Here is a 144,179-nt window from a genome sequence, read left to right as displayed (position 1 = left end):
AAGTCCAAAAGTTGGAACGGAATGTTTCAGATGCTCCTGACTGTGCACACTGCCATCTAAACCGCTGAAAGAGTGACCTGGGCTCATGTCAGAATCAGAATCAGAAAGGATTTATTGCCAAGTAGGTTTACACCTACCTGGAATTGTCTTTGGTGAAAAGGTGCATACATTTAACATAAAGCATAAAAACACAATAAGTACTTCCCATAAGAAAGAAATAACTGTATATAAACCAAATATATATACAAGACATAAAATGCAAAAACAGATATATACAAGATATAAAAAGTTAAATAAAAAGTAAAATGCAAAGCAGGAGAGAAATGGGGATGTGCAATATGCAATATACTGTTATGTTATGTGTGTTAATGTAACACAGAATTAACACGTGGGTGCGGGATAAAAGTCCAAGTCAGGTGGGGGTCCCGGGCCTTGTTGATAAGGCCAACTGCAGCAGGGAAGAAGCTGGTCTTGTGGCGGTCGGTTTTAGTCCTGATGGCCCGCAGCCTCCTGCCGGAGGGAAGAACCTCCAAGAGTTTGTGACCCGGGTGAGAGCGATCGGCCACAATCTTGCCTGCACGCCTCAGAGTCCTCGAGGCAAACAGGTCCAGGAGAGATGGCAGATTGCAGCCAATCACCTTCTCAGCAGAGCGGATGATACGCTGCAGCCTGCCTTTGTCGTTTGCGGTGGCAGCAGCGAACCAGATTAAGATGGAGGAGGTGAGGATGGACTCGATGATGCAGGTGTAGAAGTGCACCATCATTGTCTTTGGCAGGTTGAACTTCTTCAACTGCCGCAGGAAGTAAATCCTCTGTTGGGCCTTTTTGGTGAGGGAGCTGATGTTTAGCTCCCACTTGAGGTCTTGGGAGATGATGGTGCCCAGGAAGCGGAAGGACTCCGCAGTGACGACTGGGGCGTCTCTCAGGATGATGGGGGTGGGTGGGGCTGGGTTCTTTCTGAAGTCTACAACCATCTCCACTGTTTTCAGAGCATTGAGCTCCAGGTTGTTCTGATCACACCATGTCACCAGATGATCAATCTCCCACCTGTAGGCGGACTCATCCCCACCAGAGATGAGTCCAATGAGGGTGGTGTCGTCCGCGAACTTTAGGAGTTTGACGGACTGGTGACTGGAGGTGCAGCTGTTGGTGTACAGGGAGAATAGTAGAGGGGAAAGAACACAGCCTTGAAGGGAACCGATGCTTATAGTCCTGGAGTCAGAAAACGTGCTTCCCGAGCCTCACGTGTTGCCTCCTGTCAGACAGGAAGTCTGTAATCCACCTGCAGGTGGAGTCAGGCACACTCAGCAGGGAGAGCTTGTCCTGTAGCAGGTCCGGGATGATTGTGTTGAAGGCAGAGCTGAAGTCCACAAACAGGATCCTGGCGTAGGTTCCTGAGGAGTCCAGGTGCTGGAGGATGAAGTGGAGGGCTATGTTTACTGCACCGTCTACAGACCTGTTGGCTCTGTAGGCAAACTGCAGGGGGTCCAGGAGAGGGTCAGTCACTGCGGTTACATGTGTCCGATTGAAACCCGGTTTCTGGCGTTGTCGGGTTTCAATCGAAGATCCATTTCATGTATCTCCACAAATCTAGATTTCTTGTGTCCGACTGAAGTCGGATAACCACCCCCAGATAAGTAGATCAGATTTGGCTGTATATCGGACAACGCGCGCATGTAACTCTGGAAGCTAGACAACAACTGGAGATGACGTCTTTGCGCATGCTTGAGATCCTGCCCCCCCCCCCCCCCCCCCCTCCCTGGCCGTGACCCGGAAGTCGACAGGTAGATAAAATAGCGCTGCCCGGTGCCGGCCGGCACAAACAAACAAACAAGAATATAGAGAACACCGCAAGATCCAACACCAGAGTAAACATGCACAACATCATGTAGAGGGACGTAGCTTCACCTTGCTCTCCGTTCGTCATCTTTCTCGCATGTGTTAGGAATTTCAAACTTTTAACTATAGGTTGTGTCTGAAAGAACTCTTAACAATAAAGATAGAAGTAGTTTTAGCTTTATATTAGGCATTCATACAAATGATTTTAATAATAACCTTTCCTTCCTAGGGTTTAATCTACAAATTAAGAATTAATGTTTCACTAGTTCTCATTTCTATTAAAGCGTTATTCCCTCAGATTCATTAAACTCACATAGAGTTCCAAGAGCTGTCTGATTTGTCTCGAGGTTGGAGTCACAACGATGGTCAGTCTCACAGCTGTCCTGATAGGAGAGTCCAAGAGAGTTTGTTATGGCTCATATGCAGCAGCCAAGATGGCAGGAGCAAGGCATTTTCTACTCAAGGCTAAATTACGAGACAACATCAGACTGTCAGGGTAGATAGAGTTGCCCTAGCAACTGGCAGAGTAGCGTAGGAGCATGACGGAGAGCTGCTGCTATGTCACTTCCTGGATTCGGTGACAAGAGGCGTGAGACTGCAGCTGGACCAATAAGGGAGATCCAAAGTGATTTGCGGTGACTCCCCTCCAAATATTCATAACCAATCACATCAAATCTACTGTTATAATTATACACGACCCCTGCTGTTCGGGGCCATTATTATCATCCTACTGCTAACTTAATTAGCATGGGCTGTGATAATTGTCCATAGCTATGAATAACTCTTCATTGTATCTTTAAATAAAAAATTTGATTGAACCAAAATCTTGGATCGGCTTCTCTCATATTATAGGATAAACCAACACGCCTTAACAGAAGCCAGCCAGCTGCAGCGCGGAGTCCGGTACAGATCTACACAGCCACATCTCCGTGAAGCACAAAACGGAAGATGAAGAAAAGTCTCTGTTCTTACTAACTAGTAGCTGGAGTTCATCCAGCTTGTTGCACAGTGAGCGCATGTTAGAGAGGAATATTCCAGGAAGTGGTGTTCGAGGACCCCGCCGGCGAAGATGCACAAGCGCGCCGGCTCTTTTTCCTCTCCTCCGCCACTTCACCGTGTGAACAAAGGTGAGCGCACCAGAATGTCCAAAATCTCGATGGATGAGGCAATAAAAGTCGGAAAAAGATTATCCGGAGTTGTGTCCCTGATGTTCATGAGCATCTCTCTGGTGAAAGAGCACCCGGTTTTAAGGCAGAAAACTGAATTTACTAACAAAACAAGACAAAAAATCGCTCACCAAATCACCGAGGCAGCCGTCCGCGGCGCCATCTTGATGTCAGCCACTGCAGAAAGGTTCCAACTCCATCTGCTGACCAACAAAGGTGAATGTCGAAGAGAAATGCTCTACTCCACATATCCAATTTCAAAAGACAACTGAGGTGTACTGTTAAAAAAACAGCGTGATCTTTTATCCTTTAAGATAAGTAGAGCCAAACTCAGTTTTGCTCAATTAAGAATTTATTTAGGAAAGCAATGAACAGGTTACGGCAAAAACAATGGGCTTCCAGTACATTAGGTGTATCAGAGCGCCTCGAACATCCGGCGCTTGTCCATTTTATACAGTAGATCTTCGTCCCTCCTCCTCGGAAGTGCGCACGCGTAGGCCATCCTCCTGGCATTTGGATGACGCTATAGTTGCTAGGCAAACTGTTTACTTCAAGAACGTCCTTCAACCACAGATGCAATATGGGCCAAAGGTGTTTACAATTTGAGAAAAGATTATTATGCTTTCAGCTATTTCAAAACAAACCTGAATGTGTAAACAATCGCAGCAACTTAACCAAAGCAAAATACAGAATTAAGTCAACAAAGTCACTCTGTCTGACCTCCACGACTTTATCAGACAGCTTCTGGAACTCTGTGTGAGTTTAATGAATCTAATGAAATTATGCTTTAATACAGAAGTTAGAAATGAGATCAAGTTAACATTCATTCTTAATTTGTAGATTAACCCCTAGGAAGGAAAAGGTTATTATTAAATAATTTGTATGAAGGCCTTATATCTAACTAAAACTATTCCTAGCTTTATTGCTTAAGCGTTCTTTCAGCCACAACCTTTAGTTAAAAGTTTGAAATTCCTTACAGTACGCCTGACTCCACCTCTAACCTACAGCTGTAAGAAGCGCACTAACAGACAGCTACTGTCACCACCACAGGATCAATGGTGGAACGCAGACCTGGCATCCCTGCCGTCATCCAGGGCTGTGTGGCCTAAGAGGGTCAACATGTTGTTTGCTTTTAATTTCCTATATTATACATGTTAGAGACACCTCCAAGGTATGATTATAATTCAAACTTTACAAACAACACTCTCCCCATCTCACAACACTCTCCTAACAGATCTCGGGAAATACCATCAACAGATTCACCTCTCTTCGACTCCATACTCACACAACAATATTTTAACATTAAAATTTACATTAAAACAGCAAAACGCTTTAATATCACCATGTTAATGATGTCCTAGATTGAATCTTTGTGAATTGAATCTGCGTTTGATGGCCATTATGGTGTATATTTGTATATACTTTAGTGATCATTGTATGATCAAAAGTGAGGAGTGTAATGAAAAATTATATAATCATACTATACTATGTACTCTCTGCTAATGCATGCATAAGTAACCACACTATCATCTGTGCTGATGCATATCATGTGTGACAAGATGACTGTACCATGTGTGATCTGACAAGTCAGATTTATCATTACCTTTATTTACTAGATTTACTAGGTACAGGTCTCTGAGACTTCCAGACGTCAGAGCCACGGGGAATCATTGTACTGTCTCTTCCAATCTTATCTTACCTTGTAGTGAGTGGTCAAGAACTTTAGGCCTCTGCAGCATTTTTTCCTGACAAGAACCAGGAAAAGAGACCACATTTCTCCTGTATTAGCTTTACTTCACTGGCTTCCGGTTGAATCTTGAATAGAATTTAAAATTCTCCCCCTTAATAATATAGCACTTTTTTTTACCTTAAAGAGCTGATGGTACCTTATCAACCCACTGGAGCACTGCGCTCCCAGAATTCAGGCTTGTCATCCCTAAATAGGGTTGCAAAATTCCGGGAATATATGGGAATTAACGGGAATTAACGGGAATATACGGGAATATACGGGAATTAACGGGAATAAACTGGAAATGTTGTGGGTAATTTATACCAACTTTATTTACCTTGTCATATACAGACATAAATATGAACATTTTGTTTTGTCATAGGCTGATTTGAGCCCTGAGGAAACTTTGGGCATTTGACTATACGCTTCTGCATCGTTGTGTCATTCTTAACATAGGTCTTTGCACAGTATTTGCAAATGTACACAGCCTTTCCTTCTACATTGGATGGGTGAAATGTCTCCACACATGAGATAGCGAATGTGGCATTTTTCTGTAGAATAAGATGAGAAAAAAGTTTGTAAAAAAACACTTATGCAATGCCAGAGATATAAATAGTTAGCCAAACAATTGGAATCCTCTGTAAAAATATTTTACAATTGATGGATAAATGAATGGAAATAGGCTGGATGAACAATCCTCAATCAGCACGCAAATATATTTTCCCCAGTAATATCATCGAAACTTACCTGACTAGTCCTGAACACTACAGCAGGCCTCAATAGCCCTGTTGTAGTGTGCTGCATTCCATACATCTTTAAAATAGAATTTTGAATGATGTTTTTTTGCTCAGCGTTTAATTAGCGTTTTTTTTTTCAAAATTCCCGAGTTTAACTTCCCATGGAAAGTTATGGATATGGAATCATCTCCCACTTTTCGGGAGGCAGACACCATCTGTATGTTTAAGAGTAGGCTTAAAAGCTTCCTTTAAGATAAAGCTTATAGTTAGAGCCGGTCCAGGCTTGTCTTAGACCTGCTCTAAATTATGTTGCTATAGGTCTAGAATGTCGGGGGGACACATGACCCCCGGAGCTTCTCTTCACAGCTTCTCCTTCCTCTTATCAATCCATATCACATCAAAGAAATTAATATCTCATCAAAACATGTTTCTGACTTGACTTCTTCTCCGGAGTCCCTTTGCCTTATCGTCCGCAGATCCAGGTCCGCGGCTGCGGCCACATCGTGGATTATGATGGTGGATTGTGTATCAGATGTCGTGATCATAGTGGCAGATCCAGAATGGCGGATTCTGTATTATGTTGGCATCTGATAATGGTGGTGGACCATGATCGAGGTGGCAGCTGATGGTGGATCCTGATGGCGGCAGTGGACAATGATTGTGGACTATGGTGTTATCCAATCTTGATTGTGGATCGTGATAGTGCCGGAACAGGATCCGGCACCTCTTGGTTTTGGCCTGCCGTGTTCCGGGACTTATTTGTGCTGATCCGGTACCTCTCGTATAGAAAAAAATATGAATACAATACAGAGCTGACAACTCTCACGCTTTCGGCGTGTGACACACATCCAATTTGACACGCAAAAAAAAAAAAGTGATTTCTTACAAGTTGCCAATACGTCGATCGCGAATGCTGTGTGGGCCGGCGCCGCCACGCCCCCCCCCCCCCCCCCCCCTGACAAGAGGTCCGCCGCGGACGAGGTTCGCTACATCGTCCAGGGCAGGGGGTGGCGGCGGCGGCGGCTAAAGAAGCACCGCCGCTGCTGTGACGTTTTGTAATAAATCTTTAATTTGATTTTTGTGTTTGCAACTTGTGCAACAAGTTAATTGAGGAGCTGAAGGTGCTTAACGCACAGTACTGGCCCGAGGACACAGGTGCGCTGTATGGAGAGACTGAGGTTGAGTCGCTGTGCCAGCGCTTTAACATTGCCAACCCGCGCACAGTCATACGGGCCTACAGAAAACACAGAGACTCGGAGGAAAAGACATCCCCGATGAACTGATGGAGTGACTTGTTGCTGTCAACAGCATTCCTATTGCGAGTGCTGAATGTGAGCGCGGATTTTCGCAAATTAACTTAATTTCACATCCACCATATCATCTTTACTCTTCCTAAATCTTGTTGGACCCCCCTGGCTAAATTCAATCCAGTCCCGTACGTGAGGTCGTGGGTGGCCAAAGGACACAGAACTGCCACAGACACACGCAGTAAAACCCGAAACAGGGAGGAGGAGGAGAATCCGGACATGGTCGTGATGTGGGGTGTTTTGGACTAAATATGATGAGCATACTGTCTATTAATAGGCCGCCGTGCCAATCTTTAAATAATAATAATGGAAGATTTATGTGATTTATTGTAAGCTTTGAACTTTTATTTTTTATGTTTTACAAGTTAGATCTATGTTGAGAAATGAATTGCTGACTGTAAGTCCCCCTGTGTTGATGTGGGCATTTGCCTGTGCTGTATAGCCTAAAATAATTGTAAATTATTGTCATAAAATTTATACCATGGAAATTAATTGAAATTAAGGCTTGTAAGTCCCACAGCATTGTCAGTGGGCATTTGCATGTTTTTTTCAGCACCGTTTTCTGTATGCGTTCCGGGACCTGTGCCCGTCTCGTCACCCCTGCGCTGTCATATGTACTTTGCTTTCCGGCACCTTGTGATTTACAAATTAAGCACTGATTGCCCTGATATGTGGCTTTCCTCTATAGGAAAGCAGTCAAACCTAATACTTCCACAATGCAGGTGAGTGAGTATTTATTATCTGCCTATATATGGCACAGGGCAGAGGCTTGTTTTTCTATTTGGCCTTGATATTTAGCTTTTATTGCTTCCATTTTGGAGACTCCACTACTCTGCAACAATAGCTGTTGCCGGCACGGAGGTATAAATAACAGACTCTGCTATTATCTTTTGAAACTGTTTATTTCATATTAGTAACACATATAACACCTGTAAGATATTGCCAGATAATTCATAGTTGAGTAAGAAAGAAAGCAGAGCTCACAATACCTTGACATACAGAGTTCAACACTTGTAAGCTACGTGTTAAGGGTGTATACAGGATGCAGAGAAAAGCATGCATGATGATTATGTGCAGTAAAGAAGTGTACAGGATAAGTGAGTATGTGTTGTAGGTGACAAGCCAGTAACTCAAAAAAAGCCAGCCCTCAAATACCAAACAAGTAAGTTGGAAAGTAAGCACTTTTTCACATTTGTTTTTGTTTTTCAAGTGTCAATCAGGCAAATAGACATAACTTAATGGCAATGTTAAGGTGCCGAACTGTGGCTATATATCACATGTTGACAGGCACTAGAGCGTGGGAAATGCAGTGCAGGCACTTAAGTGTACTGCAGTGGATAGTCAGGGTGGCATTAAGCATGTCTGACAGGTCATTGTCATGTGACTGCTCCCAAAAAACTAGAAGATCTCAGGCACAGCTGTCATAATAAACACTACAGACACGACATCATTCAGAGTTAAAACGCCAGAGAAACATTGAACAAAGCAACTCACAGAGTAATCCAGGCTGAATATGTAGGTGACACATCAGTTAGTCTTCTTTAGTTTGTTCTGTTTAGGATTAAGGCTTGAAACCGTGAGAACAAAATGTGGTCTTTGATGAGTTTAATATCAAGTTTAAATCTAATCCAGGGTCCTGCCCTCTATACAGGGAGTTACCCTGATTTGACACAAGCTATTTTAAGTCCCTTAATTGAATGTATAGTTATTGTCAGCCATTCATGAATCTAACAGTACAATCAGCAGTCTTTTTCTCACATCAATCAACTCATTATCTATACATTCTATTACAAAAGCACACCATTATTAAAGATAAATTATTATTCAAGATGAACAAATCAAACCGAAATCTCTGCATTTGTAGAACCAGATTATCTAGATGAGATTTACCTGGAACATTTTAGTTGGAAAACATTAGTCTTGATTACTTGTGTCACATAAGTAACATAATAATTACTATACTAAAATTACAATATTAATACTTAGCCTATACTTAGTTTTACAAGGTTATTTCAGAAATCCTATAATCCAATAAATGAACTTGGAATTTATTAAGCATAATGTACTATATTAATCAAATATTCAGTTCCATATAAAGTCTGAAATCAACTTTTAGTCAGATGAAAGTCTTTATCATGCTATACATCTCAAGATGCCTGCACTCTCCTTTATTTGATGTGCCGGTGCTGCTTTGAAGCAGGGCTGCACGATATTAGGAAAACATGTGATATGCAATAGTCTTGTTGAATATCGCGATGACGATATGACTTGCGATAAATAAAGAAATGCTTAAGTATACAGTGGTGCTTTGGGTTCACTGCTAACATAGACCCCATAAAGTACGGGTCTATGCAGACACTGACAAAAACAAAGCGAGCGGGAGAGGGTGCACAGCCCAACCACTGTGCCACCAAGTCTGGGGCAGTCACCCAGGGAGCCATGCCACTCCTAACCACTCATAGTGACTGATCTGACCCCGGGACAACCATGATAACTAACGTTTCCACAGTAGAATTTAGTCGGGAGGCAGCACGAGATTTGACGGGCCCGCCTCACAATTCTATCTTTTCTTCTTCCGAAAACGATTTATTTTAGGGAAAAACCTGTCAAATGATCTGAATATCCCTAAACCTTTACATTTTTTGTAGGGTACAGGGCTCCATTTGATTGGCCAAATATATTGACATGCAGAGCGTTAATGCATGGCACATGGAACACCATTTATCACAGTTCAAGCAGTCTTTTGCGATACGTATGTTGATATCAAGATGAGGATAAATTTTCGATATAACATGCAGTCCTACTTTGAAGCTCCTTATAGTTTAAGTAGGCACCAGTGTCTTGATGACCACCAATTAAAAGGTGTTGTCTTGATGTAACTTTCACGGTCTGGATTCGCTGCTTCTCTGGATCCAGTTTGGATTCACTGTAAGTGCATTCACCTGCCAGTCTGCCACCCTGATACACACGTTTACAGTTTCTGTTATAACGTCCACACCCAGCTGTTGTGACCTCAGCCCACAAAGGGAATGATGCAGTCAATGCAGAGTACATTAGGTTAATATTTAAACAGGTTTCACACCTACACTTTCAGTTACAGGCCTTTAACAGGTGTAGATTGGACTTCTTCACATTGTTTTGTTAGACAAGTCTGGAAACCACTTGAAAACAGAAGTTTAACAGGGCGCAACACTAGAACCTAAAACAGTTTCAACAGTTTCATGAACGTAAGACGGATGTTCTCTTCTGTGTCATATCCATCTAACTATCATTGTCAATGTTGCGCTTGAGATGTGAGGACATCTGAATTACATTCAGACTCGTGGTCAGATTAAATGTTTGTCCTTCATGGTTATTTCAAGGCCTTGTTCTCACAAACAGATTCAAATACAACTCCAATACACAACAGGAAAGTCAATCTTAATCATCTTTGGTCAAATCTGTATTTTTCTACAGCACGTGAAGATATTTAATACATTCTGTTAACATTGGCTTCTTTTTTTTTGTTGCTCTGTGTTAAGTTCAGCTCTCAGCAGCCTGAGCTTGATACAGCACCCAAACCTCTCCTCAGTACCCCCGGGACAAAGGAGGAAAAGCAATGGTTGTTGCTCATGTGCATATTGGGGGCTATTAGATGAATAGTGTGCCCTTGTGGGACTGAGCAGCTTATAAAACAGAGAGAATCACCATTTGAATTACAGCTGCCAGGGCGGTAGAGAGTTTAACTGTTTGTTAATCCTAACAGTCATCATCCCTGAAAACAACAAACAAGACAATTTCCCCTAGTTTGATCACTTTAGGAGAATGGGACCCCTCACAACAAAAAAGTGACTTAACCTTGACTTTAGTATCTCAAGATGTTTTCCTCTTGGGTTACTCACACATCACTGTGTATAATGCTATCTGTCAGAGAGCATGTTTAAGCACTTAGGATGTTTCAGCCCATATCTCAGGGTCTGGTTGCAGAAACATCTGTCAGACTCTTAGTTAGGTGTTCTACACAGGTACTGTTGGCACACACTGGGCACATACAGTCTGAAATAAATGTTGGGCTGTGAACAGGCCTCCAGACTTCATCTGCCAGGTGCCTCATGGACATGGGCAGTTTTGTTGACCCTAAAGAATATTCTGAGTGATTCATTTTTGGAGGCCGGCAACTGAGTCACACAATATTTGTGAGTTTGAAGAAATCGACCCATCAGTATCAGAGGACAATAAAATACAAAATACATGAGACTGTAGATATCAGTGCAGCCACTTAAAAAGCCCAAGTTATAGGAAAATAAAGTGTTGGCAGTACACAACAAACACACTCACCAAGATGCGCTTACAAAGAGTTTAGCCAAGTTATTAGGAAAAGTAATTTGGGTACAAAGTGTAAAAAAAACAGGAAAGCGTGTGAACACACTCACACACACGCACACACCCTTCCACACACATACACAGTAATATAATTAAATGTGTTATCTCTTACATGCTGCTATCAGTACAAACAAAGAACTACTCATAGTAAAATGTACAACCTTCAAATTTTTTACAACGATACCATTCAGGATCCTAATGCAAACTACTGATTCTGACTTCATCTAGGCAGCTAAAGCAAAGCTCTCTTTTTCTTATGCAAATTATCTTTTCCACTATTTGTAAAAGTGCAAATGGATTCACACTCTTGTCTGCCTTCATTAGTCACTCAATCGTCACTCCTTTTACTCCCTGTCAGTCCTTCTCTGACTTCCTTTCACCATCACCTTTCTACTCATGTGGATATAATTCCCATTAAGGACATTTTGAACTTCACAGCAACACCTCTGTTTTCTGGTCAGACTGTCATGTGAGTCCCCAATATGAGTCCCAAATATATTCAAATTTTATACACTCTAAGCAGTGATTTTCCAATGGGGTACAACCGTTGGAAAATAAACTTTTGACGCCTCTTGTCTTCACATCTGTTTGGACAACAGCTCTTATCAGCTATTCTGTCAAAACTATACTGTGGCACAGTTATATGTACCAAGGCTGGAGTTTGACCAGGATTGTGGCATAATTGATATTTTTTAAGTTTCCTGAATCACATCAAAATACTTAAAGTACGCGCTTACAATATGAGTACTTATTATTAAAACGTGGTAATCTATTTTAGCCTCGACACACAATGGTTTCATGATATGCCGCTGTTCTGCAAGCATGTCTCACACTGATGGAAATAATGGCCACCACAGGATCAAGATGAATTCTATTCTGTAAACGTTGAATCTCAACGCTTACACAATAAAAAATAGTGTTGTGATGGGTCAGACTCCTTTCAAATTCAGAGGGAGGAAAAAACATGCTGTCCACTATTAAACTCAAACCACAGCACAACTGATTTAGCAAGCTAATTGTATCCTCTCAAGTGTTGATTTGACTCTTGTCAATTCCATGTCAACCACTCACTGTTCTTATCAGAATTATTTGAGCATTAGCACCTCGAAAAATGAAGCTTCTCCTTAGCTACCTTCATCGTTGTTAAAGGCCAGTTGAAAAAGCGGCAGGCTATTTACAATATAAAAGGTCACAGGTTATGATTAGAAAGTAAAGTATAGATGCATCTTATTCCCACTCCAAAAAGATGCAACTCTGTAAATTATAACGTAAGCAGTGTGTGACTAATGATGTAACTGTCAATCCACGTAACAGAGGTTCCCCGCAGTTACTTCAGGTCTATACATATGTACCTTGCCCACTAATGGACAAGGAGCTCATATTGAAGACAATTAAAAAGCAACACATTAATCAAATGTTTAACTTCAGAAACCCTGATCATCTACTTAACAAATAGTATTATAATCACTGGTTATGACTTCATAATAACACAGTAAAGTGAACAAGTAATAACTCACATAAAATGTCACATTTTGTAGGAATAAGAAAAATTTGTATCATTAGTACATGATTATTACTGTGGAAATGTGTTTATACATTATCTGCTAACTGGCCATTTATACATTTTATCACAATTTCCCAAGTGATTCCATAATTAGTTGCCTCAAGGCTTGTAACAGAAATCTAGGGTCTACAGTTAAATATTCTTCCTTAGATAGGATAGTTCACCAAAAATATATATGTATTGAGTAAATGATGCCATTTTGAATTTGAATGTTGGGCCTTACGGACACTTGAATGTCAACACAGGAGCACTATTGAGGCATATTAGTTTTTTTTGTCTGTGTTTTTTTTACGTTTGAAGAATCAGTCGCCAGTTCCTTCAATTGCATTAGATTTGCCTGCAACACTGTTTACCACTGAAACTCCAAACGTTTTTTGTGGTCTCAAACACTTCACCCATCCCTCCATCGACTTAAGGCCAATTTATGCCTCTACGTCTTTTCTAAAACGGATAGATAAGACCGCCCTATCCGTCATGGAACGCCCTCTCCGAGCGCCTCGGAGAGCTTTTCGTGCACCTCTGATTTTTCTAACTGTCCGTGTTTATTTCGGAGACCCAACGGACAGACCTTGGCTGTGATTGGTCCGCGAACTACATAATTTCCGTATGACGTCATTTCCATATTTCACATTTCCGGACCTCAAACTTCCTGCTTCCTTCCCGGTGTCACATCAAACCCAAACACAACTGTGATTCTACGATTAATGTGACGTGTGTGTTTAGCCAGCGGAGTTGTCCGGCTGACGGTGGCTCGGCAGAGCACTGACGGCATGTGTGCACGGTCACATACGGTTATAACGAGCTTTCATAACGGCGCTAGTGTGCTAGGCTAGCGTGCTAGGCTAGCGGGCTAGCCACCATGCTAGCTGCAGTGGTAACAGTGCAAAAACCCGCTGTCACGACTTTAATTCCACTTCTATCTTGACACAGTTTCTATAATACCGTCAGGTTAGAAGCAAACACTGGGTAGTAGTTAGTGTCGGGAGTCCCTGCTGACTGTGTGGAAGCTGGGGGGGGGGGAGCTAGCTAGCTCCGTGTAGCCTCAAGCAGATTCAAGCTGTGGAATCAGCAACACAGTTGGGAAACAAGACTAGGGAACCGCTGCGCTAAGAAACGATAACATCAGCATTTTGACCCGCTGGGTGTCACTTTATTTAGTTCTGTTAGTTGCCATGGTTCAGTGTGTGGGAGACCAGCAGACAGAGGTAGACAAACACATGTGGACTTCTTCTTCCCAGAAATGGGGTAGGCTTCTCTGAGCTTGTCTTCCGTTGCGCCACCTACTGTTTGGCGGTGAATTGTTTTCAGACGGATTGTCGTCGTAAAGGCATAAATCAAAAAGACTCTCTGCTATCCGTGCATGCCTCTCCACGAAACGGATACGTAGAAGCATACTGGAGCCTTTAGTAGATAATGAGTGAATATACATTTTTCAGTGAACTATCCCTTTAAATGAGCACTGACAGGATTCTGGGATGTGTTATTCTACTTCGCATGGTTTCGATCAACAAAAGTAAGATATATGATTTGTCACAAATAATCAGTTATGTGTCAAAGGGGAAATGCTTTAAAAAAAAAAAAAAGCAAACCTGTTGGTGGTGTTGTTGGATGTGTTCAAATAGTAAGCAATAAATTACTATAAACACTCACATTTGAAAAGGTTTGTGTGCGAGTGTGTGCATGGTTTAGGTGGGGGATTTTGTTGAGGGGGAATGTATGTGGGTGACCTTGTGAATGTGTTTAGACAGCATTTTCTTCAGTGGGAGGCTCAGCATTGGACGGCTCCAGGAGAGTCTGTTGGACTGTAGAGACAAAACAAAATCTCTTTCAGCCATTTCAAAAAATAAATATTTTTTAGAGAACACAAGACAGTAGAAATGAGATGCCCATTGCCTGAGGCCATCATCATATTTTGGATCTATCAGATTCTTGTTGGTGCATTGAGATCACATATAACAAATATGTTAATAAAACAACACAGACTTTCCAGGAGCTCATTGATGCCCTGAAGCTGGTCTGGCAGGAGATCCCCCAGGTCACCATCCGCCGACTCATCAGGAGCATGCCCCAACATTGTTGGGATTACATACGGGCTGAGGGGTCATACACACTACTGAGTCACATTATGAGTTGTCGTGATGAAATTCACGCAAGTTGGATCAGCCTGTGATTAAAATGTTTTACTCCAGCCCTTAATGAGTTGATGATTTTGGTTTCCATTAACCGTTTTTACGTAATTTTGTTCTCCACAAATTATGCAATGTACATCATTAACTTGAATAATTCGTTCATCAAGATCTTATGTGTATTTGAGTGTTCCCCTAATTTCAGTTTTGGTGTATAATATATGTTTAAATTTAGTTTGTTAAGTTAGTTTGTTGTTGTTAGTATGTTCTAGAACATGACAGACCAAAGTCTTCTGCTTTTTCATTACCCATGCAGTAGTCTATCAGACCTGAGGGCAGCACTGAGCACTGACTCCACACAATGTTAATTTACAGCTCAGTCTAACAGCTCAGTTATCCTGCATCTCTCCATTCCACATTTCAGACATAGACTCACAAACAATGTTTAGTCTTTAACAGACCACCATACCACAAAGTAACACAACACTGTAACAAAACAGTGTCAACTTGGCCTGTGTTTCTCCCTCTGACACTGGAGATAACAAGTGATGGCAGCTACACCATTAAAGAAAAATGATCTGTATCATCCATTAACACATGTTTTATATTTAGGGCCATTACACTAATAGGCTGTACAGTGTGTGCATGTTTGGGTGTTTATTTACCTTGTGGCTCTGTAGCCACCACAGCCTCAGGGTTCTCAGCCTTCACCATGTCAGAGTTCAGGCTCTCTGTTAGAAGAGAGGTGCACATATCAGCATATAGTGTGCTCTGCTATACTGATACTGTGCTAACAATATGAATTGCGATAAATAACTGTCCCTGGGTATGGACGCAGAGACCACGGACAGCTCCACAGCCAGGAGAAGGCGCACAGCCAGGCTGCAGTGCCCCCATCTCGGGGGCTGACACCAGGGAGCCATGCACTAAGTCCACTTACAGTCTTAATTTGGAGTCTTACAGACATGTTTGGACAGCAATATTTTTGACAGTTTTATTGCAGAGAGAGAGAGAGAGAGAGAGAGTCAGAGAGAGAGAGAGAGAGAGAGAGAGAGAGAAAGATGGAAAAACATGTCAACGATCTGAATATCTTTTATTAATTACCTGACACCTCCTGACACCTCTCCAAGCAGCTCACAGTGTTTTCTGTTACATTTCTATTGTGTGGAGTAAAAATATGGCAAATAGCTAAATAATAAGCATAAAGAGGCTAAAAATGCTAGTGGAGCTGCGGGAAAGAGTATAGTTAATTATTTTTCTTTGTTGGTTCATAATTAGGATCAACAATTCACACTTTCTGATCAGTTGTTATTGATTAATTGAAGGTGGCTACAAAGACTTAACTTAATTATAGCTAATGTCACTTTGTCCATATATTTTGGTCCTACTGAAGCTGTAGATCAGTGGTCCACATAACAATCGAACAATATAGTATATATAAACCATCTACATAAATATAACTATAATTATATATATAATATAGTATAGATTTAGTATTACCATTTGAGCTGTAAGTTTAAAAGCAATGTAGTCACACACTGGTGACAACAATTTCCTCAGAGAGTGTTATGAACTGTAATGTAATGCCTTACGTTGCATACTGAAGCACAGCTTCTTCTTCTGATAGGAGATGTAACTGCTTATTGCACCCACCAGTGCCATGGCAACTGCACTGACAATTCCTGCAATGGTGCCCACCTCAGCTGTGGTCTCTGGATAACACAAACACACAAACACACGTACACACACACAGTTGTACAGTAAGCTCAGACAGTCACACATTCATGAATGATCAGACAGAGAAAACCCACCACGATTGTCATCATGCTGGTTAATCAGATCACCACCACCTCCTGAGAAACCACCTGTGGAAACAGTTAGAGTAAATGTTCACACTGTTACAACTGTTAAGTGTTGTTCTCTTCTGTAACACCAGTAGTTAAAGTCAAGACTTTACCTTTGCCTTTGTCAGGCTTGTACGTGTCATCTTTACTTACATCACTCAGATCACTGTCAGAAAATATATCTGAGAGAGGAAATACAATACATAATCATACATAATGAAATCACTGTGGTGTCACTTCTTGTTGAGTCTAAGAAAGGGAAGCTGCTCTCTTGTGTTTTCAGTTCATAGTGCTGTGCGGGGGTTCCATAATTTTTTTTATGTAGCAAATGAATTGGATAGACATCACGTGTCTATTCATATACTGACCTGTTACTACATCAGGTTTTCCTGAATGGTCACTGCACCTACACATAATAAATCCTGCGGCTCCACAAAGGACACACGTAAACCCATAAAGCTGTCTTAAAACTGCAAAAAATATCTTTGAATAATTGTTGGAGTTGGAGAAGTTGAACAGAGGCTTGGGTGGCATTAAGAAATCCAGAACAAGAATTAGGCAGGAGAAAAAAATGACTACTACCCACCTCCCTGCCCCTTGTTTTTCTCCTTGCCACCAATGTCATTGTTGGGGTTCAAGGCATCAGCCAGGTCTAGGTCATCATTAGCTGTGAAAATCAGTCAAAGATCAATGTTATTGTAAAACAAAGGCACAATCAGGATATTAACACTATGTTCATACAGCAGGCCCAAGTGGCCTGAATCGGATTTTACCCCTATGTGACCCAGATCTGACTGTTTAATGACAGTGTGAACAGCACAAATCACATGTATTCTGATCTTTTTAAATCAGATTTTGAACACTTTCATATGTGGTTCTAAATAATTTTTTTAATGCGACCTCAGTCTGAACATCCGACATTCCTCATAATTTTGCACAGGTGAAGGGGAGGTCGGCAGTCGCCTCGGTAAAACAAACATGGAAGACAGCTGTGATGGAGGTATTCAATGGAGGGACAGTGAGGTTTTAGACCAAGCAAAAATTTGAGTGGTCGCATCCAAACCGGTCTGTGTTTGAAAGCATATTAAGAGAAAAATTAACCCATAAACCCTCACATCTGTGGCCTCCATGTTTATTACGAACTTCTTCTCCTTGTTTACTATCGTACACAGTGTGCTTTGTGTCACGTCTTGTTATCACCATGAGCAGTTCATATTCTGAGTCTGATGCTGGCCAAGATAAGATAATGTGAACTATTTATTTAATATATTTAATGTGAATTATATAAAACAATTGGATCTGGAAAAATATCTGAATGGAGCACTAAGGCTTGAAATGTGACGTTGTGTGTCAAAAAAATTCTATTCTATTCACCACAGTATCAGTTACTTAAGTTATTATTATTAATAATAATAATTATTATTAAATTTAACATAGTGACTAACTTGCAAGGTGTATTATATTTATATTCAATTAACTTTTATTTGTATAGAGCCAAATCTCGACATAGACTATTTCAAGGCACTTTACATAGTAAGATGCAGACCTTACAATGTCATACAGTTCCCACAGCAGGCAACCATTAGCGACTGCGATGACAAGAAACTCCCCTGTAACAGGGAGAACATCCAGCACAACCAGACTCAATGCGGGTGGCCATCTGCCTCAACCGGGTGGGGGAGAATGGGGAAGAGAGGTAGATGGAACAGAGGTGAGAGATTGGGAGGGCTGGAACAGTTGTCTAACCATCAAATTCAGGCATCATCAGGCCACATGCACACTTTGATGTTTTCGGGTTTGAAAATGCATCAACTCTGCAATGGATACGCATGGTCATCACTATTTCTCAAGCAGTTCCTGATGCGCATGCCTTCCTACGTACACCGGCACGTGCATGGGCAGGGGACAATTCCTCTCACCTGGCTTGGGCTTATGCTTGACTGGAGCCTTGGTACTTGCTGAACCCTTAGGTATAACCCTGGTTGGGGCTTTGGTGGTGGTGATGTCACTGAATTTGAAATCCAAGTCCAACTCTTCACAGAACAATGACACCAGAGAATAATGATATAAATAATTAGATTGTCAACCAACTCTCTTCATGTCACTGTAAAATGTTAAACACATGTATATTTGACTAAAAATCATAGGGGGGGGTTAAATATACCAAAATCAGGACAATGTTGCAGATGAAAAGTGTCAAATCAACACAAAGAATGAATTAATTAATTTTAACAGACTGGTTAAGTGAATTCCAAACTGGAACACAGTTTTTTCTCACATTCTGCCCAAAAACTACTGCTCCAGGGTTCCTAAAACCAAAGAAAATCTTTGGGTGTTTGCCACAAGTTCACACTAACAATGACCCTGTCACTGTCCCGGATATGCTTATATTCTACTATATCATAATGTTAATTGTTATAAAATTACTTTAAAACATACATTTACATGGCACTGTGTCAGTTGCTATGTGGTGCTTACCTCCTCCTGCAGGTATAGCTGGTTTTGGTGCAGGGGTCGTTGCTGTGGTGAAAGTTAGAAATTAATTATGTCTTAAAGAGAATTGTTTTATCTAGTGTCATTCATACGTGAATATTAGGATTTTCTCCATTGGTTTCCATTATTTCCATATTATCTAAAAAACTACCAGTAACAGGATTAGTTTGGACTGATTTGTGAGGCACATAATGATTAAGTAACTCTGATACAAATGAACATAGACTAAATGTTACAGATTTATTGTTTTATCGTGTCACTGAGTCAGTCTCTCTTCATTTGTGTAAAACAAAGTAAATGTTCAGTTTTTATTTTCAAAACTGCAGCACTATAAGTTAACAGTCAGGTAGACAAATTCATTAAAATGATTAAGATCACTGTTTATGGAACTGTAGCATCAAAATGAATCAGAGGCTGAAAATGTGTGCTTTTACATCAATTGTTCTTTTTAAAACTCATTTCATTTTCTTTGTGGTTTTGAGATGATACAGAATGTGAGGAAACCACAAACTACCAATCAAATATACTCCTGAGAGCTCCTTCAAAAAACGTTAAATCACCTGGTGTGTGTGCAGGGTGTTTTTTTTTAACTATACTGAGCTCACTTTGTTTGAGAAAAGTCACGAGGCGAACCTAAGAAGGTCATGACCTCTATTTAAACACAAAAAGGATAATGTGAACAAGAGAGTGGTGTTCCATTGTACTTACATGATTTACTGTCACTGTTACCATCCAGAGCATCAGTCAGATCAAAAGAACCCTGAGAAAGTACTAAGGAACAGAGAGGACAGAAGAGAAGGACAAAGGACGCAGATATGCTGAGGCTAACATATAAAACATATTTTTCACAAGTGCTTGGTGTGGCACGACAAGTATTCTGTAACACAAACACCGAATTTCATAACAAACCAAACGGTTCAAAAACTTATAAGAAGACAAGACGTGAGTGCTAGAATAAAAGCAATGTGCCTGCAACATCCTTTGCTTTTAACTATGACAGAGCTGCAACTCCAGGGTGAGAAGTGAGTTGCAGCTGTGGTATAGTGTGATTGTATTGTTTGAAAAAAGACGCAGAGTGTGCATGTATTTGTATTTGTGAGAACCATTTTGAGCAGGTCAGGCGGATAAGAAGCTGTGAAACGTCTCACTCGGACATTTGTGTTCACACATGCACCTCCTCCAGTGCCGAATTGTCCTTGGGTCGCTTAATGCCATGTAATGTGTTGCTTCCTCCAGAGAAGAACACAGGATCTGCGGCGTCAAGTCTGAAAGCAGCTTAATAGTGTCAAGAGGCAACTGGGTTGCAACCGGAGCAACAACTTATATCTATGTTGTTTTAAATGTATGATTATATGAGGATATGGTTATTGGTGATGAATCTGAATTAGGTCTTGAATCATATGGTCTTGCTCTCTCTCTCTCTTTATTTAACATGTAATCTCTATTTCACTCTCACTCACAAATACATACTCTCACACCCAGATTCCCTCACAGGTACCGATTGATTTAACATGAATCTGTACCAGGTATAGACATAATTCGGTTGGTACTCTTAGGGGTAATGAGCAGAATCTAGGTGATGAGCAGAAACTTAAAGTTTATCCCGTAATTTAAGATCCTCATGGAGGACTGGGTGATTTGATCAGTTGGGCCGCTACCACCAGGCTCAGAGACAGTTTCATCCACCAGGCCATAACACTTTTAAACTCCTCCAATCTGATATTCTATTCTATATTTATCTTTATTCTTATTTTTTGCGACTGCTAAACGTGATTGGTGTGCACATGACAATAAACTCTTGAATCTTGTATCTTATTTTAATAACACACATCTGCAGATAAAGCGTCCATACGGGTGACTTGTTGAAAACATTGAAAACATGAAAGTGCCACTGTGTATGACAGTGTAAACACAACATGGGATTTAGGATACTTATGCACATACAAGGGGATGGAACTGGTTATGAAACCGTCTCATTTTAATATTGGTGCCTCTTTATGACCTACAGCAGCAAATGATACAATCAGGGAGAAATTAGGCTTTTAACAAAAAAGTTTTAATACTTCTTTTATCCCCTTTGAGATACTAGGTAAAGCAAAGACCACCGGCATGACGCAGGCGTTCGAGGGAGTGGAATGCGAAGCAGCGCAGGGGGGGGCGAGCTCTACACACACACACACACACATACACACACACACACACACACACACACACACACACACACACACACACAGACACACACACACACACACACACACACACACACACACACACACACACACACACACTAACACTAACACACACACACTAACACTAACACTAACACTAACACTAACACACACACACACACACACACACACACATGCAAATTCCTACCTGCACTCCAGGGGTGGCATTAGTTAAAAAAATAAGTTAACAAAATAAATATTTTAAAAATGAAATTCTAGATGTAGGCTAGCTGTACTGACAGCTGATAGCTATTCAAGTCGACGAAAATAAACTTTAATGATGTGCAATTCTCGTGCGCAGGAAGCGCATTTCTCCACGCCGGTTCGGGGCGAAAATGATTATTGCCCTCACAGGTGACTGAGCTACACAAGCCTATAGCCGCCCCCCACAATAGATTGTGACCTTGTGTGTGTCAATCTGTTTAGACACAACTGACAAACATGTGGAATATGTACATAATTCAAGATGGGGAAATTTCATCATGTGGGGGAAATTGAAACTCCAGGAGAACAGCGGGGAAATCGAAAGTAAGGGATGCATATTTATTCATTTATATAAAATATTACTTATATTGTTAAAAATAGAGCAGACCCTAAAACCAGCGCTGTAGATCGCGAGCCGGCCGCGGAGCTTCGCTGCCGATGCGAACAGCCCGATTGATTAACATGGGTGCGGAAAGGAGACACACAGCTTTTCGAGGCTCTTTGCGGCGCGTCTGCCTCCGTTGTGCCCCCGGGGTTCGAGAACGATGGTGTGACGTTACTGCATTGGTTAACGTATGTGTCACGTCATGATAAATCAGCCTCTTGTGGCGCCCTCTCGGCACTTTGCGCCCTAGGCAACCGCACATGTCGCCGATGCCAGGAGCCGCCCCTGACTTATATTAATGAAAATGCAGTAGTTTGGAAAAGTCTGTTTGTCTATAAGCTCATCCATTAGCCTGAATTTATAAACGTTTTCCACATATCTAGTTCTAGTCATGTACTTATAAAATAAATAAGCAAAACATAGATGGAATACACAGAATACAGTAAAATGTCAAATGGACCCTGATGTAAGGGGTAAATCACAATGATCTTTAATCTGGTTTACTTCATTCTTTTTTTATACTTACCTATAAGTGAGTAACTTCTCATATTCATAACCACTGAGAGGCGTTGACATCGTTGTCAGACAGACAAAACCGTCACTGGGTGGTGCCGCATCAGTATGGTCTCTAATAACTGTCATATGTAAAATAACTGTACCCTTGAAACTAACACATAACTTAAATTATATTATATTATAATACAACTATAATAATAATATATAGAATAATTAATTTAACAATCGGCAATCACTCTGACAACAGGTTCAAATGGAACCGCAATATCTGAATATATAAGAAGGCTAATAATAATACGATGGATAACATGTGGATTTTTGAGAGGTCCGTGAAGAGATCCTCATTTAGAATGACTTTGTAATGAATCACGAGTAGTGTACATTCCAGTAACATGTGTCTCCAGGCCGATGGACCGCTACCCGGCCTTGAATCAAAGTGTGGCACAAAAGGAGCGGAGAGCATGTGAGTGAGCTGCTGTGAGACGGGGGAAAAGCCTTACCTTCCGTTGGCAGCAGCAGCGCCAGCAGCAGGCCCACTGTCCACAGACAGCTGGTAGTCATGTCTACAGTGACCCCGAACAAACCCACCCAGCGGATCTTGATAGCACAGCGGTTTGACAGCAACTCCGTTACCTTGAGCTAATTGCAGTTTCACGAGAGCCGCATTAAAGGCGTTCCCTTTGGCTCTGTGACACTCCAAACTGAGCTGCTTCTTCTTTGTTCCGCACACTGGACGCAGCGACGGCCGTTGCTGCCTCCCTGAGGTTAGACCTTGCCATTGTACAAATCTGTGCAGATCGCTACTAGCCAGTGGCGCACAGTGTCCCAGTGACATTTTATAATCCTTGATTTAGTTTTAAACAAAAATAAAACTCGGACAGACAAAGTCGTTTTTTGGATTATGTTGAAATGAAAAAATGCTGCTTTCAAATTCCACAGCCTGGTTTCAATGACTTGTAGCAAACTAAAACAATATCTGTATATTCATAACCTTTACATTTCTGAAGAGGTAAAGTAATGACAATCATAGTTACTGGTGTTATGGACAGGCTTATTGACCACAATATAAAGGCACTACAGTCTATACATTTACTCAGGAATTAATTTTGAGTTTTTAATTTCACTTATCCTTTCTTTTTCCGTTCTTTTCTGTTTATTATTTCTATACTTCCACTCCACTACATTTCAGAGGAAATTTACTTATTTATTTGACATTCTTAGTTATCAATCACCAACAGATGACGATTTGACACAATTGACTGTCTAACAAGCTCTTACAAAGAGCAGGGTGAAGTCAAGAGTCACATTTCAGGCGGCTGTGGTTGAGGGGTAGAGTGGTCGTCCTCCAACCTGAAGGTTGGCAGTTCGTTCCCTAGTCTGACCCATCTGCATGCAGAAGTGTCCTTGGGTAAGATGCTGAACCCTGAATGGCCCCCCATAATTGCTGCAAATAGATGCACTGTATGAATGTTTGTGAATGGGTGAATATAAAACTGTACTGTAAAGCGCTTTGAGTGGTCATCGAGACTAGAAAAGCGCTATATAAATACAAAACCATTACCCTTTCAGATTTGATGTTAACAGCTCCAACAAATAGATTTTTCTAACCCTAAAACTGAACAATGTCCTTATTTTTTATTAATTTTCAAATGATGCAATATCTTATCAAAGTTATAAGAATAGAGAAAAATACTAAATTCTTATCTGTGTATCATAACTTAGTTTTGTCCTCTTTCCTCATTAATAATCTGATGAGTAAAGAATCTTAAGTAAAGAATCTGAATACTATGACACTATGTTTATTAATGATGTTGTCCATTTGAATTAATTGAAATGCCTATTCCTAAATGCTTTGTCTCTGAACTTTTGACAATTGTGTGGGCAGAAGAGGTCTCTGGTTCGATTCTGGTTCGACTCCACGGAGTTTCAACAAAAAACTTACCTGGATGGAATAACAACAAAAGACGAACCTGGATCTGTCCAAAAATCAAAGAGGATTCTCCCTACCCTGCCTAGAGCCCCTGAGCAAGGCACCTTACTCCCCCAACATCTACTCCCCGGGCGCCTTACATGGCTGCCCACTGCTCTGTGTGTCCTGCACCAGATGGGTTCAAAGCAGAAGACAAATTTCCCTCAATTGCATGAGTGTGTCTGTGCATTTGTGTGGGATAAATAAAATGTATCTTGTATCTTGTAACCCACTCAATCATGCTGATCTCGTTTGACAGAAGGGCACCATCACCAGTGTGGTAAAATGGTTTTGTCATTTTGATTTATTAAAATATAATATAAGAGGTTTAGTAAAATTTAAAAGTATTTTAAGGCTGTTTATATTATCCTTTGTGTAAAATCTTGATCTTAAAAGTAAAGTACCAAAGATCTTGTAGAACAGTTTCATATCTTGTGGTCCCAAGTTATTTGATCTCGTTTCCACGCATTATTATGTCATGGTCAGGAAACATATTTATATCCCAAATGTCATAAGGGGGCTCTGTAATATACACATTCACACAATCAGAGATGTCTTTACCAGCTGTCCTTCCTGCATTTAGCAGTTGTTACTGTGTTTCCTTTACTCTGAATAATGGGTTTGTTCTCCTAGTATTTTTCTAACATAACAATTTGCTTGTTTGTGAAATATGAGGCTCTGCTGCCAGTAAAACTTGTCCATGTCTGTAATTAGTCATACACAATGAACACCGGCCCTTTCATGTGCACACGCTCAGATAACCAGCTGATAACCAGCTTTGTGTGACCACTTGTGTGACTGCGATTGTTAGGTAAAGATCAGCTGGATCTCGGAAAGATATCTAGGGTAAGTTAAATTTGCTTTGTAGTACAGATCTAAGGTTAATTTAGTCGGTAGAAAGAGTATGTGCTTTGTTGGAACGTTTCTAGTTTTGTTGTTTCGAATCCCATTGTAGTATTATAAACCTATATATTTTAACAATATGATTCATATTGCTGTCTTAAGGTGATATTGACACCGACAGACATATCACATTAACTTGAAATGGTTTTTTTTGTTGATTCTTTTTCAGTGAGACCATCAGTATAGCACCACACTTCAGAGTGTAAAAACAACAATAAGTGGAACACTGAGAGTGGAGTGTAACAAATATATATAAGCAGTCAACATGATCACCAGTTTAAAGGAAACACCAGTATGCAGTGCTACCTAATTTCTTGATTAAACCAATAGGAATAAAGATTGAGCAAAAATAGTCTGACTGACACACTTTTCAAAATAAAAAAGTTTTTATATGAAAAACAATATTAACTCTAAAGCAGCTTTTCACTTTATGGTTACATAATCAAGATATTTTAGAAAATAGGACAAGATAGTTAATATCCCTTGTATGTTTGAAGGTCTTCTGCACAATTTAAGTTACCAACTAACAGTAGATGTTAGCAGGTATTAGGGAAATGACCTCAGTTATGCTCCATCAAGTATTTTGGCCTCGTAATCAACTATACAGGCCAAACTTGAGGGTACACTGAGGCTAAAGGTAAATCTGACTGACTGACTACTGGCTTGTATGGCAGTACTATTAAGGCCCACTCAGTAGATCAGACATTGTTACCTCTCTACCTCCTTGCCTTTCTAAACTAAACAATGTCCCATTTTAGAACATAGGACAAGATGGAGTATATCCCTTCTTTGTTCTACCGCACTCATTAATGCCAACCACCAATTGATTTTAGCGGATGTTAGTGTCCACCAGCTGATGAAGATACCTTCCTCAAGGCAGGCCCATCACCGCTTGATCAGACCTGGGTGCATGTCCCTAGCATCATGGGCCCAGTTGGAATCTTCCCTCCTGATCCAGAACCATTGGCTCTAGTGTTTGAAAGACTTTGCCAGGAACTACACAGGAACTTCTGTTACTGCTGCTTATTGATTTGTTCTTAACCTCATTATGATTAAGTAAACGTAATGCATGGGGTTTTATGAAGCAGTGCATAGGGTAGAGTAATACAAATACTGAAAGGATTTAATTATTAGTGATTAGATATTGTTTCCTTTTCCTAAGTTGTAGGTAATGTAAATCATTGGTGTGGGGAAGTAAATCGCATCGTACATTCTTCAATACGTCTGTTCCAGGTGCCAGCTGTTGTTTGAATCTTGCCTCGGCCTTTAAGTATGACATCACCTTGTCTTCATTTCATAGGAGTGAGTGCTGGAGCCAATCCCAGCTGACGTTGGACAGAAGGTCGGGTACACCTTGGACATGTGGTCAGTCTATTTGCAGGGTCACATTCTTGCTCAGATTCACAGCGACAGGACCCTTGCATTACTGTGATCAATGAAAAAATATGAGCTATGTTAATTTATCATAACTGCTGTATTATCAAACCTGAGATATACAGAATACTTAAAAAATTCGCAATATAATATGAAAATATATATCCAACTACTACATCTGCATTGTCTTCAATAGAATGTAAAAAAAGGGTCTTTATTTTATTTCAAACATAAGATAGGTTGTCACACTACGTTTTTTTTGTTTTTGTGAAAAGCTTTTCCACCTGTTAAATGAAAGGTGTAACCATGAACTTGTGTAAAAAAATGCTAATGTCACACACGTTTAACTAAATACTGTTAGCAAGTAACTTCTTGCATTCTCAAGAGCTCAAAATAGAAAATAGAAAAAAGTTCTTGGCAGTTGTATAAGAAGTATCTTAAAAGGGCCAATACAACATATACTACTTTTTCTTTGCCTTTTTGTGAAAGTCCAGTATTGTAATTACAATGAAAATTTATTATTAAAAGATTTCAATATGTAATGAGGTGTGATACATTGGGTATCTCAGTGAAATGTTCCAACTTCTCTTCAGCCGTCTTTGCTCTCATGTTTGCTGCTGCTGCTGCTGCTGCTGCTGCTCCAGCATGACTTCACAGGTCCGTCCCAGTTCTCCCAGTTTGACCTTAGCGTACTCTGCTCGGTTCAGTGCCATCTGACAGTCCTTTCTTGCTGAGTATGTGGAGCCCTCATGAGGTTGACCAGTAGCAACCTATGGAAATAAACAGGAGAGTTGCCTTTATAAAGCACTTTGATGTATGATGCAAGATATCTCTGCAAATAACAGATTTTTCCAGGTATCTCTACACTATAGACCTAAACCTAAAGCCTATTGTCTGAAACAAATGTATGCTAATATTAGAGTGGTGATCATATAGAGTAACAATGCATTCACTTTCTAACCCTAACCCTATAAGACTAGAGACACGATCTACAGCTTATTTAGTTCAACCAATCATGTAATAATATGGTGTAAATTATATCACGACGAGTATTATAACAATATAATAAAGTTAGCATTATCTGATGGGGTTTAGACAGCGTGGGAGTATACATCACCCCTCTGATGCTCTTCATGAAAATGTTATTGATTGTTTCTGAAGCCCATCTATGGGACAATTTATTATTATATAATTAGCAATACATCTTAATTGTCGAGTTAAGTGACAGAGAAAAACCTGAACTAATAAGTTACATCTATTAGTTGTTTATATTTTATTGTATTTGATTAGTATACGGTTGAATTCAATTTTAAGGTGTTTTCTGACCAGCCTTCCAAATGATATCTTATATGAAAATATTGATAGGGATATATTGAGCAGAATATTCAAAGCTATACATATAACAAATGTTTATGTTGAGGTGAAACAGCCTCTGAAACAATACTTGTACCATGAGGCACTTAAGTTATGTTGGACAAACAAAGAAAAACTACTACTATTAGAATGTGTTTGACCTGTGTGAGGTAGCGGATTTGGGTGCTCAGTTCACTCTCCACTCGGGTGACAGAGCTTTGGAATTGGACAAGCTGTCTGTCCAGGAGGCTGGCATTATGTTTGTCTTTGGAGAGTTCCAGAACTATATTACCTGCAAGGGTAAGGAAACAACAATATACAGTATCAATTTAGGACCTTACACTGTGACCATGACAAAGGCATCTCATGCCTAAAGCTCCTGGTAAAGAGATTGACGAGAGTTGAGTTTATCAGCCAGGATGTCAAAATAATGTGCTCAGAGAGGCTGAAAAGCTCTGTGACAACACTTTTTCCCCTTTCATATTGTAAGTCTAATTGGGGAAAATCTAATGCATGAACCAGCCTAAGCTACTTTGCAAGGCAAAGGTGGGCTTTTAGGGACACTGAAGTCAACATGGAACTGAACAGCTAATAGTTAACATATACTCTTTTAAGACAATAGATAGGTGAAACATGACTATTAGTTCAAGATTCATTGTGTAGATTTTAGAGGCAAATAAATGTGATGATGCATGTTGGCATTTATAAAACAATCCTGGACTGATTTCCATAAAGGTTTCTGACCAACATAAACTGTTATTAGTTCACAGTAATTTCATGATTGTTACCAACTGAATATCCCTGAATGTCCCCTTCATTCCCCTGTCATGCATGTAAGTTTATGTTTGTATAAACTTCATCTCCTCTACAACTTAGCTTACTTGTGTTTTGTGGTTTACTAACACTTAAATGCATGGGTGTATAGCTTTAGTATTCCTACACACCTTGGCTTTAAGCAACCCTGCACTTATTGTGTATCATGCAGATTTAAATTAAACAGCTTGACAGCTTCTGAAGGTACAGTGTGTAGAATTTAGTGACATCTAGTGGTGAAGTTGCATGTTGCAGATGAATACCCATCACCTCACACACCCTTCACAAACATGTAAGAAAACCTGTGGTAGCCTTCAGTTGTTATAAAAAAAACTCAAAAAGGTGTTTAGTTTGTCCTGTCTGGGCTACTCTAAAAAGAGTAGCTATCCATTGTGAGGATCCACTCCCAATGTAAATATATTGTAAATAAATATATATTTAAATATAAGGGCCCAAACTTGGGTAAAGAAAACATCTATTTGTACAATTTAGATCATCACACACTACTGAAAACATCACTAGATCTTACACACTGGACCTTTAACCACATGATGAAGCCTCTATGCAATCAAGAGCGCACAGACAGACAGAGACAGAATGAGAGAGAGAACAGAGGGCATGACACAATATTTCATATTTATACTGTCCAATCTTGCATACAGACTGACACCTACCAAACCAAATTAGTCAGCACAGCAATCACTAATCACCTATGTGTGGTCATTACAAAATGTTGTGGGACGAGCGCTGATGCACAGATGTTTTTCCAGCTGAAGCAGTTGTGGTTCTGCACAATTTTAAGAACTGTCACACATTACATCAGAGATTCCCTTACCTTGGCCTGGAGTGGTCTTCAGATGGTACCCAACCTTCAATAAACATTTTGATCCTTAACCACAACAATCTCTAGTTGATGGGTCAGAAGTAGTGGCCAAATCACTGCCTCCTACTCCAGGCTTCCAGCTAGTAAGATTCCTCTTATGCCAGAGCAACCAGGATGCGGCTTTTCACGCAGCTGTGTCTACGGACTCATTTTAATTTATGGTTCTCCAAGGGTTGCGCGTGTTGCAAAGCAATTCACCGCCAGAACACTAGGCGGAGTAACGTTTTTGGTCGAAGACTGCCTTAGGGACACCTTCTTTGTGTGTGGCAGTCGTCGTCGACTGTTTATTTACATTGCCACTGCTGCTTCTCATAGTCTTTTTCTGGCAGACAAATCCACCAGTCAATGACGGGTTATACAAGTGGTCATACTTTCGGATCTCTTCTGCCAAACGCTCTTCTATTTGGTCCATATTCGTTCTTCTAAATCTTCCGTGGTTTCTGCCGGTATTATGGGGCATGAAACCGGAATGTGACTCTGGAAAAGATGTAGTTAGCAGACCAATCACAGCCTTGGGGGCTGCGTGAGGCTTGCGTAGCTTTGTCGTATAGTCAGAAAAATTGGTTGTAGCATTCAAGCACGTAAGATGCATGCAAGGGGCTCCTGCGCTTGCGTGTCCCTGAAAACGCAGAAGCATGAGCCGGCCTTTATCGTCACTCATTCCAACCTTCGAACAGTATGTTTTTCGTGTCTGCCCTCTGACTCCAACTTTGGTCATCGCATTCCACACTGATTGAGCTGGGAATCATCAACACCCCACCTCTGCTGTAAACAGCCATGATGTCCTCCCTTTGTCCTGATAATCCTGGACCAGCTACTGGTACTTGGCTTTTTTTTGCTCTCTGCTGCTTCCTAACAGCCCACAGCTCACAGGATTGTTAATTCCACCAAATTGACTTTCCTTCTCTCCTGAGACCACATCACGTTCTCTTGCAAATAGAATCTACTTTGGGTTGTGGAGTTTTTTCCCAAGGTCTGACCTAATTTCCCGTCTCCAGGTGGACTGCAGATGGTTTTGTTTTGCTCCTCCTGGGATTGTGGGCTTCTGACCGTCTTTCACTCTGTTTTGCACCCTATGTCATCGTATCTCTGTTATCTCCAGCCACAGCACATCAAGTTATGAAGTCGTCCAGTAAAGTGTGAAGTTGGTGAGATCCTCTGCCCACGTTGTGTCCAGGAAAACTGGATACTGGACTCAGTTCAGCACAAAGATCACAGATCATAGATCTATAGAATCTTTTTCAGCTGATTATTCATCGTCATGGGACAAAAACTCATTGTGATTGCGTTACCGCAGTATTTATATATTTAGAGCAATCGGACCGATTACCTCACATCAGTGGATCCTAACCTCCACTCTGGGATATTATTTGGAAAGTGAATAGTTTTTCTTTACTTTTAGTAAGTGATCTCAAGTGCGCTCTGTGCCCTCTGTGCGCCTGATGGCACAGTAATTTGATGATACACTGTACACAGTGTTAGAAGATATTATTAAAAACTATTAATGACTCGGCTCTGTAACTCCGCTTTTTAATAGAATTTGAACATAATTTGCTGGAAGTTGTTTTATATATTTTACAATGAAAAGGTTTGTGTGGAATAGATATGTAGCACAAGCACAACTAAAGCTGTTGGTTTTAATGTCAATGATGAAGTGAATCAATAATCTGTCTTCAGTTCACCACCTCACACGTCTGCACCTCACAATCCCTCTTCCAGGACAGACAAAAGTGCAATAGATTCCATGTGTAACGGAGAACATCAGAAAGATGAGGGTATATGCAGCATTAAATAAACAGTTGTAGCATAATGGAAGGTAAATTAATTGATGGATTATTGTCAGTAATGGTAGAGTATCTATTAGCCTACAACAAATTCCATGGTAGGGTCATATACGCCTGTGTGAGATGTGCATACTTAAAGCATGACACAAAAATAAAAATTTCCACAAAGAATGAAATCTGTAATTTAGATCGACACTGATTTATTCCTAACTACTGGCAAAATGAGAATCGACGACAAGCACCAAGCATCAGATAGGGACACACAACATTTTTCGGGAGGAATTTTTCTAGTTAATATCTCAAATAGATACAGTGGTCCACAACAATATACAAAACAAAGATCTAAAGATACATCAAACATAGTGGTCTTGTATACTTTACCGGCACACTGCAGGATCATCGCTATCTCTTTTTCTACCTCCTCCAGAGCTCTGAGTCGCTCATTAGCCATCACTGAGCAGCAAACCGCTTCTTACAATAGCTCTCCAAGGACAAATAGTAAAAAAGATTAGTCCAGACAGCCCAGCTTGGTGTAGACAGGGCTAGTATAAATAAACCTGCTTGGTTACGACTAAAACACATACACTGAAACGACTGGATCTGCTCAACAACTCAGAGCTCACAAAATATACGTCATACAGTCGCTCAGTGATTACGTCAGCCTGACGGACAGGCAAAATGGCTACATCGACTTGGCAGCATGGCTCATCTGCCATGCGACTAACCGAGGGTTTGGTGTCGGTTCTGAAAGAACACCGTCCAGAATATTTACCTGCTTTGTTGGCTAGCTACAGAGAACATGGCGTATTCCCGACACAGGTAGCGGTCAAGCCGGAGCAGCTCAAAGCTTAAAACGAGTTCCCTGTTAGCCCGCTGTCGCTGTGCAGCATCTGCTACAGGCTTTGTTTTTCACTAAACAGGCATCTGGAGTTACAGTAGCACAGTGTGGCACAGAGGTTTATGTGGCTCTTTACTGTGTTTTTGCTCCTATTGATAGTTAACGCCTGTGTTTATTTCTGCAGGGCGCGAGCGCCGTCGGGGGTCTCGTGGGTTTTAGCAATGCCAAGCTGGGCTCGAGCAAGACCAGGTGAGAAAAAAACAATGTTTCACGTCATCTGTCGTAAGGTTTCAGTCATTGCTAAGGTAACGTTAACACTGGTAACGATGTAAGGATACTCTGTCATATGGCCAGTATATGCATCAGCGTTATTTTCAGTGTTCTGTATCTGTAGTGACGTTATCTTGTGCATCAAATGGCAAAAGTGAATAACTGAAAGACTAAACACGGAAAATATAATTTATGTTGTGAAAGAAAAAAAAGTCAATTGATTTGTTAAGAATGTTCACACTAATGTGTATGATTACTATAGTGCAGTCGTGAGAAATAGATTTGGTATCAAATTATCTTTAATTTTGAGGTACATCAGTTGAGTAAAATTGTATCAGACATTAGGCATTACAGTTGTGATAATTACCGATGTGAAGGAAAAGAGCAACAAAAGTCCTATGATTATTGAATGCTGTGTTTTTGAGGCATACCTTGTGTGTGCAGGTTTGAAGGGCTCTGCCTTCTCTCCATCCTGGTTAAAGACAGCTCCAGTTCTCTCTTTGAGCAACACTGCCTTTCCTGGCTGCGGTCCCTGCAGCAGGTCATACAGGTACAATATGCATGGACACAGACACTTTTGTTGTTGTCCAGTCCTTTTCAATCTGTGTCTTCCATAAAACTTGAATTGTTCCAAATTGAAAGCCTGAAAGACAACACAGCCCAACTTCTTCTTTCCTGATTCTTCTCCCTTCGTCCCTTTCTGTGTCTTTTGTTGTTCTACTTTAGTCTCAGGCTCCAGTTCAAACCATTCAGCTAGCAGTGAACATTCTGAAGGATTTGCTACACTACTCATCCCAGTTAGCAGAGCTCGCCAGGGAAGTTGGACTCAACTCCATCCTGGGCATCCTGACTTCTCTTCTGGGACTCAAGACAGAGGTGAGGGAACAATGTAGTGAATAGTTTTACATATCAGGGACTAGGGCTGGGCGATATGGAAAAATATCTTATCACTATAATTTTTTTCTTATCATTCAGTATCCATATATATTGTGGTATTAATTGAACAACCAGAAAATAGTTTTTTTGTTTATGTACAATGTACTGGTTTTGCACAAACGTTTTTTCTTATGCACAAAACTGATTTTACTTCCTCGTACAATCATCCTGTGCCACTGCACTATATACATTTTTTTTTTTTAACAAACCACTACAGTGAAAAGGTGTATACAATGTACATACTCAGCATTTTATTTAATTTAAATAAAAAACTAGGGCTACGTTGTAGCACTAACGGGACCGAGCACACAGGCGGTTTCAATCTGATGTGATCGGGGAAGAGAGAGCGTTCGATGACCAAGCGCTCGTCTCCGCGTTGCATGTGTTTGGGCACTGCGGCAAGGATAAATGCTTCACTTCCGGTAGCCATAAGGTTGCGCTGTGATTTTAACTCGTGGTGTCTTTGTAGATGTCATCAGGTCGCGTCTCTGGTCTAACATGTCTAGTTTGGACTTGATTGAACCAAATAAGGCTGAGATACAGAAGCTTGTGTTTCTATGGCGTGTAATCATCTTTGACGCCAGGCCACGGTCACGTGGTATGACGAAATGTTAAAATTCAAATAACTTTAGATCTCCATCTTGTTGTGAAGACACTCATCTAAATTTTAAGTTGATCTGATGAAAGCCCTACAACAAGTATGTCAAAGTAAATATGCGGAATATGGCCAAAATGGCCACTAAATCCAAAATGGCGGGCTTCCTGTTTACTCTAGCATATATCCAAGAGACTTATTTCTTTGTCATGAAAAGATACATGTCCCTATCGATTTTTGTAGATGAAGGCCAATCGTAGTGCCGGGGATACCCTTTAGGGGGCGCTAGTCAGTCATTTTGCCACGCCCATTCCTTAAAACCATCTGAATGTTTTCAGGGGGGGGGAGCTGTTGATACACACAAGAAGTTTGAGGGAGATGGACCCATGAACACGGAAGTTACAGCGATGCCATGGCGTGTTGATGAACTTTGATGCCACGCCATTAATATGGCGTTTGACGAAAAGTCACAGTAATCTTATATCTTCATTATCAATATCTTGAGAACCATTTGATACAGTTTGACATGGTTGCGCAAAGTGGATGAGGAGGAATACTTCCAAGTGTAAGACCTTCCAAAATCAAGACATTTCCTGCTGCCACCAGGGGGCACTGTGATTTTAAGTCACGATTTCTGTGTCGATGTCATCAGGTCGGAATTCTTGTCTTATATGTCTAGTTTGGACCTGATTGGACCAAATGAGGGGCTTTTCCGTAGGTGGCGCTGTTGAGCTATTTTGCCGCGCCCATTTCCAAATTCTCCAGCATATGTAAATTTACACCACTTTCTAATTTACTGCAGACTTTAGAAACTCTTTGAGCATGGGAAAGCCCTCAAAAAGCCCATTCACTACGCTCAGAGTAATCGTTACAATTTCATTAGGGCCTCCCACCGGAGGTGCTCGGGCCCTAATAAATATTCTGTTGCCTTTTATATTGCTCATTCTGAAGGGTCTGCTGCTGTAACAACTGAATTTTAAAGGTTTTATCTTATCTTAAATCAGCGTCACTGCGCTGAGGTGCACTAGTCAATTTACTGGTCAACAAGTGACTGAAGTTTTCTTATCACTCACACTTGGAACTGATCTTTAGAAAAACCTGCTGAATTCATATTTATTTTCCATGGCGTTGCTTCTTCTGCAACAAAGAAGTGAATACAGCGCGCTGCGTCATAATCAGTGGAAGGAGCGTGTGCACGTGCTCGCACACACAAACTGATAATCACATGGGATATTCACCATCTAGTCCTATATTCTAAAATAGTTATTAATCGATGGTTCAAATCAGGACCCCGAATCGTTTCCGTCTCTTTAACTCTGATTTCCTGAATGGTCGCTTCACGTTATGTCTCATGTTGTGGGGCAGGTTTAAAGATGTCATAAACTCTAGAGCAGAGGTCTTCAACAGGGGGTCCGCGACTCCTAGGGGGTCCGCGGAGGTACTGCAGGGGGGACGCGAAATCTTTGGTTGATTAGACAATTTTTAAAATTTTTTATAATTTTTTTTTTTTTTTTCCACGAATTAAAATGTCTTTCAATACACATTAACATGCATCCAACATATTGTGAGGCTGATTTGACCCTCTGCCTGATTACCTCCATCCATCCAAGGTTAGATAAGTTGTGTGCTACCCATCAGGGTCCGACATCTCACTAATGGGAGTATGTGTGCCATCCACAGATAGCTTGAGGATTCACTGTCTCTTCTACATGTATGTTAAAAATAAAAACATGAATCTGTGAATTACTTGAATAGCTCTGTGTTGTATGCAAGATGTACAGTGGGTACGGAAAGTATTCAGACCCCTTTAAATATTTCACTCTTTGTTTCATTGCAGCAATTTGCAAAAATCAAATTTTTCAAATTCAAAGTAATTCAAAGTTCATTTTATTTCTCATCAGTGTACACTCAGCACCCCATATTGACAGAAAAAAAAAACAGAAAAGTAGAAATTTTTGCAAATTTACTAAAAAAGAAAAACTGAAATATCACATGGTCATAAGTATTCAGACCCTTTGCTGTGACACTCATATTTAACTCACATGCTGTCCATTTCTTCTGATCCTCCTTGAGATGGTTCTACTCCTTCATTGGAGTCCAGCTGTGGTTCATTAAACTGATTGGACTTGATTAGGAAAGGCACACACACCTGTCTATATAAGACCTTACAGCTCACAGTGCATGTCAGAGCAAATGAGAATCATGAGGTCGAAGGAACTGCCCAAGGAGCTCAGAGACAGAATTGTGGCAAGGCACAGATCTGGCCAAGGTTACAAAATAATTTCTGCAGCACTCGGTTCCTAAGAGCACAGTGGCCTCCGTAATCCTTAAATGGAAGAAGTTTGGGACCACCAGAACTCTTCCTAGACCTGGCCGTCCAGCCAAACTGAGCAATCGTGGGAGAAGAGCCTTGGTGAGAGAGGTAAAGAAGAACCCAAAGATCACTGTGGCTGAGCTCCAGAGATGCAGTAGGGAGAAGGGAGAAAGTTCCACAAAGTCAACTATCACTGCAGCCCTCCACCAGTCGGGGCTTTATGGCAGAGTGGCCTGACGGAAGCCTCTCCTCAGTGCAAGACATATGAAAGCCTGCATAGAGTTTGCCAAAAAACACATGAAGGACTCCCAAACTATGAGAAATAAGATTCTCTGGTCTGATGAGACCAAGATTGAACTTGTTGGCGTTAATTCTCAGCGGTATGTGTGGAGAAAACCAGGCACTGCTCAACACCTGCCCAATACAATCCTAACAGTGAAACATGGTGGTGGCAGCATCATGCTATGGGGATGTTTTTCAGCTGCAGGGACAGGAGGACTGGTTGCAATTGAAGGATGATGAATGCGGCCAAGTACAGAGATATCCTGGAAGAAAACCTCTTCCAGAGTGCTCTGGACCTCAGACTGGGCTGAAGGTTCACCGTCCAACAAGGCAATGACCCTAAGCAGACAGCTAAAATAACAAAGGAGTGGCTTCGGAACAACTCTGTGACCCTTCTTGACTGGCCCAGCCAGAGCCCTGACCTAACCCAATTGAGCATCTCTGGAGAGACCTGGAAATGGCTGTCCACCAACGTTCACCATCCAACCTGACGGAACTGGAGAGGATCTGCAAAGAAGAATGGCAGATGATCCCCAAATCCAGGTGTGAAAAACTTGTTGCATCATTCCCAAGAAGACTCATGGCTGTACTAGCTCAAAAGGGTGCTTCTACTCAACACTGAGCAAAGGGTCTGAATACTTATGACCATGTGATATTTCAGTTTTTCTTTTTTAATAAATTTGAAAAAATGTCTAGATTCCTGTTTTTGTATGTCAAGATGGGGTGCTGAGTGTACATTAATGAGAAATAAAATTAACTTTTTTGATTTTAGCAAATGAAAAATTTAAAGGGGTCTGAATACTTTCCTTACCGACTGTATGTTTATAAATGGCAGTGGCATGGCCCCCCTGGACCTTGCACATGTTTAAATTAAAAACATGAATATATGAACCCGTGTAATATTTGAATAGCTTAGTATTGAATGCACAATATCAGGGTAGTTATGTTTATACATGGCAGTAGGCCCAATTTAATATAAAACACAATTTCATACAATATATATAGTAGGGGGTCCCTGCTCCATCTCTCCACCTGTTTGGGGGTCCTTGGCCTGAAAAACGTTGAAGACCCCTGCTCTAGAGAATCAACCAAAGTCAACATCAGTCCCTCGACATGTCCTAATAACTTGTGATGGTGTTTATTGTTGAAGTGTAAAGTGAGCGCAGGTCAGAGGGGACCTGAGACTCTGACACAGGACGACCAGCCTTAAATGAGCGTCTGTCGTGAAGCAGCGGTGTTATAATTATTCATCGGTGGAAACCCGCTATAGCAATGAACTTAGTGAAAAACATGAATCAATATGTTCTGTCACTGCATCGATAAAGAGTCGTCCATCTTTATGCAGGAGCACTTGTGCTGCTGCTCCACCTGTGTGTGTGTGTCAACCTGATATGACGTGGCTGTAATTCCAGCCACATGATTGGTTTGGCGCGGTGCTATTTTCATTATCATTGGTTATTTGTGTTGTCTGTCAAAACATGGATGTGATGAGTCCTATCAACTTTATATCGACATGTCTTAAATTTTTATAGAGGAAAAGTTATATTGCGGTAATTATCGCTATCATTTCATCACTTTCTCCATTTCCCAAGCAGCTCTCAGGATCCATACCTTGTCCTGATATCTTAGGAATTTACTAGTGCTGTCAGTTAAATGCATTATTTACAGCGTTAACGCAAACCCATTTTAACGCCTTCAACTTTTTAACATGAGATTAACGCAGAGCTGCAGCTTCAGTATCTGTATTCGCCTCCAGTCTGACCTGCCCTCGCTTTTTTTTTACTATTTCGCTAACTAAAATATATTTTTTTAAGCTATTGTAGCGTCCCCGCTTACACAGGACACGGAACTTCTTCGTGGTTTAGTAACTTTTATTATCCTCTACACGAACATCTGCACTTCTCGCTCTTACTCCGTCACTCGCACACATCAACAACACTTCACTTCCTCATTGACCACCGATCCTCAAACAACCCCATCCTATTGGTCCAAACAGTCACATGTCCCACCCCGACCCCTTCACTGACCCTCAAGATATCAGAACGCTCCTTCAACACAGTGTTTTACTGAACATATGTCAAAACCAAACATAAACATAAACCCAGTCCGTTACACTATTAGGCTGCAGCTATATGTTTTTATTTATTTCAAAATAGGGTACTTCTTATTTCATACATTTTCCACAAATATGGGGAGGACTCAAATAGCCCTACAAAGTTCTGTGTTTAATTTATTTCAAAGTAGGCCGACACTTCCCTGTGTATTTTGCTTGTTTGTTATTTTGTTGCTTGTCTGTTTGAGTAGCTAGCTGAAAGCAAAGAAGTTGTTTTATTGGTAACCTTACTGTTACGGTTCATTGTTTCTGAAATAAGAGGCCTGACTGCTATGTTCACAGCAAACTTGAAAAAAATAAAATATTAAGCCATGGTTTAACTGCACTATAGGCTGAGTCCTTGTGTACCTGACATGTGAACCTCATAATTTTATTTTGTACCGCCCTGTCTGGCAATGTTGTTTTTCAATAAAATAAAACATTTGCATAAAGCAAGCCAATCCACTTTTCCATGTTGATAAGCGCGTTAAAATGAAAAAAAAATTATGGAAAAAAAGTAAATGAAGGGACATTTAGAATAGATACAAATTTGTGATAAATTGCGATTAATCGCGAGTTGACTGACATTAATGCGATTAATCGCGATTAAGTATTTAAATCGTTTGACAGCACTAGAATTTACCCATCAAGCGTCTTGGTGGTTTTCATTCTGGTTTGATCTGTGTAAGAAATATGTGAGCCTGTTCGAGTTTTAAAGGGCACCTATTATGAAAATGCCACTTTTGTAGTGCTTCTACACGTTATTTTGGGTATCTGGCATGTCTACCGTCCCAAAAACTCTGGAAAAAAACAACTCACACGATTTGTTGTGTTTCCTCTATGTCAGGAACTATGTGCAAGAGTGCGTCCAATGGGATTATTGGTTCGATGTACGTCACTAACGCCCAAAACCCAATCCCCCATAGAACTATCCCACCAATAGATGGAACCACCACAGATTTAAGAACCACCCACTTTATTGAGGTCCATCGTTGTGTGCCGCCATTGCATTCTTGCGAGCCTTGGAAACGCTTGGATAACATGAAACGACGAGTGCTGGGCTGCACAAATCCTCACAAAGCTGTTCATGTGACTCCAGCTTCAGAAGACAGAGCTAACCAGCCAGGGAGCTGGGTTGAGAGGCGGAGGAAACAGAGCCTGCGGTCGGGGTGAGTTACCTGCCACAGCTCCCTCCTCAGCTCGGGCTCCGGCTGATGCTCCGCGATCACGGAGGAGGCACCGCGGCTCCGTCCTGTCACGGTGCAGGAGCCGTGGTACCGGCTGCCTGCTCCGTGACAGGACGGAGCCGCGGTGCCTCCTCCGTGATCGCGGAGCAGGAGCCGCGGAGCAGGCTGCCTCTTCCGCGATCGCGGAGCCGGGGCTCCTGCTCCGCGTTCACGGAGGAGGCTGCCGGGGCAGAAGCCGCGATCTCACGATCAGCTGGGTGAGAGGCGGAGGAAACAGAGCCTGCGGTCGGGGTGATTTACCTGCCACAGCTCCGTCCTAAGCCCGGGCTCGCTGAGGGGCTGCTGGCTCCATGTCAGCTGCTCGCTTCTGGTGGATGTGTTTGTTTACGCCGAGGAGCCGGACCTCCGCTCCGCGCTCCGGCTCGCTCTCGCTGCCTCCACTAGCTGCCTCCACTAGCTGCCTCGCACTAGCTGCCTCGCTCTCGCTGCCTCGCACTCCCCCGCTGCCTCGCACTCCCCCGGCTGACAGACACACAGGGAGCCCGGCCAAGGTGCTCGCTGCACCGGGAGAGGTGGAGGTGCCTAGGTGCGAGGAGAGGGAGAGCGAGGCAGCCGGGAACGTGTCTATAGCCCCCACATCCCTTTGTCTGTCTATGTGTGTGTGCGTGTGCCTGTGTGTGTGTCTGTGTGTGCATGTGTGTGCGTGTGTCTGTGTCTGTGTGTGTGTGTGTGTGCGCTCGCGCTCAGAATATATGACCTGTATAAATAAATGAATAAATAAACACATACAATTATATACTGTATACACACATATCTAATGCATGTATTTAAATAAATGTACATCTTTATCAGATGGTGTATTAGTTTTGAAAATTGTAGCTTCAATGAAGAAACACAACAAACTGATACAGAAATATATGTAGGACAGTGACTTAAAATGATTTTAACAACCTCAAATATGCTAAGGGGAGATTTAAGACATGAAAGTGGATGTGTGAGTGACCGGGGGGGGGGCGGGTCGGTGAGAGGGGGGCGGGTCGGTGAGAGAGGGGGCGGGCGGGCACTCAAAACAGGTCAATCTGAGGAGGGCTGTTTTAGACAGGGTAAGAAGGCTGCTGTTTTAAATGATCCTTGTGGTATTTTGACCAAAAAATGTTACAGACATTTCATTAAGACCCCAATGAACCATATCAACTGCGGTGAAATGGGCATAATAGGTCTCCTTTAAGCCCTTTTGGAAAAGGTAAATGCAGTGTTTTTGGGAGAGTGGCCCAGAAAAAAGATGGAGGGTCTCCCTCACAGGACTCAGGGAAACCTACGATAATAAAAGTCCAACAAATTTTGGCCTAAAGCGTCCAGTTCAGCTATCTTGGCAGGCCGATCGATCGAAAATCTATTGTCATCGCGATCTAAATGTGCACGATACACTTTCGCATAAGATGGCAAAAACTGCGATAAATTGTGTTCCATACATCAAGCATTCATGCTCTTTGTGTCAATATATTCAGCCTATCGGATGGTATTTTTTGGCACCCTATGGGCAAAACTCAAAATGCTTTAGCACACCTATTTTACAATACGACAAAAATATTTAAACGTTTCATGGTGATTTGACAAATATTAGAGTAATAGCCAATGTCCCTCTAAGCCCCTCCCTTGGCAAAAGTTTATGGTTAAAAATGGCTCTGATTTTGAACGAATCGTGATAATTTATAAAATAAATGTGTATCTCAGTCTCACAATACTTTTTACTGAATTTTGGGCTCAGATTTCTTTCGCATTATTTGTATAACATGTCCAATAGATAAACACAGACAGTCTTTTCATGTTCTGCAGATTCAAACATATGGAGCTTTTTTCCCTTCTTTATTCAATACCATGGTCTTTCAGTTTGAGAGCATGACTTGTTGTGTTGTGAATTTATTTTCAGATTGTTTATTACTTTTCAACAAAACCCTGCCCTTGCACTCAAATAGCCCCTGTTTGCACATAAATTTGCTCCGCTTTTGCTCAAACTGTGTGCTTGCTCGCTCCAGCTTATGCTCTTCTCCGCCGTCGGACTGCTTTCTGTGCTTTTGTGAATCGTCTGCTCTCCGAATTCTGGGGCTGTCCCCAGGCTGTCCGAAATGCCCACGGATAGTTAGAAAAATCAGAGGTACAGGAAGAGCTCTCCGAGGTGCTCGGAGAGGGAGTTCCTCTGTCCGGGTCAGTCCGTGTCAGTCAAAACGGAGTAGCATTTATCGCCTTTAGAGTTCAGAGGTCAGACCCAGCTCCTCCTTTTTGTTCAAATATGTTACCGTCCGGCTCAGCCTGGCTCCAAATCGCCAAAAGATGGCGCTGATCAAATTCGAAACTCTCCTCTGCAACTAACGACTATTCTGATAGTCGATTAGTCACCGATTATTGAAACGATTAATTGACTAATCGGAATCTAAAAGAGACGGAAATTCTACTAGTGTGTCGACGTCTTTTGTAACTTAATGGGGAAGTGCAGGTTCAACAAAGCTTGGTTGAAAGAAGCACATTAAATGCATGGTTACAACCAGTGGAGGGAAATGTTTTTGAGGGCCACTGCACCTTTAGCAAGAAAATAGTAAAACTAGGAACATTGGGGGTAAAGGCTTTAGAATCAAATGCCCAGTCAGAATCACAAGAGAAGCACACACACAGTTCTGTGTACTGTTATGTTCAGTCATTATGTTGAACGGGAATACATTTAGTTTGCAAGTAATTCTGGGACTTCTATTCAAAGTGGTCTTAAAAAGGTTTTAAAAAGTCTTAAATTGAACTTGTTAAAACATGTAGGAACCCAGTATTAGTCGCATTGATTGCTTATGGTCTGGAAAAAGCCAAATGGGTTGACCCCTAAATTTAACAATATTTTGATAATATCAATGAACAGGATCATTTCGATCACAAGAATGGTAGTATAAAATTGTCATACCATTCCCTACTAGGGCGGCTGTGGCTGAGGGGTAGAGCGATCGTCCTCCAACCTGAAGGTCGGCAGTTCGATCCCCAGTCTGACCCATCTGCATGCCGAAGTGTCCTTGGGCAAGATGCTGAACCCCGAATGGCCCCCCATAGAATAACAAAGTGCTGCAATCAGATGCACTGGATGAATGTGTGTGTGAATGGGTGAATGTAAAAATTTACTGTAAAGCACTTTGAGTGGTCATCAAGATTAGAAAAGCGCTTTATAAATACAAAACCATTTACCATTTACCATTTACCTTTTACTGCTGCCACCAGGGTTTCCCCCAGAAAACTTGCTAAGCCTGGTGGTAGGGCCGCTAGAGAAGCCCACCGGCGGCCGACCAACGGCCGACCGTGTTTTTGTAAAAAAAAAATGTTAAAAGTTGAAAGGAATTTTGAAATTATGACAATTATGTGTTATTGTAAGACATTTATTAACAATACTTATTAACTAGTGCTGTCAAACGATTAAAATATTTAATCGCGATTAATCGAAATTTTTTATCTATTCTAAATGTCTCTTATCAACATGGAAAAGTGGATTGGCCTGCTTTATGCAAATGTTTTATTTTATTGAAAAACAACATTGCCAAACAGTACGGTACAAAATAAAATTATAAAGTGCACATTTCAGGTGAACAAGGAATCAGCCTATAGTGCAGTTAAACCATGGCTTAATATTAAAAAAAATTCAAGTTTGCTGTGAACATTGCAGTCAGGCCTCTTATTTCAGAAACAATGAACCATAACAGTTAGGTTACCAATAAAAGGTAAGCTTACTACTTCTTTGCTTTCAGCCAGCTACTCAAACAGACAAGCAACAAGATAACAAACAAACAAAATACACAGGGAAGTGTCGGCCTACTTTGACATAAATTAAACACAGAACTTTGTAGGGCTATTTGAGTCCTCCCCATATTTGTGGAAAATGTATGAAATAAGAAGTACCCTATTTTTAAATAAATAAAACCATATAGCTGCAGCCTAATAGTGTAACGGACTGGGTTTATGTTTATGTTTGGTTTTGACGTTCAGTAAAACACTGTGTTGAAGGAGCGTTCTGATGTCTGAGGGTCAGTGAAGGGGTCGGGGTGGGACATGTGACTGTTTGGACCAATAGGATGGGCTTGTTTTGGGATCGGGGCTCAATGAGGAAGTGATGTGTTGTTGATGTATGCGAGTGACGGAGTAAGAGCGAGAAGTGCACATGTTCGTGTAGAGGAAAATACAAGTTACTAAACTACGAAGAAGTTACGTGTCCTGTGGAAGCGGGGACGCTACGATAGCTTCAAAATATATATTTTAGTTGGTGAAATATTTAAACAAAAAGCGAGAGCAGGTCAGACTGGAGGCGAACACAGATACTGAAGCTGCAGCTGCCCAAGAGGCACAATTTCTTACGGTGTTTCTAAGTTGTTTAAAGTTTTATTAAGGTGTACGGCAACAAGGACGGTTCAATAAACGACCTGAACAGCAGTTAAGTCTCATCAATCTTTCGGGGGATCTGCTACACTGTCTTTGGTATCACGTTTCTGGTGCATAACATTTTTTTTTTTTTTTTTAAATAAATTAACAAGCGACGCTTAGCCTGGCGGTGGGGGGAGAAAAGCCTGGCGGCCCGCCAGGCCTATAGAGCACTGGAGGAAACCCTGGCCACGCTGAATGTGATCTTTAGTTGGATCTAAGGCAATCTAAGTTCCAATAAGTGTTTATAGCCTACATTACATATTGTTATTATAACTACTTATTCAAACATTTTGGTTATAATCGATTTAATGTACTATTACAATGCTTTATTCTTAATTATTCTATAAACTAATAATATAAGCTTTTTGTCCCTGCTTCACTAGTGTAAGCACTTGCAAGCCTTCTGGTTTTTTTTACATCATTAAAAAGATTTATGTTCTTAGACTCTTCATCATCAGATATCCCCTTGAACAATGTGTCTTAAAAATGTTAATGACTCAGTTAAAATTAATTGATTGAGTAATGAAGAGATTAATTTGGAATTCACAAGCATTGTTTCAGCCCCATAACTAAGACCAAATTTGCATCATTCTCCCTTTTCTTCTTGTGACCACAGTGTGAGCTGTCAGCCATGGAGGGAATGACTGCCTGCATGACTTACTACCCCAGAGCCTGTGGATCCCTCCGGGTAAGATACAAGGAGACAAAGAAAACTGGAATGAAGGAGTTTTTTTCCGCCATTAATAAAGTTTGCCTTATGTTTTGTTGGTAACACTTCTGTCATATGAAGAAAAAGATGAAAAACTTGAGCTGTCTGTTTTCTTATAGGACAAACTAGGAGCCTATTTCCTCTCCAAAATGGACAGTACAAACAAGAAAACAAAAGTGGTTAGTGATTCCCCCTCATTTTTTAAATATATTCTATATGTATATCTAATGTACTCAAATAATCCTTTTCCCTCTTTCTTTGTGACTATTGTCTGTTAGATGGGTTGTCAGTGCTATGGTCGCTTGCCCTGTCTGGGGGGTCTATTGGACAGAGGAATGGGTGCTGGCAGAGCTGACGGCTGGACCAATCAGATTCACTGCTTATTGGCATCAGCCAATGGCCTGTTGGCACAGATCTACCAAGGATCAGAAATGGGTAAACTTTCAGTGAAGCTGAAATTCTCTGTACAGCCAGAGTTCAATTCATATCTGTTCCTAACTTTATGAAACTGAGTTCATTGTATTTCACTAACAATAACATACAGAGACACATGTTTAAGGGTATGCATAGCCTGGGCATCTCTTGCTCCAACTTCCATTGGATACATGAAACAAAGTTATTCTGAGGTGGGAGTTTCAGACCTTGTTGACAGGGGCGTTGGTCAGGCCTTCACTTTCCCTCTGACGTCAAGGTCTGTTCAGCTTTCAGCCTCAGCTAACATCTGAATCATTTGGCTCTCTTAACCTGAGAGTACGAAACGTATGTAAACACTTTTGATGATGTGACCACAAAGTCTATGGCCTGAGTGTTTCTGGCACCCCATACACTTTGGAAACTATGCTTGAACATAATTTTCATTGTAGCCAATTCATGAGAACACAGAACTCTTTGCAACTAGCAGTTGCACTGCAGAGAGAACCTTTATTCTCCAGGGAGAGCTCCAATAGAGTGTTGCACATTGCCTCAATAAGAACTTGATTCAGAAATAGTGCATTGTGTTGAGGTGAGTCCAACTCTGGCTCTTTCCCCACTAGAGCAGAACATCAGGGTTTGGTGAATTGCCTATTGTCTGGCTCCTCCCATTGGACAGTTTTTCGCTCTTAAACACTACTAGAAAGTATTTCCACCGACAACATGGCTACCAATACTACTGTGACGGACAAACCCATTCAAACACAAACAAGTCATCTGGTGACAGATGCATAAATATTAACAATGGATGCATCATAAGGTTTGCTGATGACTGAGTTATAATAAGTCTGCTTGGTCGGGGGGGGGGGGGGGGGAAATATGTTATAAATAATTATTTGGAATGATGAACTGAATGTGTCTTAAACTAAGGGCATGGTCAGTGATCTTTGGAATGACTTGTCTTTGCTTGCCTCAAAGAATATATATATTTATTATGATTATAAAGTTCTATATTCCCATGGACTATCTTCTTTTAAAAATCCCAATCGCACCCTGATTCACTTGTGATTGACATGGTCCTAGTGGTAGTTGAACATGGCACAGGATAGATGTAAAAAATGTTGAGCAAAGACACAATTACTGGGAGCCCATCAACGAAGTACTGCAGTTGATATTTTACATGTGCCTGACCATGCACTGGTCACTAACTGCTCTTCAACAACATTGTATACTACTGATGTGATGCCACTTACGATAAGTTATGATATCACAGCAACAGCTTTAAAACCAAAGACCAAACTTTCTTTATAAACTAATGTTGAAAACTATTTTTAAATATATCAATTTTTTTTCCTATTCAACTTCTTACTGTTATAAACAAACAATGCTATTATATTACATTATATCATACTATTAGGATAGATATGGAGCTGGACAAAAGCTTTTAAATAATATAAGAACCATATACCTGTGACCTATATTAAAGGTGATATGACCATTCAAATTCAGTGCCCCCCCCCCCAAAAAAAAGTTTAGTTTCCATAGGTTGCTCATACGACTAAGCCAGCAACCCAAATTGCATTAATATCTGCAGTGATGCGGCCCAAAAATGAGAGGATTTGACATTGGCTGCATCCCCTTTGAAACAGTTTATTCTCTCTAACATTCCTTTTGAAATACAGAGCCATCACTGAGACTCTATTAAATATGTCTGTACTGGAAATGTATGCTTTTTTACCACCTGACATTTTTATCATTCTTCAAAAGATGAAATGCAAATATCCGCTAGTAAGTAAGTCAGTCACTCGACCACATGGAGAACGCCTGTTAGCTTTTATTAAGATGTTTGTTGGAATTTCTTCATGTGTTATCCCCTGGTTTAATGATTTTCTTGCTAAGAGTTGATTGCTTGTTGTTGATACAGATGGAACTGCGCAATATGAAGGTTCTGGGGTGGAGCTGGCTTTTCCTCATTTCGACCAATCCGATCCCCTGCTCCTCTTGCAGCTCCAGAACAGATACACAGCTCTCTGTATGGCACTTAAATACACACTAAGGTACAACACAAACAATGTCAAACTGAAATCTAACTTTCAAAATGTCACATCACCTAAACCACAATACAATCTTTTTGGTTATTATTATTGTGTCTCGCCATCAGAATATTTTTGGTATTCAAACATCTTCTGCCACTATAATGTAGTTTGTTGTGGTGACAGCACTAACTACTACATTTGAAATATTCAGCAGCAACATATCTTCCACAATCAATGTTCAGATAACTGGCCTCACTTTGAAGAGTTCTAATCGGACCTAATCTCTACCGAATAAAAACTGTTTACATTCCATGGTTTGTGAACTGTGTAAAAATGCTTGATCTTGGAGATGAGTAGGAACGCAATGCCCAGTCTTTGTAAGAAGGCAGAACCTGAAAGCTCCTGAATCTATGTACTTACTTGATAGGAGACACTTCTCAGAAAAGAAAACGTGATCAATATGTGTGTACCTGTACTGTAGTGCATTATAAGGGCAGAAGCATCATGCTGTGTAGTGTTTATAAAATAACTAAATTTGAGCCTAACCAGAATAAATCAGAACGTACACTGATAATTGTAGCATTGAACTGTTTTAACGTGAGTTTACAAAAAAGTCCTTTTTTAAAAATTTGAATTCAGAAATCATACAGAGCAGTAAAGTGTTTTGGGTTCCAGGTATTCATCTTGTTCTTCTCTTGTACCTGTCCTTCAGAGTGGATCCAGCCTCAGCTGTACGTCTGCCTGTCAGACCAATTCTCAACCTGGTGTGCCGAGCCCTTGCTGTCAGCTCCAAGAGCATAGTGAGTGTGCAAATGCTCTCACACCCACTCACAGAATATTTATGAATTAATATAATTTAGTGTTTCCCCTAAGATCGAGTTGTAGCACCTAACCAACAACCCAATTAAGAACAGTCATTTTCATTAAGATATTTGGAACAATTGTCCATACAATTAGCAAAATATAAAATTATAGAAATATATAGTAATTTACTATCAAAACTATGTACGTCACAACCATTATAAATACCAATGATTAAGTGAGAGAGACAGGAAATATACTATATAGATACAAATAAAATAGAGAATAAAATTATCTATACATAAACAACACACTAATCAAATAAAATTGCACAAATCCTCCTGGTCTATCACACAATACAAAAACTGAACAACATTCTATTGCACACTTATATTCAACTAAATTGCATAACTGCTAAATCCTCACCTGACTTGCCTTCCTAATGCAAAGTCGTCCATCAAATCATTCTGCCCAGTAATTACATTGTTAATAATAATAACAAAAAAGCCACTAAGGCATTCCTGTGACATGGTAGATCTCAGGTAGGCACATTGCCTCTAAATTTAATGCTAAAAGCTTGAAGGGGAAACACTGCAAGTTATGTACTGCCACCCTGTCTAGTGCCCCTGAGCAACGCACCTAACTCACCTAACATCTGCTCCCCGGGCGCCGTACACGGCTGCCCACTGCTCTGTGTGTCTGGAACCAGATGGGTTAAAAGCAGAGGTTAAATTTCCCCTTGCATGAGTGTGTCTGTGCATGTGTGTGGGATAAATAAATGTATCTTAAATGTATCTTAAATCAGCCAGTGCATTTTCATTAATTTTGGTAAATGACTGTGAAACAAATTGATTGATTGATTGATTGAATATTTATTTAAGCCTCGGAAGACACATTGAGGGATAAGACCCTCATTTTCAATGGTGCCGAGGGTACAATAAAAAAGTTGATACATTAAAAGTTAATACATTGAATAAATAGGAATGAAATAAATATGCATATATATATACACAGTAATACAAGGTATAAAACAATTCGTCAATAAAATACTATGGCAAAGTCAACCAGCAGTTACAGTCATTGCAGGAGAAGTCAGCTGTACATGAGACCAGACTCGAAAACTCTGTCAATGAAACAAATGAGCGCAACTTTAAAGATTTTTGGACCTCATTCCAAATGTAGGGTGCTTTATAATAGAAAGCTGTCTTTCCCAAGTTGGTCTTAACACGAGGTACATACAATGAAAGCCAGCTCTGGGAGCGAGTATTGTGGGTATTACAATTCCAGCTGATGAGAGAGGAGAGATATAGTGGCAGTAGCCCAATGATTGTTTTGTAAATATAAATCTTCCAATGACCATCCCTTTTTTCAGACAGGGCTGGCCAGCCAACCTTGTTATAGAGAGTACAGTGGTGTGTGCCATAGCGGTCTCCTGTGATAAAACGCAGAGCAGAATGGTATACAGCATCCAGAGATTTCAGTGTGCTGTGGGATGTATTTCCATAAATTACCTCACCGTAATCTAAAACTGATATAAAAACAGACTCAATAATACGTTTTCTGGCTTGGAAAGTGAAACAGAACCTATTTTGTTCTTAGCTTTTTTACGAGTTGACTCACGTGGTTTAAAATCGAGCTTCTCATCAACCCAAATGCCTAGGTACTTATAGCTGGTGACCCTTTCCAGAGTGGTACCATTCCTAGAGCAGAGTTTTAAACTGTTAAAATCAGTGCTTCTAGTTTTAGTAAAAATAATCCATTTGGTTTTGGCACAATTCAGGACTATCTTCAAGTCACTTAATTGCTTCTCTAGCATGTGGAAGGAGAGCTGCAGTCTATTTATAGCGGAGTCAATGTTGGAGGCACTACAATACAGAACTGTGTCATCCGCATAAAGATGAACCCGAGAAAGTGGAGTGAGTGTGGAGGCAATTTCATTGATATATATTATAAAAAGTAAAGGTCAAAGTACAGAGCCTTGGGGTACCCCCTTGTCAATATCTAAAAAAAGTGATGTTATTTTGCCCACCTTTACACATTGGGAGCGACCAGAGAGATAACTGTTAAACCACTGTAGGCTCAAATGATCAAAGCCGATAAGAGATAATTTGTGTAAAAGCAGATGGTGGTCAAGCGTGTCAAAGGCCTTTTGAGAGGTCCACAAATAGTGCGGCACAATGTTGCTTATTGTCTAGCGCAGTAATGACATCATTGACCACAAGGGAGGCTGCAGAAATAGTGCTATGTCGGGCTCTAAAACCTGATTGAGATGGACTCAAGAAAGACGATAATGATAAAAATGATTTTAGCTGGGTATTAATAAAGGATTCAAGAATTTGAGAGACATGATAATTTTGAAATTGGCCTGTAGTTGTTCATATTATTCGTGCTACCACCCTTGTGCAATGGCATTGATCATTATTCATATTTGACTTTGTGTGCCAGAATTTAACAGGAGACGGAAGTGTGAGGATGCTTGTCCTGCCCATCATACACACCAACACTCTGGAGGTCCTTTCAGCTCTCATCACAGTGTGAGTGTGGACACGCATTAACGCACACTTTTTGAGATCTTTATTTTTAAATTTTCATTATTGTTTTTTTTCTTCACAAATGTATATGTAATACGATAGACAAATCATTGTAAAGATACAAGCATGCAGGATATACAATTGTTAACTGGTACAGTGGAATTGATGTGTAGCTTCTTGTCTGCTCTGTGTGTGTATTACAGTGTACGTAGCGGCATGGTTCAATACACTGTAGTTCTACAGAGGCTGTTTTCTCAAACCCTGTCTTCCTGGGCACCTCTACATGAAGCCAATCTAGGACAGCAGAAAGCCTACAGGTAACTGCAGCACTACCGCCTGTGATAATTTTGTTTTATATCATACAAATCAACCTTATTTTTTTTAAAATTAACCAATATCTAAATTACAGGCACCAAAACTCCTATTGTGTGGTTACATGAGAACATTGATCCTCTTGCCAAAGCTGCAGCAGAAAAAAGGAAAAATCCATATTTATATTTGAAAGTAGAAACCTAATGAGCCGTATCATGTCAGCATCCTACCTTTCAATTTTAATTAGATTTACTGAATCAGGAATGCTATCAGTTATTCTAAAACTATTGCTTGCTAAATATTTAGGGATTACCTTTGAAGCCGTATTGAGATTACCATAATTTTCGGACTATAGAGCGCACCTATATATAGGCCGCATCTGCTAATTTTTTAAAGAAAAAAGAAATTGTACATAAATAAGTCGAACTTGTCTATAAGCCGCAGGTGTCCCTGTGTAACATGAGATGTTACAGGAAAGATTTTTTTAAACTTTTAATTAAATACATGCCGGTAACATCCACAACTACATATTAGGGCTGAACGATTTGGGAAAATAATCTTATTGCGATTTTTTCCCCCCAATATTGCGATTGCGATTTAATATGCGATTTTTTTATTTGATCCTCTTTTTTTCCCCAACAAAACGTAATGAATGATTTAAATATGACTAACACAATATTAGATACATTAAGAGTAAAATATTCTTTAAAATTATAGGTGTATTACTGCTCCCAAGTCAGTAACCGTTCCCACAACTGAAACATAGAATTTGCCTCTACTATACTTTGAAAATATTTTCTAAAATCAAAGTAAATAAAGTTATAAATAAAAAACGGAGAAATGCACAGGCCACAGAGTCAAACAGTACAACTGCATGTATGAACAGTTTCCTGAAGCTAATGAAATGGTCCCACTCCTCAGACTTTGGTTTTTAACCCTTTCGAACACAAGTCACGTTACAGACAGAGTGTGTGTGGAGCCCCACGCAGCAGACATGAGGCGGTCTAAAGACCTTGAGTGTCCCGTTCATGTCCGGGTGGTCGTGCAGCGGTACGGAGGCGCCGGGCCTCAGCAGGAACACCCCCATGCTGAACACCTCCGTCTCACAGATGTGCATGTAGGTGACCGGGGGGCTCGGGAGCCCCGCCGCCCCGGAGCTCGGCTTGCTTTTCCGGGAAGGGATTTTCAGGTCCGCCACCCGCACCGCGGACACCAGCGAGATGAGCTCTCTGTGTGTTTCCGCAACGTAGGTGATGCCGGCCTGCTTCGTTATCTTCTGGATCACGGAGTTTTGTTGTCCCGCCGCGCGGCATTCTGGCTGCGGGTGAGGACAGCAGCCCGGTGCCCTACTCTCGTTCGCACGTTATAATCGGGCACGTTGCGATTAGGAAATCGCGTTTTATCATATCGCGATTTTATCGCAAATGCAATTAATCGTTCAGCCCTACTACATACATACCGCAAATGCTTTTTTTCAGAACAGTGCTTTTAATATACTAAAGTTGTCTTCTATCGGAATTGAACAGCCTGAAGGTATGTTATACTTCGTCACAAATTTTCTCGGCGAAAATATAAGAACCTACCAGCAAAAGTCATTGATCGCCATCGTCCTCCTGTGAACTAAAACCATTGAAGTCCTCTTCTTCAGTGTTGGAATTAAACAGCCTCAGAATTGCTTCGTTGCGCTCAGTCTCTTTCATTTGCGCTCTCAATGTCACTTTCCTCCCGAGGCAAATCCGCCCTTGAGCTTGCGCTGTCCTCATCACGCAGCAGTCCAGCCTTTCTGAACCCGTTAGTGATGGTGAATTCTTTGACACTGCTCCACGCTGTTAGGATCCACTGGCAGACTTGAGAAAAAGTTGTTCTTCGCATGCGGCCAGTTTTTGTAAAGGATTTCTCACCGCTCATCAGAGCAGTGAAATTCGTTTGACCTAGCATGGAAAATTTCAGACTGAGAATGTGGCTGTAGGAATGGTTTCTCATGTCTCTTCTTGCATTCCACAGTTCGGTGCGGGTGTCAGTGTACAGAACCTTAGAGCTCTGGATCCAGGTGGCCGGGGCCTCTGCAAGCATTCTACAGGGAAGCCCAGGCCATTCAGAACTCCTATTCAGCCACCTGCTCAGTGACATCACACCAGGGGTCGACTCTGTCAAGGTCACTTCACTTTCCATTAAGTTAGTTTAAATGTTTTATGGGCACCATGTATTTTTGAGTAAGAATCAATTCGTTTTTAATATTATCTAGCAGTAGTATAGTTTGTAGCAGCAGGTTTCTACATTGTCATATGTAAAGGAAGCAGCATCAAGTATTTATTCCCTGTGTCTTTCTGTGTGGTCGGTTCCTACAGCTCCGGGCAGGTCTGTCAGCTGATGTGGTTCCTGGAGGGAAACCAGGCCCTCGGAGGACGAAGCCTTTGGTCATAGCAGATGCAGGCGGGTCATCACTTCAGAGGAAAGGAGACCTTTTGGCTAATCAGGACACTTGCCTTTCCGCTCTCAGAGGTGAGATTTGGCCCAAGACTGAAAAGATCTCATGGTATAGTTTTTTTGTAAATCTGGTGAAATCACAGAGATGTTTTCTTCTTCACAGCACTGAGACAGATCATACTGACAAGTGGTACACTGCTAAAGGATGACATACACAAGGTAAATGTCAGGGTTATATTGTTGTTCATGGTAATTTTTTTTTTTTTTTGCCAGATATTAATTGTAACTATGATACTTGGTGCTTTAACACTACAGCAGTTAGGCCCAATCCCATTTCACCCTTTGGCCCTACCCCTACCCCTTGTTTCAGAGGGTTTGAAACTGAGTCACAAGAGGTAGTGGTTTTAAATCTTCCCCTATGAATTGGGACAGCCCTTTAAGAAGCCATTACATCATCAGAAGTCGTTGCGAAAACCATCACACATCATCAGTAGTCATCAATGTAAACAGTCTAGACAATTTTGTCGGGGATGCCATTGTGATCTTAAATAACCCAATGCTATTGCTGGCAGTTACTTAAGTGAAAAACCCATAATATCCAAATTACATCTGTGCTGATGCAGGTGAATCAATGAGACTTGAAACTGAAAAGCTTGGATGCTCTGCATTATTTCACATATGAATCAAAAGCACACAGATTCAGGCTGCTAGCAGTGGTCTGTAGGCAACCCTACCAGAAGGCTTTGTTATTAGAGGAACAGTTAAGTTCAGTAACATCGCTGCTAGACGCAGGCTCAATCAAGTGCATCGTGTGTCTTCAAAGAGGGGGACTGCGACATGACATTATGCAAAAATACAAAAAAAACGCCAGCGCACTCACGATCTTTATTTTTTTAAGTTTGATATGAAAAAAAGTGACCATAATACATTTAAATTAGATTAAACTAAGATATTACAATCATTATCGTAATTTTAAATCCTTATTTATGGAGAAAAAAAACTACATTTGTGGGTCTCTCTCCCAGCTTGCCGGTGAGTCGCAAGTCATTCTGGGTGCCCCTTCATTCATTGTGAGGGTCGGAAAATCTCCATTTGGAGGTATTGTGACAGCCTACCGCTACAAGTGAACGTGCATAACGAAGGGGAAAGGCTAAGGGGTTTTCACTATTTCAGAATGAACACCTCAGCAAACAGTCAAAATCTGCAGTTTTCAGTTCTGTTGATTTTTCTCACAGCGTCTCCACGACGTGGTGCTGCCGCTGTGTGTGCGGCTGCAGCAGCAACAGTCCTGCAGCAACACTGCATGTGATTCTGCAGTGGGGGTCAGTGGGCAGTACAGCAGTGCCCTCACGCGACGCGAGCTATACAGGTACTACCTGCATTCACATCACAGAGATTTACAACGACACTGTATTAGTATCTTTTATACTTTTAATGAACTTCTATCTGACCATTATTTTTGAAATAATATCATATAAATACAAATAATAATTTGTATTACTGTATTACAAAAATCATCGTTTATATTTAGTCCAGGTTGCCCATTTACAACACTTCTTTTTGGCTCATTTAATCCAATAAACTCACTGCTGACAGTGTCTGGGATTTTTTCTTCACAGGACCAAGATTTACTTCACATCTGTAGTGCACATGTTTAATTTGACCTGTATTTCGTAAGCTGAGTCAAGCTGAATAAAATTAAGATTGTAAACAGTTGTATCAATGGTTGATATCAGTGTTTTATTTGTATCGACTTTAAGGTTATTGCTGGCTCTGGTCCTGGTCCCATCACCCTGTTGGCCTCCACCTTTGACCTGTGCTGTATCCATCCTCAGCAAGGGACTCACCGACCGCAACCTCAAGGTAACTAATCTCAATCTCCCATGATATGTGTTGGCTGGTTTGAGTTACAGGTCCATCAATTCCAGGCTTTGTTAGATACCACAGGAATTCCCAGCAGTTTATAAAAATATATGAGACAAGATTTTTCAACTGTCCGAAATTGTCCCAGCATCAATTATGCTTGCTATTATGCTCTTCTCTCACGATTTCCACAAAATAAGCAGTAAATGTTCATACTAATTATTAACTATTTTTTATATCTGCTAGGGATGTGTTCTTGCTTGTGGTTAACAAAATATATGAGATGATGAACAAAGAACTCCCAAAGGTGCTGCATCAGTTAGATCATCCTTATTCAGCACCCCTGAGCCATCTCAGATTACGATCAGATTTTTAACCTGCTGGAAATCTAGTCGGTGTCACCGCAAACTCGAAATGCTGTCCGCCTCCTTTCAATTGGGCTGTTCTCATCTGCAGCAAAGCAACGCACAGTGCAGAGGCCGGCTCTTGATCTGCCCTTGATGGTATCTGTTCTATTTCTTCCCGTTAGCCGCTAGCGAATCGGGCCTGAAAAAATACTGAATTGATTTTAAACGATATAAATTATATATATTATATAAATGATCAAATATGCATCTCATACTTTCGATTTTCCTGCTGTTCTCCTAGAGTTTCAGTTTCCCCCGATTTTTTTTTTTTTTTTTTGCACCACATGATGAAATTTCCCAAACTGCCCATACACTTTAATTTTTTTAAATTTGTTATTATGTACTTACACATTTATCAGCTAAAAGACAGACACACACAAGTGGACGGACGGACGTGTCCGTGAAGTGTGTAAGTCCAAAAAACACTTTTGGAGTTTTAGGGGTAAACAGTATAGCTGATAAGACCTATCTTCAGACTTAATAAAACAACAGAAAAAAACTAACATGCCTCCATATTGCTCTTGTGGTCCAAGTGTCCGGAAGCCCCAACATTAATATTCAACTCAAAACAAGGTCATTTACACCAGGTTTTAAGTATAAAAATCCACCAGAGGTGGCTAAGCTAGCGATTCTGACAGTCCCTGAATGCACCTTGTCGGAGGATATCTGCGGACATTTAAGCTTAAAACATGATGTTAAATACTCTGTTTTGAGTCGAATATGAATGTCGAGGCAGAAAGAGTAGATGTTATTTCAAAGTATTTTATATTATGTTGAAACTGTTTGAAAATTGTATTTTAAATTAAACTTACATTATTCTTTTTACAATATTGCAAAAAGTGCATATGTTTAACAATGACACACTCTTGAAAACTGCACAGTGCACACTGCTTTTTTTAATCTAGTAATTAAAAATAGTTATTAGTCAAGTAATTCAATTTACTGAGAAACTGTATAATCCTGCAGAGCAACAGTTTATACTAGATATTTAAATCCTTTTCTTCATATCTGTATGAAAAGCCACACATAACTTGTACTGTTAATTTAGGACATGTTAGCCTCAAGTTTGGTGAATATTGCTGTGCCTCTACAATGACCACCACAAGGAAAAGTCCATGACTGATGAATGACAGCATTTTATTGGTGGAGTCGCAGGACCACATCCTGTTTGTGTTTCAAATTAAAATCCCTCTTTGTACACGGTCCAGCCTCTAGGTCTCAGCTTTGCTTCCGTTTCATCATACAACCGCGGGTGGCAACCAGCTTTAGAGCTTTTTAGTGTCTCTACTAACTTGTGTTTTCATGATTAAACAGTTTGCCGACCAATCATGGGTTCTCCTGGTGAAAGATCATGTAGTGTGTGTCCCCCTATCACCAGTCAGTAGTGTAGTATGAAGTCAGCTTTCAGATTCATTGGTGAATCTGATAACCATAGGTTGAACTGACTACAAATTATTGAGATAGATATTTACTTGAACACAACTTTCAAAGAACACAATAATGTCATGTACTAATTTATTGTCAAGTCATTTCAGTTTTTAATGACTTAATTTGCTCATGTGCCCTCCGTCCCCTCTCAGATCTCTACATTCTGTACTGAGGCCTTGACCATCTGTAACTCTCTGCTCCATCCCCGTAATCCCTCCATCGCCCTCCCCTTACCACCTCTCACGTTGAAACCCACACCCAGCGCACCAGTCCTTTCATCCTCTCAAGGACCTACCCCTGGACTTACTTTGCCAACCCTTTTAGGAGGAACCGCCCCTGGTCCCACTTTTGCTTCTCGCCACTCCCTCAGCCTTGGCCTGGGCTCGCTTGAGAACCACCTCTCTCTGGTTCCGGGGCTGTCAGGCCAGGCCCCTAATCCAGGAGACATGATCCTATCCCCACATGCACACCACCTGTCAGACCAGGCTGGACTTGGGCCCCCAGAAGGGCAGAGACCTGTGTTTGTCCGTTATGAAAAAGAAGAAACAGATGATGTGGAGATCTCTTTGGCCAGTGACTCAGATGACAGTGTTGTCATTGTTCCTCCAGGGATGCTTAACATGGAAAACCAGCAGGAAGACACAGCCGTCTCAGCAAACTCCCAGAATGCGGTTTCTGCTGCACCAGGAGGCTCCACAGTCACATTACCAGGAGGAGAATGTGTGACCATGGTTCCCACCATAGCAGCACCAACCACAGTAGATGACATCTCGCTTTCCAACAATCTCCCTAACTCCTCCCCTCTACTCACCACCTCCACAGCCCCCATTAACTCCTTCCCTCCTTCCAGCAGCTCAGTGGTTTCTCTGGTTCCACCTCTTAACTCTAGCACTCTCACAGTTCCACCGGGCAGTCTGGGGGACTCGATGCCTGGTCGACCCCAGCTCCAGCAGATGCTAATGCTGCCCCCCACGACAGGCCAGCCCAGTGCCCAGGGTCTACCACTGCAGCTCCACCAGCTTCAGAATCAGCTGAATCCACAGGGTAGGCATCTTCACCAGCATCAACCTCCCACTGCACTGAGTGAAGATTCAGCCGTCATCAACATAAACAGCACAGATGAGGAGGAGGAGGAAGAGGAAGACATTGAGGATGACGAAGAGGAGGAAGAGGAAGGGATGGAGGAGGAGGATGAGGAGGAAGAGGTGAGTGATTTTGAGGAGGAGTTATATGATGGAGAGGAGTATGAGGAGGATGAGGATTATGATGCACAAGAGGGAGAAGAGCTGGAAGAGGATGAGGAAGAGGATGGAGACATACCTCCATTAGAAGGAGCAGGAGAGATGGGGATGGAGGAGGGGAAGCTGCTCCAAGCAGCAGTGGATGAAGGAGGGATTGCTGGATTCAGTGTGGAAGGAGATGATGAAGGTGGGATAGAAGAGATTCAGACCAACAGAGTGCTATTCGGAGAGAACAGGATGAAGGTCCAGGAGGTGGAGAGCATTGGAGTCCTGGAAGAGGCGCGGGCTGGTGAAGATGAAGAAAGCGAAAGGATGGATGACCCTACCATGCCACAGATACTTTGTGTCACCGGAGGACCACTGGAGAAGAGGGAGGAGACAGAGGAGAAGGAAGGGGGAGCTGGAGGAGGTGTGATGCAGCAAGAGGCAAGCTTGTGGGAGAAAGGAGCCAGTGAGATTGAGCCAACAATCCCCTCAGAAGAGTGCACAACCAATCAGAATCAACAGGTACTTAACACATTTTTTTATTTTTTACCTCTGATGGATACGGATGACGTCACATCAGTGTTTAAGTACTTAACACAGGCTGCAAGATTTCGAGAAAAGAAATAAAGCAGTTGTTGTAGATCTAAACTCAAAGGCAACACACATGGGCAGTGTATGACACTACAACCATACCACTTGTTTTGTATGTGAACTTGCTCCCTGATGGTGAATTTTTTATTTCAGCATGTTGACAATTAAGAATTGATTAGTCAAACCTGTCATCTCTGTGCACGCCTTGCGCAAGAAACATGACAACTGCACTATTTTTCAGCACTACAAGAGTTGTGTACTTCCCTCGACATACATTGATATTTTTATATAATATATATACTATGTGTATTTTGCATTGCAGAGATAAACAGAAACAATCTCAAAATATTGATGAGGTGCACAAAAAAAATTGGTGGACAAGTATAATGGCACTTGTGATTTAATTGAAGTGGGTCGTCAATTTGACCACTGTCCCCCCTTGTTGTGTGTCGAAGTGTCCTTGGGCAAGAGGGCAAGACACTGATCCCAAAGTGGCCCCTGATGGCTGTGTCGACAGTGTGTGATTGATGTGGGACAAGTGAAAGTGTTGCATATTGATGTGCACTCTCAATGTGTGTACGAATAAGTGAATGGCAGAACTGTCCTGTACAAAGAAGATGTCTGCCTCCCGAATTGAACCTGGAATACGCTTCCCGTGGAGAGGAGCTCCTTTTCTACTTTAGACTTTAGGGACATCAAGTAAGCCTGAATTCAGCGAGTGCAGTGGGGTGATATGGTACTATGAGCGCTTTTAGGTATGTTGGTTCCAAATTAGGTATTTGTAGATGAGGAGGAGAATTTTTTTCTTTTCTAAATTTAACCGGACCATCCCCATGGTAACTTAAGCTGAATGGATAACCTGCCCTGGAGCAGGTTTAATTCGAGATGAAGGATCAACCCGTTTAAAAGCTCCATCCACTAACCACTCAACTGACATCACCGTTCTTAGAGGATCCCGTGGAGCTCAGTGCGTGGATTGTTAGACGGTCTCTGACCAGGGCAAAGGACGTCAGTGACCATCAAAATCCTTTCGCCTACTCTAATGAGTATCTTTATGAAAGATGTAGATTCTCATCTGGGAATGATGAATCTTTTGTCAGATGCTGAACATAACCATCCAGACACATAGGAGCAATACATTCACAATATGTAGTAGTATAGTCACGTGTACACTGAGGATGATGCAGGCAAACTCAGTAAAAACTGTACGCATTGAAGATACATTGACATTCATTTTACACGTTAATAAAAATGTCTTTAGTTAAGATTTGTATTGGTATTCTCCTTATTTTTTTTATTTAGTATTGGACTTGTTTACCTACCTCATTAAACATTTGTATTCTGACATATACAGTAGAAATTGACCCAAAGTGTTGTACCTGTTGTATTCTAAAGCTATAAATATAGTTTATTTTTGTATTTGCTCCCAAGTGCACTTAAAAAGATTAGGGTTGCACATGACAGAACAAGTTATTGTTAGATATACTCATGCCATAATGGACAATTTTACTGTAAAAACATTGACCAACGCATTCATACAATCAGCAAATCTTTGCCAGCATGGATAATATATTTGTACTCTTTTGTAATATAATATAGGGCTGCAACTAACTATTATTTTGATATTGGTTCAACTGTTTATTTTTTTAGCTACATTTTACCCATTCCAACTTCATCTTCTTGTACAATGCTGTTTCTAAAGACATCTGCAACTGAATTAGGATAATTCCAGATTCAGATATCTACAATCTAATTCTGACTAGTCATAATCAGATATCTTAAATTCAACTGAATTTGAGATACTTTAAATTAAGTTTGAACTTGTCAGAATGGTGTAGATATTATGATGTTGAATTATGACTCGTTAGAATTAAAGTTAATATAATATTTTAATTCAACTGAATTGTAGATATCTATAATGAGAAACCACACACACAAATGAAAACAATATTGAATTTTTCTATGTTATTACAGATCTTAAAAAAAGGTTTTGAGTAGTTACCGAATTAAGTCAGAATGATGTTGATAATTTCGTTGATCTCATACTGTATAAAAATTTTTTTACCAGTCACAGTGAAAATATGAGTAGTCCAAATGACGTTGGCGATATTGTGAAGTTTTCCCAGATTAATCAATATGTTACATAAATTGTTTGCAGCGTACAAACAAATTTCGAGCTAGATATGTAATTTAATATGATCTATTCTAGGCCATTGTTTTTTAAGCATAATCTGCTGAGTATTCTGCGACCAACAAATCGCACCTCATTAAACCTCAATTAAATGTCCAGATATCTGGTTGGTCAAACTCTCAGACATGTACTCAACACGGCAGTTCCTCGGTCAGTTACCTTACTCTTGGCCTTAAAATATCTTTGTATTTAACAGGGTCCTACAGTTGTAATCAGAAATATTTAACCCCCTCACAGGGTTTCCCCCAGAAAACTTGCTAAGCCTGGTGGTAGGGCTGCTAGAAGGCACCCGCGGGGGGGGGGTTGAGTCGGATTTTGAGCTGGACACCATTGTTTCTTATACTCTAAACATGTTGCACTAATATGCACACCTAACTTTTTTATTTTGAAAAGGGGTTAAATAGATACTTTGATATCTTTTTGAGTTGCACTGCTGACTTAACTTATAAGCCCTCTTTTTTATTTATTTTTATCACGTTGGAGTTGCTAGTTTAAACCTACAGTTTTGCACTTTAATATTTGAGCCTTTGTTTACATTTTGTTTTGTGCTGCATTAACATAGCAGTCAGGCCTCTTATTTCAGAAACAATGAACCGTAACAGTTTGGTTACCAATAAAAGGTAAGCCTACTACTTCTTTGCTTTCAGCCAGCTACTCAAACAGACAAGCAACAAAATAACAAACAAACAAAATACACAGGCAAGTGTCAGCCTACTTTGAAATAAATTAAACACAGAACTTTGTAGGGCTATTTGAGTTCTCCCCATATTTGTGGAAAATGTATGAAATAAGAAGTACCCTATTTTGTAATAAATAAAAACATATAGCTGCAGCCTAATAGTGTAACAGACTGGGTTTATGTTTATGTTTGGTTTTGACGTATGTTCAGTAAAACACTGTGTTGAAGGAGCGTTCTGATACCCTGAGGGTCAGTGAAGGGGTCGGGGTGGGACATGTGACTGTTTGGACCAATAGGATGGGGTTGTTTGGGGATCGGGATCAATGAGGAAGTGAAGTGTTGTTGATGTGTGCGAGTGACGGAGTAAGAGAGAGGTGCACATGTTCGTGTAGAGGAAAATACAAGTTACTAAACCACGAAGAAGTTCCGTGTCCTGTGTAAACAGGAACGCTACTATAGCTTTAAAATATATATTTTAGTTGGCGAAATATTAAAACAAAAAGCGAGAGCAGGTCAGACTGGAGGCGAACACAGATACTGAAGCTGCAGCTCTGCGATAATCTCGCGTTAAAAAAATTGACGCCGTTAATAACGCGTTAAACTGACAGCCCTAATATTTATTGATGCGTATTTTAGTTATTTTGACAACAGAAGTTGACTCAACTTTGAAGTTCAAATGACAAATGTAACTCTTTCAACACATGTGCATGTGCAGTATTATTCAACCCCCACCTTCAGTACTTTGTGGGGCATACTCTAGCTTTTATAACTTCTAACAAATGTTTTCGGTAAGTCCGGACAAGCTTCCTACACCTCTCGATTGGAATCTTTGCCCATTTTTCACGTGCAAAAGCCTGTAGCTCAGTGATGTTTCATGGCTTCCGTGCTGCAACTGCCTTCTTTAAATCCCACCAAAGATTTTCAATCGGATTTAAATCTGGTGACTGAGAAAGCCACTCCAGGACATCCAGGATCTTTTTCTCAACCAAGCTTTGGTTGACTTGGAGTTTGTCTTTCATTGTCTTTCTGGAAAGTCCAATGATCACCAAGGTTTAATTTGTCAACAGAAGGCATCACATTCCTCTTTAAAATGGCCTGTTATTTCTGTGAATCCATGGTGCCAGGTACACGATCAAGATTGCTAGTTCCTGCTGCAGAAAAACAGCCCCACATCAGGTTTGACCAAACTCCATGCTTGTCTTTGGGGATGGTATTCTCCTGGTCATAAGCATGTCCTTTTGCACGCCAGACATACCGCTGGTCTGTATGTCCAAATAGTTCCAGTTTGGTTTCATCAGTCCAGAGAACTGTCACCCAAAACTCAGTAGTCTTATCCAAATTTCTCCTGGCATATTCTAGTCGACTTTTGATATTCCTTCTGGTCAAGAGCTGAGTGCGTCTTGGAGTCCGGCCATGAAGTCCTTTTTTATTCAGTGCGCGTCTTATAGTTGCCACTGAAGCACTTGTACCAGCCTTCATCAGGGCATCCTGTAGGTGTCTTGCAGTCACACAGGGGTTTATCTGAGTTGTTTACTAAGTTGCCGAGGGCCCTTGATGAAATGTTGGACTTTCTTCCACGGCCAGGCAGGTTTGCAGCTACTCCATAAGTTTTAAACTTCCTTATAATGCTCCCAATGGTGTCTCTTGGAATATAATTTTTGGGGGAAATCTTCTACCCAAGGCCTTTCAGGTGTGATGAAATAATTTCCTCTCTCAGCTTTTGTGCAAGCTCCTTTGTCTTTCCCATGATTGCAACTCACCTTGAATACCTTCATGGGTGGGGTTCTCACAGCTGAAGCAAATGAAGGATCATTCTAGAGTTCCCAAAGGCTTAATTATGTTTCAACCCCAATTGAGGACAAAAAAAACTGTCCGACAGCTCTAAAAACAACAATATTATATAGGGGTTGAATAATTGTGACATGGCTATCTTAACAAAATGTCCTGCTACACACAAGTACTACATCATGCATTTACCGTGTTGATTTGCTGTATCACTCAACTCATAAAGAGGTCATCCAAAGCAGAATCTTGCTCTTTGAGCAAGATTCTGTCAACTTTAATTGATAAATCCTTAAAATCTTTGGGGGGTTGAATATTTCTCTTGTGTTGTTACCATGAAACTGAGAATCTTCTTCTCAACAGGAGTCGTGGGCTGAAACGGCACAGGAAGCCAGTGTGAGTGATAACCAGCCATGTAGTCATCGGCAGGATCAACCAATATCTGCCGAAGAAGGAGAAACGGCAGCTGCAGAGCCTGAAACCGCAATAGCTCTGAATACTAAAGAGCAAGAGGAGACAAATGAGAACAGAGACAACAAAGTGGAAACTGAGCTGCAGGAGACAAAGGGAGGAAGAGGAGGGGGAGAGAGTGATGGAGAAGAAGTCAAAGGACTGAAGAGGAAGAGAGAGGAAGTGCACAGGGCGGAAGAGGCAGGACACAGCACTGAGAAGAAAAAGGTAAAAATTCCCAGCTGTTCAAGTATTTTAAGAAACACAAAAAAGTCAATTGTAAATCTCACTCCCCACATGGTGCATATTTGAGCAGTTGTCCCTCTGTCTGTCCCTTAGCTGGATGATGATGCCATGGCCTCCATGTTGGCTGATTTTGTCGCCTGTCCACCTGATGATGAAGACGGTGCCTCTGGATCAAACTGCTCATAATCACCTGCCAACCATAACTGTCTGTAATGTTATTGAAGTCGCCATGACTAATGCTAAGATACTGTATTATTGGTGACATTTTCAAGACTGAGTTACCTCAAGTAACATCTTCAGTCATTCTTCAATGTTCACATCAGACTGATATAATGTGGCCTCCAGGTTTGTCTTTTAACATTGTTGCTCACTTTCAGCTACACTGTGGGCTTTGGGAATATTAAACTATTACAACTTTTAGTGATAGCAATAAGTGAGGTCTTTGTTTATTTGTCTAAAGGGTTGGTTCACTCACCAAACATGATGCCATCCTCTAAGCTGACAGATATCTGAAAACATTTACAAAGAAAAACAACTGAAACTGGACAAGTACCTCGGCAGAGAGGAGGGAGATGTGTGTGTAATTTGGGTGTCACCTGTTCAGTGGAACGGTGTCCACATTTCATCCTACGTACTGGCTTTACAGGTTCTCTGTTACCGTAGTATTCTGTTTCTGTTTTTGTAGAGATACAAAAACATCAACATATCTACTGTGGTAGACCAAAAATTAAGAAAGAAATTATACAAACTGCCCTAACGGACATCAGTCTAACTGCATCTTTGGTGAGACCCAGCAGAGTAAGACGCAACCCTAACTTCATGTTTAACAGCGCTTTCTGGAGCTGTGTCACAACCATCTGCTCTTCGCTGAAACATTTTGCAGCTGTGAGGCAGCTTTTCCATTTCACTTTTACCGTTTGAACACATTACACACATGGGGCCATATTCAGAAAAGGTTGCTCTTAATGATAAATGCAGGTAGTTTATCCAGTCTGGTTTTCTGCAACTTTTACTTGTTACTTTGCTGTTTGCTTGGTCACTGGTTTTTGGTTGTTTCTCTTCAACCAACACTGCTACATATACTGGCTGACCAGAAGTGTTAATTTTGGCAGCTATTTTTGATTTAGTTTTAGTCTTAGTCTTAAGATAAAATTGCATATTAGTTTTAGTCACATTTAGTCATTTTTATCCTTCTTAGTTTTAGTCTAGTTTTCGTCGACGAAAACTCAGAACATTTTAGTCTACTTTTAGTCCACGAAAACGAATTACATTTTATTCACATTTAATAGCCACATTAAACTACTTTTCTTCCTTTCTCAGGCCCAGGGACCCCCTGTGTTGTGTCTACAACTGCATAATAGTCTAGCTTGAAGTTCTTAGGTTGTCCATTAGATATCCCTCCTAGTATAGGTCTATAGCAGGGGTTGGCAACCTTTACTATCAAAAGAGCCATTTTGCCCCCCCTTCCCCCAAATAAAATTTGTTTGGAGCCACAAAACATATTTAATAACAAAGCTAATAAAGTTTTATATAAAGTTATACTATACTAAACTATAGTTTGTTGCATTTATGAAATTATAGAACGACAAAGAAAACTGTTGACATTTTATGGCTAGTTACAACAAAGGAAAACGCCAAACTCTGCACACAGGCAAGTGTAGTCTTACTTTAAAATAAATTAAACGGAACTATGTAGGGCTATTTGAGTCCTCCCCATATTTGTGGGAAATGTATGAAATAAGAAGTACCCTATTTTGAAATAAATTAAAACAAATAGCTGCAGCCTAATAGCTTAAAAATATATATTTTAGTTAGAGAAATGGGTAACCAAAAAGTGAGAGCAGGTCAGACTGGAGGGTGACACAGAATCTGAAGCTCAGTAGCTCTGATCTCACGGTGTCTCTGAGCCAGTCATCGTTTTCGTCAACGAAATTAACACTGCTGTCCAAAAAAAAATAAAAAAAATTTCTTTCTTCGAAGAAGTTGCTTGGACACACACACACTCTAACCATAATCTTCAATGTGCTAGCATGTTCTGACAACACCGTTTTCGATTTTTGGCTCATTTTACCCTAATGTTAATACCACAGCAACAAAGTATATCTGTAGAATACAGCATGAATGGAGCAGCAATAACGACATGGAACCTTCAGTTCCTCATCCAGACTGCATCTTATTCAAATTAAACACAATTTCAAGTACGAGCATTTCTCTGAGTGTAACTGCATTTTAAAGTGCATAAAACATACATTCAATTATTATGGTGTCTCTTTACTTCAAACATCACTCATAAAGAAATATAAACATTAACAAAATAGACCTATTGAACATTGGCTTATAACTGGGTTTATAAGGCACAATAACAATACATGACTTAATTACAGAGTCTGTTTGTGTCGGAGCTGAACTACACCCTGTCTAAAGTAAACAATGTACTATCTCGACCCGCCTGCAAGACGACGCGCAGGTAAAATAAACACCTATACAGGCGAATGTAGCCCCGCCCACCTATTGGCGCGAGTGTCCCACTGCACAGCGGAGTTTATAAGTTTTTACCAGTCTAAGTAGACAATCAAAACGATATCAATATGTCTCAATGACACTCGTGGTGATCAAGCGAAGCTTTAGGAGCTAACGTAGGTGGCTCTCACCCACTACTAACCCGTAGAATACAGGATGAATGCAGCAGCAATTAAGACACGGGGCATTCAGTTCCTCATCCAGACCACAGATATGAACACTAGATATCTCGGCCGTGTTGCCGGCCAACGGAGACGAACGTCACCACATGGCGGCCATCTTGTTGCGGGAGGCTCTCTCACCCATAACATTGTGTTGGTAGTGGTAAATAACCATAACTTGCTCAATTTTCAACCGATTTTGAAACGGTCTGGTTTGTTATAAACGTCAGAGATGTAGATATGACACTGTGAACTTGAATAATTATGTTATTTTCTAAAAAAAATTAATAATTTATGCAGTGTCATAACTACATCTCTGACGTTATGGTTATTTACAACTACCAACACAATGTTATGGGTGAGAGAGCCTCCCGCAACAAGATGGCCGCCATGTGGTGACGTCCGGCTCCGTCGAGCGAGATATCTAGTCTTTATATATATCTATGATCCAGACTGCATCTGGCATGTGGGAGGACGTTCCCCCCAGAGAGACAGTACGGGGTGCAACTGCTCCCATGCCAAACGTTCCACCTGAGTGCTGCGGTCGTTTACTGATTTCTCTAATGAAACATAAACCCACGTGACTATCACGTATATTATTAGGAATAATCTTTAATTAATGTTAAGTCATTAAATACAATATTTTGGGGCATACCACCTATAGAAGGGGGCGCAACATTTTTTTTTTAATATATATATATATTTTTTTTTTTGCTGGGCGCAGTTTTTGGCGCCCCCCTCTGAGTGGCGCCCTAGGCAACCGCCTATGTCGCCTGTAGGAAAGACCGGCCCTGTGCTTATGGCCTGAGCTCCCCCTCACAATGGGCCGCATTCACTAACCTGTGCACAGAAATGTTATTACTTTGTGTAACCGGTCTCTCTCATGCGTGGTGAAACCTGCGTTGTGTCTAGTAGATTGAAGGACCGGAACGTGTTCTTTTGGAAACGGGACCTTTATTTTTCGTCTCTGTTCAGATCACAGTACAACAGCGTCAGTCACATGCCGTGTCTCTCACATCCAGAACATTCTAAATACATCTCAAAATAATTCACATCTTATCAAAAGTATAAATATAATAACAAAAATACTATACAACAAAACATACCTGTTCAGATCACAGTACAACAGCGTCAGTCACATGCCTAACATAAAAAGAAGATAAAAAGGCACTCTTCAAGAAACTAAATTGGCGGACACCTACGCACATGTTTAATTTCCTTGCTAAAACACTCTGAACTAAAACACACTGAACTAATTAAAGAATGAAAATGAACCATCAAAACATGAAGCAACTTGACTAATACAATCTTATAAAACAGATTAAACATCCTAGACAGCTTACAGACAACTTAAACTATGAACTATACACATATGTGTCGCGCTGTGCATTATACATACCGTGTCTCTCACATCCAGAACATTCTGGCGAGACAGGTGAAAATGAATACAATAACCACTCGCGACCTACAGGGGTCGTCAAACACACGCAATACAAAATCAATTATGTACAAAAACAGGGATTTCTGGTGAAATTAAATAACCATTCCCATAACTGCTACATTTGCGCAGAAAATAAGTGCGATTTTCAAAATCGCAGCTGTAGTCATGACACATGCGCGCCAGCTGATTTTGTTCTTTCAACTTTGCCTATGTTTGTGAATCAGAATCATTCTAAATTGACAGGCGCATGTCCGCACAGGAGTGTGCTGAACATTTATTTTGAAGTTATAAGAGAAAAAACCACCAGAATTTCACAACAGCAGAAATTGCAACAGTTGCATCGGAGGAAGCCTAGGCTGCAATAACTGAGATGGTGATTGCTGTTTCCTGTACAGTGGTGAGCACCAGAGGTGTGGACATTTCTCCATTCTTACATAAATCGTGGCATGGACTCTGAATAATTATAAAACTGCTGCTCCAGGATCAGGACAGACACTCATTGGTCTGATGGTCCTGTGTGAGAGTCTCTGTCAGTCTGTTTCCTCCTCACTCCCCCTCTGACCTGTTCTCACCTTACACTTCAACAATAAACACCTGAACTGATCACAGGTTATAAGAAACATACACAACTGATATTTACTTTGTGTGTTTGATTCTCTAGAGTTTATGAGACATGTTTAAACCAACACTTTACGTGACAGCACAACATAATCGGTAAATTACATAATGTGGTTTTCAGTTTGTGTGTGAAGAGGGACAGAGATGAGAAGACACACTCTCTTGCAGACAGTGGTTGTAACTGCAGATTATGATGCAACTCTCTTTTTTGCAGAAGAAGCAATGCCCTGTTCATCCAGGAGCATAAATATGAATTCAGCACGTCCTGTCCCAGTTGTGCAGGTTTTTCTTCTCGTGTGGAGCTGAGTGGTGATGAACAAAGGACTAAGCTACTAGTGCCTCCAGTTTACAGCTAATTAGCCAAAAGACAAAAACATAGATAGTTAACTTGTGTCTTGCTTATGTACATGCCTAAGCTACTAATTTAATATTTTAGGGCATACAGGCTTATGAACTGTACTTAATGGGAGAAACTACAGGTGAATACAGTCAATTATAGGCCAATAAACAATTTTACAAAATACAAAACTGTTACATTTTAATATAAACATACTCTATTGTAAACTAAATATACTATCTCAACTGGTATAGTTGAAGATTTTAATAATTACAATAACTATTGCGGATGAAAGGGCATCAATTGCATGGTTATTCAATACATTTTGTCAATGCATTAGTAAATTAAACTGTCTTTTTTCTTTTTTTATATACATTTTTTATTTATAATTTTATTTTGCAATTAGTTAAAGTGTTTAGTTAGAGTGTGTGTTTACATTTTCAAGGACAGCCAGGCCTTGGCCTGAGGAAGTTCTAAATTTGTTCATATTCTGCAAACAAATTTAGTTGAGAACATATTGACGAATCCCAGATTCATCAATATGTTCTTACCTAAAATGTTTGGAGAGTACAAACTAATTTAGAACTAGATATGTCATTGAATATGAACTATCTAGGCCATTGATTTTTAAGCATGTTCGGCCTAGTTCTACTGAAAACTGATAATTACACCTCAATGTATATATTTTCAACTTCAGCTTTACTTTTATTGTCATCCATCTTAAAACAAAGTAAAAGGCTAAACAATATTAAAAAAAAAAAGATGTTTAGTTCCAAAAAATTCTCCAGGCAAACAGAATGGCCTACACTAAACTAAACTCTAGCTGTGGTGAACAGTTGTTAAATTAATTAACAAAGTGAATGTTCAGTCCTGAGCTAAAACAGCGGAGGAAAGTAAAAAGCATTAAACCACAAAGTAGAACATTAACAGTAGAGAAAAAAAGGCACAATCCATAATCCAGACAAATTATTATTTTAAGATAATCTTTTTTCAGATTCCAGCTTGACATTCATTCACTTATTGTATTTCTTTAAACCATATTTCTTTATTTGTACAGCTTCTGCTTATATGCTGCTCCCTAATATGGCTCTTATCTGACACTGGAGCCCATATTATTACCCAACTTCCCTTTCTGCAACTTGTGTGTGTATGCGTGTTTGTTCATGCTTGTGTGTAAACTACAAAAGGGACTGACCGAGTGGAGCTGGGCCACACCTCTCACCAGGAAACAATTAAATAGACAGTAGAGACTTGTGAGAATTTTAACACAGATAAAGAGTAAGATATAAAAGACAGTGTGAGGGGAAAAACTTTGGAAGTATAAGAACTAAGCCAAAGGGAATACAGAGAGAAAGAAGTGCCCAGTGATACACACTGGACTAAGGTGAGAGCTTTTCTGTTGTTCGTTGTCTTCTGACAATACTATCCTCTATATCATTAAAATTTGTTTTATTTTGAAAAGATGCAATGCCCATTTGCTGCAATGCAATATTTGCACTCATTGTTGAAAATTTGAAATAATGATTAATGTCAAAACAAGCTGCTTATGTGGGGACACGAAGGGTCTGAATGTGCTAAGGGAGTGGACTTATTTGATATATTTTATTCTCTCACCACACACTGTTCTTTTGCTGACAGTCCTCAGGTTTCCAAATGCACAAAGTTGGGGCGATGATATGAAACATGACATGGATCCTCATGGCCTTAAGTACATAGAAGCAAACCACTGTAGAGTTGACCATCTTCTAGAGGGGAAAGAGATTAAGAGAATGAGAAGCCAGTCACTATTCCACTCCCATGAGCATTAGTGGGCTCACTGGCCCTTATTCCAGGTCCAAAGCATGCATACTAAAAAACTGCTCTTCACAGTCACCTGTCATAAAGGGTCATAATGTATATACTTAGCACTCAAACTAAGAGTAATAGCAAATATAAAATACATTAGATGTTTTAGTAGCATCAAACATAAAAATGACAACATAAGCAATTTATCAAATAACAAATATGTTTTATATGTATATAAAGCGTCTCTCACAACAAGTTTTACCTCAAAATACATTACATGGCATGAACTTGATCCTTATCTAAATCATGAGAAATTATGCAAATAAATGTTGCAGAGTGTGGAAAGCCACTGAATATGGCACACTTATGTGAGCAAAGATATAAACTCAGGCACATAATGTCTCATGATGCATGTCACATACTTCCCCAGGGCTGTCATATCGGTTGTTTTAGGCCAATGTGTCTGTTGTTTCATCAGCTTATTTGCATCATTGAAGTTTACATATTCAAAACTATAACCGGAATATGATGCTCACGTCAGTACATTACTGACCTCACAAAAAAATGCCCTAAGACTTAAAGTCTTAGTGTTAAAATAAGGCCTAACAATAAAAAAGAAGATTTTGATGCCATCTTACCATAGATGCTGGACATAAGTTAAACTCAGTTATTTCATAAGAAATCTGATATGTTGATGATGCATGTGAGAAAGAGAAAGAAAAAATACATCTCAGCAATGTGACGCTCACAATTGATAATAAGAACAAGAAATCCTTTAATTTTCCTGCAATGGGGAAATTTGCGATGTTACAGCAGCAGCAAAAAGACATCAAATAAGTAACATGCAGTACTTTGGTGAAGGAATATAAAGGAATGTATAGAAATGTTTAAAGAAATATATTATTTGTCAGAATATGTACAGTGAATGGATTGCACATAACTCACATACTGAGGTATGTTGGTCAGGTAGTCCAATATCCAGGATGTGAGGTGCAGATCCACTCCAGAGTGCTCTTGTTTTTTCCTCAGAAGTGCCGGTTGAATGGTGTTGAAAGCACTCTAGAAATCAAAGAACATGATCCTCACAGTGCTCCCAGGCTTCTCCAGATGAGAAAGAGCTCTGTGTTGTAGGTAGAGGACAGCGTCATGCACCCTGATGCCCGGCTGATAAGCGAACTGCAGCGGGTGCATGAATGGTCTCAACAGGGGGTGGAGATGTTTAAGGATGAGGTGCTCCAATGATCAAACCTGTTGAAGAACATGTTCAAGTCATTTGCCCTCTTCTGGTCCCCTGCAGCAGATAAACCCATATTTAAAAGAGAGTTGATAGCCATGGGTTAGGTTAAGGTAAGATAATGCAAACTGTTGACACAAAGTTAATTTGTTTCTATCTCATACAACCACCCCATTCAAACCCACCCCACCCCAACTACTCTGGGAATGGACCGACCCTCACGCCACTCGGTACTCTTCCATAACCTCAGACTACCCCGAAAATAACCTCACAGCTCACCAGGATCAACATGGCCAGAGGACCAGACAACTTTAACCCAAAGTTTTTCCAGGTATTCAAAGAGCAGCTGACATGGATCTCTTCAACCTCCGGCTGGAAATGGTGCCCAAGATCCTGAAGACATCCTGAAATATCCCTGTGCTCCCAGTGACTTCAGACCTGTGGCTTTAATGTTACATGTTATGAAAACCTTTAAGAGGATCCTCCTATAGCACATCAGGCATACCAGACTGACATTGAGGTTCGATGATGCAATCATCTACCAGCTTCAAAGAGCATACATGCACACGCAGAGAAGCCACACAGATCCTTGAGGACGTCCAGGGTGGTGGGGAGGTGGCATAGGGAGCTATGGCACAATCAAACTCAGCAAGCAGGTGAGGAAGGCAAGCTATGAGGTGGGGATGGAACAGGACAGTGCTGGGACAGCCTTGTCTTATCTTCTCTTATTTATCTTATCTTATGAGCATGCCACTGTCTTAATAATTTTTTTCATGACCATGACCTTAAGATTTCAAAGGAGATAACAACAACCAATCTTTCCACCCTGATGCATAAAGAGCCCTTCCTGTAACTGCACTGTAGGAACATTAACTGTAAATTTATAATGTTGAAGTACTGTTATTTGCATAACTAGCTCACATTTTGCCTATTGAACCCATACTAACCATGGTGTGTGTGTGTGTGTGTGCGTGTGTGTGCGTGCGTGTGTGTGTGTCAGATGGAAGACTACACTGTAACAGTAGCGACTGGTACATCTGAGTATTCAGGTACTAACAACTACATCTTTCTGACACTGGTGGGAGAGAAAGGGGAGAGTGAACGCACCCTGCTTGATAATCCTGGACTGGACTTCTGTCGAGGAGCAGTAAGTAGGGCCTCTTTAGGATTTAAGATGCTTGTGTAAGGATGGTGCAGACCTGCCTGTGTGTTTGGATAAGGGAAACCAAAGTCTGTGGGGAGACCAAGATGAAGCAGACATATCTTTTTCCCTCCAGAAGGTATTAGACCGTATAACAACTGCTGTACTCTAAGCTTCTTGGTTTGACTATTAGCATGTACGTTAGAGCAACTTCTCTGTTGACAAATCCATGTTGTTATAAACATTTCAATTAAAGTAAGGACAAATGAAGCTGAACAAGTCTTTTTTTGTTTATTCAGCCATCACCAGACAACTGTGAAGAAAATATATCTTTATCAGTCGGACACTGCACATAACCCTCAAACTCCCAGGACACTGGCAATACACAAGCAAATGTGCCAATGTTCGGAGGGCACTGGGAAAGAATGTTTGAATGTTTCAGTCAGTGAATCTTTTGGTTTGAATGAAGTAGCATTATCAATGGTTGATTGTATAACTACTTCAAAACCTAACAACAATGATATCTTTCTCCTCTGTCTTTTTTCATCTGTCAGGCGGACAAATACAAAGTGACTAGTCCTTCTCCTTTAGGCTCCCTGCTTCTGGTCAGACTGGAGAAACAGAGGTATTGGGTGGAAGACAACTGGTTCTGTCGCTATGTCACAGTGGAGCACTTAGGTGGGGACACAGTGGTTTTCCCCTGTTACCGCTGGCTTATAGGAAACATCAACGTGGAAATAAGACAGGGAAAAGGTAGGAAGATTTCCAGCATTCAGAGTAAGCTCCTAATTGTCAGCTGTAAACATATTGTTGAGGTAACCTTTTAGCAAAGCAGCCAACCACTTACTCTGGTTATTAATAGGTGGACCGTTGTCCAGACACCCAGATCCATAACTGATACATAATTGAGAATTGTCAAATTTTGACAGCATTTCTATTGAAACTGGCACAGTTGTGTAGCCATTACACACTGGTTTACGGCCCATACTAACAGACCAATTGCATGCATTGTAAATCATCGCATGTGATGATAATTAATCAAATCTGTGGATTCCGATGAACATTTCAACTGTGTGTATGTATACTTAGTCAGGGAGAGACAAGAGATGGAGAAATAGCCAGTAAGGTTAAGTCAAGGAAAAGTAAGAAAAGTAACTTTACTTGGCATGCTCTAAAAATAGAAATGTAGACAGTGAAAACAGAGTTTTTAATCCAGACTGGATGGGCTCTTAATTGTTATTTCTTCTGAAAGACATTAAAATGGTGTGTCTCTTGTATTCAGAGACAATGGCTGTTGTTAAAAGGAGCAATGTAAAACAACACTACAACATGCACCTCGACATGAGAAAAAGCATTTTGGTTAATTATTGTTAATTCACCCTGTTCAATGTGAAAACTGACACTGAATTGTTTTAAAATAGTATTGCATCAGTTGTTGACTACACACAGATATTGTTAATCTAATATTTCAATATACAGTATATTGCACTGAATCTTTTCTGGAAGCTGGTAAAAAGAGAACTCAGCTGATGTCTTATGGAGAAGATTTTAATGTTGACTTGATTTATCAAGGAGACCAAAAGGTTGAACAATATACAAACGTCAACAGAGTAACATACGCAATTGTGACCCCCAAGTCTGAAGATGTGTCCCACAGCATCCTTATAAAGCTTCCTCTACTTGTGTACCCCATACCATTAGCATGTCCATGAATGGCGAGAATGTTACACTCTATGTTACATGAAGGTTTTCGCATCCTATTGGATAGCTGAGCCTAAAACATGCATTCCAAAATCTCATTGTGTCCTTACGTCTTGCCCCTGGTGAAATACACCAAAGAGTTCAAGTCGGTGAGAGTTGAAGTTGGTGTCTCTCTGTCTGGAGCATCTGAGTTAGATATGAAAGTCACTCAACATAGACACTACAATGCACTGTTGGTTGGTCTTTCATCTATAACCTGACCTTGGTACTGCCTAGATAGAGAATGGAGTATCCATGGAATTTTGACAGGCACCATTCTCCTCTACAGATATAATTTACACTATACAATATATATAGTGGCATATAGTAATGTGTGAGGATGTCAAAAATTCCTAGACACTAAGGTAACAATGCTTCCCAACTTAAGATATGTCCCTAACATCCTCTGGTGGCCACTAGTATCCGATAACATCAACTGGCTGTAGGCATTAATTATAGAACATACAAGGGATATTCTCCATCTCGTCCTACGTTCTAAAATTTGGCATGGTTCAGTTTAAAGACACACAGGTGATGATCTATTGTGCCGGCCACAGGTATTTCCTATTATTAGTATACAAGCCAGTAGCCAGTCAGATTCACCTTTAGTCTTAGCGTACCCTCAAGTTCGGCTTGTATTGTTGATAACAATGCCAAAATACAGACTCTAAAGGCCGAAATATGCTAGTCCTACCCCGTTGCGCGCGAAGGGACGCACGTATCCCACGGATTCTTTTTCATTCATGCTTCTCCGAAGACTGGGGAAAAATCAGAGGTACACGAAGAGCTCTCCGAGGTGCTGGGAGAGGGCATTCCTCTGTCCGTGTCAGTCCGTGTCAGTAAAAACGGAGAAGCATATATCGGCCTTAAGAAGCACAACTGAAGTTATGTCCTTGTCTGTATCCCCAAGTTTTCTGCAGTAAGCACTTGTATCACATTGAATGCTGTTCTCCAAAAACACTGGGATTCTGTGCGTCTCCAAACACTAATTCCCTACAAATCTTATCTCGGTGTGCATTTTGTGTGCCGGGCCAATCCGGTTAATTTTTTCTGAATGGCTGGTGCGCTATCTGTTAAAACAGCTGACAGCTTGTCGAAGCCACCGTATTGAATCACAACACAATTAACAGCATTGAAAATGTCCGTGCCCTTGGTAATGTCATGCAAAGACAGCAAATTTAATATCCTATGGCACTTCAAATGAACTGTCAATAGCTTTTGTGAATATGAGTAGCTGGCTAACATCAGTCACATCTTAACTCTCATACTTCTCTATTGAGAAGTACTTGTAGTCCAGCATGACTTGTTTTAGCTTCCCCTTCCACATGATTTAGAAAGACAAAAAATCTCTACATCACTTTGCGACGGGACAGAGAAACAGTTTTAAAGTTTTTAGCCATGTTATCGTCTCCAAAAGCTTTAGCCATCTCCACTGCACATCGCTTCACCATCATTTCTTCATCTGACAAGGGCTTCTTTGCTTAGTGTAAAGGCTAAGTCCCTCTAGGTTTGAACTGTTGGTAAAAGTGCATTTTCTTGTCTCCACAGCTAAGACACTCAGGGATGAGTCCATAGCTCAGCTGCTGGCACATAGGAGGACAGAACTGCAGGAGAGACAGAAGATTTACAGGTCTTAGAAACAACAACAACACGAGGACAGAGTTTCACTTTACAGAATGAATGTTTTCAAAGATTCATTGTATTAATAATTGTATAATGTTGAGTTTTTCCTGTGTTAGATGGCAAACATGGGCTCCAGGGGTTCCCAGATGTATTGACGCTAAAACAGAGGCAGATTTACCGCAAGACAGCCGTTTTGAAAATGAAAAGAGAAGCGACTTTGAACATTCCTTGCAATATGCGTAGGTGTCACACAGACATGCAGACACACACACACACACACACACACACACACACACACACACACAGGGGTGGGGTGCGGTCAGCACTGTTGACATTAGTGTCACTTAATGTAGCATGGATTCTGATTAGAGGCTTACACATAAGCTGCCTGCTGATGCCATTGGGCATAACTTTCGGCCCTCCCCTGTTCACCTGCGAGGCCAATCTGTCTATTGGCAGGAGAGCAAAATGCACAAGATTTACGTTGCATCTTCTCAGGAGGTCTCTGATGTAGCACTTATAGCGTTTCTTTATGCCTCCATGCCAGTGACAGCCAGTGGCAAGAGGCATTATGTTATTTGGTTGCCTGTCTGTCAATCCGTCTTTTCATCCATGCCCATTTCATGAATCAGGGTTGATACATAGCAAGGGTATTGCAACGAAGAGAGGGTTAAGGCTCCTTTATGCTTCTGTGTTTTTTCGGATACGGACAGATAGGACCGCCCTATCCGCCGTGGAACGCCCCATCCGAGCGCCTCGGAGAGCTTTTCGTGCACCTCTGATTTTTCTAACTGTCCGTGTTTATTTCGGAGACCCCACGGACAGCCCTTGGCTGTGATTTGGTCCGCTAACAACATAATTTCCGTACGACGTCATTTCCGTACGACGTCATTTCCGGACCTCAAACTTCCTGCTTCGTTCCCTGTATCACAATAAACACAAACACAACTACGATTCTACGATTAATGTGACGTGTGTGTTAAGCCAGCGGAGTTGTCCGGCTGACGGTGGCTCTTTAGAGCACTGACGGCATGTGTGAATGGTCACATACGGTGATAACGAGCTTTCAAAATGGCCACCATGCTAACTGCGGTGGTAACACTGCAAAAACCCGCTGTCACGACTTTAATTCCACTTCTATCATGACACTGTTTCTACAATACCTTCAGCTTAGAAGCAAACACTGGGTAGTAGTTAGTATCGGGAGTCCCTGCTGACTGTGTGTGGAAGCTGGGGATGAAGCTAGTTGGGGTGGAAGCTAGCTAGCTCGGTGTAGCTTCAAGCTGTGGAATTAGCAACACAGTTCGGAAACAAGACCGGGCAACCGCTGCGCTAAGAAACGATTACATCAGCATTTTGACCTGCTGGGTGTCACTTTATTTTATTTAGTTGCCATCGAAGCTACACTGTGTGTGAGGAAAGTGGGGAGTAAGTAAATAAACAGCGTGGACTTCTTCTGATTACTCGTGAGGTAGGCTTCTCCAAGCTTGTCTTCCGTTGCGCCACCTACTGTTCTGGCGGTGAATTGTTTTCACGGACAACTATAAATGAAAAAGTGTCCGTCCAATCCGTCCGTCCATAACGGTTATGTAGAAGCATAATGGAGCCTTTAGGGTGAGGGAGAGAGAATGGGTTAACAGCCCCCACTCTCACCTAGTCGTACTTGTGTGTCGACAGATGGCTGAAGGTAGTGGGAACTCTCTCCTTTCTTTCCTGCTTTTGGATACTGGCGGACACTGGCACTCACAAGGTCTTCTCAGATTGAGTTGTTAACACGGAAACGTTTGAGGTTGATCCTGATGTTGTCCTTGAATTTTTTTATGTTTTCTGGGTGCTCATTGGCCAACACTGCTGTTGATGTTTGCTTCCCATAGGACACTGATTTTACTGTGTTTTTTCCGCCGACTGGCAGTAGGACTCAAGGGCTTTCATATGCCTACTGTAGGTAGTCCAGGTCTCTGCATCACCACCATTATAAAAGTTTCGGAAAGATAATCAATCATCAATCAGTCAAATTGTATTAGTATACCCCATATTTACAAATCACAATTTGTCTCATAGGGCTTAGCAAAATGCGACATACTTAACATACTTACATCCTTAACCCTCAACAAGAGTAAGGAAGAACGTCAAAGAAATCACAAATAAAAGGAGAAAAATGTAAAACCTCAGAGATAGCCACATGTAGGGATCCCTCTTTCAGGATGCACAGAAGTGTGATAGATGTTGTTATACATGAACTGAGAACATCAGCAAAAAAACAGTATTTACAACATTGATTAGATTAAATTAATTGAGGAGTTATCGTCATTAATGGTAGAGTATATGACTAGGCATATTATATATTAAGCAGTCTTGATCAGCTGTCACCATGATCAGGATCCACCACCACAATCAGATTCCACCATAATCCACAGTCCATAGTCATGATCCAGTGATATCAGGATCCACCATCAGCTGCCAACACAATCCATGATCTGCCAATACGATCACGAGCCGCCATCACGATCTCTGATTCCCACCTGATAATAAGGACTTCCAATAATCAAGTCTGGATGTAACAAAGGCGTGACCTAATTATTCTGCATCTTTTTCAGACAGGACACGTCTGAATTTTTTAGATGTTACGTAAGTGAAAGAAAGCAGTCCTAGAAATGTATTTTAATCGAGAACCAAAGGGGAAATTGGGATCAAAGGTAACTCCCAAATTCCTGACTGTTCACTGGAAGCAAGGGCAATGCCATCTAGAATAGCTATATCATTAGATAGTGAACCTCTAAGGTGTTAAGGGCAGAGTGTTAGAACCTCCCTTTTATCTGAGTTTAATATAAGAAAATGCAGGTAATCTAGGTTTTGAAAAAAAAAATAAAAATACTAACAATTTTTGAAACAAACAATTTAGTAGCACTTAAATGGCACTTACTTATAGCCCTTTGTAGTTTTGCTTCATTTTTGAAGGAATTTCTTCTACTTTTTTGATTCTTGTTGTTCTTGGTTTGTACCCTCGGGGTTGAATGCAGTTATTGTAAGTCCCTTTGGATAAAAGCGTCAGGTAAATGAAATGTAATGCAATGTAAAAAATGTAATGTATCACAGCAATGTGATAAATGTCAGGTGCACATATACCTTTTATCCTCATCAGTTTGCTGGAGTTGTCTCTGAAAAAGTTGGTCATCATGTTTGGAAAGTCCTGGAGTGACCTGGATGATTTCAAACAGATCTTCTGGAAGCTGAGAAGCCCAATAGCTGGTTGGTATAGATACACCCAAAAAACTAATTTCAAAACCTTAAAAATGCAAGGGTTGGGTTGTGTCATGCGGTGCACTACAATTATATAAAATCCAAATTCAAAACATGTCATCTATGCCACATCCAAGCCAAATCTAATGACAACACAGAAAAAAAGGTGTATTAGGTTTAACTTTTGTCAAGAAAAGGGAAGCCAAGCCACGTCAATACTAACTACAAAGCCTTTATGAGATAAGATAAGATAATATACGATTTTTAAGAGATTAAGCCAACATTTAGCTTGAGTGAATAACAACATTTTGCCAAGGAAGATGAGAACAGGATTGATGGAGAAACCTGCAATCAGGCACAAAGCTGGTATTCTGCCCTACTTCTAGATGAGCTTATATTCCAACACTCTCTATTACACAAAGGCAAAGAGGGTAACTGAAGCCACTCTCTTAAAAAATGTAATATGAGTCTTAGCCATATATGCTGTATGAAAGCCTCAGGAGTGTTAGTGCTAACAAAATAATTTTCCTTATTGTTATTATAAGCTGCTAAATCTGTGTATACTTGATGCAAAATGACACTACTTTATATGCATTGATCTTGAAATGAAAGAAACATCCAGATTCAATTTCACACCCAGTATATGTTTTTGTGTCAGAGTACTGTATGGAGCACTGGAAGGAGGACTGGTTCTTTGGATACCAGTGTTTGAATGGCTCCAACCCAAGGATGATCCAGAGGTGCAAGAAACTGCCAGAGAACTTCCCTGTCACATCAGATATGGTGCAGCGCTCAATGGCGCCCAGAACCAACATGGACAAAGAACTCAAGGTGGGGAAATGCATTATAAAGTTATGATATTAAGTTATGACTCAAATTCTCTCAATTATCTTGCACTGTGGCTTCCCTGTCTCGTGTTTAGGAAGGAAACATCTACTTGTTAGACTATGCCATCCTGGATGGAATTCCCACAAACACAATCAAGGATAAACCTCAGTACATTGCTGCTCCGCTCTGTCTCCTGTACCAACACCCAGATAATGGACTCATACCTATTGCTATACAGGTATATAATTCACTTTTATTATGCTCATAGACCATGAGTGAAATACTGAATTAACTCAATGTGTCACTGACGTGCTTGCACACAATCATACATGCAGTTTCTATTCAGTAAAAGTTGATTTGCTTGACAGCAACAATTGTCTGTCAATTCTTATAATTAAGGTTTAATAAAAGGCTTAGAATGTATAAAAGAATTAAAGAAACCACATGTTTGGTAAACGCATCCTGAAGATACTTAAAATAGATAGATAGATAGATCAAAAATTGATATTTGATTAAATTAGATCGATCATTTAAATTACAGCGGTCAGATGTATCATAATACAAGGAAATACAAGGTAAAAATACAAGAAAATACACAAGGTGGAATGTAAGTCCAAATACACACTTATAAGACAACAGAATAAGAGATTGAAGGAGCAAAGGAAGTCATGATACTGGTGGTGTGATAACATACTGATGAAATTATGATAATTTCTAAACCTGAAATAATGGTAATTGAATGTAAATATATGACAATGAGAATATTGAAAGAACATTAAAGAAAGGCTGAATGGCTGTTGCTACTTTTTTTAAATGATGCTTGGTCATGGTGGTGACTTATATATGAACTAAATATGGTATCATTTAAAAAAAATTATTTAAGATCCCTTACTTAGTGGTACATGTCAGCTTGTCAAAGTTGCCCTTCCTTGTCTACAGTTGGAGCAGACTCCAGGCATGAACACACCCATATTCCTTCCCAGAGACTCGCCTCTTGCTTGGCTTTTAGCTAAGATATGGGTACGTCATGCTGAGTTCCAGGTGTTCCAGGTGCTGTCTCACCTGCTCAGGACTCACCTGGTGATAGAGGTGTTTTGTGTGGCCACTCTGAGACAGCTGCCTGCTGTACACCCTATATATAAGGTAAACTTTAAAATTCAGTTTCTGTGGGTTGAGGTGCAACGGTCACTGTATTGATTTACAAATGGGTTAAAGTTAAAAGTGCATTTTGGTCTTGACCTTAAAAATGTGGGTTGTGTTGAGGGTAAAAAGTTGAAATATCTGAAGGAGATCTGCAGGAGATTTACAAATAGTACTTTAATAATGCTCAATTGGTAAAGTTTTTCCATCCTCGTTATATTAGCAATAGTTTGAGAATTTGGATTTTATATAATTACAACTACATTGCTTAAATATGCAAAATGCCTACTCAAATATACTTCCATTATTGGCAATTCCTCTATCACTACAATTGTCAATTCTGCTTCCTTCATCTCTGTCAGACTTTCTCCTTTGTACAAATACTTTAAATATGTATGCACCTCTCCATTTATTTTAAGTCTTTTCTCATGAATTTGTAAATATTGTAATTTTGTTTGACATGTTCTGCTACACATGGCATCTATTGCACTTATCTCAGTCCCGGGAGAGGGAACCCTGTTTTCGTACTATTGTTGAGGGTTAAGGGCAGATGCACTTTGTTAAGCCCTATGAGACACATTGTGATTTATGAATGTGGATTATTTTTTCATTCTGTAGCTAACACACGTTTTCTTTCTTCCCGCTGTAGCTCCTGGCCCCTCATCTGCGCTACACTCTTGAGATCAACACTAGGGGGCGCAGTCAGCTTATCTCTGCTGATGGCATCTTTAAACGGGTGTGGCACATTTATGATTTTTTAGATTATATCTTTTTAGATGTTGCCTTGATGTACCTTTCAAGGGACTTTTATAGTCACCATGATGACAGCCACATCACAGTCACTTCAATAATCTTGGATTTCATGTGTACAGTAAACAAAGTGAAAATACACTCTCAAGCTGTGTTAAACAATCTTTTGATGATATCATTATTGTTGTCATCAATGGTGTGACGATCATGTTTTTGTGTAGGTTGTGTCCACAGGTGGTGATGGCGTGTTGGTTCTGGCTCAGAGGGAGTTTAAGATGCTGACCTACCGCTCCCTCCAGCCCTACAATGACTTCAGTGACAGAGGAGTGTCCCGGCTCCCAGACTATTTCTATAGAGAACACAGTCTGATGTTGTGGGAGGCCATACACAGGTGGTCAGCACACACTGCTCATACGTACTACAGGACACTGCTGTTGGGTCAGCTTGATTCTTAAAAAGACTCAGGAAACTCAGGGATCAAATGTTAAAGTCAAGATAGAGATAAGACAAACACAGTATGGTTAAGCCAATGACACACGAACCATAAAAATGCTAATGTCTTAATCAAACATTTGCAGTGCTGGGGCAAATTAGTGAGGAAACCCTTGGATTTAAAACATGGTAAAACCTTCTTTGGCAGCAAGTACCTTAAGCAAGCGGTTCTTGTAGTAGCAGATAAGACCTGCACAGCATTAAGGAGACACTTTTCACCATTCTTCCTTACAGAAAGGCTTCAGTTCAGGAATATTCTTAGGATGTCTGGTGTGAACGGCTTTAAGCTCTGACTGGTGCACGCCAAATGGTGTTTTTTAATTTTAAAAGTCATTCTAACGTGGCTTTACCTCGATGTTTCGGGTCATTGTCCTGCTAAATCACCCAATGTATACTGAGCTTCAGCTTGCCTACAGCCACCCTGACATTATCATGTAAGATGACTTCATAAACCTGGGAATTCATTTTACCCGCAATGATAGTGAGCTTTCCAGGCCCAGAGGCAGCAAAGCGTCCCCAAATCATTATGCTCCTCCAACGGTACTTCACTGTTGGGGTTACGTTTTCATGTTGGTAAGCATTGCCCTTCATTGCACATAGATGCACTGTATGGATGTTTGAGTGAATGGGTGAATGTAAAATTGTACTGTAAAGCGCTTTGAGTGTTCATCAAGACTAGAAAATCTTTCCCCTTTGTCATTCGAGTTCTGCTATGGACAAACTGCCTGTTCAATGTTTTGTGGATAGTTTACTTATCAACAGTTCCAATGATTCCTTCAGAACTTTAGCTGTTACTCTAGGGTTCTTCTTTACCTCATCGACAATTCTGCATTGTGATTAGCCACATTATCCACAGTACCAAATTGTCTCCATGTATAGACAACTATTAATATCAGTCCACTAACTGATGGATATCTTAAGTCTTACATTGTAACCCTTTCCTGCTGTCTGCAAGTCAACTACTCTTGATTGTAGAGCTTCTGATATCTTCTGACAGCTGAGGCTTCTTGTGAATAGCAAGCTCAAAATGTATAAGTGTTTTTCATAAGTCAAAGTAACACCTACAAATTTGTGTTATTGATTGGAATCCATGTTTGCTAACATCTGACTCCAATAAGCTTTTGCTGAAGACATTAGTCTAGGGGTTCACATACTTTTTCCAACCCACACTGTGAATATTTGAATGATGTACTCAGTATGGAAAAAACTATATCATAATTGGTGTGTTATTAGTTTAAACAGATTGTGTGTTGTTCATTTTTGTAACTCAGACAGTGATTTTTAACATTAAACATGTACAATTATACATAATGCTGGTAATTTCAAATGTTTACCTGCCACGGTATATTAAAGAGCATGAATTCCAGAACTCATATAGGACCGTAGCCATTTTATTGCAGAATTGTCAATAATGACACACTAAAGATTTATTTGATTGTATTTTCCAACATTTCACCAGATTTGAGGAGATTGGGAAGAATAGCTCCAGACATCATTCGGCTATATTAAAGGCAAATAATCATAATGACCTCGATTATACAACCACACTGGAGTAAAACCTTGTGGCTATGAATTGTAATTTATGACTAACAACAATAGCAGATATTAATAACAATAACAATTATAATCATAGCTGGGCGATTAAAATCATTATTGCTCACTTTATACTTTAACATTAAACACCATCACTAATCAGAAGTTAGACAGGGGACAGTTCTTCCCTGCTCACTTAGGCAGCGTAGACACATATTAATATTGGCACCAAAATTATACATTTTTCTTAAAGTTTTATAATTGCATAATGTTTCCAAAGCCGAAGAGTAATCGTGTTAAATAATCATGATTACAATATTGACCAAAAATAATCGGGATTATTATTTTTCGTCATAATCAAGCATCTCTCTGTGGTGCTATAATTATGATGCATTTTTGCATGATTTGCATGATGATGCGTGATTTGAGGTCAGATATGAACTACTAAGAGAAATAATTAAATGTAACTGTATTTCAGCTTTGTCTCTGGTATGGTGAGCCTGTACTACCAGTCAGATCATAATGTGACGGAGGATACGGAGCTCCAAGCATGGATCGGAGACATAACACAGAAGGGGATGGCAGAGCTCCCCAGCTTTGGTGAATTATTCATATCTTGTTTTTTCCTCCTTAACACGTATTAAATCTAAAGCCTTTTACATTGAGAAGTGCAGCCTTGAGGGAAATACTAGATTATAATTTCACATCCATACCAGGTTAGGATGGTGTAAATTTAGCCTAGCATAGCACAGTCCTACTATTTTCCAAGTCTCTGTCCAAAATTTTTACAAAACAGAAAAACAAAAAATGACAAATTGCGGACATGTGGAACTGGGAAGGGCCCTTTTAGTCTCAGTATGTTTAGCTAAGCTAATCACGTTGTGAGCCAGTAGCAAGGCATTTGATGTAGCTGCAACTGTACATGGTAGAACAAATATCAGGAATTGATCTATATCTATATATTCATCTATATATATCGATATATAGATATATCGATATATATATATATATATCAATTGCCTGCTTTGCCTGTTGCAACACGCTCTGTTCTTCATATATATATATATATATATATAGAGAGAGAGAGATATATATATAGATATCTTAAAATGCTTAAGTTGCTGTTGATCATGGATTTGTTTCAGGTCTGCCAAATAAGCTCAGCACCAGAGAGGAACTGTCCACCTTGCTTGCAGTGGTAATCTTCACCAGTACAGTCCAGCATGCTGCTACTAACAACGGGCAGGTACTGGCACTCCCACACATTATGGTAATAGTCTGTATTTGACCACTAAAAGCACTTTACAGTATAGTTTATTAACATTCATCCATTCATACAATATGTTTATGGGCAGCACTTTTTCTATGATGGGCAATTCGGGGGGTTCAGTATCTTGCCCGAGAATACTTCGGCATGCAGTTGGGGAAAACTTGGATTGAACTGTATAACTTCTGGTTGGAAGATGACCGCTCTCTCCCCTCAGCCACAGCTGCCTACTATTAGTATTGTTGTGGTTTTCGTTAATGCACTGAAATGCTCAAAGCTGATGACTAATGTTGATGGTTTAAAACTAAGCAGTCTATTGCACTCACTTTGAAAAAAATGTGAATGAACTTTAATGTCTCATCATGAATGTTAAGCTTGAGCCTGCCTTTTCTTTTAGTTTGACTGGTGTTCCTGGGTCCCCAATACTCCCTGCACCATGAGACAACCCCCACCGACTGAAAAAAGTGCGGCTACCATGGAGATGATCATGGCCTCCCTTCCTGATGTCAGCCAGTCCTGTTTGCAGATGGCTATCACATGGCATCTTGGGCGAGCACAACCAGATGCTGTGAGTCCAACTCTGTCTGGTTTACATGATGATCGACAGTACACTCATTAATGAATCTCTAATTTCAATAAGCTGAATTGAGTCTATATGTTGAATCATCCAAATAAGAATCACTTTTCTTCCAGTAGTGTTTATCTAGACACAGTTGATTTCCTTTGTCCAGGTTTTTAGATCTCTCAGATTTCTTCCTCCACCGCATTAGGAAGGAGGTGAATGAATCATTTGTCGTGCTCAATAATGTATATGTATAAACCTAACCCTAGCCTGGGGTTACCTGCTAACCATACTACTATGTTTTAATTTAAATTCAAATTAATTTCTAAGGGATAATCCAATAACAAAGCCCCTTTTGAGGAGAAAAGGAGTAGAACTGGGGTTATACCAAATTTCCTCAAATTTTTCAGTCTCATTGTCATTGGCTTTGCATGTACCACGACTGATGTGTCCAATAGCACCTATTTCTGAAAATATGTTCTTAGAATTAATAAGTTATATTAACATGAATTAAATTTTCAAACAACATAACCTGTAATGTAAAAAACACATTTCAATTATGCTGTAATTTGTCTGTAGAGTGGTTGACTTAACCTGACAGTGATTGATTTCCACCCACATTAGTTCCTCTTTCTTCAGCAGTCCCCCTATTTCTTCTGCCTAGATTCCTTTGGGCCGATACACAGAGGAGCACTTCACTGAAGAACAAGCTGTGGAGCTGATCAGTGGGTTCAGAACAGAGTTGGAGAAGATCGAAGCTAACATCCTGAGTCAGAATGACGGACTGGAGCTGCAGTACCTTTTCCTCCTGCCTAGCCGCATCGAAAACAGCATCACTATATAGATTTACAGACTACTTTGAGCATAATCTGTTTTTATGTTGACATGTTTTGTTTTATTCATCGACTTTTAAAAAAATGGTATTCAATCATGTGAAGAAAATAATTAATTACAAACAACCAGTGATGGTTGTGCCCTTGCATTCAGATTTGACAAGTAGTCAAATTAGTTGAATTTCTTGTTTCATAGTGAAATTGCCACAGGCATGCTATTATAGGAAAAGTTACATTTAGCACAACTTCGTCGAGGTAGTGTGTTTGCACTAACCAAATTTGAAGTTGTTATGATTATTCTCTTGGAGAGGTTCATTAAAGTAGAAACTCTATATCAAAAATATCAAAAAAATATAGGGCAAAAACTGTAGGTTGTAACTGCTCATTACAATCAACCAACCAACATCGCAACAATAATGCACATCTTGATATGTTCAACCCGGGACTCTTATAAAACAGGCAAGGTTAATGCAGATTGGATAATTTACACGACACTGCTATTGCCCTTACACAAGTACAACAATTTGTACATAAATCTCCCAACAAATAAATGCATTTTCTCTCAATTTCAAGGTCAATGTTTCAATAGTTTTCTATCACTTCTCTTTTACAGGCAAGTTAAAAAGCAAGGATATTATCATTTCTCACTCTTTCTTAAACATGTCAAAGCCCTAATTGTTAGTAGTTTGGGACACTTTTTTGATAGAATAGAGCAGAATACCTTTATTATCATCACACAGCAGAAATTTTGTGCAACTTCTCAGTGGCAAGCCCTACATACATAAATAAAGCCGTCAGGAACAATCAAACAACACAACTCTACACACAAAGTTTAAAAACAAGGGAATTATACATATACCCAATCATTTTAATTAATTTTGGTCAAACGCACAATAGAGGCTGCACTTTTGGGGGCGCTATCAATTGAGCATCATGCCCATGCATGAAAATCATTTGACATCTGAATTTCCTGGACATTTTTTGCAAAAATTACATTTAGACTTCCAAATATGCAATACATTACTAGAATAAAAAAAATTATAAGAAAAATAGAGGTATTTTGCTTTGGCCCTAAATTTGTGATAAGAAGTGGTTAACTGAGAAGAAGTGAAAAACATCCAGAGAAAGATCAAGAAAAACAATCATTTCTGAATGTCTATGATGTGGAAGAAATGGATCTTGGATTGGAATATTATTGTCTTATGTGTTAAACTTGGATTGCTAAAATTGAGGTGTACTCTTCATTTATTTATGTAGTTAATATGTTCCAATTATAAGTTAAGTTCATTATTAAACTTATTGTGATAAGTTGGTAAGTTGGCTCTGACTGCAGGGTCAGATAAAATGTTAGCTGACTTTGAAGACATTTTATCTCCAGTAATCCAGCTTTGTGTCTAATAAACCATTATCTACATTGAATTATCTTCTAGATTTTCTTAAGAGCTTACTCAAAGATCCTGCTTGTATAAAGTTACAGAAGGATGCTTAAATTAACAATGAAGTATCCTGGCTAAATCAATGTTAATGGGATGCTTTCTATCACGTGATGACAATGTTTCAGTTAAAGATATGCCATACAGAAGACAAAGGGCTTGGTTGGGCGAAAGACTAGGTGGACACCCTGGTCAGAATGACTGATCAACAGGTGGGATATGTTTAGTTGACAGTTGAAAGAATGGAATAATTTGATGTAATGACTTACTAAAATGAAAGTTCTCTCGTTATCTACTCACCACCATACCAATGGAGGGATGAGTGAAGTGTTTGAGTCCTCAAAAGACTTTTGCAGTTTCAGGGGTAACCAGCCTTTTGACCTCAGCTTAAGACACACTTCACCACTCTAACTTTCTGTATCTCTACAACCGATTTCATTACCGCTTATCCCCTTTAGGTGCACATCTGTGTTGTTCTCTGCACCTTGCAGCTACATAACCAAACCTTTGACAGCTGAAACACAACAATCTCTTCTCTTCTCCCTGTACACCAACAGCTGCACCTCCAGTCACCAGTCCGTCAAACTCCGTAAGTTTGCGGATGACACCACCCTCATTGGGCTCATCTCTGATGGGGATGAGTCCGCCTACAGGTGGGAGATTGACCATCTGGTGTCGGTGTGAGCAGAACAACCTGGAGCTCAATGCTCTAAAAACAGTGGAGATGGTTGTGGACTTCAGAAGGAACCCAGCCCCACCCATCCCCATCATCCTGAGAGACGCCCCAGTCGTCACTGCGGAGTCCTTCCGCTTCCTGGGCACCATCATCTCCCAGGACCTCAAATGGGAGCTTAACATCAGCTCCATCACCAAAAGAGGACAACAGAGGATGTACTTCCTGCGACAGCTGAAGAAGGTCAACCTGCCAAAGGCAATGATGGTGCACTTCTACACCTGCATCATCGAGTCCATCCTCACCTCCTCCATCACCATCTGGTTCGCTGCTGCCACCACTAATGACAAAAGGAGGCTGCAGCGGATCATCCGCTCTGCTGAGAAGGTGATCCGCTGCAATCTGCCATCTCTACAGGACCTGTTTGCCTCTAGGACCCTGAGGCGTGCAGGCAAGATTGTAGCCGATCCCTCTCACCCGGGTCACAAACTCTTTGAGGTTCTTCCCTCGGGCAGGAGGCTGCGGGCCATCAGGACCAAAACCTTCCGCCACAAGACCAGCTTGTTCCCGACTGCAGTTGGCCTTATCAACAAGGCCCGGGACCCCCACCTGACTCGGACTTTTATTCCACCCCCACACCTCTAGGATGTGTTAAATTAACACATTATATCATACCATATTATATTATACTGCATTACATTGCATATTGCAATCTGACACTGTTAACTGTTTTGCATTTAGCATTTCACTTTTTACTTAACTTTTTATATCTTTTATCTTTTATATATTTTTATTCAGAAATGTTTATGTCAAAATAAATGTTACTTTGTATAAATATTGGTAAAAAGTGAGTTAATAAGAAGTAAACAGTGAGTAAATATATACTGGTTTCCCATTTTGTATTGCTCTCCTATGTATGTTGTATTTATTGCGTTTTTATGTTTCTATGTTCATTGTTTGCACCAACAACCAGAGCAAATTCCTTGTATGTGTGAACGTACTTGGCAATAAAATACTTCTGATTTTGATTCTGATTCTGATGACCATGGTACATAGTCTCTCACAATATAACTAACCCCAAAATCCCTTTTTTGAGGAACTGCCTCCCCTTGAAACTCTATACACATTGTATCAGTGTCTTTCCTTGTCCCATTCACATTCAACCTCTTACTTTGGACATTCACAATCATTCCCCCTTTCAAGTAATTTCTTAACTCCCCAATGCATATATCAGGAGGTACACATTACATTTACATTACATTACATTTCATTTAGCTGACGCTTTTATCCAAAGCGACTTACAATAAGTGCATTCAACCCCGAGGGTACAAACCAAGAACAACAAGAATCAAGACAGTACAATTTCTTCGAAATAAAGCAAAACTACAAAGTGCTATAAGCAGGGGCGTTTCTAGGATTGAAAGAAAGGGGGGGCTTAGCCCCTAAGGATGCTGAATGTTTGCGCGCGCAGCGCACGCCAATTTTTTTTGGGTTCATTTGGGGCTGCGGATATCCATTGTTTCAGACAGTTCATAGATTGGTTCAATCAGAAAAACTGTGATTTTTCTCTGTATCTTTGCTTGCAGTCATTTAGTATAAGATGACAGAAGAGACAGAATTTCAGGGTCATTGTGAAATTTGACAACACAAATATGAACTTTTCTCAAATAGAGAGAAATAATTTTCCTGCTTGTAAAGGAAAGACAGATATACTAGTTTTCATATCCGCGTCACTCCCAAATCCTAATTCTTAAAGGGACCACACACAATGGATGGAGAATGGACCTGCCAGTGTCAACTTGAGTTGTTTATTTGTTGTATTATGAGCAGAAGGGAATAAGATACACAATACACAAAAATACATTCAAATTATTTCAAAAATAGAATCCAATGCTCAGGAGATTTTAGAAAATGTAATCATGTTTCCATGGCCATAGTCATACTTTGGAAGCACAGGTTAATGACTATATTTAGTGGGAGGAAGCGTCAAAGAATGCCTTCTGTTTTTAAGTGTGGCAAATCGGTCTTTCAGTCTGTTGTGACTCAGTCCACCTAGTATGTCACTTTCTATTGACATGGCTGCAAGACTGTGAAGCCTTTTCTGCCCCATTGTTTTCCGCAGCCAGTGCAGCCGACGCTAGCTAGCTTATTGTTAACATAGCTCATTACAATATTCCCTTTCATTTGCCTCAAGTAAACCTCAATTTAAGCAGGCAACAATCGTTAACAACTACAGATTGCCACATTCTGTAACTACCTGTACCTACAATTTCACTCTGTGCATCATTTACTATGAGCTAAACTCCTTGGCTGTAATCCTGCTGTCTTGATGAGAGACGTTACTTGGCAGAGTGAGAAAGCCAGCGCAGCAGCGATGCAGACTCCCCAAGGTCCTAGTGCCCGGTCTTTTATTGTTAAGTATGATGAGAGGCTATTGGATTGTAATTTGAAGGGGGAGAAAACATACAAACCAGAAACGCACTCACATATGTAGTATGTTAGAGTTATAAATAACGTGTAAAACAATAGTTAAATTTAAAAAAAAAAAATTAAAAAAAAATCCCAATAATTATTTGGGGGGGCTGAAGAACTTTTTAGGGGGGCTGAAGCCCCCCTAAAACAGGCCTAACGACGCCCCTGGCTATAAGTAAGTGCCATTTTAGTGCTACCAAAGTGTTAGTTTCAAAAGTGGTTAGTTTTTTTTTTGTTTTTTTTTATTCAAGGTACAGTCGGAAGAGGTGTGTTTTTAGTTTTCGGCGAAAGATGTGTAAACTTTCAGATGTACGGATGTCGAGTGGGAGCTCATTCCACCATTTAGGAGCTAGGACAGCAAACAAACACCAGAGATGACCCCTCTTTAACCCTCTGCGCAACTTGTTCCTCCTACTCTGCTTGGGTTTACCACTTTAATCCCACCAATTTCTTATGCAAACACTTATTTTACCATAAATATTTTTAATTAATTGACATTAGTTTGTAAAAATCTGTTTAACTTTGATATTAAAGAGGGTTTTTTGTCAAATTCTTGTCAAAAAAGCCAAATTATATTGACCATGATTTCGCTTATAAAAGCAACAAAAGGGTGATACATCCAAGGGGGGTGAATACGTTTTATAGGCATTGTAGCTCAATCCAGGCCAGTGTTCGTTTGTACTCAAATTGAGCATAGAGAATACGAGGAGACCTTGAAAGCAGCATAAACCTTGTTGTTGTACAGATTGCGAGAAGGGAGCCGTTTGTCTCCAGCGGGTCATGTCATTCACTCGTAGATTGAACTGCATTAGCACTCTGCACTGGGGGGTTCAAATGCTGGACTACTCCAGACATCGAGACTGAACGCGCGGACGAGCCGACCCGTAGCCGCTCTGCTACATCAGGAAGAACACCAGATGTAGCTTGACTGCGCTGTTAGCATCTTAGCTGTTCCGTCAACGTGAGGGCACCAGTGGGTCCAACTCGTAGACAACATACAGCCTATGGTAACACATAGATCAACAAAATGACCTCAGCCTCCACCAAAGTAAGTTATCCATTCACAGAAACCTCGCGGGTGTCGCCTCCCGGTGTGAACGGTACCTTCAAATCTGTACATAGACGCTCGAGCTATGCGTTCACACCGAATGCGATCGTTTGTGTTTATTCGCGCGAATCGCGCATAACACTCGTAAAGCGCGAATGAACACAACCGGCGATTATTCGTTCGTTCTCCGGGAGAAAGAAGAGACCCTGGCTGTAGCGACCACCGTTGCTGCATTGTAGATGTTGTGGGAACACTGGGGGAAGCCAGCGGATACGTGTTGTGGAAAATCCGGAGAAGCCAGCGCCGTTTTGAGTCCCACCCGAAAGAGCTCACAGCATCCCATTCCGTTAAATTATAACTAACTGACCCTTCTTTCATAAGGACTTCGTTTCTAATTTGGTTGTTATCACATGTGCAATCATCACATGTGGCCTTACTGTTCAAATGTCTGCATACTTTAGGACATGTGCTGACATTCACACTTTTATTTGAATTGCACATTTGTTCATGTCCACCTACTGTTGACTAAGACAATCGACGTGAGATCTGCTTGATTTGTGCATGTGTGCGTCTGTATGTGTGTAATAGGTTGGAGAGATCTTCTCTGCAGCTGGGGCGGCTTTCACTAAACTAGGAGAGCTCACGATGCAGCTTCACCCAGTGGCCGACTCCAGTCCTGCAGGGTAAAGCAGGCATGTTATCACTTTTGGGGACATTAGTATTAATATAATTTCTAGGAGACATATTCTAACCAATATCACTGAATCATATATCATCTTTTCCCAATAAGTTACACAGCCTAACCCCGAATTGGACAATGCCTCCCTAATTAACTGGCCACATTATGATACAATGTTGTGGAGTAAAGTGTGTCAGCCCTCAAGGGCCCCCCCTCATGGCCTGGGCCTCCAAAAGTTGCCTGCCTTGCCTTTCCACAAGCAGCGCCTCTGGGCTGAAACTGCTGTACACCAGAAATCCAGAAGTCCAACTTGTTATCGGTTTTATACACTTTAATAGATTGATTATACTACTGAATAATCAATCAGCTTCTTTGGCTGGCAAAAGAAATCTTCAACTGAGATAATAAATTGATAAAACTCAATTGTGCAAAATAAAAATTGGGGTTACACACTGCCTGTAAAACCTCTCAGCGAGTGGGTTCATCACAGTATCCACACTGGCAGTATCTGTAATAGCTGCATGTAAGATGTATTTCTGGAAACTTCCACACTGCCCAAGTCAACACCTGGACAATTGTGCTCCTGTTAACTTGATGTACAGTAGATAAAATAACGTCACTGTGGTTCCCATCTTCCCTGCAGCGCTCTGACAAAGAGCACAGTGAAGAGGAAGCTTTATGAAGAAGGAGTTCTTCCAACATCCTCTGATGGGCCCAAGAGGGTCATCAAAAAAGCCACAGTTACTGTTTCCATGGCAACACAGGGCACCCCAAATCTCATCTCTCTGCCAACAGCTCAGGTTGTTGTGCCGTCAGGAGTACTGGGCCCCCCCTCCAACCAGGCCCACCTGAAGAAACAAAAGACTGCAGGTGTGTCCAATAGCACTACAACATGAAAGCATTTCAACTGATGTAGAGCTGGTTGGAATACTGTTAATGTCCATAGTATGAATAAACACAAATTTATTCAAACCTCTTAGGTAATTCAGAAAGAATCTGAATTTTCTACCCCACTGTATATTGACATTTTGAGTATTTACTAGAGGTATGGTGATTCCTATCAGGTTAGTAGAATCTACACACTGAATTACTCCCACTAGAATTTCAAGTGACCCTTAGTGTGCAATGTATTGATCATTACGCAAAAAAAAGTTTTCCCACAATAATAACATTCTTTACATATCTCAAAATAACATGGTTCAATTCAACTGTTAACTAGTGATATGGCTCAAGTTTGTCAAATGCAAAATACATTATGTACATTGTTCCCGAACAGTAAAATAAACATTCACCCTTTTGTGTGTGTGTTTGTGTGTGTGTCTGTGTATATAGATGTTACCCTCAGTGCTCTGAATGACTCGGATGTCAACATTGATCTTGTTGACATTGAGGGACTGGGTGAGGCGTCCAACTCCAAAAAACTCAACAACTTTGATCAAGGTGAAGCTTGCTGCTGAGACACAGGGGTTGATTTTAGTGGGACTTTGGAGTCGTGCTAGGTTTTCAATATCAAGTTTATTTACTACCAACCAACATACATTGAAAAAAGAAAGATGCTCAGGTTCTAAAAGTCGTATCAGTGTATAATCTATAGTTTGTGTGATGAGATGCTTTCAGATGTCAAGGTCTTTCTTGTTATTGTTATAAATGTGGACAGATATGTGTGTAGGAATGTGTTTGTGGATCTTTTAGGCATGGCACATCAAATTTCGTTGTAAAATGTTGTGCAATGACTATTACGCATTCTGATTCTGATTATAGCTGTTCAGCAACATTCAGCATTTCACTTGGCCTTTTTGTCAATAACAGAAGGGCCTGGTAGAAAACACGCACACATGTTGTCAGAATCGGAATCAGGTTTTGTTGGCCAAGTAAGTTTACACAAACAAGGAATTTGACATGGTGAAGTGGCTCTCAATGTGCTTGCATAGAATACACATAACAAAACAATATAAACAGTACGATGGTCTAGGAAAAATAAAGAAAAGAAGTGCAGGGATAAATATTAAACAGTATGATACAGTAGGGTTGAAGTAAATAAATATAATTATAATAAAATATAATTCCGGGAGTAATTTTACAGTGGTAATTATAAAGATCCAGGGTTATTGCACAGTGCCACAGTGGGTTGGCTGTTCAGAAGTGAGACGGCAAGGGGGAAGAAACTGTTTTTGAGTCTGGAGGTTTTGGTAAACAGACATCTGTAGCACCTCGCAGAGGGTAGGAGATGGAACAGGTTGTGTCCAGGGGTCGGCAGTGATCTTTCCTGCCCGTTTCCTGACTCAGTGACTCGATGACTGCAGAGGTTTAAATTTAAGTACAATGTTTGTATCTGTACAGAAACACAAGTAGTATATTATCACTAGAATTGAAAAATTTGAAAGGATACTCTGCCCAGCCCAGTTTGATTTTTGTCAGATCTATATGTTTAATAAAAAACTAAATTTGTTTGTTTTGGTCTTTTCAGTGGTTTTGTTGACTGTAATAAAAGCACAAAATAACTCCAGACTCCTTTCATTGAGCTGCTCATGTTTTTTGTCTTCATAGATAACTTGAACCTGGACTCCAGCCTCATCATGAATCCAAGTGACCTTCCTCTGCTCTCCCGTTGACCTCTTACTTCCTCTGACTTCTGTTGATGAACAAAACTCTGAAAATAAGAGGATAAAATGGCTGATCCTTTGTGCCAATGATGCAGACCATCAACTTTTAGAGAGCATATAGGATTGTTATGTTGGAGGACTTCTATCTTATCCACTACTATTGGATAATTGCTACTTAATGACAATTTTTTTTGAGACCATCTCCTTTCCTCACCCAATTTTGCATTGTAGAAATATCCAACAAGTCTAACATTTAAAGGTGAGATTTTTAGATTCATACTTCCTGTGATCTTTAAAGAGAACCCATTTCTCTTGTGTTCTCATTGTGTACACATTTTGAAAGTGATTAGTAGCAGACATTACCACAATAGTAGTTAGTCATTAAGATTATTTAAAACAGCAAAAACATTTTGGAGGAATTTATGGTTTATTTTAGGATATCTTCAAAGGGAGTTGTCTTAATCATAACATAAAAGTGTTAGTAGTGAAAATGACACAAAGTGTCAGATCATTCACAATGTTCTTTTCATTCCAGCCAGGGGCAGTTTATAGTTGTATTTTAGGCTTGGTACCTGAAGAAAAAAATCATGTTTTTGTGGAGAGTGAAGATTTTGTAAGACTGATATATTAAAGTGGTGGAAACTCACTGCTACATGATAAGTAACAAAAAGTCGACTTAGCAGCTTTTTTCAGAGCTTTGTGTCTTCACCAATTGATTCAGATTGCCCAGTTGTGGAGATCAGCATCAGCAAGATGTACCTACTGATAAAGACTGGTGGTGGTGAGGGGGTGAATACTGTACTTGGTGTTTTATTATTTTACACACAGATTGAGTGGAATACCCAGCCTTTATTTGAGTTTTAGGAAATTATGTTACTGACACATCTATGAGTTACTGGACTCTGCCTGATGGATAACCATGTAATCATGCAACAGCCATTATCACTTTGTTAAATACTTAGACATCAGTCCATTTGTGCCAAAAAGAAATGAAATCTAAGCTAATTAAGGTTGTTTGTCTTTTCGGAGGTCTATTAGCAATAAACCATACTAGGGCTATGATTAGCATTTATAACTTAATAATGGAAGTTGAGACACCTCAATTAGAATTTTTTTGTTATTAAAATTGTAATAACAAAGTGCAGCTCTGCTTTTGTCAGTTGTTGCATTAAACATGACATTTCTGCAAAGCAACTTTTAAATCGTGTTTTAGTCTTGAGTTTGTTGCTGTGATTATCCCCCTTCGAAGTAGCTGTTGGCTTCTTTTAAATTCAGTTTAACTTGCTTCAGTTGGGCTCTTCACAATGTCAACTCTTATTGTCCTTTACAGTTCGCCCCAATATGCCTTGCACTGAAAGCTGGATGATGAAGACAAGAAGGTTATACACTGCTCAAAAAAATAGGAACACTTTGAAAACACATCAGATCTCATTGTGAAAAAAAAATTATACTGATATGGACAGTTTAATGTCTTAGGAACAAAAGGATGCCACATCTTTGATGGAAATAAAAGTTTTCAGTCTAGAGAGGGCTCAATTTTATAGACACCGCGAAAATCATAGTGAAAAAGTGATGTGGCAGGCTTGTCCATTTTGCCAAAATTCAATTTCTGCAACTCAAAATGCTTCTCATTATCTTGTGTGGCCCCCACGTGCTTGTATGCATGCTTAACAACGTCGCGGCATGCTCCTAATGAGACAACGGATGATATCTTGTGGGATGTACTCCCAGATCTGTCTAAGGGCATCAGTGAGCTCCTGTAAAGTATGAGGAGCAACCTGGCGGCGTCTGATGGACCGAAACATAATGTCCCAGAGGTGTTCTATCGGGTTTAGGTCAGGTGATCTTGAGGGCCATTCAATTGCATCAATTTCTTCATCCTCCAGGTACTGCCTGCATACCCTTGCCACATGAGGCCGGGCATTATCGTGCATCAGGAGGAACCCAGGACCTACTGCACCAGTGTAGGGTCTGACCATGGGTTCAAGGATTACCGATACCTAATGGCAGTAAGACTGCCGTTCTCTAGCCTGTAGAGGTCTGTGCGTCCCTCCATGGATATGCCTCCCCAGACCATCACTGACCCACCACCAAACCGGTCATGCTGAACGATGTTGCAGGCAGCATAGCGCTCTCCTTGGCTTCTCCAGACCCTTTCACGTCTATCACAGGTGCTCAGGGTGAACCTGCTCTCATCTGTGAAAAGCACAGGGCGCTAATGGGGGACATGCCAATTCTGGTGTTCTATAGCAAATGCCAATCGAGCTCCACGGTGCTGGGCAGTGAGCACAGGGCACACTACAGGACGTCGCGCCCTGAGGCCACCCTCTTGAAGTCTGTTTCTGACTGTTTGGGCAGAGACATTCACACCAGTGGCCTGCTGGAGGTCATTCTGTAGGGCTCGGGCAGTGCTCAACCTGTTCCTCCTTGCACAAAGCAGCAGATATCGGTCCTGCTGATGGGTTGAGGACCTTCTACGGCCCTGTACAGCTCTCCTAGAGTAACTGCTTGTCTCCTGGAATCTCCTCCATGTTCTGGAGATTATGCTGGGAGACACATCAAATCTCCTTGCAACGGCACGCATGGATGTGCCATCCTGGAGGAGTTGGACAATCTGTGCAACTTCTGTAGGGTTAGGAAATTGCCTCATGCTCCCAGTAGAGATAGTGACTCTAGCTAAAGCCAACACTAATGGAAAACCAGTCGAAGTGATCAAGAGGGAGAAACTTGAAATGGCCTCCACATGCAAAACCACTCCTATTTTGGGGGTCGTCTCATTGTTGCCCCTCTAGTGCACCTGTTGTTAATTCCATCAACACCAATGCAGCTGAAACTGATTAACAACCCCCTCTGCTACTTAACTGACCAGATAATTACAAAAAAGTGCAATTGAATTCATGCCATACCCTGATAAAAAAGTGTTTCTTTAATTGTTTTGAGCAGTGTATATTGGTCTGCAAGTATTACAAAAACTACTGGACGGATAATATGGATTACCATAACATGTTGGAAATATGTTTTTTCAGTCATAAAAGAAACAGAATTTTGGTGGAGATCTAAGATTTTTTTCACTTTTTTAACACTGGGATTTTTTGCAACATTTTTGTTGATATCTCTTGGAATAAATTCATGATGTTGATGAAAAACAACAAAAAAAGTATGATTTTGTGCAATTTGGAGCTGATGAGTTGCTGGATCAAGTTTATTCAAATGTGGATTCATAGATGAACTGTTCGCCTTGGTAACTCAAGTAGTCACAAACGCTTAGTAAAAAGTTAAAGGCAACCCATTGTGATTCGTTGTATAAAAAAAAAAAAAAAATACCCCTCGCCCCATGGAGAAGACCTTTTAAAGCTAGAAAAGAAAAAAATTATATTTTTTATCATGACAAATTTGAAAAAAAAGCATACAAGTTCAGTTTCTGACCCCAGAATTTATACATGTTTATATTTATTGCCTTGTCTTATCTGTATTAAAGGGCCCATATTGTGTAAAATACATTTTCTTGGCTTTTACTATCCGTAATTACTTGAAAGGGGTCGGTAGGTACCCACAAAGTATGAAAACAGTCCCTCAGCAGACTCTTTCCCTTCTATTAACTATCCCTGCCCTGTGGGTGAAATCCGGAGTTCACCCACAGTTTGCCTTACACACATGCACATCACAGCAGAAGTTCTGTGTTCATAACAGCAGCAATCCTCCACATTATTCAGGAGAGGTGGAGCAGAAAGAGACAGGAGGCAAGGTATTAACTCTGCTGCAGAGATTACAGACACATATGTCGGCTCTCACATCACTGAGGCTGAGGGATAGAACGGCCATTCTCCAACAACCAGAAGGCTTGTGGTTCTATCCCAGTCTTTCACATCTACATGCCAAAGTATCATGGGCAAGATGCTGAACCCTGAATGGCCCCTCATAGAAGAAGTGCTGCCCATAGATTCACTGTATTAATGCAGCAACTGTACTGTTAAGCACTTTGAGTGGCGATAAAGACTAGAAAAATGCTATGTAAATAAAGACCATTTACCACAAACTCTCTTGACATATTGACCTGTGTCTTCTTCGTGTCAACCCGGTTTAACTGGGAGATATTTCTTTTCTTTTCTTAAATTTTTAACATAATTCAATTAGCTAATAATAATTTACTCGTACAATGCTCCTGGTAGACAGCACCTGTGAGTATTCAAAAAACAGTGATTGGTCTACAATAGGTATTGATTTGCTAACGCTGCGAGCTGACAGGTAAAGTAATGGAGACTTTACGTGGAGCTGTGGCAAATCCAATAATTTCTTAACAAAAAACACCCCAACAAGAAAAAAAGGATAAAGGAACTTGTTTAATAATAACAGATTCAGCCATGCCTACAAATGTTGGATGCAAAAATCTGGGATTCATCAATATGTTCTTACCTAAATTTTATGGTACTCTGCAAACAAATTAAGAACATCCTCAGACCATGCATACGCACAAATGATGAAGGCTCGGCTGTAGAAACACACACCCATTTAACAAAAATTGAATTTACTAATGTGTTGACCAAATGTATTAAATAACCATATGACCACCTCATTATTTATTGTCATAATTAAAATCTTCAACTATACCAGATAAGATAGTTTATTTAGTTTACATTAGACTATATGAGAACTTTTGCAGTGACTTCACCATGTCTTCTGCCGACATGTTCTCGCTCTGTGGCCTTTGGTGCAACACTTAAAACACACCATATCTGTGTCATTGTTCCTGTGATATGCACTTTTCTTGGCAGGCCACCGTCCGGGATTAGCTGCAGTCTTCATCACATTATCGCTTCAATCTGCCATGCTTAATTTTTAAGTGTCTTCGAAACTTAGTAGTTTTGTTTTGAACCCTGCAAACGTTATGTCATCATCATTATGTGCCTTGGTATTGCAAATGGTCTAAAGTCCTCAGGCAGTCCTTTTAAGACCATAGCTATCAGTAGGCCATCACCTAACGTTTCACCTGCGTTCAGTTGCAGACTGCTGCTGTAGCTTATCGAATGATGTAGAAGACGCAGACTGAAGGCACACTTACCTGCTCCCAGTGACGCCTACAGAGGGCTGTTGTAAAAACGTTGGTCTAGCCATCATGTACATTTGTTTTGGAAGAATTCAAAAAAGATACAGCTGTTTAAAGGATTCGTAGTGATAAAGTAATGATCAAGGCATCAAGGTTTTTTTTGTAAGTTTTTCTTACTCTTGTTGAGGGTTAAGGACAGAGGATGTCACACCTTGTTAAAGCCCTATGAGTAAAATTGTAATTTTTGGATATGAGCTATACAAATAAAATTTGATTGATTGATGAACCCAGTGCCGGCAAAAATGTAAACATGCCTTTCCAGTCTGACTACAGCAAATCGTTGAGTCTGACTTTGCGGGTAATGCGACCTGATCACAGACATTGAGAATATATTATAGGAAAAGACAATATTCTCCCTAATTGTTTGATTTGCTGTTGAAGGTCATAAAGAGGCAGCAATATTTAAATGAGACCATTTCATAACCAGTTAAAAACTCCTTGTAGGGGATTTGACGTGTTGTTGGAGATGCAGCTTTCCTCTCTTGCCTCTTGCACCAAGCTGTCAAAATCAGGTGGATTGGAGACAAAACATTCAGAAATGTTCACCTCACATTGGCACACCAAAGCTGTGAATGTTACATCTGTATTTAGTCAGCAATGCATCCAAGAGCAACCCTGGTGATCATACTTTTGAGATGTCTAACAGTTCAGAAAATCATCATGTCTAGTTTTCTATTTTATACTTTTTGTACAGACTTTCATCGTACCCAAAATACAGAATCCTACAGTGCCACCAGCAGGTCAGATTTTCACTTGTCAAACACTTCCATTAAAGTCAAATCAATATTTATTTGAGTGAATTATTGCACATCATATTTACAAAAACTCTATTAGGAGAAGTTATAACACTGTAAGCTCATTAATAGATCTTTGAGATAAAATAAAACATGAAAAAGTTACAATATTAACAACAAAACAGGCAGTAATGTAACTTATGAAATGAACACACCATGTTGTCACTTATGCAGACTGATAACAAATCAAAGAAGATAAATGATCACTAAATGAGTGCGGTAACAAATGCAGATGCTTCCACTCATGGCATGAGGGCCAAATGGGCTGATTGGGCTGAATATGATCTCAATAATATTCTATAGACTTCACAGTCAATAACTTAACCTTACTGAACACTTAGGGGAGATATGGATGTGTTACAGCACTCTCCACCACCAAAACATCAAATATGGGATGACTATCTTTTGGAGGAATGGTTTTCCATCCCTTCAGTAGAGTCCAGTGACTTGAGCTGCTTTCAGACATGTACTGAACTCTGTAGATCGTCTGTATTTAATAAGGAGGAGGTGTATGTGAGAACGCTCCGGATTATCCAGGGACTTTTTCCACCTGGCCTCATAGAGTAAGGTTCATAGAAAGGGAGGAGCATTTTATGTGAGAAGCCCGCAGGGGTTCCCCGCTAGATTTAGAGCAATAAGTGACAAATGCAAAAATTAAGAAATTCATTCAAAAATCAATCTCACAACCAGGCTGACATGCACCTACGCACTCACTTTACAACATCAGTCGGCGAGGTGTTAAAAGGGCTCCATGTGTGCATATGCTTTACTTATCTCTCAAGCTTTATTTTGACTGGAATACTATCATCACTTGTGTATGATTGCCTTCTTTATAAACTTTCTCCTCCTTGAGACAACTGGCTTTTTGGGGGTGGGCATTTGGAAGATGTTTGGTTGGATGAGAATAAAACAGTTAGTGATCACAAAGGTTAGCAGAGTATCATTTTAAATCTGTAACATTATAAATACCATATAAGCTACCATATAAAACGAAATAATGAAGTTTACATAATAAAGTCACATTGTCATTCATGCTTTTTATACTAACTAAGTTAGTGCAGTGCATCAAAAATTAATTCTTTCATTTCTCAAAAAAAACTTTCATTCAACTATATATGTGACTTTTGCTCTGTTTACGTATGACGGGCTGTTAAATGCTTTATTCTCCTTATTGTCCATTATGTCTTCAATCTCATTCTCTGCATTCTCTCCTTTTCTCATCATCTTCAGTGGTAACAGAAGCGCGCCATGTTGCTGAGTGTTGCCGTTTACTGTCTGGCAGCAGTGGGCTCCCCCCTTGTCTTTAGTTAGGAAGTAAAGTAGGGCGTTAAGCCAAGCGTTGAATGACGCCAAAGGCCTTGTAATCTTATAGCACATGGAGACCATGGTCATGGTAGGACAGGGAACTCTCCTTGTCACTTTCAACAGGAGGAAAATTGTTTTGGTGACATGAAAGGGGAGGAAACAAAGAGCAAAGAGGAGAGTGATAGTGATAATGGTCCTGATAGATTTGCGTCTGCGATTGGCATATGGGGAGTGGGCACCAAGAAACATGGAAATTCCTCCATCTCTTCCAACTGTCCTTGACAGTTCATTCCTTCCTCTTCTTTCTCTTCCAGCAATTGCAAAGTTTGTTCTCCATCTTCTCTCCACTCCCTCATGTCCTCCCTCTCTCTTGCCTCTGTGGGATGAGGGGCGCGAATGCAGAGTTCTAAATATGGTTAGAACAACATGAGAATAACACCAAGCAATTATAGAAAAAGGTAAAAAAAAGCCCAGCAAATGGAGTATGATGCCATAGGGTATGTAATCAGGGAACTCCTTATCTATTGCATCATCCCAACAGTTCTGGTATTCCTCAGTGACACCTCCCAAGTTATCATGGCTTGCATTACCATTAATAGCTGATATCTCATAGTTTGGCTCGTCAGTTATGCTTGAATTGGTGCCAGCCCCCCCCAATCTTGTCACATGACCAGTCTGAGCAAACCGGAATATAGGGCAGGTCAAAGCAAAAACCACAATCCAAACCAGAACACAAGTGTACTTGACAGCCTTCTTGGTCTCCAGTGTGATCACTTTCATTGGGTGGCAGATACCGAGGTACCTGTGGACAGAGATGCAAGTGAGGAAGAAGATGGAGCAGTAGAGGTTAAAGTAAAAGAGAAAACGGACAAGGCGGCACATGAAGTCCCCAAAGACCCAACGGTCATGCATGATGTAACTAGCCACAAGGAATGGCAGTGACAGGCCATACATGAAGTCTGTAGAGGCTAGGTTGACCATGTATATCAGAGAGGCATTCCAGCGTTTGGTCTGGCGGAAAGAACGGTAGAGGACAACAGAGTTAAGGGAAATGCTGAAGATGAATGTGAAAGAGTAACAGATGGGGAGGAAAATGTACTTGTAGGACTCATCTATGCTGCAGGTTGGAGATGGAGGGGTGGTGGAGGGAGAAAAAGAGGGTGAGGATGAACTTAGAACGCCATGGAGGACTGAGTCACTAATGTTGAGAGGAACCCCACCACTGGATGACATTCTGATGAATAAATAGATTTTCATGTGAGGAACAAGTTGAATGAGGTCGTGGCTTGTATGTTTGTTGTTCCGTCAGACTTCTTCTCTCTCATCCTTGTACTCGGTACCGTTTATTGTCAGTTTTGTGTGATCCTTTACTGTAGAATTTCTGGTGATTTCAGATCCATGAGTGGGTGTTTACCTGGAGATAAAGAGACAAGTTAGTAATCAACTGACAGTGATTCAAGGTTCTCAGTTAATCTGCTGAACAAAATTTCGAATTCATGATGCAATCAGTAGTTTTTTACAGTCTTTTGGCACAAAATAATCAGTGGATGCTTTTTATCAATTTTTATAATTATTATTTAAACATAATCATTCTAAGGATCTGATGGTGGTTTCAAATAAAGTGCATTATTATACCTCAAGGATCTATATTATGTCCCCTGCCATTTACACTATAACTGTTTGCTTTTATTGACCCCCGTATCCGTTTTATCAATGTACGGTTCCAAAAAAAACAGAGGCCAGAGCTTTGATGTTTCTACTCTGCCCCCAATCTCTATCAACTAGATTTCTACAGAGGCTAAACTAAATGTCCTATTAAACACACACTAAAAACCTGCTTAAAACTTCAAATTGGATTATTGTACTGGAACATTTATTTATGTATATATATATTTATATATACTGGATTCTGTTGTTGTTACAGAAGAATACTGAAAAAATATTCTAATATGAGCATATAAACTAGGGGAGATTCACTCATATTAGTGAGGGGAGAGTGCATATTGCCTCAACATTACCATCTCTCTACATTGTTGTTTGTTCATTTTATTGTCGATCTTAAAATTTGTATTATGCTAGCAGTACTAATCAAAAGAAATGAACTGCTAAACAAATTGAACTACAAATCATTGATTCTCTTGAGGAACTTCCAAGTACTATCTGCTAATATTCCAATATCATTTTATTTAATATAAGGGTTAATACTTTATTGGCAACGATTTTGATATTCGTTTCAGTGTGTTTAGCACAAATTCTTCTGTACAATTAAGGAAACAGATTTAGTATTAGTTGTACTTGTATTAGTTTGTACAAAACAAGTGCAATATGACAGAATGAAATAGAGGCAGTATACTAATTCTTAATATCTCAAAGCACCAGTCAATGATGAGGTAAATCAGGAGGTAGTATTTCCCACTGCCCCCAATTCTTTGAATGTTGACCAGGACCTTTGCACAATCTTTTTGACCTCCTATTGTATGCTGCTGATTCTGAGTGCTTGTTTGCTTTCCTGTGTACAAGGATTTGCTGCTGATTCAGTCTGTTCTCACTCCATTAGCTCAGCAATAAGTAACCAAACTTACCGTTGTGTCTCCATCCCACTATAACATTAAGTCTCACTTTAATCACTATAGACTGTCATTGCAATTCCCAAACCTACTTTAATTCCAATTCAAATGAAGAAGAGTTATGCTAAGTCAAGATATTTCAGTTGAACAGGATTAACTGAAGCAACACTCAGTTGAAAGACATCAGATGTACTGCTTAATATTAGGATCAGCACACAGACAGGTGCAACAGTGTGTGTTCAGTGAGCCAGCTGCAGGTTTTACCAGCACTTCCCTAGAGTTCAAGTAAATAAGGGTAATGTGTCAACCAGTAACATGACATATTAACAGTAAAACACAAATATAGCCACAAAAGGTGAACTCTTTGAAATGAACTGCATTTATGTATAAACAGATCTCATATCATCATCTAAGTTACAATTATAACGTTTTGATACCCATAATGTAAATTATTCATTCATTTATTTATTATTCACATTGAGAAGTTTTGAAAAAGTATTTGACTGACTCAAATTGCCTTTATTTGTTTAGAAACTAGCAAGCCTGAATTTCAATCTATGAAAGCAGACTGGAGGTGTGCGTTAAATATACTTCAACATATAATAACTTAGATTTTGCTAAAGAAGGAGAAAGAAACTGATGTGAACCTTTTCTCACGAAAAGACACATGAGACTTAAACACAAGTCACATGTTGAGAAGAACACAAAAAACAAGTCTGGTTTAAAAATGCCACTGTACCACTGTGTACCAGCGTTAAAGTGCTGAGGAGGGAGCATCGTGACTTTGGGCTTTGCTTCCTCTGGGTCTGGACTGTTCATAATCTTTGATGTGAAGATGAAGTAGGACAATGATCCTGGAATCAAAATAAATTGACTACAGAATGAATTCAAACAAAGTAAATCCAACTTCGGGAGTGTTCTAGTGAGAGTCCAGAGCTGAACCAAGTAGAGAAACTGTGGAATGAGCTCAGAGCTGAGTAGCACTGTAGGAGGAATGGTACAAAACTGTTCCTGAACATTGTGCTCTGGTGTGTAACTAATTCTACTGTTAATGGTTACTGAACTGACTTCCTTCCAATGTAGTAAACCTTTCAATCATTTGCATCAGGCAGTAAAGTAATAACTTTAAATGACAAGTGTTAGCCCCTGAGCTGCAAGTGCTTATTATATTTGATTGCATGCTGCAATGTTTAAATTTTTGGGATGTTTTTACTAAAGCTTCAGGCAGATTCCATTCATCTTTAAACAATAGGAAAAGTCGTCACAGGTAGTCAGGGCACCATGTTTTCTTACAGCATTACAATCACTGCCTCGTTATTACTTACAACAGCAAAGCTGACAATCAGGTAGAAAATATAGTTTTTCTATCAACTTTTCATAGTAAAGATTTTTAGTTCACGTGCGTTTATTAAATTTTTTTTGGGCGATGATTTAGATGACAAATTTACGATCATGTGTTTAGTAATTAATCCATGATGTTGTATCATGTATCTATCTCCAGCCATTTAAACATTGAGTCCTGACTGTGAGCGTCACGTCTCCTGTCATTTTAAGGTTTAAGAGATTTAGTGAGAGCAGAGATTTAGTCAGAGTGGAGGAGGAATTAGAAGCTCCATCTCGATACAAACCAACAACAGGTTCTGCTTTGAACACTGAGCAGCATGTGACCAGAGAGAAACTGGTTTTACTGTTTCCACTGTTCCTCAACAAAGTCACTGACTGGCAGCTTCACTTGAACAAGCTATGATCACACTGCGTAATGCTCTCAGTGAATGAGTGCGGGCGGAGCCCGGGGGCCTATGTGTTTTTGTGTGTGCTCCCAGACAGCGCGCACACACACACACATACACACACTCTCTAGCTCCTGGTATTTCACATTATGGAGGATTTAAAAAATAAACGTGAAAACTCATTATATAAACAAATGATTTGTTCAGTTCATCTTTCACGAAAAATATAACTGTTCATGCAAAACACTACACAGGGAGCCACTGCAGAGGGGTTGAAGAGTTGCATGCGGGTTGCCGACCCCTGGTCTAAACAAGACCACGGGTCCCAAGTCTGTACCTAGCCAACTGCAGGTCTCTTACAAACAAGATGGATGAGAAATACAATAAATCTCCTCATCACTATGCAGCGTGCAAACAGCTGTGTTATGGTGTGGATTCATAATTCAGCCAACTTTAAGCCCCTGTACATTGATTCCCTTGGATGTTCCATTTGCCTAAAAGAGAAGGGGGAAGTATGGATTTCTTGTACCTGTATACATGTATGTAATGCTCAATGGTTAGGTTAAATCAGTTGTAATATTGTTAGAAGATTGTCTATACGGACAAGTAATTAATATGTAATGTGTCTTTGTTTTTATGAATATGTTGGGTGTTTTGATCTTTAAAACCCATCCCATTGTCGCACTTTGGTACGTGCCCCCAGGAATCATTAGGTGCTTTAGACTTGGACTGGCTGTGTCTGACTTGATCTGCTGGCAGCTGCAGTGGTGGAGTAAAATTACAGTGTAAAGTCTGACACATTTTTTACTTCTCGTAGCTTCAGCTAGACGAGAACATGGTCGATCTCGGATGCTTTGGAAATCCCTTTGTTTCTGCATAAATCATATAATTCAGGGGTCTTCAACGTTTTTCAGGCCAAGGACCCCCAAACAGGTGGAGAGATGGAGCAGGGACCCCCTACTATATATATTGTATAAAATTGTGTTTTATATTAAACTGGGCCTAGTGCCATGTATAAACATAACTACCCTGATATTGTGCATTCAATACTAAGCTATTCAAATATTACACAGGTTCATATATTCATGTTTTTAATTTAAACATGTGCAAGGTACAGGGTGGCCATGCCACTGACATTTATAAACATACGTACGGAAAGTATTCAGACCCCTTTAAATTTTTCACTCTGTTTCATTGCAGCCATTTGCTAAAATCAAAAAAGTTAATTTTATTTCTCATCAATGTACACTCAGCACCCTTGACAGAAAAAAAAGAAAATGTAGACATTTTTGCAAATTTATTAAAAAAGAAAAACTGAAATATCACATAGTCATAAGTATTCAGACCCTTTGCTCAGTATTGAGTAGAAGCACCCTTTTGAGTTAGTACAGCCATGAGTCTTCTTGGGAATGATGCAACAAGTTTTTCACACCTGGATTTGGGGATTCTCTGACATTATTCCTTGCAGATCCTCTCCAGTTCTGTCAGGTTGGATGGTGAACGTTGGCGGACAGCCATTTTCAGGTCTCTCCAGAGATGCTCAATTGGGTTTAGGTCAGGGCTCTGGCTGGGCCAGTCAAGAATGGTCACAGAGTTGTTCCCAAGCCACTCCTTTGTTATTTTAGCTGTCTGCTTAGGGTCATTGCCTTGTTGGAAGGTGAACCTTCGGCACAGTCTGAGGTCCAGAGCACTCTGGAAGAGTTTTTCTTCCAGGATATCTCTGTACTTGGCCGCATTCATCTTTCTTTCAATTGCAACCAGTCGTCCTGTCCCTGCAGCTGAAAAACACCCCCATAGCATGATGCTGTCACCACCATGTTTCCCTGTTTGGATTGTATTGGGCAGGTGATGAGCAGTGCCTGGTTTTCTCCACACATACCGCTTAGAATTAACGCCAACAAGTTCAATCTTGGTTTCATCAGACCAGAGAATCTTATTTCACATAGTCTGGGAGTCCTTCATTTGTTTTTTGGCAAACTCTATGCAGGCTTTCATATGTCTTTCACTGAGGAGAGGCTTCCGTCGGGCCACTCTGCCATTAAGCCCCAGCTGGTGGAGGGCTGCAGTGATAGTTGACTTTGTGGAACTTTCTCCCATCTCCCTACTGCATCTCTGGAGCTCAGCCACAGTGATCTTTGGGTTCTTCTTTACCTCTCTCACCAAGGCTCTTCTCCCACGATTGCTCAGTTTGGCTGGACGGCCAGGTCTAGGAAGAGTTCTGGTCGTCCCAAACTTCTTCCATTTCAGTATTATGGAGGCCACTGTGCTCTTAGGAACCTTGAGTGCTGCAGAAATTCTTTTGTAACCTTGGCCAGATCTGTGCCTCTGTCTCTGAGCTCCTTGGGCAGTTCCTTCGACCTCATGATTCTCATTTGCTGTGACATGCACTGTGAGCTGTAAGGTCTTATATAGACAGGTGTGTGCCTTTCCTAATCAAGTCCAATCAGTTTAATTAAACACAGCTGGACTCCAATGAAGGAGTAGAACCATCTCAAGGAGGATCAGAAGAAATGGACAGCATGTGAGTTAAATATGAGTGTCACAGCAAAGGGTCTGAATACTTAGGACCTTCAGTTTTTCTTTTTTAATAAATTTTCAAAAATTTCTACATTTATATTTTTTTGCCATGATGGGGTGCTGAGTATACATTAATGAGAAATAAAATGAACTTTTTTGATTTTTGCAAATTGCTGCAATGAAACAAAGTGAAATATTTAAAGGGGTCTGAATACTTTCCTACCCACTGTACATCTTGCATACAACACTGAACTATTAAAGTAATTCACAGATTCATGTTTTTATTTTAAACATACATGTAGAAGAGACAGTGAATCCTCAAGCTATTTGTGGATGGCGCACATACTCCCACATTAGTGAGATGTTGGAGCCTGATAGGTAGCACACAACTTATCTAATCTTGGATGGATGAAGGTTGTCAGGCAGAGGGTCAAATCAGCCTCACAATATGTTGGATGTATGTTAATGTGTATTGAAAGACATTTAAATTCGTGAAAAAAAAAATAAAAAATTGAGAGACAAAGTCCGACTGCACTCATATGGAGTCGAACGCACCTACTCTCTCAGTTTGCATTTGGAGCTGAGAGAGACAGTGGCCTGACAAGAGGATGTAAACTGATGGTCCTTGTTTTATGTTATATCATTACAGTAAAATAATCTAAAGAGAGCTTGGGTGTCGCATATGGGGTGCCGTTTGTAAAGCGGCTCACGCTGAAAATAACAGCAACATTTTGTCACATTTAGCTTCAAACCTTGTTTAAAAAACTGGTGTGAATTTTTGAGTCACTTTTTTGCACATTTACAACAATATTTGTCAACTTAGAGATATTTTAAATATTTAAATCCAAATGTTAAATGTTACACTTAAATGTTAAATCTAAATGCTAAATCTAAATCTAAATGTTAAATTTAAATCTAAATCTAAATGTGAAATCTAAATGTTTCATCTAAATCTAAATCTAAATGTTAAATCTAAATGTTAAATCTAAATGTTAAATCTAAATCTAAATGTTAAATTTAAATTCAAATCTAAAAGTTAAATCTAAATGTTAAATCTGAATCTAAATCCAAATGTTAAATCTAAATGTTAAATCTAAATGTTAAATCTAAATGTTTCGGGTGAAACTAAATATTTAACTAATACGCAAATTCAATGTACCGGGTGGAGGCAAGGTGCGCCCCCTTGTGGCTGGCTATAGTGGCTACAGTTCATCCCGCATTTAGATTTAGATTCAGATCCTTCATAAAAGTGACACTAAAAACTCAAAGTACTCTTCAAATAAAGTTTCTCCAAACGTGTTTGTTATTTTATGTAGTTAATATCACGATAATCCATGTCCAAGAGTCCATTTCCCCGAATAAGATTTATTCGTTATTTGCCACTATAAACACACTCTGACCTCCTCGAGCTTTTATTTTGTTACTTCCTGTTACCGGCATTTGAATTTGCATATTAGTTAAATATTTAGTTTCACCCGAAACATTTAGATTTAACATTTAGATTTAACATTTAGATTTAACATTTAGATTTAGATTTAGCATTTAGATTTAACATTTAGATTTAGATTCAGATTTAACATTTAGATTTAGATTTAACATTTAGATTTAAATTAAAGATTTAGATTTAACATTTAGATTTAACATTTAGATTTAGATTAAACATTTAGATTTCACATTTAGATTTAGATTTAGCATTTAGATTTAACATTTAACATTTAAGTATAAAATTTAAAATTTGGATTTTAATATTTAAAATATCTCTAAGTTGACAAATATTGTTGTAAATGTTCAAAAAAGTGACTCAAAAATTCACACCAGTTTTTTAAACATGGTTTGAAGTTAAATGTGACAAAATGTTGGTGTTATTTTCAGCGTGAGCTGCTTTACAAACGGCACCCCATAGTCGCAATGTTTTCTTGGTGTGTGTCCTGAACTCCGACCCTTTCGAACTACTTCCAAAACAAACGTGCTGTCTTAACAGAGGTTTTTACGACAGGTGACAGTGGAAACACTACCGCTGTTTTCCAAAGAGGCGCCTAAAAATCAACAAAGATGATGAGTTCCTTGTATGAGCTTAAAGCCTACTTCAGCTACAAGCTACTTAAAGCTACTTTTGAATACATCAAAGCGCTGTAACACTCCACTCTGTTTTTGCAGCAATATTTTCCCATTGTGGTGTTTTTGGCATGCACATGCTTTCATGTAAAAACATAATAGAAATATGCTTACATGTATACATAAACAAGTTTGTGTGGGAGAAATATGGCTGGGAAGCCATGTTTACATAAACAAACATGATATTTAAGAAGACACAAAAAAGTGAAGAATAACTGCATAAAATAGTACAACAGAAATTTTCTTCAAATCACACAAGAGATTTTTTTGCAAATAAAATACATATTTACTACCATTCCGTTGGCTTTGATTCATTTTAACATTTGCTATTCACTGTAAGGCGTTACACATTTAAAGATATTTGAAACACTGCATAGTACTATGTAGAAATTGAATAAAAATACATCCACATATAAAAGTTTATGTAGCCTGTATACAGAAATGCTCAGCACATCGGTAGGCAATACATACATTTTATTAAGGGTCTAGTGGAAGCTCCACACATTGATTGATGTGGACTTTTCTTAAATTTCTTGTCATCAACTTTCTCCAGTATATTTACCTATATTATCATTACATAAGTGACTGTTTTTGTGTAATACTTTGTTAAAGTTAAGTCCCACATTTACTTTGCTGTTCAGTGTGGTAGGTTAGTCAGTTTCACTGCACTAAGGCCTTTTTACAACGGGAAATGTTGAGTGTTTTCACGTGAGGTTAAGTATTGAGGTAAACATTAGATTTTCCGCTGACCAAAGTGGCTACTAGTAAAGAATTATGTCAAAGTTTTCAAAATCTACTATCCAACCAACATCTTGTCAGAATTCAGAGCTAATCAAATCAAGTGGTTTTATATATTTTAGGGCCTGATGAATGAATGGTATTTTTAAGGACATACAGACACCCTGCTTTAAGAAAATCAATTCAGTACATATTATTTCCTGTTTTCGACTGAATGCAGGCATAATCAACACTGTTCGTTTTCTTGAAGCAGCTAATATGTTCGGAGAAGCCCCAGTCTTCACAAAATCCAACTTGGTTTATCATGTGCTCCTAAATTAATATTCATTCTTATTAAGAAATGTTTTTAGTTAAGTTTTTAAGTTACAAAACAACTTGAACTGATGTTTCAAAATAAACTGTATTACTGCTTTGACAAATGTTCTGGATTAAATATGACCACAGTGAAATCTTAAGAGCTGCATTAGGAGTTCAGTGTTTGTCTAAAGGGAACTGCATAAAACTCATAAATACCTGCATCACTGCAATCTGTTGTTAGAAAGAAAGCTTACCTGTGCCAGCGATGACTTTTACTCCATATGGCTCCTGTTACATCAGTCACCCATTAGAATAATCACAAGAAAATACGAAAAAACTCCAAAAGGCTTTGAATGCAGCGCATGTCAGCAACTGTAAAATTCACCCTTTTCTGGTTGTATAATATAGTCAGCACACATCAGCTGTAATCAGGTTTTATCAGTCGCAATTAGTGACCTTGACAGTAGGACCACTTCAGCTTTCACCTCTTTTCTGCTGCTTCCCTGAACAGTCCGACCAGTTTCTATGGCAATTCAGTCCCTCCCTCTGTCCCTCATTGTGTGTCATCCAATTCTTCTTCCCGCTTCAGCTGTTGTGCGTTTGTGTGTGCATGTGTGTGTATGACTTGCTTTCTCCTCAGCTGCTGAGCTGGATGTTGTGCAATGGAGGTTGAGAACACACAGACAGTTTGATTCTACCAGTATGTGTGTGTATAAGTATTAGTTTTTATAATAATGTAAAATAAGTGATCCTTAACTGAGTTTTTTGCAATTGTCTAAGTACTGACACCAAGTCCCCAACTTTTCTTCAAAAACTGTGGAGTGAGAAAGTTCTTTTGAGCTTTGAAGAAAGTGGAGCTTGAGATATGACTGTCAAATTATAACTGCAAATTGATTATTTATTCATACTTCAACCTTTTATGCAGGTTCTGTTTGTGGGAAGAGGGAGTGAGTGAGAGAGAAGGAAATATGGTGGATAGGTTTGGAGAATCAAAGGACAATCTGGATCAAAGATAACTCTTAAATTCCTGACGGTTCCGCTGGAAGCAAGGGCAATAAGATATAGAATAGCTGTATCATTAAATAATGTATCTCTAGGGTGATTAGGGCAGAGTACTACAACCTTTTTTATCTGAGTTTAATAGAATATTGCAGGTCATCCAGGTTTTTATGTCCTTGAAACACATTTGAAATATTGTTAATTGATTACACTGTCTTATTGGTACCTCACTAAAAGAAGATCAACCCCTCGTCCTCCTGAGGACCTTAAGGCTGCCGATCAACTTCTAGAGCTGTTTATTTGATAGCATTCTGACATACTGTTTCACAGTCTGGTTCTCAAGCAAGGGCTGCCCAGTGGCTGGTCGGCTCCCCTCTACCAAATCTGGGGGACATCAACTTGTGTCGGCTCCACAGACAGGATGTTTAAATCAGAAGGGACCCCTTACATGTTGGTCACAACTTGTTCGCCAACCTCCCCAACGGCAGGCTCAGGGTCATACGTGCCCGGACAAACCAGTTGAGGGACAGTTTTTCCCAAGAGCTGTGGACAGAATGTTAAAATCTTAACATCCCCCCCCACCCCAACCCTAAGAACAATCTATGTTGTAATGTTCTAACGGCTGCTAATATTGTACGAGTGTGCAATATATTTTATTTTATATTAAAGTCTCTATCATATTTTACTTTTTAAAACATGCATTTATTCAATCCTCTATTTATTCATATGTATGCTGCAAAATGAAATCTCCTTTTGTATTGATGCATAGTGACAATAAGTATCAATCTATCTATCTAAAGAAATACTACTGGTGAAAAAACCAGTAGTCAATGGTTTTGTATTTATATAACGCTTTTCTAGTCTTGATGACCACTCAAAGTGCTTTACATTATAGTTTGCTATTCACACACTCATTTACACAGTGCATCTATTAGCATCACTTTAATTTTCTATAAGGGGCAATTCGGCGTTCAGCATCTTGCCCAAGGACACTACAGCATGCAGATGGGGAAGACTTGGCTGTGGCGTAGAGTGGTCGTCCTCCAACCTGAAGGTCGGCGGTTCGATCCCCAGTCTGAACCATCTGCATGCCGAAGTGTCCTTGGGCAAGATGCTGAACCCTCAATAGCTCCCCATAGAATAACAAAGTGCTGCAAGTAGATGCACTGTATGAATGTGTGTGTGAATGGGTGAATGTGAAACTGTACTGTAAAGCGCTTTGAGTGGTCTTCATCAGACTAGAAAAGCGCTATATAAATACAAATCCATTTACCATTTACTTGGATCAACCTGCCGACCTTCTGGTTGGAGAACAAACGCTCTTCCACTCAGCCACAGTCCCATAGTTCACATGCTTAGTTCCACAATAATAAAATAATTCTACTTGGTTTGAGTGTTAGTTTAGCGGGAATGAAATTCAACTCATAACAACTTGCCAGGAGTGAACTGTTGGGGGGATTTTAATGTGAATGTATGATGAAATTTGAAAAGTGAGTTAAACACAGTCAGTCACAATAACAATTACATTTTTCTTATGTGGCATTTGTGAAATGAAACAAAGTCCAAACATTGTGGATCTTCATTAAAGCATTCAAAACAAGCACTCGATCAGAACAATACTAAATGTGCCTCATTTATTGTACACAAGAGCACACTAAGGCCTTTACCAGCTTCAACTAAAAAGCTGACACAAAGACATACATGTATAAAACAAATTACATTTTCTAAAAAGAACAATAAAAAAGTAGTAGTATAATAGTTGGCAGAATTAGCAGCTTTTTTAACATGACTCCATTTATATTTCAGTTTTAAGCCTTAAGGGAAAATATTCCTCATAGTAACATGTATAAAAGCATTGTCCTGATGCTATTACACTCCAAATGTTAACCTCCAATGTGTTGTACTTTATGCTTTTAAAAGCATACATATTCAGTCAAGTCAAGCTACTTTATACATACACCACAGACTATACTTGTTGAACAGTGAAGCAAAATCAGCCCAATGAGACGACGTGATCTAACCAAGCAGGAACAATTGCTGGTAGGAAAATACAGTTTACATGTACAATTAAACTTAATTTTGCCCATACTGATACTGGTTGTATGTCAATCATCACAGACCAACAACTCAAGTTGCATCGAAACATTTGAGTAAATCTCTGCAATAAAGGTTCTATATACAACTTCTTAAAAGGTGTTCTGTGTGGTTGTCTCACTAACAAACTTTTTCCAATTCAATTTTACAACGCACACCTTGGGATGTCTTATCACAATCTTGACAATTTAGCCAATTGTCCACATCACCAGCGTGTTCTTGTGTACGTGCAGGATCCTTTCAGTGAATTCAAATGTTTGGGTCAGTATCTGTGTCATGTCTTTGTGTCCAACAAACCAGTGATTTGATTGATCTGGCCCCTTTTATCCTGCATTTACCTAAACTGGATGGAGCGGTCTTACTCTGTTATGAGTTAATATATGAAGGTTTTACCAAGTTAAACTCTTTCTTCTCCACCAGCAAATAATAAAACATGTACAATTGACAAGGGTTTTGGGTTATTAAGTAGACGTCTGTTCAGACTAAGTGTGAACATTAAATACCCTACTTTCTTCTTTTTCTGAGGAGGTTAAATGATGTTTCTCAACATTTCACCTCCCAATGTTTTTGTAAATTAATGGGAATCATCAGCACAGGCTGAAATCAATGTGAACACCTGAGTAAAGCGACTGAGTAAAGATGGAAATTTTGACCAGATGAACACAAAGAAAAAGAAACACAATGTACAAATGTAGTAGTGAAGTGCGGTTGACACACAGGTTGGGCGGGTTTTGTTCAACATTTTAGAGAGTATTGCAGGTGGCTGGCCAAAAGTTACAAAGCAGGTCCAATTAATGTTATAGCATGCAATTCAGCTCAGTTTCATGTACCGTAAGGCTTCCTCACCATTAACATGCCTCGGATGTGTAGCTTTGTAATGGTTCTCTCACATGTGAGTTTATAACTACCGGTCAGTGAAACCAACTTTCCCTTTTAACCACAAAACATTGACAATAACACGAAAAATACTGTGCAAGCGAATGTCCAAGTCTTTTCAGGGATTGAGAGTCTTCTTAGTGGTTGGTTAGACAGACTAAAACTTTGGTCCGATTGAGAGCATGTGGGGACCACTGTGTCATTGTCTTATTCAGAATAATGTTCACAGATGGTTTGTGTGACATCACCAGTCCTAGCTGTTCGATAGGTGACCTTCAGCTGGGAGTGATCAGCAGTTTCATAGTGATGTAAGATCCTGGACCTCCAGCAGCATGGCGTCCTGCTCTGTCCTCAGCTGGTCTCTGACCTGGAGGCGACCCACCAGATCTGAGCTCAGGTCTGACATGGACAAATTCAAAATTAATTCAAAATGTAGTTTGTAGATTTGGCCAAAACTTCTCATCAGTTGTTAAAATATGTAACAATAAATGAATGCTATGTTCAACTTAACTTTCCTTTTTCTCTGTTGCCAAGCTCTGTGACCTTTCTTGAATTTCAGGATTAAAATTTCCTGCAGTATTTTTCCATTTTCAATAATAGTTGGGCCTATGCAGGAATCGTCATAGCCAGCCATATAACTGTTTTGCCTTTATCAGAAGTTAAACAGTCATTTTCTCTTCCTGGGAATTCTTACTTCTTAAAAACTTTAAGAAGTAACTGAGTTTGATGCGCTTGAGTCACCCAAGCCCTATTCATTATTATAATAACCGAGTAATACAAAAATCTGAAGTATTAATGCTTAGATTAATCAAAGTAAGAATCGTTGGATTAATCAATAAAACATAATAGATAGATGCAGCCCTAGATCAAATATAAAAATGCTATTAAAATTAATTTGGCTATATAATCAGGTAGTTCACTAAAAGTGTTCATTTGGGGTCTTTTCGTACATGTTTAGACCACAACAAAGTTTACAAATTCTGTTGTTTTTTACTGGGGCTGGGAGAAAGACTTCACATCAATATCATGATTATTTCAAATTTTGATATGACCGCTATAGTGATCAATTTGACCCGGAAACACATGACCATGGTTATTATCATGGTTATTATTATTCTCATTAACATTTACATGGTTTCCACTGTAAAATTTGGTTGGATAGAATTACTTCCTGTGCCTGCAAATGAGATCATTGATCCGTACCCGTTGACTGCCATAGGATTTGCAACTACCCTTATTTCTACTCTTGGGTAAATCCTCAAGCATCTTCCACTGGGTTGGTGTTTACCATTTATTTTAGATTCATCTTTAAAAATCTTTTTATGCCACATCATGTGGTTCAACAGGTGGGTTCAACATAAAACTCGCTGAGAGTCCAAACCCAACTGAATGACCACAATCTTGTTGATACATAAATACCTTCAAGTTTTCTGGGGAAGCCTTTCTATAAATTAATCTATGGTCTCAGGTTGCCAAGTGTCCTGGAATTCCAAATTCCTACACAGTTCATCTTATGACTCCACCGTCCATGTTAACGGCAGGTTTTAATTGCTGCCAAGACAAATTTAATACTCAAACGATTATCCTGTGTGTCCAACAATTAAAATGCCCAAATCATTTTAGTGACATTGTGCTCATAGAGAGGTCATTAGCTGTAATTCATAAAGCATGCAGATACACCTGGGAGACCTGGGCTATCCTTATTGGTCTAAATCCACATATTCTTTGACAGATATAATGTGCTGTTTTGGTGTCTTATTTACTTCTTACTATTTACGTGTTTTTTTTTTATTACAAAACAGTGATGTATATAGATGTATATAGTTTGGGTGAAATGCTGTTTGTAAACTATTTTCATAAAAAAAGTAGATCACGAAAATAGTAGTTGCTTGGATAAAAATAAGTGACCAAACATTTCCAAACATTTACGGTCACAGTTGAGTGTAATGACTGTGTGTGGGTCTGTACCTTGTATGGTTTGGCTAAGAGATGAACAAAGACCATTTAGCTCCTTGATACTAAAGCTTTGTAAATCACTGCACTCCAAATGTCTCCTCTGGATTACAGGACCACTATGAGCTGCAGTCTGAGGAGAGGAGAGGAGAGCTGTGACAAATAACATTCAGGGCTGGAAGACAAAAAAGGGCTGCATCTCTACCGTTTCAAGCTATGTGCAAATTGGTAACATGAGCCTCACCAGTGTTTTGTGGTCTGTTCTCAGCCTGTCTCGTAGGTTCCTTAGAGTGTTCCTGAAGCCTCTGGATTTTGGTTTCTCCGGCTTGGAGGCAGGCTGAGGATTCTTATGAACCTGAACACTCCCTCTCTTTAAGATTAGGAGGGGACAAGGGGTGGGGATGACTTTATGAACATGATAGATTTTATACTCTTCAGTATAACCCTTTAACATAGAGGTAGAGCAGAGTTCACCTAATGTTAACTGTTAATTCTACTGTCAAACCATGTTTTAGAGTTACTTACCCATGTGTTTGAGCCTTCCTTCTTGCTCCCATCTCCTTCCTTCTCTTCCTCCTCCTCACTTTCACTGTTGTTGATGAAGCAGAGCTGAAGATTCATCTGTGTCTGCAGGCTAGAGGATACACATCAGAGACACAGACATCATATTTTGGTTTTACTCTGGTGGTCATCCAGGGACATGTTTGACTGACTGATTAGTGTGGGGGGGAATTCTATTCACAGGTTTCTAGACAAAATAATCAAAATTAGCTCATATGGGGGAAAAAGCACAAAAGCCACCATTAAATGTCCATCAAGCCACAATAGGAAAAGTATCAGAGTGTTAAAAGTAAAACAACTTTGCAGGCAAAAAAACATTTTCTGTGGGAGAGTAGAAATTCCTCTGCTGCTTAGCAATGCAAAAAGCTGTGACACACCCAAGGAAAACGACACACATTTAAATATTTAGAACTTTAATATAAAGGTCCCCACAAGTTGTACACAGCTGCTCTATAGTAATAACAATAGTGGTTGAAGCTACAACATTTTGCAGAACTGTAAACAGTCCATATGCAAATCAGAGCATGACATAGTGGACTTCACACAAAACGGGGCCTGAAAAGTGTGTACGCCACTTCTCAAGCAAACGTTGAGATTTATAAAAACAAACTTGACGGAAAATGTGCGTTTTTCCACGCAAACTCTGACCCATACGTAAGTTTTGGAGACGGGAAAGTGGCGACGCAGACATGAAGTGGTGAACTGAAGCCAGATTATTGATCCAATTCATCATTAACATTAAAACCAGCAGCTTAGTTTTGCTGGCGCGACATATCTTCTCCACACAATCCTTTTAATTAAAAAATATAGAAAACAACTTACAGCAAATTACGTTTAAAATTCCATTTAACAGCGGAGTTACGGAGCCGAGTCATTAGTAGGTTTTAGTAATATCTTCTAACATTGTGCGTGTATCATCAGATCACAGCAGTGAACGTGTCTGTGCCATCAGGCGCACAGAGTGCACATGAGTTCACTTACAAGGAATGAAGAAACTTTCCAAATAATATCCCAGAGTGGAGGTGTGGATCCACTGAAGTGAGGGAATCGGTCCGATGCTCTAAATAAATAAATACTGCCGTGACAGGGGTGCGGGGTTCTGCGTGAAGTGTGCATGGCATGCGAATGGAAGGATGAGGAGGAAACAAGGGTTCAGCGATGTCTGATCAGCTGATAAAGATTATATTGTGATCTTTTTTTTACTTCAGGCTCCGTTCTGTCTATCGTCTTCACTCTCACACAGTGTGTTATCCACATCAGGGGCATAGTATCAGTGTTTTGTCTTTATTAGTGACATCACTGCTGTCCCATATAATCTCTCTTCACCTCCACCCCACTAACATACACCTCGATGTCAGTGTGAGAAAGTTTTGCTTCCTCTTCTCATCGCTTGATCCTGTGACTCCGGAGGGCGGATTTGGAGGCAGATCCACGTACGAACGTTTCCAAGGTCTGTGATTTATAAAGCGAACATTGCGTTCGGGTGTGCATGCACACTGTTTTATAAATTGGAATTTTCTTTGGAGTACGCCATTTCCGGCTTTTGTGCGTACTTACACTTTTAGTATGAATCCTACACACTGTTTTATAAATGAGACCCCTGGTCTGCTTATCTACAAATTCTCTGGCGTCTCTGTTTGCTTCAGAACAACAGCAAGTGTTACTAAGTGGATCGTGTTGGAGCTGGTAGATGTTGAAGAGCAATTACTTTTTCTAAAAAGAACTGCAAATAAGAAAGAAAGATGTCAGTCATGTTCATTCAATATTGTATGCATGGGGTGTGTGCAATATTTTATTTTATTTTAATTTAGGTGCATTTTAATGTTGTGATTGACACAGTTGGTGCTGCTATGTAACTAGTTTTGTAAATATGGAAGCATATGTCCACAGCATTTGAGTCCAAAACCAATTTCCAAAACAAATAAAGTATATTGTATCGTAACTCTTGCGGTCTGCGTCACTTCGACATATAGTTATATTTTTGGGGTGGTGCATGGCAGGGTAGGGCCCTGCTTAGTACACATCTATGGTCAGCTTCGAAGCAGAAGCAAGAATTGGCCTTACCCACTGCCAGCCTGTTCCCTTGAACTGTGTTAATAGCCAGATAATTCAAGCATCAGGTCTGAAATTACCAATTTCAACATTTCATTGAGCTTTGAATTTCTCATTAACTAGTACCCTTCTTCAGGTCTGAATTTCTGTCTGTACAAGCTTTGAACAATGTTACTTACATTACAGCTGCTTCAAAGGGCTGCAAAACCTTGACTTAAGTAAAACTAGTAATACCATACTGTGTAAATTACAAGTTCAAGTCTTGCTTTCAAATTAGTGGGGGGAGGGAGGGTAAATCCGGACAGGCCATCAGTCTTTCGAGTGTGTGTACCGGGAGGTCAGTGCCAGCACGTGGCTGTTGCAGGCGTCGTCTCCATCCTCCCAGCTCTCTGCTCTCCTGCCTCTCTCCTCCGTCCAGCTCACTGGAGCTCTGCCACGCTCCAGGGAAACTCCATTCTGAAACCACATCACACATGTGTTACACAAACACGTCACTGTCCATTATACTTTCAATCATGATGGGAGTGACAACCAGCTAGATAATTCCCTCATGTATTCGTTGTGGAAATGTTATTGGTGTGATTTTGTCTAAGTTCTTTTGACTTGGTAAGATGTTGTTAAAGTAGCATCAACAGAGGTTCATAAAGTGACTGATACCAAACTGAGTCAATCCACATCATTTTTAGTATGAATGTAGTATAAGTCAGAACACATCAACACCCAATACCCAAATTGAAGGGTAGGTAGTCTGATCCCGACATCAAGTGTCCTTGGGAAGACACTGAACACCAACTTGTCTCTGATGGTGATGTTAGCTTTGTGTAATTATGATGTATGTGATAAAGAAGCGTTATATATATATGTAAGTAAGTTCTGTATGTATTTGTTGTGTGGTGAAATTCTTTTTAATTACTTAAATTTAACCATGTGCACTTAGTGTGGTACATTCCAAAATGACACGTCAGTATCACACTCAAAACCATGTAGGCAGCCATTTTAGGATAGTCTAAAAATGACAGAGCAATCAGTGATTACAAAAACTTAAGTCGTAAACACATTACCCATTCCTCCATCGGCGATTGGTAAGTAGGTAATGAGCGCATTTTTTGTCCTAGGTGAACTATCCCTTTAAGTTGGTTGAATTTATGTCTGTGCCAGATCAGGTGAGAATAAAGATGCTTAAAATCAACTCCTTTGTCTCTGGCTGCGTTGAGCCCCGCGTTGGGCGCCACTGTGGCAACAGACGATACCAAAGGGTTCTCCAAACACCAGCCAGAGATGAACCACTCACTTTTCAGCATTTCATTAAGGACACCAAACATGAATTCAAATAACTCAACTTAAATCATCCGATAACCTTTTCAGGTTCCTCCGTTCTGTGTCTCTCTTCATGTCCCTCTCCCTGGCAGCTCTGCGCCTGCTGCCCTTTTTGAACGTGAGGATTAATCAGCCAACAGATCTGATTGATCCTCTGGTGCAGGGGATCTCTGAGCTTCCACCCTGCCCACAATCATACTCTTCTCTCCCACACTGTGACCTCTGACCTTTGCCTTTTTCTCCTTCTTCTCCTCTTCTTGCTTCTCCAGCTCAGCGATGCGCAGGCTCAGTGCTTCCCAGTGCATGATGGGAAGTCCCAGATTGTCCTCACCATAGCCTTCCTGCCAAACCAGTGCAGCACCTTCCGAATCTTCATCATCCTCCTCTCTGTTGTCAGTGTCATCACCACTCTTTCTATTGTCTTCCGCCTCGTTACTCTCTTTCTCCTCCCGCTGCTGCCTCTGTCTCTCCTTCTCACCCTCCATCTTTACAGTGGAAACAGCAGTTTAACAGATACAAATGTATTAGTATAAGTGTATGGGACAAGGGGTCTACAAAGAAAAAATGTGCCCCCAGGTTATAAAACTGTATTAAGTGAAAGTAGTAATTCAAAGAAAACAGGTGTTTCTGGCTGCCTAAAATCACAAATTAACAATCATTAGATTCTTCACATTAAAATGTTATAATCCCAATTTTTTACAACCTGGAGGGACTTCTACAGTTTACAAAGCTAACATATGTTAGGTACTGCATTGAATGATTGAAGTATTTAAAAAAATTATCCAATTTTTATCTACCATATCTTTATTTCTGCCAAGGTGAATGTGGCTTTAAAAACAACCCCAGTGTGAGCCTTTCAGGTGTTAAAGCTGACTAACACTTACAGCTGTTATGAAGGAAATTCCAAAAAACCACTGTGGAGACAAAGGGGAAAGGGAAGGTACAGAAACGTCAAAGATTTGAATATGCTCAATATGTGCATGAATACAAGCACTAAACTGCATGTTTGTCACAGAAACACACATTTTTAACATCAAGTTCTTCCTTAGCTGCTGATCCAAGCCATCACAATTTGTAGGTTCTTGTGTGACCCTCTGTATTTAGAGAACATGTAACATTTGAAAACATGAGCATCTTTTTTGCAGTTCCAGTGTGTAGGATTTAGGGGGACCTCTGCAGAAATAGAACATACTATTCATAAATATGTTTTCTTTAGGTTATCCCCTGCTGTGCACTCACATTGGATTCGACTGACTTTCTGCTTATTTTATACTCGGGGGCCAGGCAGGGAAAGTCCACAGATAATCTGGAGGCTATCAGTCGGACATTTGCATTCACACATGCACCTCTTCCGGATTGCAGTGGATATCTGAAAGCAGCTTTGGGTTAGGATGATCTCTTTAAGTTTACATTGGGAGCAGGTGCTTTTAGATAGCATCTGCCATGTTGCACCACGATGTTTCCAGTGGCCCAGAAAAAGACAATCCGACCAATGGTCCTAGAATAGGCTCCTCATGTTTTTACGTTAGCTGAGGGCCACTTTTGGTTCTCCTATACACTGGGAGAGTAAAGCTTGAGGCATAAACTCTGAAATGCTCCAGGAAAAAGTATTGCCAATCTGGACTGTAATAGTCTCTGTTTTCTCAGTTCGCAGTCACATTAGAGAATGGATTTCATAAAATATTTCAATACAGAGCAAGTAGAACCTTAGAAATAGCAATAATGCTGGAACAGCTTACCACTTCTTGGTAACTTCACTGTGTTTAGAAGTGAGTCAAAAATTATTAGAAGTCATGCCCACGATTGGTCATGATTTTTATTCACATTGCAACATTGGTTTGGTATGACTTTCTTATACTGAGCAGGACCATTACAAATTATTTTGAGTCAAGAAATCTCTGTCCTTTGATTTACAAAAGATACAGCGTTGACTGTGAAATGTTTTGTTTAAGTGGTTATAAGTACCCAAGCCCTAAACCCTCCCAGTCATTTAAAACAACACTTTCTGTAAAATTTGCTGATGCTTAGACGTCATCAGTAACTATGATGATGGGATGTTGAGATGTCAATTTTTTGAAATGTTAAATAGCAAAATAACAAGGTTACTTTTCACTCTTCTTCGATTTTCTCCACAATCACCCATCATATTAACTTAAAACTTGGTGGATGGGTTGCTGAAAATTCTGGGAAATTTCTTGTTGACTGAAATTCTGAGGAAAATTGACCAAAAGATTCCTTCTATTATTTTGACATCAATCAACAGTAACAACAAATTTTTCATCTTGTGAATGAACCTTTTTTCCAGGACAAAAACACAAGAGTGTGTATCGTACCGTGTTCAGAGGATATTAAGGGAAAAAAAGGATCAACGTGGTTTAAGTTCAAGACTATAAGTTATAAAGTCAATTTAAGTGGCAGAAGGCCCTCTATAGGCATTACGTCACTGGTAAGGTGAACTGCAAATACTCCAGTAAGACGTTATTGAATTAAAAATCCGGTTTCGAGGCTACACCCCTTGAAATCTAACCATATACTGAGTATCACACCAAACGGGAGATTGTTATTTAAAAATGGACACTTACCACTTTACCCGTAACAAAAACACAAGTCTACTGGTTTGATTAGAGGAGTTGAGGGCTCTGCCACATTGCTCAGCTCCCCCAAATTGTCTTCCTCCTTCGCCTCCTTTCCATCGAGTTTCACGCGTTCTCAAACAAAGCACAAAAAATAGAAAACACGTCCACGCCAAAGTCTACGTCTATACTACAACTATGTGTCCACAGTTTATATCACCCCACAAATTCACGAAATCTTGGTCAACTCTTAACATACGAACAAAAGACGAGGAACTTAGGAATTTCACGAAAAGTAACGTTCGCGAATGCAATTCTCAATTCTCACACTTCCTGTGGCTGCCTTCAAAATAAACGTCTTCTTGGTTATCTTCCTCCTTTTTGAATAATGTCGTAGTTAAGAAGAAAGTCTACAATGTTACCAGAATAAATTCGCAATTAAATTAGAATAAATATTAAATATGGTTGTAATTTAATTGGCGGAAAAAGTCCCAATATTGCAAGAACAAAGAAGAAATAAAAAAAAACACTTATTCTGGACCCAAAATCTCATCTTCTCTTGGGAAACTATGAGACCCCTTTTCAGATGTAACTATTAGCCTCGTACTCAACAGCTACAAACATCTCCTCCACAAAAGAGTCAGATTACTGCATGTCTGTGTAGACGGTTTCTTTCAGAATTTATCCAAAGTCCTGATTCTTATTGTAATAATTTCAAAGTTTTATGAAACTGCCACTCAGGTCTGGTCCAGAGGCAAGAGAATAATCATCAGGCAACAATATGTTTTTTTTTTAAATGCAAAGGTCAACAAGCAAAGTAGCATACAGACTGCCACCCTACTCCCTAAAACACATAACACTTCAACTGAATTCAAATATTGCACACCCCTGGGAGGACACTATACACTCCAAGCACAGCAAGTGATTGCACTGCACACAATGAAACTTAGTATCACACAGCACAGCAATCAATAAAGACCACTATAAACTAGTAACAGGTCAAAACCAAATGCCACTAGGGGGAGGCAGAGTGCCTCCCTAACACCAACGGCTGTCTCAGATGAGCCCATGTTAGGGCGTGAGGTTATAAAAATCGATAGATAGACAAATCCCCAAAAAACGGGCATGACAACACATCATCCATTAAACATGAAAAGTTTTTTTTAAAGTTATCATGCCCTGTCCGGCAACCAGACTCCCCTGTGGAGTGCAAATATAGAATCTCTTTTGTGTATTTGTGATGGCAATTTGGTGTGAAAGCTTGAAGTAGGGCTGTAGTCACTCTCAGGACAGCCACCTGCAAAGGCACCACAAATCCCTGGTCCCTTGCTACCTAAAGGGAGGTATTGTGCCTCCCTCTCCTAACACAGGAACAGCTCGACTATTTAGCTGTCTTTTCTCCTGGCAACACCATAAGTTGCAAACAGCACCCTCCCACCACAGTGCCAAACTCACAGACAACAGCAGTTCAGGCTCTCATACTATCTTTTCAAGGTCATCGAAATGATCACTTTTATTCTTTTATCAGTCATTTGGCACACACACGTGTTCACAGGAAGACAAACCCTACCCCACTTCGACTCACCACAATGTGATGTTGTTACCCAATAACATAAAATAAAATCTCAACTCTTTACTTCCTAAAATTATGAATTTATTCCTGGTATCCCAGAATACATTTTTGTGTGGCCCGGGAGGGAGGCATTCAAAATCATACCTAAATTTAGAAGAGAACATGAGCAGGTGAGTTTGAGTCAGATTATGGTTTCTAGGATTCTAAGAAAGAAGCTAGGAGAAATGGAAATCATCAAGATTGTCCAAATGGCAACCTGTTGGTAAAACGAAGAACTGAAGAACAGAAAAATAATGCTACACATTAAGAGTAAAAAAGAAAAGGTTGTATCTCAGGGTCAAATTTTGGGTGAGAATGAAATTACTCTGAGAGTTATAACTGACGTTCCTATTCAAGAGGATCGGAAAAAAGAAAGGTTTGTCAGTGTCAGGAGTTTCAGTACTTGATACTGCCAGATACAATAAAGAAAGGCTGCATGAGTTTCCAAGTCAGGCCTTATGTTCTTACTCCCCTTTAGTGTTCAGCCCAATTCATGCTTTGTGTCGAAGCTACACCGTATGCACGTAGCCTATGCACGGGGCGAAGCATTCATAGTTGTGCGTGTGTGTGAGTCTTGAGTCGCACTGCAATTACATTAAGGAGTCGCTGGCATTAAATGCTTGCAATTGCTGCAAATGGAGCATTCTTTGACGTAAGCAAAGTTAGAAGAACAAAATTTAATATTTCAAATAAAAATCATTATTTCTAACCTTGTCAATGTCTTGACTTTATTTTCTATTCATTTTGCAACTCATTTTATAAATAAAAGTTTGAGTTTTCATGGAAAACACGAAATTGTCTGGGTGACCCCAAACTTTTGAACGGTAGTGTATATATGAGTATATATATATACCTAAAGAAAAAAAAACAATAGTGCAATTATGTGCAATAGTGCAAGTATGCTAAGGTGCTGGTTAAGTGCAGTCATTGCAGATTGGAGGAGTTAAAAAGTCTTATGGCCTGAGAGATAAAACTGTCTCTGAGCCTGGTGGTGCGGGCCCAGATGCTGCGGTACCGTCGGCCAGACGGCAGCAGGCAAAACAGTTCGGAATGCACAACGTCTGAAGATATCAGCAGACATTTCGGCCTTGAAAAGGTTGTAGCCAATCAGCTGTGTGAGTTTCTCCAGGAAAGTAATGCATATGATGACTTAAAACTTGCTGTTTTGAGTCGAATATGAATGAGGGGGCTTACAGACACTTGTATGACACCACAGGAGCAGTATGGAGGCATGTTATGGTTAACGGCTGTGGCTGAGGGGTAGAGTGGTCGTCCTCCAACCTGAAGGTCGGCGGTTCGATCCCCAGTCTGAACCATCTGCATGCCGAAGTGTCCTTGGGCAAGATGCTGAACCCTGAATGGCCCCCCATAGAATAACTAAGTGCTGCAAATAGATGCACTGTATGAATGTGTGTATGAATGGGTGAATTTGAAACTGTACTGTAAAGCGCTTTGAGTGGTCTTCATCAGACTAGAAAAGCGCTATATAAATACAAATCCATTTACCATTTATATAAATACAAAACCATTTACCATAAATGTTGTTTTATTAAGTCTGAAAAAGGACTCTGCTCAAACAAAATATACCCCCTGATACTCCAGGAGTGTTTTGTGAAGTCCAACACTTAACCACCTCTCCATCGCGTATGGGTGAGTCCATAATGAGTACATTTTCATTTTTGGATAATCATCCCTTTAATCGTCACAGTAAAACACCAAGTCCATTTAGGATCACAAGTTATTGTTAATCAATTTCACAAAAGCGAGAGGCCCAAGGCAAGACAACCCCCAAAAAGGGAATGGTTTTGCATGTGATGGCCACAGAGATTTGCCCTCTCCTTATCCTTCCTGACTGATTCTTCTCTATTTTTGTGTTCTGCTATGTCCTTGTCACCACTGGTGGTATGAGGCAGCCCAATCACATTAACATGACTGGCCGTCATGTTCCCCTGACCAAAATCCAATTGAGCACCTGTGGGACATTATGCATCAGTGCATCCAAAGCCGCCAAGAAATTGAAAACAAACTGACTAGAAGTTCTCTGATGCCCTGATCCAGGTCTGGAAGGAGATCACCCAGGACACCATCTGCCGACTCATCAGGAGGATGCCCAGACATTTTCAGGAGTGCATACACACAAGCAGAGGCCATACACACTACTGAGTCACATATCAGTTGCCGTGATGAATTCAATACAAGTTGGGTCAGCCTATGATTTAAATTTTTTACTTATTTAAATCACAGCCATAGACTCACAGATGAACAGATTTGATTTTCTGGATTCTCATGTGAGTCCAGAAAAAGAATGTGCAGAAATAAACTGCACAGGTTGAAGGTGACAAACAACCACAGGGTGAAAGTTTATTTCTGAGTTTCTGTTTTTGTGAATTGTCTGACAGGCCTGATCAAACTGTCTGTGGGCAACATGCAGCCTGGAGACCAGAGGTTCCTCACTGTGTTGTGAATAAAAGATCCAAGTACTTGTTCACAAAGCTAGTACCACTGTAAACTTGTGTTTTCTTTCTCTCCTCGTTCTTGAAGTGAAGCTTCAGGACTCCTCTGGAACTGAAAGACCCTGCTGTGAAAGCAGACATTCTGAAATTAGAAAGATTCCATTATCCACCCTGAAACACATTCATAGACTGAGTACAGATGAGATGAGATCAAATAACCCTGAGGGAGATGAGTGAATACAAAGAACTCCTGCCAGAGAGGATTTAAAATGCAAAGCAGCCAGAACACTGGAAACAAGAGTTATCAGGAATCCTTTGAATTATTTTAGGATGTTGAATAATTCGTCCAGGCATTGCTGCTGTAGAGCTGCTGTTTTTGGTTGAGATCAGGAAACACCTAAAGACTGGATCTGAGACATGTGGTGAAAATTGTAACTCCATGAACACATCCATGTTTTAAAGATGAACACTGGATACGTGAAAGCAGGCCTCAATATCCAGTGGGGTTACATTTTAAGAATGGTTGTTATAATGAAAACAATTGATATATTGATAGCACTGTAATAATAATAATAATAAAAATACTCATCATCATAATTTATTTTACTTCTGTTTTCATCCTGATTTGCATCTGATCTACATATTGGATGGAATTAAAGGTGATCACAACATTGGTAGATAAACATTTCAAACATCCCTGTCACAGAGGTATCATTGGATCCACTGAGTGAGCAAGACAAACAGACATTCACTCACTCACCACCTGCATCAGAACCATTTGCATAGTGAGATGCCTCCAGAGATAAACGAGAAAAATGTTGTTTGCATATTTTCCTTTTTGCATAAAGAATTCAACAGAACACTGACTATTTTCAGTAGAAGAGGAGGAGCTGGTGTTACATTTCCCTAAAGCTGCACTAGAACTAGTTAAGTTTGGTGTTAGTGGTGAACACTGGCACAGACAGTCCACAGAGCAGTATCAAGATGGAAGGAATCTTCATTGGTGTCTTGTGTCTCTCAGGTAGGTGAATGTCACTGTTTGTATGATGTCTAACAGGGAATCTGAATATCAAGATTAATTTGATTCCTCATACATAACAAAAATAACTGGTTTCATCCTAAGGGTGCCTCACCTTCTCCACATGCCTCCATCATCAGTACCACTTTGTGTCTGATGCAATGAATTGGACTGAAGCTCAAAGCTACTGCAGAGAGAAGTACACAGACCTGGCCACTATTGAAAACACTGGAGAAATTAAGAAACTTACCGACACAGTTTCCGCCGCTTGTCACAGCTCTGAGGTTTGGATTGGCCTGTACAGTCATCTTGACTGGAAGTGGTCAGATGGGTTCAACCAGAGTGGAGCTGAATATAGGAACTGGAGTGAACCTGGTTGTGACTCAAACTATTTAGCATTCAATGAGCTCTGTGTGAAAATGATTACAAATGGAAAATGGTTTGATGATAACTGCCATAAACAGAGTCCATTTGTCTGCTACAATGGTAATGATGTGCTTTATAATGATCTTTACTATACAACATAATGTATTAGATGTGATTTTGAAAACCAGTGTGTGATCTCAACTATCCCTCTTTTGTTCTCAAACTTAACTGCAGGAACATTAGAGGATTCTAACTTTGTGCTAGTGAATACATCAAAGAATTGGTCTGAGGCTCAGAGGCACTGCAGAGAACACTACACAGACCTGGCCACTGCAAGAACGCAGAACGCTGACAACAACAAGATACTGAAATTGAAAAAACCTCTCAAATGGGCATGGATCGGTTTGTACAGAGAACCTCAGATTTACTGGTCCGACGGGAGTAACCATTCATTCAGCTCCTGGTATCAGGGTTACAACAGACCTGAATCAATGCAAGTCGTATGTGGTGTTGCAGATTTGGAGAAGGGAGGAAAATGGAGGTTAGTTTCCTGTGAAGAAAGAAAACCATTTGTCTGCTACAGCATGCGTGGATGGTGCTTCCTTGAGTGAAAGAGAGAGAACACATCCTGACATCCAGAAAAACAGTTATTGTGTCAATAGTGATTATTATAACATTAATGCATTTATTGATATTTGGATGATGTTTGTTCTGTCTATTGTTTCTTTACAGTGAGATAATCTAGAAATGTCTTGTGATGTATTAGTATGTTATCACTTCATTAATCTGCTCTGTGATGGTTCTTCAGGACAAACTTCAACTTTGGAACATTTTGACTCTCAGCTGTTTTTTTGCCAGATTTCAAATTAAAATGACCAAAAAATCGTTCATATTCACTGGTTTTGGTTTTATGGAAACCCCTGTCTTATAGAAAATAGATTGGTAAGATTAAGTAGATAGACAAAAAATGCTTAAAATAATAAATGTATCAATAAATAAATGTACATGCAACATTAATAAATTACTTATATGTTCTACTATTTTCTTTTTGAAATAAAATACCTTGAGCAGCAAACATTAGTAGCTTGATTAAATATAGTGACCAGCAGAGGTCGCTACGTGTTACCAAATTCCTTGTATCAAACATGACCAGCTTATTCTAACTTGTAATGGAAAAACCGTGACATTAGGTCTGTAGTGGACAAATCAATTGGCCACAACAGTATTGATCATCATATTTGCAAGGGGCAGGCTTTTTAGGCTATTCATTTAATCATTGAAAGGATAATGTTGGATTGTTTTGGTAGTGACTACAATAAAAAAATCTATGTAACAATAATATTTCACTGCTCATTAGAAAACACATGAGGTACAGAAACATAAAATAAACCGAACACTTGGTTATATTGTAGTGTTGGTTCTCTGAGTGAAGAGACTACCTCTCCACTCTATTACATATTCTACATGTATAGGGAAAGATCCCCTTGCTCTCAAAGTGCATTGACATTTCTTTTATATACACCAGCTTGTCCAGCCACGCCCTGCAGTTCACCTATTAAAACACCTGTGTTGCCGTGATATCCATTGATAGTTTGATTGACACATTTCTCTGAGAGGCCTTACACCGGGTTTACACCGGACGCTGAAGCGACGCGTTAGCGCAGGGCCAGGCCTTAAATAACAGCTGGCTCCCATCCACTCCCATGTTAAACCTTTGTGCGGGCCCCACCGGAGGCTGGAGCTCTGCACTGCGCCAAGGCTGCCTTGCGCCGTGCAGCGATCGTTTCGCCGTTGAGTCTATTTTTTGTGCTTTTTGACGCCAGGAAACACACTGAAATAATTAAATGAAATAATTAAATGTCCCCCTCTGCCCATCCACTACAGACACACAAGCAGTCATAAATATAAAAAGAGAGAGGGGGGGGGGGGGGGGGTCTACGTACTCTACCCATAGGCTTGAGTGGAGAATACGTAATTTACCCTCGACACCCGACATTGAACGGAGCAAACAGCGGAGAAGTTATTGAAGATGTTCGACATTAAATTAATAATTGAAGTGGAGAGGTATAGTGAGCTGTATGATCCTCGGCACATGTTGTATAAAGACAACACCAAAAAGGACAAATGTTGGGACGCTGTTGCAGTTAATGTTGGAGCAACAAGTGACTATATGCTTTTATACTACTGGGTCAACGGGTGATATCATAAGCGCTGCCCGGCGCTTCAGCATCGCTTCAGCGTCCGCTGTTAACAACCAAGCACCGGCGCACTAGGGATTAGCGCAGCACTTCTGCGTTGCTTCCGCATCCAGTGTAAACCCGGCGTTAGAGTGGGAGAGATCGTCTCTTCACTCAGAGAACCAAGGTTACAATGTTACCGAGCATCCTCTGTGGTATCGAGATTATTTCTAAAATATTTTCCATACATAGGGGGCAACTCTTTTAGACACCTTGCAAAGGGACGATACATCTTACAAGCCGGTATTTGAGAAATGCACAATTTACTAATGCACACTATTTTCATGCCAACCAGGTCAAAGCCCCACAGTACACTGCATAAGTGCTGCATAGGTTAGTCTTCAAGATGCAACACTGAGCAAAGGAAACAAATATTGGCCCTGCAAGATGCAGAGGTCAAAGAAAACAGGACAGCCACTCTGGTCAGCTTGAGAACACTACAATGGCACTTAGCAGGGCGCAAACCTCCACCAAGGCCTATCTGTCCCCATAACTTTAACTAAACTGCACCAAATTGCACCCATTCATAAATATCAGTCCCCTATAATGAATCATGAATCACTTCCTTCAGAAATGAACTGAATAGTTGCAAAACGCCCTATCTCAGGTTTTATTTCTAATTCAATTCAAATTCAATTCTATTCAATTTATTTGTATTTGTATTAAGCCAAATCACAACATGTCAACAAGGGTGGAGAGGTGGGTGGAAAAGAGGAGAGAGAGGGGCGGAGGAGACAGAGGGGAGAGACGTTCTTGAAGTGAAGCTGCAGGACTCCTCTAGACCTGAATGACCCGGCTGTGAAAGCAGACATTCTGAAAACAGCAAGTTTCCAAAATCCACCCTGAAACACGTTCATAGACCCAGGACAAATATAATACAGAGTTTGATGACATCAAATAACCATGAGGGAGATGCGTGAATACAAAGAGCTAAACACTTCTCTGCGCTCCTTCCAAATCAGTCACACAATCACAACCCCATTGAGAGGGTCCACCGTCCAATTAAATTATGTAAATTGAACAATAACAGAGGGAGAATTCTACACAAAAATCTAATACAAATTAACACAACCTCTGCAACAACTAAAGAAACAAAGACTTTTAAATGTGGTCTTTTAAACTTAGGATCATTTTCATCAAAGGCTATTTTAGTTAATGAAATAGTCTCAGATCAAAGCATTTATTTATAGTCCCACACTGAGACCTGGCTGCATCCCGATTAATACGCCCCCCCCCCCCCGCATGAAAATTGTAAATTCATGTAAAGTCACACGTTCCCAGAGAATTACATTACATTACATTACATTTCATTTAGCTGACGCTTTTATCCAAAGCGACTTACAATAAGTGCATTCAACCCCGAGGGTACAAACCAAGAACAACAAGAATCAAGAAAGTACAAATTCTTCAAAAATAAAGCAAAACTACAAAATGCTATAAGTAAGTGCCATTTAAGTGCTACTAAATTGTTAGCTAACCCTTTTTTTTTTATTCAAGGTATAGTCAAAAGAGGTGTGTTTTTAGTGATGTCCGGTTGTCGATGGGGAGCTCATTCCACAATTTAGGAGGCAGAACAGCAAACAGTCGTGATTTTGATGAGTGTTTAGCTCGCAGTGAAGGAGCAGTGAGCCGATTGGCCGAAACAGAGCGGAGTGAACGGGCTGGTGTGTAAAGTTTGACCATGTCCTGGATGTAGACTGGACCAGATCCTTTCACAGCACGGTACGCAAGTACCAATGTTTTAAAAGCGGATGCGGGCAGCCACTGGTAACCAGTGAAGGGAGCGGAGGAGCGGAGTAGTGTGAGAGAATTTAGGTTTGTTAAAAACCAGTGGAGCTTCTGAATTCTGGATGAGCTGCAAAGGTCGGATGGCACTAGCAGGTAGACCTGCCAGGAGGGAGTTACAGTAGTCTAGGCGTGAGATGACCAGGGCCTGGACCAGAACCTGCACCGCCTTCTGAGTGAGAAGGGGACGTATTCTCCGGGTGTTGTACAGCATGAATCTACAGGAACGTGCTGTTGCAGTAATGTTGGCAGTCAGGGAGAGTTGGCTGTCGAGTGTCACACCCAGGTTCCTAGCGGTCTGAGTGGGGGTTAACACTGAGTTGTCAAAGTTAATAGTCAGGTCGTGGGTGGTAGAGTCTTTCCCTGGAAGGAAGAGTAGTTCAGTCTTGTCAAGGTTAATTTTCAGGTGGTGTGCGGTCATCCACTGAGAGATGTTAGTCAGACAGGCAGAGATTCGTGCTGCTACCTGTGTATCAGATCGGGGAAAGAGAGGATTAGTTGGGTGTCATCAGCATAGCTATGGTAGGAAAAGCCATGCGAGTGAATGAAAGAGTCGTGTACAGAGAGAAGAGCAGAGGACCCAGGACAGAACCTTGAGGGACCCCAGTAGTGAGAGGACAAGGTTCAGACACAGATCCTCTCCAAGTTACCCGATAAGTGCAGTCATTGAGGTAGGATGAGAGCAGGGAGAGAGCAGAGCCTGAGACACCCAGGTCCTGGAGGCAGGATATAAGGATCTGGTGGTTCACTGTGTCAAATGCAGCAGAGAGGTCTAGAAGGATAAGAAAAGAGGAGAGAGAGGCTGCTCTAGCAGTGTGAAGTTGCTCAGAGACAGCAAGGAGGGCAGTCTCAGTTGAGTGACCTGCCTTGAAACCAGACTGGTGAGGGTCAAGAAGGTTATTGTGGTTAAGTTAGGAGGAGAGTTGATTAAAGATAGCGCGCAAGAGTTTTGGAAGCAAAGGGAAGAAGAGAGACAGGTCTGTAGTTATTTACTGCAGACGGGTCAAGGGTGGGTTTCTTCAGGAGAGGATTTACTCTTGCCTCCTTCAGAGAATTTGGGAAACAGCCAGTAGATAGGGAAGTGTTGTTAAGATGGGTGAGAAAAGGAAGAAGGTCAGGAGCGATAGACTGGAGAATGTGAGAGGGGATGGGGTCAAGGGGGCAGGTCGTCGGGCGGGCAGAGGTTACCAAGGTAAGAACTTGATTGGGAGACAGAGGGGTGAAAGAGGAGCGAGGGGGACAAAGATGAAGATGATGAAAATTAAGTTATGGAAAGAGGATCAGAAAATGAAGAGCGTATGTCATCTATCTTTTGTGTAAAGTAGTTTACAAAGTGGCATGGTAGAAGGGAGGAAGGAGGAGGGGGACTGGGGGGGTCAAGGAGGTTGGAAAAGATGGAGAAGAGTTTTTTGGGGTTAGAAAATGAGGATTGAATTGCAGTTTGGTAAAAAGTGGTTTTGGCTGCAGAAATAGAGGCAGAAAAAGAGGAGAGAAGAGACTGATAAGTGAGCCAGACAGCCACAGAGCTGGGGAGGACTTGCGGATCTGTCGTGACGTGAGAGGACAGAGGGAGTCAAGAGAGGACAGAGTAGAAAAGAGAATGTCTGTGGCAGAGTTAGGATGCATGAGAGAGAAGGAGTCAGTGGGCCAATCTCAAACACAAGAGGAACTTGTGCCTTTAATCAGTGAGATTAAAAAAGCTCCTAGTTTTGCCAGAAACTGTTTCTGGAACCAAGTCTGTTTAAAACTAAAGTTAAAAAGTCAAATAGAACTTACTCTTTAACAGAATAGGAATAACAATCAAGCAATTTAACCTTTGCTGGTTCCTTTTTTGAGCTCTCAGTCACTTGAGTGAAAATGAAAACAGTAAACAAAAATCAATGAACAAACAAGCTCCCATCTCATACCATTCATGGTAAGGCCAAACAGTTCAAACTATCAATCTAGTTAACCTAAGACAGCAGATACAATAGTAATCTAGCAGAGAAGCTTATTTAAGAATATACTTTGCCTGAATCCAAGTAGTCCAGTAGTTTGCTAACCCAGAAGTCCAAATGCACACTCATTTTTAGCCGAGGAGGTGGAGTTGCTGCTATTTTTAACTTTAGTCTATCAATAAATCTGAACCTAAACTAAGCTTCAACTCATTTGAAAGTCTTGTTCTTAGTCTTCCACACCCATCCAAGAAATACCAACAGACAATCAAATCTGCTGTAGTTTACCGTGCTCCTGGGGCTTATTCTGAAGTTTTTATCAAACTTACTCCTAAAGACCGATAAAATTATATTTGTGGGGACTTTGATATTCATGTTGACAATAATGATAGCCTTAGCGTACCATTTATTTCTGCACTAGACTCAATTGGTTTCAATCAGTGTGTACACCAACCTACTCGTTGTTGTAACCACACACCAACAACTAATAGTACCTCCGCGTAATCCAATTCTATCAGACTAATTTAATAACCTTCAATTTTTCATTATCAGAATATATGCCACTAAAGAAAAACTCGTTTTCTAGATGTCTACCTGGTAGTGCTGTAGCCAAATTTAAGGAAATATTCCAATTACATTTAAACCTGTATTATCCGTCAATATAACCAACAAATTCTTTAAAAACCCTAGCTCCACAGAAATTGACCATCTCTTCGATAGCGCTGTGAAGTCAGTACGATTAACATTAGACTCAATAGCGCCTCTAAAAAAGAAAAGTGTTAAACATAGTAAATTAGCTCCATGGTTTAATTCCAACACACATGAATTAAAACAAGCGTCAAGAAAACTAGAAAGGAAATTGCGCTCCAGCAACCCTGTTGAAAATCTCCTAGCCTGGAAAAATAGTGTTAATGTTAAAGGCCAGGTTTTGGACACAGAGGCAGAGGTTGAGACAGGAGTAAGAAGTCAACTGAGGTTTATTGAAAATGTCCAATAACGTAAGCAGGCAGGTAGACAGGCAGGTAAGCAGGCAGATAGGCAGGCAGGGAGGCAGAACTCTGGAGCTGGAGTCGGGGCAATAATCCAGCTGCTGGTCCTGTGCAGGAAGACAGACAAGGTTAGGACACGGGACTAACAGGACGTTTCAGAATCTTAATAGTACGCTTAGCGGCAGCTAGAACTGACATAAACTGAGTCTATAGTCGGGCGCAGACTGAGAGCAGGAGTGGAGCTTTTGAAGGCAGCTGGTCAATCAAGACCCCAACTCCAGCCCACCAGGTTCTGATCAGCAATTAGCCACGCCACCTACACACCAAGAGAGAGAGAGAGAGAGAGAGAGAGAAAGAGAGAGCCTAGTAGGCAGGTGAGGAGGAGGGCATGACAGTTAAAGCATATAAAGGAAAACGGATCCCACGGACTCTTTTTCATTTATGGTTCTCTGAAGACTGTGGGTGCTGAAAACAATTCATCGCCAGAACAGTAGGTGGTGCAACGGAGGACGAGCTTAGAGAAGCCTACCTCAAGACGTCTATGTATGTAGAAGAAGTCCACGTTTGTTCATTTACCTCCTCCCGGCTTTCCTCACACACTCCGGACCTCTTCCAATAGGTGCTCTTCAATGTTGTTTTCCATATTAGAATCGTAGTTGTGTTTGGGTTTTAAAGTGGCGGTATTCTGATATACGGAATGAAACAGGAAGTTTGAGGTCCGGAAATGTGAGATTCCGTTCCTGTCTGTTTATTTGTTTATTTAGAAGGATCCCCATTAGCTCTACCCTAAGACAGAGCTACTTTTAGTGGGGTCCACATTGAAGACATACATATAGATATCAAACATTTAAAACATACATTACAATACCAATATCAAACATTTAAAACATACGTTAAATTACAAATATCAAAAGTTAAAATACATTAAATAATGATCATACAATTATATGTTACAGATATCAAAATAAGTTAGTGGTTATGTAGTCTCCCTCTGCTGTAGGTGCCTTCCTAGTCCGTTGGATTCGTTCTATCCCAATGGTGTGGTGATCTAGCCCCAGTTGGTCTTTGAAGAGTGTCAACACCTTCTCCTCTAATTCAGAGACCTTCTCCTTCTCTATTTCAGGAATGCCATCAAAAATCACGTCGTGACGCCTGGATTGACCATCAAGAAAGTCTGTTTCGTTGTCTATTGCAGTCATACATTCTGCTAACTTCTGTATGTCAGTTTCATTAGTTTTATGGTTCTGTGACAGACTAGCATTCGTGGTTTTCAAGTTATCCACCTCCTTTTGTGTAAAGTGGAGACTAGCCTTAAGTTCTTGTAGCTCTTTCATCATAGCATCCATTTTGGAATTAGTAATGTCCATCAAGGTGTGCACGCAGGCTTTGAAGTTGCTTTCCTGCTGTTCAAGCATCTCTTTATAGAGAGCTTTTTGTTGGTCGAGTAGTTCACGCACGTGTACCGGTGATATGTACTGTGCATTGTCCTTATCTTTGTCCTTTCCCCCCCCAGCCATCTTGGTAGCCTTGTGGTAGCCTGGTGGTAGCCTGGTGGTAGCCGTCCGTTAGCCCGCAGCTAGCCCACAGCTAGCCCTCTGTTGGCGCACAGTTAGCTCCCCGCTAGCTGGCAGCCAGCCCACTATTAGCTCACAGCTAGTCCTCAGCCAGCCTTCCGTTGGCGCACAGTTAGCCACCCGTTAGCTGGCAGTTAGCCCTCCGTTAGCTCCGTAGTTGCTAACGGAGGTAAATTATTAACATTCGTTGCCTTGCTCACTGCAATAAATGTTCACTATAATTTAGAGCCTGTCAAATACTACAGCCAATACTGCACTTTCCCTTCTTTATCATGTTATAATGTTGTTGATGAAACAAACTTAAAGGAGATGAGTCTGTTCTCCTGGTAAACCAGCTCCTGCCTTCATTGACTGTGTCAGTCCATGTCAGTCAAAACGGAGTAGCATATATTGGCCCTAAGAAGGACCTCCACAAAGCAAGAGCTGCCTACTCCTCGAAACTAATAGAAGAAAAAACAACCCCAGGTTTCTCTTCAGCACTGTAGCCAGGCTGACAGAGAGTCACACCTCCACCGAACCCAGTATTCTTAGATCCCTGTAGAGCATTATCTTTATGACTTTCTTTAATGATAACATTCTAACTATTAAAAATCAAATCAACCATCTCCTGCCCTCAATTGGCACTAATACCCTACCAACAGCAGAAATCTCAGAAATGGCTGAGAATCCTACCCATTATTTAGACAGCTTCTCTCTGATCACCCTTGATCAGCTGACCAAAATAATCTCATGTTCTAAACCCACAATTTGTATCTTAGATCCCATTCCTAAAAAATTCTGCCCCTAATTGATAGTACGTTATAGAACACAATCAATCTCTCATTATCAACAGGATATGTACCACAGTCCCTTCCTGTCTAAAATCCTTGAAAAAGTTGTATCCAATCAGCTGTGCATGTTTCTCCAGGAACGTAATGCCCTCGTTCTGTTAGATCTTAGTGCAGCGTTCGACACAATTGACCATCACATTTTATTACAGAGACTAGAACAGTTAATTAGCATTAAGGGAGCCACACTAAACTGGTTTAAATCGTATTATTCAGATCGTTTCCAATTCGTGTAAATTAATGATTGAGTCATCTGTGCGCACCAAAGTTAACCACGGTGTTACACATCTGTGCTCGGCCCAATTTTATTGTCATTATATATGCTTCCACTAGGAAACATTATCAGGACACACTCGGTAAATTTCTGCTGTTATGCGGATGACACCCAGTTATACTTATCAATAAAACCTGAACAATTTAATCAATTAACTAAACTCCAAGCATGTCTCAAGGACATAAAAACCTGGGTGACCTGCAATTTTCTCTTATTAAACTCATATAAAACAGAGGTTATAATACTTGGCCCTAAACACCTTAGAGATACATTATCTAATGCTATAGCTGCTCTAGACGACATTGCCCTTGCTTCCAATGAAACTGTCAGGAACTTGGGAGTGATCTTCGATCCCGATTTGTCCTTTGATTCGCACTTAAAACAAATTCCTAGGACCGCTTTCTTCCACTTGCGTAATATCTCAAAAATCAGACTTGTCCTATCTCAAAAAGATGCAGAAAAACTAGTTCACGCCTTTGTCACAAATCTAAGATAGAATTTAAAATTATCCTCCTCATCTTCAAGGCCCTTAATAATATGGCACCATTATACCTCAAAGAGCTGAGAACACTACTGCTCCCAGAATTCAGGCTTACTTGTCGTCCCTAAAGTCTTTAAAAGTAGAGTAGGAGCCGGAGCTTTCATCTATCAAGCTCCTCTCCTGTGGAATCATCTCCCACTTTTATTTCGGAGGGCAGACACCATCTGTACGCTTAAGAGTAGGCTTAAGACCTCTTTTATTGTAAAGCTTATAGTTAGAGCTGGTACAGGCTTGTCTTAGACCTGCTCTTAGTTATGCTGCTATAGGTCTAGAATGTCGGGAGACACATGACACACAGAGCTTCTCTTCCTAGCTTCTCCTTCCTCTTCTCAATCCTTATCACATCAAAGAAATTAATATCTCATCAATACTGACTTGACTTCTTCCCCGGAGTCCGTTTGCCTTATCATCCTCAGATCCAGGGCTGCGGCCACATCGTGGATTATGATCTGTTGATCACGTATCAGAGATCATAATGGTGGATCTATATCGTGCTGGTTGATCGTGATAATAATGGTGAATCCTGTATTGTGTTGGCATATGATAAAGGTGGAGGACCACTATTGAGATGGCAGTAGTGGATGCTGATGGCGGCAGTGGATATAGACTGTGGACTATAGTAGCATCCGATCTTGATGGTGGATCATGATCTTGGTAGCTGCTGACCATAGACTATGATTACAACAAGACTGCTTGATGTATAATATTTCTACTCAGCTATTACTGACAATAATCCATCAATTCATTGACCTTCACTTATGCTTCCAAATGTTTAACCTTATCAATGCTGCTAAAACCCTTATCTTGATGAGGTTCTCCTTTTCACATGACATCTATTGCACTTCTGTCCGTCCTGGGAGAAACCTCACATGTGGCTCTCTCTGAGGTTTCTACGTTCTTTTTACCCTGTTAAAAGGGTTTTTTAGTAGTTTTTCCTCACTTTTGTTAAGGGTTAAGGTCAGAGGATGTCACACCTTGTTAAATTCCTATGAGACAAATTGTGATTTGTGAATATGGGCTATACAAATAAAATTTGATTGATTTATTGACTTACGATTTTCGTTGTGGTTTTGATCCAGCCCTCAATGGTTTGATGATTTTGGTTTCCATTCACCGTTGTTATGTAATTTTATTCTGAGCAAATTATTCAATGTACACCAGTAAAGACTTGAATACATATGTTCATCAAGATCTGAAGTTTAATTTAAGTGTTCCCTTAATTCTTTTTACCAGTGCACCTATAGGCTGGTTTGCCAACTGCCAATAGGCGATAGAGGTTTCTCTTTGCCCTGTTAATACGTATTTTTCTTGTTGTTTTTCCTTACTCTTGTTGAGGGTTTAAGTCATGCATAGATTACATTATTCCAAAGAAAAAATGTATATAATGTATCCTAATGTATCTGATATATGTGACAGATATAAATCTTCAAAGGGAATGGTTGCCCTGTTTGGCGGCTCTGTAGATTATCTTGCACTGCCACATACTGTTCAGCAGACCCTTTTGTTTGGTATGTTAGTTGCAAAGATAAAAATCCAGTGAATGGAAAGCTACCAGTGATCCTTGTTTCTCCAGATGGTTAATAGAACTAGTTTCTGGGATACATCTTGAGAGGCTTTGGAGGGACACACAATCCCTATGCTCAGGGAGTGGCCTGACTCGCTGGAGAGAACCATCCAAAGCTACCATTTCTGGTTTGGAATGACCATACGGCACATCCTCAGGGATTGGAGGCAACCACACCTCGGGCGGCGCCAATTAATAGGCACCTTAACTTCCCTGAATGACACCCCGGATTTTGCGTAATACCCATTCTGGCTATTCCACACCATATGCTTTATTTTCACTGAATAAAGGATTACAGTAGGCTGTAATGCTGCAGTTATTTCTGTACAGTCTTTTTTTGTCTTTAGTGATTATTGTCTTTTATGCTTTCGTTTGTATTTTGTGTTTTGTAAGGGTGATGATGTCTTGTTTTGGTCAGTTTGATAAAGGTTAAATGTAGTAGAATAAAATAATAGAATTAAGCAAGCAGAACTACAAATTCCATTTAGCATTGCTGAAGCAAATAAATTCATTGGGACATCTGCACAACCAACATGGTAGGAGTACTGGAACATTAATAAAACAGGAAGACATCTAATAAAAAAAGACATCTGGTGCTGGTAGGAAGGTGGTCTGGAAATGAAGGGGAAAAAGT

The 144,179-nt window shown here is 40.2% G+C and overlaps 7 protein-coding genes across 7 annotated transcripts; 3 read left to right on the top strand and 4 right to left on the bottom strand.

The window, feature by feature from the left end:
- Nucleotides 1-7,661: 7,661 nt before the first annotated feature.
- cd99l2 (CD99 molecule-like 2) lies at nucleotides 7,662-23,205 on the bottom strand. Its single transcript, XM_061066062.1, has 10 exons — nucleotides 23,001-23,205; nucleotides 19,876-19,938; nucleotides 19,153-19,194; nucleotides 18,594-18,707; nucleotides 17,261-17,341; nucleotides 16,788-16,856; nucleotides 16,642-16,695; nucleotides 16,423-16,542; nucleotides 15,496-15,561; nucleotides 7,662-14,506 (listed from the first exon to the last, which is right to left on the bottom strand). The coding sequence occupies exons 1-10, from the start codon at nucleotides 23,059-23,061 to the stop codon at nucleotides 14,445-14,447; spliced, it is 732 nt and encodes a 243-aa protein (XP_060922045.1). The 5' UTR covers nucleotides 23,062-23,205; the 3' UTR covers nucleotides 7,662-14,444.
- A 3,739-nt stretch (nucleotides 23,206-26,944) lies between these two features.
- On the bottom strand, nucleotides 26,945-32,187 carry med11 (mediator complex subunit 11). The gene is made up of 3 exons (XM_061066558.1): nucleotides 31,961-32,187; nucleotides 28,261-28,391; nucleotides 26,945-27,516 (listed from the first exon to the last, which is right to left on the bottom strand). The coding sequence occupies exons 1-3, from the start codon at nucleotides 32,028-32,030 to the stop codon at nucleotides 27,352-27,354; spliced, it is 366 nt and encodes a 121-aa protein (XP_060922541.1). The 5' UTR covers nucleotides 32,031-32,187; the 3' UTR covers nucleotides 26,945-27,351.
- Nucleotides 32,188-32,257: 70 nt separating this feature from the next.
- Nucleotides 32,258-65,046, top strand: pelp1 (proline, glutamate and leucine rich protein 1). The gene is made up of 19 exons (XM_061066201.1): nucleotides 32,258-32,398; nucleotides 32,602-32,666; nucleotides 33,132-33,237; nucleotides 33,414-33,563; nucleotides 45,153-45,224; nucleotides 45,365-45,424; nucleotides 45,524-45,680; nucleotides 47,581-47,713; nucleotides 48,405-48,492; nucleotides 50,939-51,027; nucleotides 51,228-51,341; nucleotides 53,341-53,491; nucleotides 53,685-53,838; nucleotides 53,927-53,982; nucleotides 54,999-55,132; nucleotides 55,524-55,626; nucleotides 57,614-59,209; nucleotides 64,294-64,608; nucleotides 64,720-65,046. The coding sequence occupies exons 1-19, from the start codon at nucleotides 32,258-32,260 to the stop codon at nucleotides 64,810-64,812; spliced, it is 3,777 nt and encodes a 1,258-aa protein (XP_060922184.1). The 3' UTR covers nucleotides 64,813-65,046.
- An 8,676-nt stretch (nucleotides 65,047-73,722) lies between these two features.
- Nucleotides 73,723-87,882, top strand: alox12 (arachidonate 12-lipoxygenase). The gene is made up of 14 exons (XM_061066202.1): nucleotides 73,723-73,869; nucleotides 74,418-74,616; nucleotides 77,152-77,233; nucleotides 77,343-77,465; nucleotides 80,369-80,475; nucleotides 81,125-81,297; nucleotides 81,389-81,532; nucleotides 82,234-82,437; nucleotides 83,084-83,170; nucleotides 83,406-83,575; nucleotides 85,688-85,809; nucleotides 86,355-86,455; nucleotides 86,874-87,044; nucleotides 87,703-87,882. The coding sequence occupies exons 1-14, from the start codon at nucleotides 73,723-73,725 to the stop codon at nucleotides 87,880-87,882; spliced, it is 2,010 nt and encodes a 669-aa protein (XP_060922185.1).
- Nucleotides 87,883-93,170: 5,288 nt separating this feature from the next.
- zgc:92664 (uncharacterized protein LOC436695 homolog) lies at nucleotides 93,171-97,425 on the top strand. The gene is made up of 5 exons (XM_061066413.1): nucleotides 93,171-93,497; nucleotides 94,086-94,180; nucleotides 94,820-95,046; nucleotides 95,509-95,616; nucleotides 96,724-97,425. Exons 1-5 carry the CDS (start codon nucleotides 93,477-93,479, stop codon nucleotides 96,786-96,788), a joined length of 516 nt encoding a protein of 171 aa, XP_060922396.1. The 5' UTR covers nucleotides 93,171-93,476; the 3' UTR covers nucleotides 96,789-97,425.
- Nucleotides 97,426-103,778: 6,353 nt separating this feature from the next.
- Nucleotides 103,779-105,215, bottom strand: si:dkey-6n21.13 (P2Y purinoceptor 3). Its single transcript, XM_061095893.1, has 2 exons — nucleotides 104,291-105,215; nucleotides 103,779-104,221 (listed from the first exon to the last, which is right to left on the bottom strand). The coding sequence occupies exons 1-2, from the start codon at nucleotides 105,213-105,215 to the stop codon at nucleotides 103,779-103,781; spliced, it is 1,368 nt and encodes a 455-aa protein (XP_060951876.1).
- An 11,189-nt stretch (nucleotides 105,216-116,404) lies between these two features.
- Nucleotides 116,405-126,680, bottom strand: si:dkey-6n21.12 (schwannomin-interacting protein 1). Its single transcript, XM_061066189.1, has 8 exons — nucleotides 126,381-126,680; nucleotides 124,683-124,712; nucleotides 124,026-124,283; nucleotides 122,813-122,937; nucleotides 120,394-120,502; nucleotides 120,113-120,238; nucleotides 119,884-120,001; nucleotides 116,405-118,314 (listed from the first exon to the last, which is right to left on the bottom strand). Exons 3-8 carry the CDS (start codon nucleotides 124,281-124,283, stop codon nucleotides 118,214-118,216), a joined length of 837 nt encoding a protein of 278 aa, XP_060922172.1. The 5' UTR covers nucleotides 124,683-124,712; nucleotides 126,381-126,680; the 3' UTR covers nucleotides 116,405-118,213.
- Between the last annotated feature and the right edge of the window lie 17,499 nt (nucleotides 126,681-144,179).

Source organism: Limanda limanda, chromosome 22 (assembly GCF_963576545.1).
Source record: "Limanda limanda chromosome 22, fLimLim1.1, whole genome shotgun sequence".
NCBI lineage: Eukaryota > Metazoa > Chordata > Actinopteri > Pleuronectiformes > Pleuronectidae > Limanda > Limanda limanda.
Note: the sequence above shows the minus strand (reverse complement) of the source record. Positions and strands in the feature narration are given on the sequence as shown.

Excerpts from the sequence above, each read along its gene's own strand:
- cd99l2 (XM_061066062.1), bottom strand. The coding sequence starts at position 23,061 with ATGACTACCAGCTGTCTGTGGACAGTGGGCCTGCTGCTGGCGCTGCTG. Across the intron at positions 16,543-16,641 it reads CCAGCATGATGACAATCGTG|AGACCACAGCTGAGGTGGGC; the intron begins GTGGGTTTTCTC and ends TGTGTTATCCAG. Across the intron at positions 15,562-16,422 it reads GCTGTGCTTCAGTATGCAAC|AGAGCCTGAACTCTGACATG; the intron begins GTAAGGCATTAC and ends CTCTTCTAACAG.
- med11 (XM_061066558.1), bottom strand. The coding sequence starts at position 32,030 with ATGGCTAATGAGCGACTCAGAGCTCTGGAGGAGGTAGAAAAAGAGATA. Across the intron at positions 28,392-31,960 it reads GATGATCCTGCAGTGTGCCG|GTAATATAGTTCTGGAACTC; the intron begins GTAAAGTATACA and ends TTACCCTTGCAG. Across the intron at positions 27,517-28,260 it reads AAATCCGCTACCTCACACAG|GTTGCTACTGGTCAACCTCA; the intron begins GTCAAACACATT and ends TTATTTCCATAG.
- pelp1 (XM_061066201.1), top strand. The coding sequence starts at position 32,258 with ATGGCTACATCGACTTGGCAGCATGGCTCATCTGCCATGCGACTAACC. Across the intron at positions 51,028-51,227 it reads CTTTCAGCTCTCATCACAGT|TGTACGTAGCGGCATGGTTC; the intron begins GTGAGTGTGGAC and ends TGTGTATTACAG. Across the intron at positions 55,133-55,523 it reads ACGCGACGCGAGCTATACAG|GTTATTGCTGGCTCTGGTCC; the intron begins GTACTACCTGCA and ends ATCGACTTTAAG.
- alox12 (XM_061066202.1), top strand. The coding sequence starts at position 73,723 with ATGGAAGACTACACTGTAACAGTAGCGACTGGTACATCTGAGTATTCA. Across the intron at positions 74,617-77,151 it reads GGAAATAAGACAGGGAAAAG|CTAAGACACTCAGGGATGAG; the intron begins GTAGGAAGATTT and ends TTGTCTCCACAG. Across the intron at positions 85,810-86,354 it reads GGCAGAGCTCCCCAGCTTTG|GTCTGCCAAATAAGCTCAGC; the intron begins GTGAATTATTCA and ends GATTTGTTTCAG.
- zgc:92664 (XM_061066413.1), top strand. The coding sequence starts at position 93,477 with ATGACCTCAGCCTCCACCAAA. Across the intron at positions 94,181-94,819 it reads GCCGACTCCAGTCCTGCAGG|CGCTCTGACAAAGAGCACAG; the intron begins GTAAAGCAGGCA and ends TCTTCCCTGCAG. Across the intron at positions 95,617-96,723 it reads ACTCAACAACTTTGATCAAG|ATAACTTGAACCTGGACTCC; the intron begins GTGAAGCTTGCT and ends TTGTCTTCATAG.
- si:dkey-6n21.13 (XM_061095893.1), bottom strand. The coding sequence starts at position 105,215 with ATGTCATCCAGTGGTGGGGTTCCTCTCAACATTAGTGACTCAGTCCTC. Across the intron at positions 104,222-104,290 it reads AAACTTTGCAATTGCTGGAA|GTGCCCACTCCCCATATGCC; the intron begins GAGAAAGAAGAG and ends CCATGTTTCTTG.
- si:dkey-6n21.12 (XM_061066189.1), bottom strand. The coding sequence starts at position 124,283 with ATGGAGGGTGAGAAGGAGAGACAGAGGCAGCAGCGGGAGGAGAAAGAG. Across the intron at positions 120,503-122,812 it reads GTGCTGGCACTGACCTCCCG|CCTGCAGACACAGATGAATC; the intron begins GTACACACACTC and ends TGTATCCTCTAG. Across the intron at positions 118,315-119,883 it reads TCTTAGCCAAACCATACAAG|ACCTGAGCTCAGATCTGGTG; the intron begins GTACAGACCCAC and ends TGTCCATGTCAG.